We start from the raw sequence: 144,179 nt of genomic DNA, 5'->3' as shown, positions 1-144,179 counted from the left end.
ATCGAGGGACAAACCGTTCGAGAACGTTACGACCTTCAGTGAGGTAGGAACGGCTATGGAAATAGCTACACCCATCCCGTGATTCCGAGAGGCAACCCGGGAAAACCGACAGTAAGTCCACTGATGAGTATTGGCAGTTGGCACCTTAATTCACGGTTTGAATAAAAAAGTATAGTCATGAACAGTTTTAGTGCATAGCCGATTGGTATAAAGTCAAACGTTGTTCCGAAGACCTTGCCATACGAGAAACTAACCTGCTGCATCGAGAGTATAACTTCGTGCACAGGGAAACAAATTAGTCTAAATCTTAGTGACAGGCACCATAATTACATGTATTATACAGAAGATCGGGGGACAATATCGTTAGAGAACTATACCACCATCTTAGCGAGTCGATGGGCAAAGTCAATAGCTTCACCCAAACTGTGATTCCGAGTGTCGAACCAGGTATTCCGGGAGTATATCCGCTGTACAGTATTGTCGATGTACACCATAGTTCCCAGTAAAATTAACAAAGTGCAGAGTCTAGCCGATGTAGAACTTTATGAATTGCCATGGAGTCAATCAACTTACCGAAGGCCTTACCTTCCAAGAACCCAACGCTCTGTAACGATTGCCCTGCTTAGAGTTCACCGGAAGAAATTAGTAGAGGGACGCCTTATTTTCAAGTGTAATTATGACGATCGATGGACAGACCGAGAGAGAACGCTCCCTCCTTCTTCGAGAGTCCAACTGCTCCACCAATAGATACACCTATCCTGTGATTCAGAGGATCAGACCACGTATTCCGGGAGTGAATCCACAGAGCTGTATTACCAATGGACACGATAATTCAGGGTACGAATCTTAAAGTGACGCGTCAAATCTTTGTCAGACGTTACCTATTGGCAGAGCGACAAACTTTTTACCCAAGACCTTACCCTCCGACATCCTATGCTGCTATATCGATAGTCTAACTTCTTGTTGAGGGAAACAACCCATTACTCCTTTTAGTGACGGGCACGTTCATTTCATGTATGAATATGAAGATCGGTATGTATACGTTTCCAGAACGATACTACTTTCTGTCAGTTTCGCACAGCTAAGTCATTAGCATCACCTATCCAGTGATTTCGAGATTCGAACTGGGTGTACGGCGAGTGAATCCGTTGTTCAGTATATGCAATGGACACCTTAATTTAAGATATGAATATCAAAGTAGGGTGTCGCAGTATTGGAGACCATTACTAATTTTTATGAAGTCCTTCTTTTTACCGAGTGCATTAACTTCCTAGAACACATCTCGCTGTAGCGAGTGTCGCGCTCTCGATTGCAAATTAGTAAACATTATAGCAGACGCAAATCTTATTCTCGTGAATGAATTAGAAGACCGACTGTTAAATCGTTCGAGACCGTTCCCACTTTCTTCACGAGTCGAACGGCTAAGTCAATAACTTCACCTATCCTATTATTCCGATAGTTAAACCAGATATTCCGAGAGCCAGTCTGCCGTTCTCTATTGGCAATGGACACTTTTCTTCTCTGTTTGAATCATAAGGTACAGAGTCGAACATTTGCACAACGTTACATATAGGTATAATGTCAAAGTTTTACCGAAAACCTTACCCTCCGAGAACTTAACCCGGTGAGTGAAGAGTATTACGTCGTATTCAGGGATACAAATATGCATTCGTTACAGTGAAGGGTTCCGTAATTCCATGTATGAATGTGAAGATCAAGGGGAGAACTGTTCCTGAGCGATACCACCTTCTATGAGAGACGAACGGCCAAGTAGATAGCTTCACCCTTTCCAAGATTACAAGAGTCATATTAGGTATTTCGAGAGTAAATCTGCTGAACAGTTTTGCAATGGACACTTTAATTCACGGTATGAATATTAAAGTAAAGATTCAAATCGTTGGAGAAATTACCTATACGTATAAAGTCATTCTTCTTACCGAAAACGTTACCATAAGAGAGCCTAATCCGCTGTAGCCAGCGTTTTACGTATTGTTCATGGAAACAAGTCAGTAGACGTTATTGTAGAAGCACACAATATTTTCTTGTATGAACAGAATTATCGAGAGTCAAACCGTTCGAGAATGATCCCAACTTCATTTTGAATCGAACGGTTAATTTGATAGCTTCACCTATCCTGCTATTCCGACTGGTTAATTAGGTATGCCGGGTGTCAATCCGCTGAACACTATTGGTAATGAGCACCTTAACTAACGGACTGAATATTAAAGTAGAGCGTCAAACCGTTTGGGAACGTTACCAATTGCCATAAAGTCGATCGTTTTCCAATTACCTTACCTACCGACAGCCTATACCGCAGCAGCGAGTAAACGGAAAGAAATTAGTATACGTTGGACTGACGGACACCTTAATTTCACGTATGAATAAGATGTTCGAATGTCAAACTATTCAAGTACGTTTCCACCTTTTTTCAGAGTCAAACGTATTAGTCAATAGCTTCGCCATCCCGTGACTCGGAGAGTCAAATCAGGTATTCCGGAAGGAAATCCGCGGAATTCTTTTGGCAATAGACACCTTAACTCACGGTTTGAATATTAAAGCAGAGCGTGAATCGGATTGAGAATGTTACCAGTTGGTATAAAGTCAAACGTTCTACCTAGGACCTCACCATCCGATAAACTAACGCGCTGTATAGAGAGAATTAGTTCGTGCTCAAAGAATGAAATTAGTATTCAATTCAGTGACAGGCACCTTAACTTCATGTATGAATGAGAAAATTGAGTGTCAAACTGCTCGAGAACGTTGCCACCTTCAGGGATAAGCGATCGGATGTGCCCTTAGCCTCTCCTATTCTGTGATTCCGAAAGTCAAGCCAGGTATTCTGGGAGTAAATCCACTGTGCAGTAATGGCGTTATACGCCCTACCTCCAGGTATAAATATTAAAGTGCAGATTGATGCAGTTGTAGAACATAACAAATTGGTATAGAGTCAAAATTTTTTCCGCAGGACTTACCTTCCGAGATCTCTTCCCGATGTAGTGACAGGCTAGCTTAGTGTTCACCGGAACAAATTAGTGGACATTTGGGTAAACGGAAACATTTGCATGTATGAGTGGGATGATCGAGGGACAAACGGTGCGAGAAAGTTATCACCTTCGTCTGCAGTCCAGCTGCTAAATAAGTAGATTCTCATATCCTGCCATTCCAAGAGTCAGATCACGTACTCCGCGTGCGAATCCACAGAACAGTATGACCAATAGTCGCGATAATTAGCGGTTCGAATATTAAAATGGATTAATAAATTTTTGTCGAACGTTACATATTGTTATACCGTCAAACTTTTTATCGATGACCTTACCCTCCGTTACCCTAACCTTCTGTGTCAGTTACCTAAGTTCGTGATGTAGCAAACAACCATTCATTCCTTTTAGTGGCGGGCGCCATCTTTCCATGTATGAATAAGACCGATATGCATGCTGGTTCAGAACTTTACAAATCTCTGTTAGATTCGCACTGTTATATCAGTAGCCTCACATATCCTGTGTTTCCGAGAGTCATTCCTGGTTTTCCTAGAGTAAATACGCTGGACAGTAATGGCAATAGACACCTTTGTCACGGTTTGAATATTAAAATAGGAGGTCAATCCGTCGGAGAATATTGCCAAATGGTATAAAATCAAACTTTTTACCGTATACCTTGCGATCGAAGTACCTAACCAGTTGTTGCGAGTTCCATGCTTAATGATCACGGAATCAAATTAGTAGACAATTTAAGGAGACGGACACCAGGTTTTCATGTGTAAATAGAATAATCGAGATACAAACCATTCGAGAATGATTCCACCATCTGTGACAGGCGAACGGTTAAGTCAATAGCTTCACCTATCCTGTGATTCGGAGTGTCAAACCAGGTATATCGGTAGCCTATCCTCTGTATACTATTGGCAATGGACACCTTACTTCACTGTTAGCATATTGAAGTACAGAGTCAAATATTTGTAGACCGTTACATATCGGGATGGTGTCAAATGTTTTACAGAAAACCTTACCCTCCGAGTACTTAACCCGAGATTTGTACAGTATTACTTCGTATACAGAGATACGAATCAGAATACACAGCAGTGAAGGGCACCAGAATTTCATTTATGGATTAGAAAATCGAGGGTGAAACCGTTCGATAACGTTACTACCTTCTTCGTGAATTCGCACATATATCACAATAGCTTCTTCTACCCTGTGGTTCCGAGAGACACACTAGGTATATCCAGAGTATATCGACTGACGACTATTGGCAATGGACACCATAACTCACGCTTTGAAAATCAAAATAGAGCGTCGCACCGTGTTAGAATATTCCCAATTGCTATTAAGTTAAACATTTTCGAGAAATCCTTACCGTGCGACAATCTAACCCGCCATATCGGGAGTATTACTTCGTGTCTAGAGAAACAAAATTAGAATACAATTTAGTGATGCCACCTTGAATTCATTTACGAATTAGAATATCGAGAGTCAAACCGTTCGAGACCCTTACCACCTTCGTTGAGAATAGAACGGCTAAGTCAATCGCTTCACCAACCCTGTGATTCCATAGAGGCAAACATGGTATTCCAGGAGGAAATCCGCTGATCGGTATTGACAATAGTCACCATAACTTACGGTATGAATATTAAAGTAGAACGTAAAACCGTTTGTGAATGTTATCAATTGGCTTAACGGCATACTGTTTAGCGAATCAAATTCGTAGACATTTTAGTGACGGGCATCTTATTGTCGTGTATGAATGAGATGATCGATGGTCAAACCGTTCACGAACGTTATCACCTTCCTTGAATGTCACAGTTCTAAGTCAATAGCTGCACCTATCCCTTGATTCCGAGAGGCAATTCAGGTATTCCAGGAGTAAATGCGATGAACGGTATAGGATTGACGGTTGACGATTTACTATTCTATTCAAACTGTGAATTAAAGTGTCTATTGGCAGTACTGTTCAGCGGATTTACTCCAGGAATACCTGGATTGAATATCCGAATCCATGGATCGATGAAACTATTGAGTTGACCGTTCGTGTCTCACACAAGATTGCAATATTCTTGAGCGGATTGATCCGCGATCTTCTTATACATAGTGAAGTTAAGGACCTCGTCACAAAATTGTTTACTCATTTCCTCCTCTGAACTCGAAGTTATACCCACGGTTCTGCAGGAATCCGCCACCGAAGGTTGCGCTACCGGTAAATTGTTTGACTGTATTCCAATATGTAACGCTATACAACTGTTTGACTATCTGATATAATATTCACACCTTGAATTAAGGCCACCATTGCGAAAACTGTCCAACGGACTTAATCCAGAAACACGTGTGAAATGCTATACAACTGTTTGACTGTCTGATATAATATTCACACCTTGAATTAAGGCCACCATTGCGAAAACTGTCCAGCGGACTTAATCCAGAAATACGTGGTGTGGCTCTCGGCATCACAGGACGGGTGGAGCCATTGACATGTCCGTTTGACGCTCAAAGAGTGTGCTAACGTTTTCAAACGGTTTGACCATCGATCTTCAATTTCATACATGAAGATAAGATGCCCGTCGCTGAAATGAATACTAATTCTTTTCTGTGAACACGAAGACGTATTCTCCATGAAATGAATGAGGAACGCGAAGGTAAGGTCCGCTGTAAAACGTTGGACTTTATAGCAATTGGTATCGTTCTACAACGGATTGACTGTCTGCTTTAATATTCAAACCGTTAATTATGGTAGCTTTTGCCCATACTGGTCAGTAGATTTACTCCCGAAATACCTGATTTGACTATCGGAATCACAAGAAAAGGTGATGATATTGACTCAGCCGTTCAAGACTGAAATATGGTGGTAACGTTCTCAAATGGTTTGACTCTAGATCTTCTAATTTGTACATGAAGATAAGGTGCCCGTCAGTGAAATGAATACTAAATGATTTTCATTGAACCCGGACTTATAATCTCAATGAAGCAGGAGAGGTTCGCTGAAGGTAAGGCCTCGGTAAAGTGTTTGAATTTATATCTATTGGCACGGCTCTCAAACGGTATGACGACCTTCATTAATATTCAAACCGTCAATTGCGGTGTCTATTGCCCATACTGTTCAGCAGATTTATTCCGGGAATACAAAGTTTGACACCCGGAATCGTAATTACTGGTGAAGCTATTGACTCAGCCGTTCGACTCTGAAAGATGGTGGTAACGATCTCGAACGGCTTGACATTAGATCTTCTAATTCATATATCGAAATAAGGTATGCCTCTGCTATAATGTCTACTAATTTGGTTCCGTTAGCACTAAGCATGACACTCGCTAAGGCGCGTTAGGTTCTAGGACGGTATCGTCTTCAGCAAAAAGAATGACACTATTCAAATTGATAATGTTCTCCGACGGATTGACGTTCTACTTTAATATTCGTACCCTGAATGAAGGTGCCTATTGCCAATAATGAACAGCGGATTTACTTCCGGAATAGCTAATTTGGCTATCTGATTCACAGGGTAGGTGTAGCTATTGACTTGGCCGTTCGACTCCCAACGGTGGTGGGAAGGTTCTCGAAGGATTTCAATCCAGATTAATCTATTCATACATGAAAATAATGCGAAATCACTATAATGTATACTATTGCGATTCTCGGAACACGAAGTTATACTCTCGGTACGGCGGGATAATGTTTCGGTGGATAAGGACTTCGGTAGATCGACACGTTTGACTATATAGCAATTGGTACCGATCTCCCACGGGGTGACGTTACCTTTTAATATTCAATCAGTGAATTAAAGTATCAGTTGTAAATACTGCACAGCGCATTTAATACCGGATTACTGGTTTAACCCTGGGAATCAACGGACATGTGAAGCTACTGACTTATCAGTTCGAATCTCAAAGAGTGTGAAACGTTCCTGCACGGTTCGGCGCCTAATCGTCTAATTGATACAAGAAGTTAAGGTGCCATTCACTGAAAAGAATACCAATTTCGTTCTCTGAACACGAAGTTATACTCCCGAAAGCAAGTTACCATCTCCGATGGTAAGTCTATCCGTAAACGGGTTGACTCTGTACCAATAGGTAATGTTGTATAACTCTTTGCCCGTCTGCTTTAATATTGATACCGTTAATTATGGTGTCTGTTGCCTATACTCCTCAGCGGGCGTAATCCGGGAATACACGGTTTGATTCTCCGAATCATGGCGTAAGTGAAGCTAGTGACTTAGCTGTACGACTCTCAGAGATGGTGGTAACGTTCTGGAACAGTTTGCCCCTCGATCTACCAATTCATACATGTAATTAAGGTGGCCGCCACTAAAATATATACCAATTTTTTCTACGTACTCGAAGTTATACTCTCGATACAGAGGCATGGGTTCTCGGAAGGTAGAGTATTGGGTAAAAGGAATGACTTTATACCATTTGGTAATTATGTCCACCGGTTTGGTTCCCATCCTGAATGTTCTTTCAGTGAATTAATGTGTCTATTTTCAATTCTGTTCAGTGTATCTGATCATGCAATACCTAGCTTTGACTCTCGCTATCTTAGGATAGGTGAAGCGATTGACTTACTTGTGCGACTCTGAAGAAAGGTGGTAACATTCTCCAAACGTTTCAGCCTCGATGTTCTTATTCATCCATGAAATTAATGAGCCCTTCACTAAAATGCACAGTAATTTGTTCCTCTGAACACATTGATATACCCGCGATGCAGGTGGTCAGGCTTCTCGGAAGGTAAGGCCGAAGGTAATTGCAATGACTATAAGCAAATTGTTAACGTTCTATAATGGGTTGGCGGTCTGCTTTAATATTCAGACCGTGAATTAGGATGTCCATAGCTAATACTCCTCTGCGGATTAACTCCCGTGTACCAGACTTGCCTCTCGGAATTACATGATTGGAGAAGCTATTGAATCAGCAGTTCGAATCACAAAGGCGGTGGTTGCGTTTTGTACGGACTGACCCTCAGCCTTCTAAGTCATACATGAAATTAATGTGCTCATCACTAAAATGTATAGAAATTTGTTTGAACCTTGGCATCACAGGACGGGTAAAGCTGTTGACTTAACAGTGCGACAATTAAACGTGGTGGGCACGTTCTGGATTGGTTTGGCACCCGATTATGTAATTCGTACATGAATTTGTGATGCCCATCACTAAAATGTATACTAATATCTCTCTCTGGACACGAAGTTATACTCTCGATACGGCGTGCCAGCTTCTCGGATGTTAAGGCTTCGGTTAAAAGTTTGTATTTCCACCAGTCGGTAGCGATCTACAACGGGTTGGCGGTCTGATTTAGAATTCATACTGTGAATGAATGTGTCTATTGCCAATTCTCATCAGCAGATTTATCTGCAAGTAGCAGATTTGTCTCTCGGAACCTCAGGGTAGGTGAAGTTATTGACATACCCTTTGGAATATCAAAGAAGGTGACAACGTCCTCGAGTGGCTTAACACGCGTTCTTCTTATTCATATTGAAATTAAGTGCCCGTCGCAAAAATGTTTACTAATTTCCGCCTATGAATATGAAGTTATACTCTAGATGCAGTGGGTGAGGATCGATGAAGGTAAGGTCCCCGGTAAAACGTTTGACTTTACAGAAATTGGTACCGTACTCAATCGAACTGACGATCTACTTTATCATGCAGATCGTGAATTAAGGGACCTATTGCCAATGTTGTTCAGCGGATTTACTCTCGGAATACCTGGCTTGCAAGTCTGAATCAGAGTATAGGTGATGCTATTGACGTAGCCGTTCGTTTCTCACAGGAGGTCGGCACGTTCCCCAACGGTTTGAAATTCGATATTCAATTTCATACGTGAAATTAAGGTGCCCGTCACTGAAACATTTACTAATGTGTTTTACTAAACACGAAGATGTACTGACGATACAGCGAGTTTGTTCCTCGGAAGGTAAGGGTATCGGAAAATGCTCTACTCTCAGCCAGTAAGTAGCGTTTGCAAACGGTATGACTCTGTACATTAATACTGATTCCGTGCGTTGAAGTATGTATTGCCAATACTGTTCAGCGGATTTACTCACGGAATTCTTGCTTTGACTTTCGGAGTCACAAGGTAGGCGAAGCTATTGACACAGCCGTTCCACTCACAACGAAGGAGGTAAAGGCCTCGAACGGTTTGACCACCATTGATCTTCTGATTCCTACATGTAAGTAAGATGCAATCGCTATAATGTACGCTAATGTCACTCTCTAAACAGTAAGTTATTGTCTAGATACAGTCGGTTAGCTTTCGAAGGGTAAGGTCTTCGATAAAACATTTGACATTATACGAATGGGTAACGTTCACAAACGGTTTGACGATCTATATTTAATATTAGAACCGAGAATTATGGTGTCTCTCACTAATACTGTTCAGCTGATTTACTCCTGGAGTATCAGACTTGACTCACGGATTCACAAATACAGGTGAGGCTATTGACGCAGCCGTTGGACCCTCAAACAATGTGGGATCGTTCTCGAACGGTATGACGGTTGATTTTTCTATTTATACCTGAAACTAATGTGTCCGCCTGTTAAAATGTCTTCTCATTTGTTCCAGTGAATATTACGCAAGACAATCGCTACAGCTGTCTAGGTACTCGATGGACTGGTATGGGGTAGAATCAATGACTATATACCAATTGGTATTGCTATCCTACGGCTTGACCCTCTACTTTAACAGCATACGGTGAGTTAACGAGTGTATTGCCAATAGTGGTCAGCGGATTTGCTCCAGGATAACGTGGTTTGACGCTTGTAATCGCAGGATTCGTGAAGTTATTGACTAAGCCGTACGTCTCTCACAGAAGGTGGTATCGTTCCCTAATCGTTCAAAACTCCATCCACTAATTCAAAGATCAATTCCACGTGCCCGTCACTGACGAGAAGACAAATTTTTTCCCATGGACACGAAGTTATACTCTCGATACAGCGGGTTACTTTTTCAGGGTGTAAGGTCTTCGGTAAGGAGTATGACGTTATAGCAATTGGTAACGATCTCCAAAGGTTTGACTCCGTACATTAGTATCCATACCGTGAGTTAGGGTGCCAATTGCCAATACTGTCCAGCGGACGTACTCCTGCAATACCTGATTTGCCTCTCGGATGCACAGGATAGGTGAAGCTATTGACTTAGCCGTTTGTATGTCACAGAGGGTGGTAACGGTCTAGAACGGTTTGACCATCGAATTTCAAATATATACATGAAATTAATGTGCTCGTCGCTAAAATGTCCACTAATTCGTTCCTGTGAACCCAACGAAGGACAACCTCTATAACGGGATAGGTTCATGTAAGGAAAGGTTTTGCGAAAGAAAAATGTCATTATACAAATTGGTAATGTTCTCCAACGGATAGACCCTCTACATTAAAATTCATACTGTGACAATAGGTGTCTCCTGCCAATACTGACAACCGGATTTACTCTCGGAATAACTGGTTTGACTCTCGGTATCGCTGGATAGTTGAAGGAATTGACGTAGCTGTGCCACTCTCAAATAAGATGGTTTCGTTCTCGAATGATTTGACTTTCGATTCTGTTACTCACACAAGGAAACAAGGTGTCCCTCTGCTAAAGTATCTACTATTATGTGTCCGTGAACACTAAGCAAGGCGCCACCTACGAAGGTTCTCGGAGTGTAAGATGTCCGGTAAATAGTTTAACTGCATACTAATAGGTAACGTTTTACAATGGTATGACTCTGTACTTTAATATTTCTTGTGTGAATTGGGGTGTTCAATGCCTATGCTGAACAGGTGATGTATTCCCGGAATAACTGGTTTGACTCTCGGAATCGCAGGATAGGTGTAGATATTCACTAAGGTGTGCGACTCTCAAAGAAGGTCGTATCGTTCTCGCGCGGTTTGACACTCGATCTCGGAATTCATACATGAAGTTAAAAATGAATACTAGTTCGTACCACTGAACACGGTGTTATACTCCCGATTCAGCGCTGCAGTTTTCGGAGGGTAAGACATTCTGCGTGAATATTAACACTACACGTATAGGTAATGTTCTGCTACGGCTTTACGCCCTGCTTTTAATACTCAAACCTTGGATTAAGGTGCCTATTGCCCATACTGTTGCGCGGATTTACCTCCGGAGTACGTGGTGTGCTCCTCCGATCACAGGATAGGTGAAGCTATTGACGTAACCGATCGCCTCTTACAGAATGCGGAAACGTTATCGAAAGGTTTGAACGTAGACCTTCTAATTCATGCTTGAATTTAAGGTGCCGTCACTATATTCTGTACTAATGTGTTTCTCTAAACACGTAGATGTACTCTCGTTACAGCGGGTTACAACCTCGGACGGTATGGCATTCGGTAAATAGTTTCACATTATAGCAATTCGTAACGTTCTCACAAAGTGAGACACTTATTTTATTATTCACACCGCGAAATAAGGTATCTACTGCCAATACTGATCAGCAGATTTACTCAAGGTATACCTGGTTTGACATTCCGTACCACTGGCTAGGTGAAGCTATTCACTTATCCGTTCGACCCTCAATGGACGTGGGACCTTTGTACGACAGTGAAGCTATCCATATTTCCATTCATACATGAAGATGAGGCGTCCATCTGTTAAAATGCCTAATAATTTGTTTCCGAGAGAACTAAGCATGACACTCGCTACAAGGGATTTTATTCTCGGAAAGTAAGATATTTGGTGATAAAAATGACGTTATACTAATTGTTAATATTCTTCAGCGGTTTGACCCTATACTTTAACATTCATACCGTGACTTAAGGTGTCTCTTTCCGATACTACGCTGGTAATTTACTCTCGAAGTACCCGGTTCGATTATTTGAATCACAGGATAGGTGAAGCTATTGGCATAGCCCTTCGATTCTCAAAGAAGATGATAACGTTCTTGAACGGTTTGACACTCGATCCTCGATTTCATTCATGAAATAATGTTCCCCGTCGCTAAAATATGTGTAATTTGTTCCACTGAACACGATGTTATACTTTGGAAACAGCGGATTAGCTTCTCGGTAGGTAAGGCCATCAGTAAAGAGAATGTTTTTATACCAATATGTAACGGTCTACTACAGTTTGACACTGTACTTTAAAGTTTATACCGTGAATGAGACTGCCTAGTTCCAATATGGCATAGGGAATTAAATCCCGCAATACCTGGTTTGAGTATCGGCATCACAGGATACGTGAAATTATTGACTTTTCCGCTTGTCTCTCCCAGACGGTTGTATCGTTCTCGAACGCTCTGACACTCGATCTCGGAATTCATACGTGAAGTTTAGGTGCTCGTCACTAAAATGTATACTAGTTCGTACCTCTGAACACGTTGTTATGCTCTCGATACGATGGGTCAGGTTCGCGGACGTTACGGCTTTCGGTAAAACGTTTGACTTCATAATAATTGATAACGTTCACAAACGGTTGGCGCTCTATTTTAGTAAACAATCTGTGATTTAAGGTGTGTATTGGCAATACTCATCAGTCGATTTGTTCCCAGTATACCTGGTATGACTCTCCGAATCACAGGATAGGTGATGCTTTTGACTCTGCCGTTCGTATTTCACAGAAGGTTGTAATGTTCTGAAATGGATTGCCTCTCGATCTTGCCATTCATATATGAAAATAAGGTATGCTTCCGCTACAACGTCTACTAATTTGTTTCCGTGAGCACTCAGCATGACCCTCGCAACAGAGTGTTAGGTTCTAGGAAGGTAGGACATTTGGTAAAAAGAACGACTCTAAATGAACTGGCAATGATCTCCGACGGATTGACCTTCTACTATAATATTCATGCCGTGAAATAAGCTGTCTGTTGCCAATACTGTTCCACGGATTATTCCAGGAATACCTGCCATTACTCTCGGTATCACAGGACAGATGTAGCTACTGACTTAGACGTCCGACTGTCAATGACCGTGGTGACATTCTCGAACTGCTTAAACATCGACCTTCTAATTCATACGCGACATTAAGGTGTCCGTCACTGAAATGTATACTAATTTGCTCCTCTCAATACGGAGTAATACTTTCTATACAGCGGGTTAGCTTCTCGGAACGTAAGGCCTTCGGGTAAAATTGTGACTCTATAGCAATAAGTAACGTTCTCGAACGGTTTGGATCTGTATACTAATATTCATATAGTGAATTAAACTGTCTATCGCCAATACTGTCAGCGGATTTACTCGGGGAATACCTGACTTGACTATTAGAATCACAGGATAGGTGAAGCTGCAGAATTAGCCGTTCCACTCCCAAAGAAGGTGGGAATTGTCTCGAATGATTTGACACTCGATCTTCTAATTCATGTATGGATATACGGTCTGCTTCTGCTATAATACTTATACTAATACTCATACTAATTGCCTTCCGTGAGCACTAAGCACGACTCTCGCTGCTGCGGGATATGTTCTAGGAAGGTAAGGTATTCGGTAGAAGGTATGAATGTGTACCAAACTTTTATGTCCTCCAAGGGATTGACCTGCTACTTTAATATTCATACCGTGAATTATGGTGTCAGTTTCAATTACTTTACAGCGGGTTGACTCCCGGAATAACTGGCTTGACTCTCGGAATCCCAGGATATGTGAAGCTATGGATTTAGCCGGTTGACTCACAACGAAGTTAGTCAGGATCCCGATTCGTTTGACACTCAACCTTCTCATTCATACAAGAAATTAAGGTGCCCGTCGCTGAAATGGATACCACTTAGCTTCTCTGAACACGTCGTTATTCCCTCGAAACGGGCGGGTTTGCTTCTCCGAAGGTAAGGCATTCTGCAAAGTGTTTGTCTTTGTACCAATTAGCAACGATCTAAAGCGGTCCGACACTCTACGTTAATATGCAGACCGTGAATTAAGGTGTCTAATGCCAATACTCTCTTGCGGAATTACTTGAGGAATACCAGGTTTTGCTCTCCCAATCACACGATAGTTAATGTTACATGCTTCGCCGATCGTCTTTCACAGATGGTGGTAAAGTTCTCGAGCGGTTTGACCAACTATCTTTCAATTCATGCATGAAATTAAGGTGCGCGTCCCAAAAATGTATACTATTTCCTACCACTGGACATGGTGTCATATTCCCGCTAGAGCTGATAAGTTTTTCGGAGGGTAAGGCATTCTGTAAGATGTTTAACCCTACACGAATAGGTAATGTTCTACAGCGGCTTGACGGCCCGCTTAAATATTCAAACAACGAATTGAGGTGTATATCGACAATAATGTTCTGAACATTTGCTCCCGGAATATCTGGATTGACTCGCGGAATTACAGGATAGGTGGTGCTAATGACACAGCTGTGTGTCTATCAAAGAACGTGGTAACGTTCTCCATCGGTTTAACTCTCTATCTTGTAATCCATACATGAAGTTAACGTGCCCATTACTAAAATGTGTACCGAATTCTACGTCTGAACACCAGGCTATACGCTCGATGTAATGCGATAGGCTTTGGGAGTGTATGGAATTCAGTAAAACGTTTGACATTATTCCAATTAGTAACGTTCTCTAACGGATTGACTCTGTACATTAATATTTATACCGTGAAATAGCGTGTCTAATGCTAATTATTTCTCAGTGGATTCACTCCCGGAGTACATGGTTTGGCTCTTGGAATCAAGGATAGATGAAGCTATTCACGTAGCCGTTCGACTCCAAAAGAAGATGGTATCCTTGTTTAACGGTTTGACTTTCGATTTTGCTATTTATATTGGGTTGTCCGGAAAGTTCGTGCCGATTTTTAGGAAAATTAAAACGCAGATATTTAAGTATTGGTATACATTTATTAAGTTATTTAGGTACCATTCTGTATCGCAAACTTTCTTCATTTTTCATGCAGCTTACGAATTCCATTCTTCCAGAACCTCTCAAGTTTTTCGGCAAAAAAATTGTCCAAATGGGTTTTTATCTCGACCAATGAGTTGAAAGTTTCTCCATTAAGGGAAACTTGTATTGATCTGGAAACGTGAAAAACCGAAGGCGCAAGGTCTGCCGAATACGGTGTATGGGGTAAATCATCCCAACCAAACTCCAACAATTTTTGCCGAGCTCTCAAAAACACATGGCTCGCGCATTGTCCTGATGAAATACGACGCCCTCCCTATTCGTAATTTCTGGACGTTTTTAATCAATTGATGTCTTCAATTTATCAAACTGAGAGCAGTACTTTGCCGAATATATCGTCTCATTATTTGGTAAAGGCTCATAATGTAGGATTCCTTTCCAGTCCCACCAGATACAGAGCATTACCTTCTTCGAATGAAGACCGGATTTTGGGGTGGCTAAAAGTGGTTCATCACGCTTTCTCCAGGACCTTCTACGCTGAACATTTTTATGAATTATCCATATTTCATCCCCCGTCACTAATTGCTTCAGAAATGGCGTCTCCTCGTTGCGCTTGTAAAGCAAGTCGCAAATGGAGACGCGGTCCAACAGATTTTTTTCGTTAAATTGTGCTGGACCCATACATCAAGACGGTTTACATAGCCAAGATTCACAGTATGATCGAGGATTCCTGATTTTGATTTATTTAGCATTCCAGCTAATTGACGTAATGTTGAGCATGGGCTATTCTCGATTTCTGTTCTAATCTTCGTCTGTGGTGGACGGCCTACCTGGGAGTTCTTGATCTTCAAGGACGAAATTTCCAGCTTTAAACCGTGCAAACCACTTACGCACAGTTCTTTCGGCTACGGGATCCTCGCTATAAACAGCGCATATCTTATTTGCCGCTTGTGTGGCATTTTTGCCCATTCGGAAAAAGAAAAGCATTAGGTGCCTATAATGCTCCTTATTTACCACCATACTCTAAGGCGTACAAAACTGATAAAAATTAACGAATCGTGACCAAACTTTTTTCCAAATATGGCTGATGTTATCTCTATTATAATATGTACACGTGTCATTTGTTTTCAATATTTGTGATATATTCAGGTAGGTCTCGCACGCGACCTACCGAAAATCGGCACGAACTTTCCGGACAACCCAATACATGGAAATGTCATGCCCGGCTGCTCACGTGTCTACTAATTTGTATCTGCGAACAACAAGCAAGACACTGGCTACTGCGAAATAGGTTCTCGGATGGGTAGGTATTCGGTAAGAAGAATGACGGTATAACAATTGGTTATGTTCTCCGACGGATTGACCGTCTACTGTAATATTCATACCGCGAATGAAGGTGTCTACGGCGAATACTGTTCAGCGGACTTTCTCCAGGAATACCAGGCTTCAGTCCAGGAATGACAGGATGGGCGAAGCTGTTGAATTAGTCATTCGACTCTCAAAGAAGGTGGAAACCTTCTCGAGCTGTCTATCACTCGATCTTCTGAATTATGCATGAATATATGGTTCCGTCACTAATTTGTGTACGAATGTGTCACCCTAAACACGTAGCTATACATTAAATGCGGCGGGATAGCTTCTCGGATTGTAAGGTATTCTGTAAAACGTTTGACTTTGTTGCAATTAATAACGGTCTCACAAGGGGTGACGCTGTATTTTAATATTCACTACGCGAATTAAGGTATATGTTGCAGATTCTGTACAGCGCATTTACTACCGGAATATCTCGTTTGACTTTCGGAGTCACAGGATAGGTGAAGCTATTGAATTAGCCGTTGGAATCTCAAAGTAAGAGGTAACGGTCTCGAATGGTTTGACGCTCGATCTTCGAATTCACACATGAAATTAAGGGCGCCGTCACTAAAATGTATACTACTTCCTACCACTGGACATGGTGCCATATTCCCGCTAGTGCTGATAAGTTTTTCGGAGGGTAAGGCATTCTGTAAGATGTTTAGCCCTACACGAATAGGTAATGTTCTACAACGGATTGACGCTCTACATAAATATTAAAACCGTGAATTAAGTTGTCTATTGCCAATACTGTGCTGCGGATTTACTCCCGGAATACCTCGTTTGACTCCCGAAATCCAATCATAGTTGAAGCTATTGACTTAGCCGTATGCCTTTCAAAGAAGTTGATAACGTTATCGCAGGGTTTGACCCTCGACCTTCTGATTCATGGATGAAATTAAGCTGCCCGACACTAAAATTTAAACTATTATACTTCTCTGACCATGAAGTTATACTCTCGATACAGCGGGATAGTTTCTCGGAAGTTACGGCCTTCGGTGAAAAGGTAGACTCTATAACAACGGGTAACGTTCGACAAAGAATTGGCACTGCACTTTTATTCTTATACTTGGAAGTAGGGTGTATATCGCCAATACTGTATAGCGGATTTAGTTCCGGTATACCTGGTTCGTCTCTCGGAATCACAGCATTGGTGAAGCTATTGACTTGGCCCGTCGACTCGAACCGAAGGTGGTATCATTTTCTAACGGACTGACACTCGATCCTCTATATAGTGCATGAGATTATGGTGTCAGTCACTAAAATATCCTATAACTTGCTTCTCTGTACACGAAGTTGTTTTCACGATTCAGCGGGTTCGTTTCTCGGAAAGTAAGGACTTCGTAACAAGGTTTGACTTCAAACAAACTGGTAAATTTCGCAAGCGTTTTCATGTTCCACTATAATACTCAAACCGTCAATTAAGGTATCTGTGGCTATCACTGTTCCGCGCATTTACACCCGGTATACCTGGTTTGACTCTAGGAATCGCAGGATGGTTCAAGCTATTGATTTAGCAGTCCATCTCTCACAGAAGGTGGTAAAGATCTCGAACGATTTGACCTTAGATCTTTTAATTCATGCATGAAATGAAGGTGTTCCTCTCTAAAATGTATATTAATGTGTTTCCCTGAACAAGTACCTATACTCACGGAACGGCCGATTAGCTTCTAGGACGTTAAGACCATCGGTAAAGTGTTTGACTTGATACATATTGGCATTGCTCTCAAACGGTTTGACCCTTTTCTTTTTTGTTCAAACCGTGAATTATAGTGGCAATTGGCAATATAGTTCAGTGGATTTACTCCAGGAATACCTGGTTTGACTCTCCGAATCACTAGATAAGCGAAGCTCTTGACATAGCCGTTCGTCTCTCACAGAAGCTGGTAATATTCTCGAGGGATTTCACCTCCGATCTTGTAATTCATGCACGAAACTATGGTGCCCATGAATAAAAAGTATTCTAATGTGTTTCTCTGAACACGAAGTTATATTATCGATACAGTGGCTAAGTTTATCGGTGGTTATGGATTACGGTAATACGTTTGACTTTATAGCAATTGGTAACATTCTAATACGGCATGACGCACGATTTATATAGTTTAAACTGCGAATTAAGGTTTGTATTACCAATATTCTACAGCGCATTAACATTCGAAATATCTCGTTTGACTTTCGGAATCACAGGATATATGATGCTATGCACTTATCTGTTCGAATCTCAAAGAAGGTGGTAAGTTTCTCGATCGGTTTGACACTCGATCTACTTATTCGTAGTGAAATGATGGTCCCGTCACTAAAATGATTAATAATTTAATACTCTGACAACGATTATATAACCACGATAATACGGCTTATGATCTCGGAAGGTCAGGTTTGTAATAACAAGTATGACTTTATACCAATTGGTACCGTTCTGAAACGATTTGTGTCTCTACTTTAATATTCGTGTTGTGAATTAATGTTTCTATTGCCTATACTGCTCAGCATATTTACTCCTGGAATACACCGGGCTTGACTCTTTGAATCACAAACTTAGGTGAATCACTTGACTCAGCAGTTCGACACCCAAAGATGATGATAACGTTCTCAAACGAATTGACCCTCAATCTTCTAATTCATACATGAAATTAATGCGCCCATCACTGAAATGTTTACAAATTTGCTTCTCTGAACACGATGATATAATCTCGAAGCAGGTGGTTAGCGTCTGGGATACTAACGCTTTCGGTAAAATGTTTGAGTATATATAGCAATAGGGAATGTTCTACATCGTTTTCACTCTGTACATTATTATTCGAGTCGTAAATTAATGTATGTATTGCTAATACTGTTCTGCGAATTTGCTCCCGGAATACCAGGTATGACTCTCGGAATCAAGGGATAGGTGAAGCTATTGACGTAGCCGTTCGGCCCTCATACAGGGTGTTAATGTTCTCGAACTGTTTCGGCCCTCGATCTTCAGATACATAGATGAAATTATGTTGCCCGTCACTAAAGATTATACTATTTTACTACTCTGACCACGCAGTCAAACTCTCGAAACAGCGGATTTGCTCCACGGAAGGTAAGGCTTTCCGTGGTACGTTTGTCTCTATACCAATATGTAACGTGGCACAACTATGGGATCCTGTTCTTTAATATTTATTCCTGGAAGTAGGGTTTTAAATGCAAATATTGTACAGCGTATTTGCTCCTGGAATACGTGGTTTGAATTTGGGAATCTCAGGATAGGTGAAGCTGTTCATTTAGCCGTTCATGTCTCACAAAAGGTGGCAACGTTCTCGAGCAGTTAAATGCTCGATCTTCTAATTCCTACATCAAGATAAAGTGGCCGTCACTAAAATGAGTACTAACTTCTTTCTCTGAATACGATGTTATATTCTCGATGAAGCTGGTTAGCTTCACGGAAAATAAGGCCTTTGGTAAAATACACGACTTGATAGCAATAGGTAGAGTTCTACATTGCATTGACTCTGTTGTTCAATATTTATTCCATAAAATTGCGTGTCTAATGCCAATACTGCACGGCGGGTTTAGACGCGAATTGCCTTGTTTGACTCTTGGGATCACATGATAGGTGAAGCTATTGGCTCAGCCGTTCGTCTCTCACGGATTGCGGTAATGTTCTCGAGCGGCCAGACCCTCGATCATCTTATTCATAATGAAGTTAAGGTGCCAGTCAGAAAAATGTTTACTAATTTCTGCCACTGAACACGCAGTTATGCTCTGGATACGGCGAGTTACCGTCGCCGAAGGTTGTGCTATCAATAAGACGTATGACTATATTGCAATATGTATCGACCTACAATGGTTTGACCCTGTACGTTAGTATTGATTCCGTGAATTAAGTGTATTGCTAATACTGATCAGCGGATTTACTCTCGGTATCTCAAGGTTGACTCTCTGAAGCACAGTGTAGGTGACGCTATTGAGTTAGCCGCTCAACTCTCCAAAAAGCTGGTAATGTTCGCGAACGGATTGACCCTCGACCTTCTAAATAATACATAAATTATGGTGCCCGTAAGTAAAGTGTATATGAATTGTCTTCCCAGAACACGAAGTTATACCCTCGACACAGCTGGACATCGTCTCGAAAGGTAAGGTCATTGGTAAAAAGTTGGACTCTATATCAATAAGAATGATTCAAGAACGGTCTAACTCTGCACTTTAATATTTATACCCTGAAAGAGTGCGTCTTATGCCAATACTCTTAAACGGATTTCCACCAGGTATACACGGTTTGATTCTCCGTACCTCTAGATACGTGGAGCTATGGATTTGGCCATTTTACTCCCAAAGAAGGTAGTATCGTTCTCTAAATGTTTGACCCGCAATCATCTATTTCGTACATGAAATTAAGGTGCCGGCACTATATTTTGATTAACGTGTTCCTCTGAACACGCATCAATACTCTCCATACTGCTGGTTAGCTTCTCGGACGTTAAGGGCGTCGATAAAGTGTTTGACTTTATACATATTGCCAATGCTCTCAAACGGTTTGACGCTATACTTTACTATCCACACCGTGAATTAAGGTGTCTATTGTCAATACCGTTTAGCAGATTTACTCCATCAATACGTGGTTCGCCTCTCCGAATCACAGAATAGGTGTAGCTAATGACTTAGCCGTTCGTCTCCCACAGAATGTTGTAACTTTCCCGAACGGATTGCCCCTTGATTTCGTAATTCATACATGGGACTATGGTACCCGTCACTAAAATGTATACATACTTGTTTCCCTCGACATGATGTTATACTCTCGATACGGAGGGATAGCTTCTCGGAAGGGAAAGCATTCGGTAACAGGTTTGACGCTATACGAGTAGCTAACGTTCTTGAACGGTTTGACGACCTGCTTTAGCATTCATACGGTGAATTCAGGTGTGTATTGAGAATACATTTCTGCTAATTTAATGCCGGAATACGTGGTTTGACCGTTAGAATCTCAGGTTGGGTGTAGCTATAGACTTGGCCTATAGACTCACACGGAAGGTGGTAACGTTCTCGATCGGTTGGACCCACGATTTTCTGACCCATACATGACGTTAATGTGCCCGTTACTAACAGGAATACTAATTTTGTTCTCTAAACACGAACTTATACACTCGCTGAAGCCGTCGATGATCGCCGAAGGTTAGTTCCCCTGTAAAACGTTTGAAATTATGGCAATTGGTAATTTTCTCAAACGGCGTGACGCACTGTTTTAATATTGAATCCGTAGATTACGGTGTCTATTGCCAATACGGTTCTGCGGATCTACACCCGAAAATCCTGGTATGACTCCCCGAGTCAAAGGATGGGTGAAGCGATTGGCTAAGCCGTTCAACTCTCATAGAAGGTGGTAACGTTACAGATCGGTTTGACCATCGATCTTCTAATTCATGAATGAAATTAGGGTGCTTGTCGCCAAAATATGCAATAATTTGCTTTTCTGAGCACGAAGTAATACCCGCGATAGAGAGGGTTTGCGACTCGGAAGGATAGATCTGTAAAACGTATAACTTAATACAATTAGAGTACGCTCTACAAAGATATGACGGTCTGCTTTAATATTCAATTCAATAATTAAGGTGTTCATTGCCAATACTGTACGGGGCATTTACTAACAGGAATATCCGGTTTTACTCTCGGAATCCCAGGATAGTTGGTGCCATTGTCACCTCCGTTCGTCTCTCAGAGAGTGTGGGAACCTTCTTCGAACGGGTTGACCTTCCATCTTCTAATTCATACATGAAATTAAGGTGCCAGTCACTGAAATGAAGACTACCATTTTTCCCTGATCGCGAAGATATAGTCTCGATGTAACGGGTGAGGTTCGCGGAACTTAAGGCCTTCGGTAGAACGATTGACCTTATACCAATTACTAACGATCTCGAACGGTTTGTCGCTCTACTTTTACATTCAAACGGTGAATTAAGGTGTCTATTACCAATACTGAGCAGCGTATTTACTCCCTCAATTGTAGGTTCGGGTCTTGGAATCACAGGTTGGGGGCAGCAGTTGACTTAGCACTGCGATTCGCTAAAACGGTGCTAACGTTCTCCAACGGTTTGGCGGTCGACCTTCATATCCATACATGTATTTATGCTGACCGTCACTGAAATGTATATTAATCTGTTCCTCTGAACACGATGTTATATTCTCGATATAATGCGTTAGGCTTCGGATGGTAAGGGATTCATCAAAACGTTTGCCATCATACCAATAGGCAACGTTCGCTAACGGATCGAATCAGTATCATAATATTACATCGTAAAATAGCGTGTCTAATGCCAATCCTCTACAGCGGATATACTCTCGGGATACCTGGTTTGATACTCGAAATCACAGGATCGGCGCAACAGGCTAAGCTTCGACTTAGCCGTTCGAACATCAAATAGGGCGGTAACGATCTCGAACGGTCTGAAAATCGATCTTCAAATTCATGCATGAAGTTAAGATGCACGACACTAAAATGTATGCTATTTCGTGCCACATAGCACTGTGATATACTCTCGATAGGGCCGGTCAGTTTTTCGTAGGGTAAGGCACAGTGTATGAAGTTGGACTTTACACGAATAGGTAATGTTCTACAACGACTTGACGGCCTGCTTCAATATTCCCTCCGCGAATTAAGGTATCTATTGCCAACAGAGTACAGCGCATTTACTATAATATCGCGTTTGGCTTCCGGAGTCACAGGATATATGAATCTATTGACTTTCCCGTCCGTATCTCAAAGAAGGTGGCAACATTCTCAACGGTTTGACCCTCGATCTCCTAATCCATGCATGGAACTAAGGTGCGCGTCACTAAAATGTATGCAAATTTACTTCTCTGAACACGGAGTTATACCTTCGATACAGCGGGATACATTCTAGGATGGTAAGGCCTTCGGTAAAAAGTTTGTCACTATAGCAAAAGATAACGATCGACAACGATTTGACTCTGTACTTCAAAATTTAGACCATGAAGTAGACCTTCTCGTGTCAAACCCTTCAGCGTGTTTACTCATTCGGTACATGCTTTGCCTCTCGAAGTAACAGGATAGTTGGACCTGTTGACTAAGCCGTTCGACTGGCAGCGAACGTGTTATAGCTGTGACCCCGTATGACACCCGATCATCTAATTCATGTTTGAAATTATGGTGTCCGTTGCATAAACGTATACTAATGCCTTTCTCTTGACACGAAGTTATACACTCGATTAGGTTAGGTTCTAGGAAGGTTATGTATTCGGTAAAAGAATGACTTTATACCATTTGGTAATGTCCTCCGGCGAATTGACCTTCTACTTCAATGTACACAGCGAGAACTAATTGATATTATCTACTGTTGACAAATATTATAGTGTAAAGTTTGCTGCATTGACATTTTCGACTAGTATTGTGGTGAGCTAATTTTATTGCATGTATAATATGAAAATTTGTTCTATTGAAATTTTCTACTGTTGTCAAATTTTAATGTGTATAATTTGCTCTATTGACATTTTCAACTAGTATAGTGGTTAGTTAATTTTATTGCATATGTAATATGAAAACTTGTTTCATTGAAATTTTCTACTGTTGACAAGTTCTATTAAACTTAAAATATAAATCAGCAAATTATTAAGCTTATAGATTGATAATCTATCGATATATTATAAAATAATATTTTATATGAAATTTGTTTAACAATTAATTTTATACTATTTAGGTAGTACAAATAATTAATTTTATACTATTTTAGTCGAGTAGTATAAATTAATTTATTATAAACAAGTAATTTTATACTATTTTAGTCTAGTAGTATAAATCAATTTATTATAAATAATCAATTTTATACTATTATAGTCGGGTAGTATAAAGTAATTTACTATAAATACATAATTTTATAGCATTATAGTAGCATAAATAATTAGTTTTATACTATTTTAGTCGAGTAGCATAAATTAATTTATTATAAACAATTAACTTTATATTATTTTTGTCCAGTAGTATAAATCAGTTTATTATATATAATCAATTTTATACTATTTTAGTCGGGTAGTATAAACTAATTTATTATAAATACATAATTTTATAGTATTATAGTAGTATAAACAATTAGTTTTATACTATTTTAGTAGAGTAGTATAAATTAATTTATTATAAACAATTAATTTTACATTATTTTTGTCGAGTAGTATATATTAATTTATTATAAATAATTTATTTTACACTATTTTAATGGTATCAATAATATCATACTATTTTAGTCGAGTAGTATAACTAATCAATTTTATACTATTTTAGTCGAGTAGAAAATAATCATAATTAAATTATAACATTAGTTTATTAAATAATTATAATTTGAAATATAATTTATTTACTATTTATATGTTTATTAATTATGTTGTAATAATTTATTTAAATCTATGAATATTAAATAAATATTTATTAAATATAGTTTATTAATTGTTTTATTTATTTAAGGATACAATATCTATAAGTAAAAAAAATTTTTTTAATATTAATAGGTTAACTAATTACTTAATTTATTTAGGGATACAAAACCTATAAATGTTAAATTAATATAATTTTAATATTTATAGGATTATTAATTATTTAACTTATTTTAGAATATAAAATCTATAAATATTATAATTTATTTTAAAGCTTCATAGGTTTATTAATTATTTAATTTATTTACGAATGTAAAATCTATAAATATTATAAATTATTTTAATATTTTATAGTTTTATTAATATTATTTGTAGGTTTATTAATTACTTTATAATATTTTATTTAAGGATATAATTATTACATTTTTTTTAACATTAATAGGTTTATTAATTATTTAATTCATTTAGTGATAGAAAACCAATAAATATTAAATGAATGTAGCTTATTAATATTTATAGGGACATTAATTATTTAATTTAATTAAGAATATAAATTCAATAAATTATAATTTATTTTAATATTTTATAGTTTCATTAATATTATTCATTTATAGGTATATTAATTATTTCCTGTAATAATTTATTTAAGGATATAAATATTATAAATATTTTAATATTAATGGCTATTAAATTATTTATAGTACTTTAATTATTATATATATATATGTATATTAATAAAATTTGTTGTAAGTATAATAATTATCATAAAATTTTAGTTTATAATTAAAATATTTTCTTTACACAAAAAGGAATAAATTAAATTTATAATTTTAAATAGGTTTTTAGTTATAATTTATAATATAAAATTTGCAATTTTAAGTTAAAATTAAGTTTTAAATCGAAATATCAATAAATTTTTAATAAAATATATAAAAATTTTATTATTGTTTTAATAATTAGTTAAACTCATAAATTTGATATTTAATTTATATTAAATATTAATATAATATAAAAAAATTTAATATTCAAAATAAATATTTATTTTAGTATTTAATTTCTATGACAATTAATGAAAATTAGATTTGAAAATTAATTTTGAGAAAGATAAATTTAGAGCCAGCAATAGCGGTTAAACTATTTTTATAAATTAATTAAATCAATTGAAATTGTTTGTTTTATATTCGTCAATTAATGAAATAAATAAATTTTAGAGGAAATTTTTAAATTATATTTAAATTTAATTTTTAATTAAATAGATCTTAAAAATTTTATTAAAAGCCAGGATTAGGTACCCTTTTATAGAAAATAATTAATTATTTATTAATTAAATGTAAATCATTAGAATTATATAATATTCCAGTCTTTTTACTTATTTAGGAAAACTAGTTTATCAATTTGATAATCCACGATAAGATATACTTAAATATTTTCTTTATGTATTGTTGTTCCCAGATTTATTGTAAATAATAAATTATAAATTTATCAAAATTTGATATAATATAAATTCTAATCAGAATAGAGGAAATTTAAGATAAAATGAGTTATAATAATATTTAATTTTGAATAATTTAATTTTAATATTGATTTGAAGGAGGATTTATCAGTGAATATAAATAATTACTTATACTGAATATAATAAAAAAGATGTACAAATTGCTCGTGAGTTTCATTATAAATGCAATACGTCGTAACATAGTAAAAGTACTGGGAAGTGTTTTTAGTTCATAAAATTTTAAACTTAATAGTTATTAATATTTTTAATTAATATCAATTTATATGAATTAAATTTTTATAAAATAAATATTATACATTCAAAATTATTGAATTTATAAATTATTTTTTAATTCATAAATAGATTTATAACAATTAAAATTATCATTAATATTAAATGTTTAAGTATTTATTTAGAATTAATTATATTTAAATATATAGTAAGTAATGGAATTGAAATTTAATTTACATTATATAAAATGAAAGTTATTTTATACCTTTTATATCAGGGTTAATTAATTTAATTTAATTATATTTAATTATCTCGAAAATAAATGAGCAAAATATAAATAACTTTTTGTGTAGAATAAAAATTATAAATTTACAATTAGAAATTAAATGCTATTCGAATTTATTGATATCCAGTTTTTAAAAAATTAAATTAAATTTCGATATAATTTCTTTTTAATTATATAATTAATATATAATTAAAATTTTTATATTTAAAATTTATGGAATAAACTATAAATTTTTAAATCACAATTTAAATTTATTATTTTTTATGTTTATTAATTTAAAAATAATTATTAATAAAAAATATATAATAATTTAAAATTGAAATTATAGAAATTTAATTATTTAATATAATAATTTGAAAAAAAAGATTTTAAATTATTAAAAATTTATTATAATGATTAAATTAGTAATTATTTATTAATATAAATTTAATTAATTATTAATGTTTATAATTAAGGAGTTAGGCAAATTTATATTATATATATATATATATATATATATATATATATATACATATATATTCACCTGTTTATCAAATACATGTCTTTTAGGATTTAATTTAAAGTCATATCTGCTGAATGAATTTTTAAATAGATGCAGCATATTGCCTGTGCTAAGGTAGCATAATCATTTGTCTTTTAATTAAAGGATGGAATGAAAGATTGAATGAAATATATACTGTCTCAATTATAATTGATTAATGTATATTCATAGATAAAATGCTAAAATTAGATTAAGGGACGATAAGACCCTATAGTATTTGATATTAATTTAATAATAATTCATAATAGGTTCAATTAATACTAATAAATTAATATTTAATTGGGAGGATTTGAAAATTTATTAAACTGTATATTATAATATTTATTAAACTTTGATTTAGGGAAATATTTAAATTTGATATAATAATACTAATTAGAAGAATAAATTACCTTAGGGATAACAGCGGAATATCTATTTAAATAACAAATAAATAAAGATGATTGCGACGTCGATGTTGAATTACGATAAATTTTAGATGTAGAAATTTAAAAGTTTATTCTTCTCGACTTTTGATGTCTTACATGATTTGAGTTCACATCGACGTAAGTCAGATCTGTTTCTATCTATAATAATTTGATTAATTAGTTGTACGACAGGACTTTCATTGAGAAATAATTTAATTGTATATGAGTATTTAAAAATTAAAATTAATATAATTATTTTAACAAATTAAAGTGTGTAAAATTTAGAGTTTAAATAAATTATATTAGGTATAAAATAAATAATAATTTTATTTTATAAAATTTATTACTATTTTTGAATATTAAATTTTTTAGTTATAATGATTTTTTTATAAATTAGGGTTGCTTTTGTAACTTTATTTGAACGTAAATTATTATCATATATTCAACATCGAAAAGGACCAAATAAAATTGGATTTTTAGGTTTATTACAAACTTTCAGAGATGCTTTAAAATTATTAACTAAAGAATGATTTATTTTTAATTATAATTCAGTAGATATTATTTGTCCAATAATTATATTTATTCTATCATTTGTTTTATGATTAATTTATCCTTGAATTAATTTAAATATTCAATAACTTATGTCTTTTTTTATTATAAGATTAATAATTTTCCCAGTTTTTTTATTTGGTTGATTTTCAAATAATAATTATCCTATATTAGGATCCATTCGATCAATTGGTCAAATAATTTCATTTGAAATTGGAATATTTTTTGGTAATTTTAATTTTTTTTGTTTTAATAGAAAGGTTTTCTTTAATGAATTTAAAATTAAATCAATTGAATATTATATTTTTTATTTCATTAAATCCTTTATGTTATATATTTTTTATTAGTTTATTGGTTTATCTAAATCGAACAACTTTTGATTTAATTGAAGGAGAATCAGAATTGGCTTCAGGTTTTAATAATGAATATCATAGAAGAATATTTGCAATAATTTTTTTATCGGAATATTTAAATATTATATTTATAAGATTATTATTGTTAATTATATTTTTAATTATAGTTATTGATCATTATTATTTTTTATTACTTGTATGTTTAATTTTATTTTATTAATTTGAATTCGAGCATTATTATCACGTATTCGATTTGATCAGTTAATAAGTTTTTGTTGGACTGATATATTAATTATTATTTCAAATTGTTTAATATTAATACATTTAACAAAAAGATTATAATTTTTTTTTAAGTTAATGAAAAATTTAACTTTTATAATATATTTTCAAAATATATACTTATTCAAGTTTATTAACTTTAATAAATTAAATAATCTCAAAATTTATTTAATTTAAATGATATAATGTAATATAAAAAATATGATGAAGTAAAAAAAAATATTTAAATAAATATAAGGATATTCAATAATTTGTCCTTCGAATCATGTTAATACTAAAAAATTGTTAATAAAATATCAATAATAGTATTGTCTAATAGTACAATTTTTAAAATTTTTTAAATAATTATTATTTATTAAACGTAATGTAAATAAGATTAAAATTGAAAATATTAATCTAATTACTCCTCCAAAGTCATTAGGAATTGATCGTATAATTGAATAAGCAAATGAAAAATATCATTCTGGTTTAATCTGAAATTGTGTAATTGTTGAAATAGCTATTTCAAAATTATCAGAATCTCCAAAATAATACGGAAATTGAATGTTAATAAATACAAACAAAGTTTGAATAATAATGAATCCTATTAAATGTTTAATTATAAAATAAGGATAAAATGGAATTATATAAATGTTTCGATTTGTTCCTACAGGATTTGTTGATCCGGTAATATATGAAGTAATTAAATGTACTATTACTATTATTATAATAATTAATGGTGAAATAAAATGTACATATAAAAATCGATTTAATGTTGAATTATTAATTGAAAATACTCCTGAAATTCATTCTACTAATAATTGACCAATATAAGGAATTGCTGATACAAAATCTGTATTTACTACAGCTCCTCAAAACGATATTTGTCCTCATGGTAAAACATATCCTATAAATGCTGTTATTATTGATAATAAAAAAATTGTAGTTCCAATATTTCAAACTATACTTAATTTAAATGAATAATAAAATAAATTTCGTGCAATATGTAAATATGTTATTATAAAATAAAGAGATACTCCATTTATATGAATTAATCGAATTAGTCATCCAGAATTTACATCTTTTATAATACGAGAAATTCCTATAAATGCAAAATTATTATTTGTACAACAATTTAATGATGAAATAAAACCTGAAATAATTTGAATTAATAAAAATAAACCAAGAATTGATCCAAAATTTCATATAATATTAATATTTATAAGTATAATAATATTAATATCTATATAGAATATTAATAATATAAATTAGTATGTAAAATATAAAATATTAATATCTATGTAAAAAATTACAAAGTAATAAAACATTAAAATTTATATTTAGTTTTATTTATTTATGGCTCTATTACTCTTTAATTTTTTATATTTACTCATATTAATTTATATTTTTTTTCGTATTCATTTTTTTAGTAATGGAAGTTGTTTTAACTGAAAAATATAAAGTAATAAATAATATGATAATTAAAAAAATAATATATTAATATTTGATTAAATTTTTTTATTTCAATTATTATTAATAAATGAGTATTTATATTTAAATTTAAATTATTAAATAAATAATTTTCAAATAAATAATAATTTATAATATAAATATTAATATATATATATATAAATTATTAATCAGTTAATAAATAATCCGAGAATATTAATTTTATTACAGTTAAAATTTGGTAAATTTGATAAAGTAATAAAATAAGAAAAAATAATTATAATACCTGAAATGTAAATATTTATAGATGTAATTAATTTATATATAAGAAATACATTATAATTAAAACAATAATTTAAAAAAAATAATAAATATGTTACACGAGAATAAAAATTATTAATTTCTAACATTAAATTTATAATTAATAGTTATATAATTAATGATGTTAAATTTTTTATTATTGTATTTATTATTATTATAAATTATATTTATCTATATGTATATGTATATTATGATATTTAATTTAATTGCCAAAAAATTGTTTTTAGAAACAAATTTTTGGATACTATAATAATTTTATTTAAAAATTTTTTTGAACTTTGTTAATATAAAAATATAATTTAGCTTCAAATAATTTATTATTATTATTAATTTGCAAAATTAATATTTTTATTAAACTATAATAATTGTTGAAATTATAATTATTATTTTAGTGTTTAAATTCATTATATTATTTTATATTAATAATTATTTTTTAATATTTTTAATTTTAATTGAATATATTTCTATTACTAATTTAATATATTTAATTTGTAATAACAATATGTGAATATATTTAATACATTTAATTTATTCAGTAAGAGAAGCAATTTTAGGATTATCTTTAATAGAAAGATTAAATTATATATATGGTCATCAGAAAATTAAATTAATTATGTTAATTAATTAAAATTTTTAAATGAATGAATTACTAATTTTATTATTAATATTATTTGTTAATTTAAAATTAATTTAATTTATGTATTAATTAAATTAATTTATTATATTCAGTAACTTTTTTTGTAATGATAAAATTAAATTGATTAGATTTAAGGTTCATTATTATAAATTTAAGATCAAGGTTTTATTCTTTTAATTTATTAATTTTAACTTTATGAATTTTTTCTTTCATTTTGTTAAATTTAAATAAAGAATATAAATTATGTTCATTAATTAATTATATAATAATGATATTTAATATTTTTTTTTTATTTCTTTGAATTGCTTATTTTTTTATTTAATATTTGTAGCTTGATTATTAATTATTTTCTTATTATTAATAAATTGATGTAATTCTATAAATCGAATTTTAGCAAGATTTAATTTGATATTTTATACGTTAATTTTTTCATTGCCTTTATTATTTATTCTTTCACATTTATATATAAAAAGTAATAATTTAAATTTTTAGTAAATAGAATTAACTAGTAATTATATTTCAATATTTATATTTATTTATATTGTAGGGAGTTAGGCCGTTAGAAAGACAATTATTATTAATCTGCCTAAAAACGACAACAGTTTACCCGAGCGAAGACGGTTACCGCCGAAAAAGCGTAAATACGTGATGGGTGAACGACCGACGATCGAAACAATATGTGTCGCGTGCGAAGTCGGTTGTCACCCAAAACAGTATCGGCGGTTAACAGGTTAATACCCTAAAAGAAAGAGGCAAGTACGTATGAAAGAGAAAGAATGCATAGTTCAATAACCATGAACTATGAGTGTGAGCGCGAATGTGGAAGAGGGAAAATATAAATACGATGAGAGTCGCGGAGGAGAGCAGATTACACATTGTATTGTTGCGAGAGGCACAGCGTGGAGAAACGTTTATTAGAGAGAGCTATTTTTTAAAATAAATTTAAAGAACCACTTACTCTGACCATTTCGATCGCCTTCATCATACAATATATTATTATAATTTTTAGTTAATATTCCTATATATATGATACATTGTTGGTTATTAGAAGCTCATGTAGAAGCACCTTTTTATGGTTCAATAATTCTAGCATCAATTATCTTAAAATTGGGAAGTTATGGATTATAACGATTAATATTTACTTTTAAATACTGTTTTTTAAAATAAATAATTATATTTTAATAATAAGAATTTCAGGTATATTAATTTTATGAATATATGTTTACGTCAGTTAGATATAAAATTAATTGTTGTTATTTCTTCCATTAGTCATACGGGAATAATATTAATAGGAATAATAACTTTTTCTAAATTATGTATTCATGGTAGATGTATAATAATAATTTCTCAAGGATTTAGATCATCTGGATTTCGTTTATTTAATTGAAATAATTTATAAACAAACATATAGGCGTTTATTAATAATTAACAAATGTTTAATTAATTTCATACCTTCAATACCATTAATGCGATTTACATCATGTTCTTCAAATAGATCTGCTCCTTTTTCAATAAATTTATTTAGAGAAATTTTTTTATTAATAAGTTTAATTTATAAATGTAAAGTTTTATTATTAATATGATTTTGATATTATTTATTAAGATTTACATATTCAATTTACTTATTTTCATTCATTAATCATGGTAAGTATTATTTTAAGTTTAACTTATTGAATGGTAAATTAATTAATTATTTTACTTCAATAATACATTGAATTCCTTTAAATATTTTTGTATTTAATTTAATTTTAATTTCAATTTAAATAATTATAAAATATTAATTTTTAAAATAAGTTTTACTAATAAAATATTAATATTAAACTATAATTAAATTATATATTTACAGAATTTATTTATTTTTTTTAAGATTATTTGTTTTAATTTTAAATTCATATTATTTATTAATTAATAATATTATTATTGTGGAACGAAATATTTCTAGATTGAATTCTATAAAATTTAATTTTATAATTTATTTAGATTCAAAAAGAATAATATTTTTATTTTTAGTATCATTAATTAGATCAATAATTTTATTATATAGTATTAGTTATACAAATTTAGAAAATTTTTTAATTAAACGATTTTTTTGACGAGTAATATTATTCTTAATTTTTATGTATTTTTTAATTATTAGATTTAATATATTATCTATTATAATTGTTTGAGGTGGATTAGGAATAATCTCTTATAGGTTTAATTAGTTATTATCAAAAAAATAAATCTTTTAATTCCGGAATATTAACAATTATTTTAAATCGTTTAGGTGATTGTTCTTTATTAATATTTATTTCTATAATAATAATATTTGGTAGATGAAATTCATTATTATATAAATTTAATAATTTAATAATAATTTTATTTATTCTATTAATTTTTACTAAAAGAGCACACATTCCTTTTTGTACATGATTACCAATAGCTATAATAGCTCCAACACCAGTTTCATCTTTAGTTCATTCTTCAACGTTAGTAACGGCAGGTGTATATTTATTATTTCGATATTTAGAATTATTAGAATTAAATTATTAAAATTTTAATTTATTAATTCCTATATTAACAATGTTATATTCATGTATTTCTGAAAATTTTGAATAAGATATTAAAAAAATTGTTGCATACTCAACTTTAAGTCAATTAAGTTCTATAACAAGAATTATATCTTTAAACATAAAGGATTTAGCTTTTTTACATTTATTTATTAATTCAATATTTAAATCTTTAATATTTATAGGTGTAGGAAGTTACATTCATTATTGAAATAATAATCCAAATTTAAAATTTTTTACTTCAATATTTTATATTTATCCAATAAAAAGATTAATTTTTTTACTTTCTTTATTTAGTTTAATAGGTTTTCCTTTTTTTAGTTGGATTTTATTCTAAGGATTTAATAATTGAAAATTATTTCATTTCAAAAATAAATTTATTTAGAAATTTAAACTTAATTATTAGAACAATATTAACTATTATATATTCTTTTCGAATTATAATAAATTTATTCAATAAAAATTTTAATTTAAATTTAATTTACATTAGAGATGATAATTATTAAATTTTTGCATATTAATTATAATCATTTTTAGAATTTTTTAAGGTAAAATTATATTTAATTTAATGTTTATATTAGAAATTATAATTTTAAACTTGTTTATAAAAATGTTAATATTCAAAGTATTTGTACTAAGATTTTTTTAAACAGAATTTTGAATAAATTAATATTTTTAAAAAATATTAGAACTTTTTTTGATAACATTATAAATTTAAATTTAATTTATAAAAAATCTTATTTAAAATCATTAAAATATATTTATTTATATGAAATTATATTTGAGAAAATTATTATAAAATCAATTGCAAGTAAAGTTATATTATTATTAAATAAAATCAATATTTATTTCAATTTTAAAATTTATAATATTATTAATTTTTATATTTTTCTTATTAATATTTCCAATTAAATTATTTATTTCTTTATTATAAGTATATTAGAAACAATAATATTGTTAATTTTAGTTATAAAGTTAGAAGCTTTATTTATTTTTATTTCACTAAGTATTTGAATAGCTTATAGAAAGAGTATAATATTGAAAATATTAAAGAAAATTTAAACTACAAAAAATTTTTTTTTATATTTAAAATAATTTTTTATATCTCTGATTACACAAATCAATATTTTTTTTAAACTATTTACATTTTATTAATATAATCAATTGAAATATTCATTAACTCATTTAATTAATAAAATAATGAATAAAGAAAATGGAAAAAAAGGAAATTAATAATTGTATATTATAATCATCTATATTATTTAATATAAAAATAATTGGTATTAATACAATAATTTCGGCATCAGAAATTAAAAATATTATGGATATTATATAGAAAGGAAAAGAAAATGGTAAAATAGCTTTAGAAATTATATTGAATCCACATTCGAAAGATAACTTTTATTCTAATTTATTTTTAAATATTATAGGAAATAAAAAACTAAGTGAAAATAAAAGTAATGAAACTAATATTACTAATAAATATAAATAAATAAAATTTATTATAATAAGTATTTTATGTATATTAATTTTATAATAATTATTTAATTGGAAATTAAATGTATTTATTTATACTATATATAATAAATTAAATCTAATAAATATAATTAAAAATATAAAATTAATCATATTAATTCTTCAAAATTCCAATATCAAACTGAAAATTCAAAAATAATATGATGAGATTTTGAAAAATGATTAAATTTTGATCGTAAAAATGTATAAAATAATATAATTAATCCAATTAATACATGAAATCCATGGAATCCTGTTATTAAAAAATATTATGAACAAAAAACTCTGCCAATAATTGTGAAATACGAATAAATATATTCAAATAATTGAATTATTATAAATCGTAAACCTAAAATTAATGTATAAATTATATATATAATTGATTTTTTAAATTATATTTTAATATATAATTATAACACATTGAAAGAGTAAATCCCGAATAGATTAAAATAATTGACTTCAATAATGCAATTAGTAAATAATTAAATAAAATAATACCCTTAGGTGATCATATATTTATTATTTCAATTGAGTAAGAAATATATATATATGTGTGTATATATATATATATATATATATATATATATATATATATATATATATATATGTATATATGAAATAATAAATGAAAAAAAATAATTCTGATAAAATAAATAAAATTATGCAAATTTTTAAGAATTTATTATATAATTTGTATGATGTCCGTGATAAGTTCTTTGACGAATAATACTTCGTATTCATAAAATAAAAACTAAAATTGTATTAAAAATTATTATTAATAATTAATAATTAAATTTGAATTATATTAAATTAATTAAATCAATTATTGAATTTATTAAATCTAATGATATTAATAAAGGTCAAGGTCTTAATGTAACTAAATGATAAGGAAAATTATTTATTATCATCAAATTTTAATATTCAGAATAATATAGAATTATTAATATTCAAAATACATAATTTCGAATGAATGATATAAAAATTCCTAAAACTATTAATATATTTTGAATTAAAAAAGAAACAAAGATTAAATTTGAAATATTTAAAATAGAATTGCCTAATCGTGTTAAAATTAAATGACCAGAAATTAAGTTAGCATATAATCGGATTGATAAAGTTAAAGGACGAATAATATTTCTAATTAATTCAATAATTACTATAAACTTTATTAAATATAAAGGTAAATTTAATGGTACTAAATGAATAAAAAATAATTTATAAGAATTAATTATTATATATACAATTAAAGCTATTCATAATGTTAATGATAATATTCAATTAAATAATAAATGTCTTGATGGAGTAAGTACATAAGGAATTAATCCGAAAAATTAGTAATAAGAATATATGTTAATAAATTTAGAAAAATAATAATATTTGAATTATATTTATAAATTATAATGAATTCTTTACATAATAATTTATTAAATTTAATAAATAAAATATTAATTCAATTTAAAAGAATATAATAATTATTTAACAAAATCATATAAAATATAATAGGAAAATAAATAAATATTCAATTAGAAATGAAATTTCTGTAATTATTTATTCTAATTATTGGATCAAATATTTCAAATAAATTTATAAAATTAAAATTCATTTATTGAAATTAATTTTTTTTTATTATAATTTAATTTAATTAATATATAATTTAATTTAATTATTAAGTATAATAAGTTAAAAATTATATGAATATATAGTTCACATAAAAAAATTGGTCTTATTAGTGGAATTCATTAAAAGTAATTTTTACTATTATTGATTTAAAAGATCAATTCTTTTAAATTTAAGATATTTAATCATTTAAATATTTAAAAAATAATAATGGATATTAATATTAAATTGACAATTTAATGTTATACATTTTAACTAATTTTTAAATTAAATTTTATTTTTAATTCATTTTATGAAATTAGTTAAAGATGTTCTTTCAACAGAAATAGGCATAAATCTATGATTTATACGACAAATTTCAGAACAGTGTCCAAAATATAATCCAGCTCGTTAACAAAATAAATTAAATTGTTTAATTCGTCCTGGAATTCCATCAATATTAACACCTAATGATGGTACAGTTCAAGAATGAATTACATCGGCTGATGAATCTAATAAACGTAAAGGTAATTTTATAGGAAATACTATTCGATTATCTGTATCTAATAACAGAAATTGATTTAATGATTCATATATTAATATATATGAATCAAGTTCAATATTATTAAAATCAGAATAACAATAAGATCAATATCATTGATGACCAATTGATATAATTGGAAAAAAAAAGGATTTAATAATTCAGCAATACAATATAAAATCTTTAAAGATGGAGAACAAATAAATAATGAAATTATTATTGGAATAATTGTTCAAATTACTGCAATTAAATTATATTTTAATATATATATATTAATACATTTATTACTTAAAATATCAGCAATTAAATATGAGTTAAGAACAATAATTATTAATATAATATTACAATGAAATTATGTACATAAATTAAATTATCATAGTAAAAGGAATTTGAATTTTGAAAAAGAATATATATTTCATGTTGCTATTTTTAATAATAAAATTAAATTTTATACAATTGAATTTTAAATTCATTGCACGTTTCTGCCATATAAAAATTTTTTAATTATTAAAATTCTACACTCAATAAATGAATGATTTAATGGAGGATAATTTATTAATCATTCTAAAGATGATTGAAAAAATTAAAATAATAATAAACGTTTATAAATTAGACATTCTAAAATTAAAAATAATTAAAAAATTATTCTATTCAATGGAATAATAGAACCAATTGAAGATAATTGATTTCAACAATAATGAGAATCAGGGTAATCAGAATAACGTCCAGGTATTCCTATTAAACCTAAAAAATGTTGAGGAAGAAATGTTAAATTTACTCCAATAAATATTATTAAAAATTGATATACTAATCATTAATTGTTTATTATTAAACCAGTAGTTATAGGATATCAGTGAATAAATCTTTAAATAATGAAAAAAACAGCTCCTATTGATAAAACATAATGAAAGTGAGCAACTTCATAATATTAGGTTGGGGAAAAAGAAATCCATTATTTTTTCGGTAGATGGCTGTAGTGATCGATATCTCGTTAATTATCGATCAAACAATTTCAAATTTATGCTCTTTGTCAAGGTAACAGTTCGCACTAAAAGAATTCGTTTGCAGTTTTTTGTTTTGTCCATTCAGTTCTGAGTTACACGGCGTTAAAGATGGAAGTCAACAAAGAGAAAATTCGGTACATTTTACAGTTTTTCTTTGATAAGGGCGAAAATGCAAGTCAGGCGGCTGAAAATGTGAATAGTGTTTATGGTCCCGATACTGTAACAGCTAATTACGCGCAATTTTGGTTTCGTCGATTCCGTTCGGGTATTTTTGACGTTAAGGATGCCCCTCGCACAGGCAGGCCCGTCGTCGAAAATGTCGAGAAAGTCACTGAAATCATCGAAGTGGACCGGCATGTTAGTTGTCGTAGCATCGCCCAGGAGTTAAAGATCGACCACAAAACAGTTTTAAACCATTTGCACAAAGCTGGGTTTAAAAAAAAGCTTGATGTTTGGGTGCCACACCAATTAACACCAAAAAACATGATGGATCGAATTTCCATCTGCGAAGCCTTGGCCAAACGTAATGAAATCAACCCATTTCTTAAACGGATGGTGACTGGGGATGAGAAATGGGTCACATACGACAACATTATGCGAAAGCGATCGTGGTCACAGCGCGGTGAAGCAGCTCAGACGGTGGCCAAACCGGGACTAACGGCCAGGAAGGTTCTGCTTTGCGTTTGGTGGGATTGGAAAGGAATCATTTATTACGAGTTGCTTCCATATGGCCAAACATTAAATTCAGACATCTATTGTCAACAACTGGACCGTCTGAAGCGAGCAATTGACCAGAAACGGCCAGAATTGGCCAACAGAAGAGGTGTCGTGTTCCATCAGGACAACGCCAGACCACACACTTCTATAGTGACTCGTCAGAAACTCCGGGAGCTTGGTTGGGAAGTTTTGATGCATCCACCATACAGTCCGGACCTCGCACCAAGCGATTACCATCTTTTTCTTGCATTGCAAAACTTTTTTAGTGATAAGAAATTGGCATCAATAGAAGAGTGTGAAAATCAATTGCTGGAGTTTTTCGCTAATAAGGACCAAGACTTTTATGAGAGAGGCATAATGAAGCTACCATTAAAATGGCAACAAATTATAGAACAAAATGGTGCATATTTGACCTAAATCGGACAATGCAAAACATGTTAAATAAAGTCTTGAAGTTCACGCAAAAATAATGGATTTCTTTTTCCCCAACCTAATATGTATCATGTAAAATAATATCAATAGATGAATTAGATAATATATTTCCTGTTAATCCTCCAATTGCAAACAATAAAATAAAGCCTAAAGATGAAATAATAGAATTATTTATTTCAAATTTTGAACCATAATAAGTTGCTAATCATCTAATAACTATAATTCTAGTAGGAACAGCAATAATTGTAGTTGCTGAAGTAAAATAAGCACGAGTATCTACATCTATTCCAATAGTAAATATATGTTGAGATCAAACAGTAAAACCTAAAAATCCAATCCCTAGTATTGCATAAATTATTCCTAAATTACCAAATACTTCTTTTTTACCACTTTCATTTATAATAATTTGCGAAATTAATTCAAAACCAGGTAAAATTAAAATATAAACTTCAGGATGACCATAAAATCAAAATAAATGTTGATATAATACAGGATCTCCTCCTCCTATAGGATCAAAGAAAAATGTATTAAAATTGCCATCAAATAATAATTTTGTAATAGCTCCTGCTACTACAGGTAAAGATACATAATAATAATAAGATTATTGTAATAAAAAGAGATCAAGGAAATAAAGGTATTTTATCTAAATCTAATCTAAAAATTTTTATTTATATAATTGTAGTCATTAAATTTGAATCTCCTATAAGCGATGAAATACCAGATATATGTAAACAAAGAATTGTAAAATCTACAGAAGGAGATGAATGAAAAATATAATTAGATAAAGGTGGACATACAGTTCAACCAGTTCTAGATATAAAATTAAAAATTCTTCAAATAATAATAATAATGAAGGAGGTAGCAATCAAAATCTAATACTATTTATTCGAGGAAATGATATATCAGGTTATCTTAATATTAAAGGAATCAATCAATTACCAAACCCTCCAATTAAAAAAGGTACAATTATAAAAGAAATTCTAGAAATAATTGATATATAAAAAATCAATAAACTCGATAATTTATTACCAGAATTTTAATTAATTATGCTGATTCTATTAAATGTTACAATCTCAAAAATAAGTCACTCTAAAATAATATTTCATAATAATAAAAAAGATAAATATAAAATATATATTAAATATATAAAATTTATATATTTATATCTTAAAATTAATTTATATAATTTATTTAAAATTAAATTACACTACAATTTTCCAAAATTAAATTATACTATAATTTTCAAAAATTGTGTTAAAATTTTTGTAACTAATAATAGTAAATAAATTTTCATAAATATCTTATCAAAATATTCCTTTTATCAGGAATATCATTATTATATATATATTTTTTGTAATGTAAAAGCATATAAAATTTCGAATCTCAAAGAATTAATTAAATTGTTAAATATATATATATATATATATATTATTATAAATAATTAATAAACCTTTAAAATGTTAAAATAAATTATAACTTTCAATATTTATAAATTTGCAATTTTAAATAAATTGTTTCAAAATAATTAATAGACCTATAAATATTAAAAGCATTATTCATTCAATATTTATAAGTTATATATCCTTAAATAAATTAAATTAATAAACCTATAAAATATTAAAATAAATAATATTTAATATTTATAGGTTTTGTATTCTAAAATATATCAAATAATTAATATGCCAATAAATATTAATAATATCCTTAAATAAATGAAATTAATAAACCAATAAAATATTAAGATAAATGATTTTTAATATTTATAGGTTTTGTATCCATAAATAAACTAAATAATTAATAAACATATAAATATTAATAAATTATAATTATTTAATATATATAGGTTTTATATCCATAAATAAATTAAATTAATAAACCTATAAAATATTAAAATGAATAGTTTTTAATATTTTATAGGTTTTGTATCCTTAAATATGTTAAATTATTAATAAACATATAAATATTAGTGAACCATGTTCATTTAATATTTATTGGTTTTATATCCATATTAAATTAATAAACCTACGAAATATTTAAATAAATTATAATACTTATAGATTTTGAATTTTTAAATAAATTAAATAAATAATAAACGTAGTAATATTAAGCAATTTATAATATTTATAGGTTGTGAATACTTAAATAAATTAAATAATTAATAAACTTCATTAAATAAATATTTCTTTAATATTCATGGATTTTAAATAAATTATTACTAAATAATTAATAAACCTATCAATATTAATTAAATCACATTTTGAAATATAATTATTTAATAAACTAATATTATAATTTAATTACAATTATATTCTACTCAACTAAAATAACATAAAATTAATTATTTATGATACTAAAATAGTATAATGTTAATTATTTATAATAAATTAATTTATACTACTCGAGTAAAATAGTATAAAATTAATTATATATATAAAATTAATTTATACTACTCGACTTATATAATATAAATTTAATTATATATAATAAATTAATTTATACTACTAGATTAAAATAGTATAAAATTAATTATTTATACTACTAGAGTAGTGTAAAATAAATTACTGAATATATATTTCATATAAAATATTATTATATAATATATCGATAGATTATGAATATATAATGCTTAGTAAGCAGCTTATTTATATTTTAAATTTAATAAAATTTGTCAACAGCAGAAAATTTCAATGGAACAAATTTTCTTATTAAATATGCAATAAAATTAGCTCACCACAATACTAGTCGAAAATATCAATAGAGCAAACATTACACATAAAAATTTGTCAGCAGTAGAAAATTTCAATAGAACAAATTTTCATATTATATATATATTAAAATTAACTCACCAGAATACTAGTCGAAAATATCAATGGAACAAATTTTACACAATAAAATTTGTCAACAGTAGAAAATTTCAATACAACAAATTTTCAATCTATGTATGCAATAAAATAATCTCACCACAATACTAGTCGAACCAGGTAGTCCGCGTCTGAACCCGCTGAACAGTATTGGCATTAGACACGCAATTTCATGGTATGAATATTAATTAACAAAATCAAACCGTTGTTGAACGTTCCCTATTTCTATATAGTCAAACTTTTTACCGAAGGCCTTTCTTTCGGAGAAGCTAACCCGTTGCACCGAGATTACGTCTTCGTGTTTAGAGGAGCATATTAGTATACACTTTAGACACGGGCACATTAATTTCGTGTATGAATTCTTAGATTGACTGTTAAACATATCGAGAATGTTACCACCTTCCTAGAGTGCCGATCGTCCATGCCAATATATTCACGAATCCTGCGATTCCGAAAGTCGAACGAAGTATCCCGGGTGCAAATCCGTTGAACAGTTTTGGCAATAGACAGCGTAATTCACGGTTAGAGTATTAAAGTAGAGTGCCAAACCGTTTTAGATCGTTACAAATTCGTGTAAAGTGGAAACTTCTCCGAAGACCTTACCCACCGCAAAGCTAACCCGCTATATCGAGAGCGTAGCATCGTGTTCTTAGAAGAAATTAGTCTTAATTTCGCAGACTGGAACCTTAACGTCATGTATGTATTAGGAGGTCGACGGTCAATCCTGGAGTAAATCCACTGCACTGTATTTTCAATAGACTCCTTCAGTCCTGGTTTGAATATCAATGTAGTGAGTCAGACCGTTGGAGATCGTTACCAAATGGTATAAAGTCAAAATTTTTACCGGATACCCCACCGTCCAAGAACCTAACCCGCTGTGGCGAGCGTCATGCTTAGTTCTCACTGAAACAAGTAAGTAGAAAATATAGCAGAAGCACACCGTATTTTTAAATATAAATTAGAAGATCGATTGTCAAACCGTTCCAGAACGTTACCTCCGTCATTGTGAAGTCGCACATATATCACAATAGATTCACCTATCCTGTGGTTCCGTGATTCACACTAGGAATATCAGTAGTTCATCCGCTGAAGGGTATTGGCGATTGACTCGTCATATCACGGTTTGAAAAATAAAATAGAGCGTCACACCATTAATGAACGTTACAAATTGCTATAAAGTCAAACGTTTTTCTGATGTCCTGGCCTTCCGCGAACCTCGCCCGATTCATCGCGAGTATAACATCGTGTTCATAGGACGAATTGGCATACACTTTAGTGACGAGCTCATTAACTTCCTGTATGAATCAGAAGGTCGGGTGTCAGACCGTTCGGGACCGTTACCAAGATATATAAGGTTCGAACGGCTACGTTAATAGCTTCTCCTATTCTGAGATTCCTAGAGCCAAACGTGCTATTCGTGGTGTAAATCCTCTGAATGATACCGGCAATAGACGCGTCTATTCACGGCATGAGTATTAATGTTGGGAGTCAAAGCGTTGGAGAACTTTACTAAATACGTTTCCTTTCGAGGACACAATCCGCTTCACGATGTGTCTTGCCTAGTGTTCACGGAAGCTAATTAGAAGACATTTAGCAGGCGGACACCTTATTTTCATGTATGAATAGCAAGATTGAGTGTCAAACCGTTGGAGGTCGTATCCACCATTTCTGAGGGGAGCACAGCTATGTCGATAGATTCACCTATGCTGTGATTCTGAGAGTCAAGAGAGGTGTTCCTGGAGTACGTACGCTTAACAGTATTTGCAGTAGATACCCAATTTCTCGTTATAAAGATTAAAGTATAGAGTAAAACTGTCGGAGATCGTCACTTATTGGTATAGAATCAAACATTTACCGAAGGCCATACCTTCCAAGGACATATCCCGCTGTATCGAAAATATAGCTTAGAGTTCAGAGGTATAAATTAGTTCACCTTAGTGCCGGGCACCTTAATTTAATGCACGAATTAGAACATCGAATGCCAAACCGTTCGACAAAGTTATCACCTCTTTTGTGGGTGCACTGCTGAGACAATAGCTTCATCAATCCTGTGATTTCGATAGACAAGCCTGGTATGCTGGGAGTCAATCCGCTGTACACTACTGGTTTTGGACACCATAATTCACGGTTTGAATATCGAAGTACGTAGTCACACCGTCGGAGAATATTATCAGTTCGTATAATGTCACTATTTTCATCGAATATCTTACCTTTCGAGTTCCTATCATGCTGTAGCGAGTGTCATGCATAGTGCTCACGGAAATAAAATAGAAGACATTTTAGCAGGCAGAAACCTTATTTTTATCTATGAAGCGAATAATCGAGTGTCAAGTCGCTCGAGAACGACACCACCTTCTCTGACAATCGAACGACGAATTCAATAGCTTTACCAATCCATTGATTCCTAGAGATAATCCAGGTATTCCTGGAGTGAAGCCACGAACAGCATTGACATTGGACACATTAATTCGCTGTATGAATACTAAGGTAGAGAATCAAACCGTCGGCGAACATTAACAATTCGCATTAAGCTATTCCTTCTACCGAATACATTTCCTTCCTAGAACCTGACACGTTGTAGCGAGTGTCACGCTCATTGTTGGAGGAAACGAATTAGTACACACTTTAGCAGACGAACTCCAAAATTTTGTGTATAAGTATCAACATCGAGAGTCAAACCGTTCGGGAATGTTACCACCATCTGTGAGAGACTAACGGCTAACTCAGTAGCTTCACCTGTCCTGTGAGTCCGAAAGTCAAACCTGGTATTCCTGGAGTAAATCCACTGAACAGTATTGGCAATAATAACCTTAATTGACGGATTGCATGTTAAAGAAGAGCGTCAAACTGTTCGTGGGCGATACGAATTGGTATAAAGCAAAAAGGTTTTTTGATGAAATTACCCTCAGAAGATCTAACTCGTAGTATCAAGAATATATTATGGTGTTCAGAGGGACGAATTAGTATACATTTCAGTGACTGGCACCGTATCTCTGTCCATAAATTGGAAGGTCTAGGGTCAAACGGTTCGAGAACGATATCACCTTCGTTCAGAATCGAACGGCTAAGTCAATACCTCCAACTATCCTGTGATTCCGTGTGTCAGAGCAGGTATACTGCAACCAAATCCGCTGTACAGTATTGGCATTAAATACTCTATTTAACGGAATAAATATAAAAGTACAGATGGAAACCGTTGTAGAACGTTTCATATTGCAATTGAAACAAACTTTTTACTGAAGTTCTTACCTTGCCAGAAGCTAACCCGCTGTATCGACGGTATTACTTCGTATTCAGAGATGCGAGTTAGTATACATTTTAGTTACGGCACCTCATTTACATATATGGATAGAAAAACCAAGAGCCAAGACTTTCGAGAACGTTACCGCCTTCTTTAAGTGTCGAAGGGCTAAGTTAACAGCTTCACCTATCCTGTGGTTCCGAGAGTAAAACCAGGATGTCAGGGAGTGAATTCGCAGAAACGTATTGCCGGTGGACATATTAATCACTGTATGAATGTTAATGTAGAGCGTCAAACTGTTGAATAACGTTACGGATTGGTATAAAGTCTAGCGTTTTGCCGATGGACTTACCGTCCGAGAAACATACCTGCTACATCTAGAGTATAACTTCGTGTTCTGAGGAAGAAAGTTGTTTTCAATTCAGTGATGTGCACATTAACATCATATCTGAATTAGAAGATCGTGGGCTTAACCTCTCGATAACGTTACGAACTTCTGTGAGAGATGAACTGCTAAGTCAGTAGCTTGACCCATCCTGCGATTCCGAGAGCCAAGCCAGATTTTCCGGAAGAAATTCCGCTGAATATTGGTAATAGTGCCACTCATGCATGGTTTGTCTATTAAAGCAGGCTCTCAAGCACCAGTAGAACATTACCTATAGGCGTAAAGCCAAACTACATACAGAATGCCTTCAGCTCCGAAGAGCTAACTCGCTGCATCGGGAGTATATCAACGTGTTCAGAGGCAGGAACTTGTAATCATTTCAGTGACAAGCACCTTCATTTCATGCTTGTAATTAATGGTCGAGGGTCGAACCGCTTGCGATCGTTGCCACTTTTTGAAATAAACGATCGGGTAAGTCAATATTTTCACGTATCCTCCGATTGAGAGTGTCAAACCAGGTATTCCGGGTGAAAATCCGCTGCATAATATTGGCATCGTGCACCGTATTTCATGGTATAAATATTAAAGTCCGGAGTCAAACCTTTGTAGGTCGTTACGTATTGATATGGAGTCAAACTATGTAGCGGAGGCCTCACCTTGCGACAAGTTATTCCGCTGTATCGAGATTATATCTTCGTGTTCAGAAGGCAAATTGGTATACATTTTCGTGACGGGCATCCTTATTTCATGTATGAATAAAACAATCGCGAATCAAACCCGTCGATAACTTACCCACCATCTTTGGGAGTCTGACGGATAAGTCAATAGTTCCAACTATCCTGTGATTCCGAAAGCTAAACCAGATACTCCGGGAGTAAATGCCCCGTCCAGTATTGGCAATAAACACCTTAATTCTTGGAATGAATATTAAAGCAGACCGTTATACCAATGTAGAGCGTAATCTAATTGTATAAAGTTATACGTTTTACAGATGGTCTCACGTTTCGAGACGCTAACCGTCTATATCCGGGGTATTACTTCGTGTTGAGAGAACCAAATTAGTGCACATTTTGGTGGCAAGCACCTTAATTTCACTCATGAATTAGAAGATCGGTGGTCAAGCTGTTCATGAACGTTACCACCTTCTATGCGAGTCGAACGGCTGAGCCAATAGCTACACCTAAGCTGTGATTCCAATGGTCAAACCACGTATGCCGGCAGTAAATTCCAAGAAAATTATTTTCTATTGATACCTTACCTCACGGTATAAATGCTAAAGCAGATCGTCAAACCGATGAATAACGTTACCTACTCGGATAGCATCAAACCAGTTACCGAAAGCTTTCCCTTCCGAGAAGCTATCCCGCCGCATCGAGAGTATAACGTCGTGTCGAGGGAAACACATGTGTATGCATCTTAGTGTAGTGCACCTTACTTTCATGTATGAATTACTGGGTCGAGAGTCAAACCGTTTGAGAACGTCACCACCCTCTCTCATAGACGAACGGATAGGTCAACAGCTTCATCCATCCTGCGATTCCAAGCGCTAAGCTAGGTATTCCAGGAGTAATTCTACCGAACAGTATTGGCAATAAACACACTGATTCACGGCATGAATTTTAAAGTACGAAGTCAAACCAACGGAGAACATTACCAATTCGTATGAAGTCATTCTTTCTACTGTTTACCATACCTTCCGAGAACCTAATGCGCTGTAGCCAATGTCTTGCTTATTGCTCAGGGAAAAAATTGGATGACATACTATCAGAGGGAAGCCATACTTTCATTAATGAACATCATAATAGGGAGCCAAACCGTACGGGAACGTCCTCATCTTCTTTGAATGTCGCACATTTAAGACAATTGCTTCGCCTATCCTGCTATTCCGATAGGCAGACCAGGTATTCCAAGAGTAAATTCGCAGAGGAGCATTGGCAATAAGCACCTCAACTCACAGTATGAATATTAAAGTACACAGCCATTCCGCTGGAGAACGTTACCATTTGGAATAACGTCATACTCCTTACCAGGCACCATACCATCCGAGAAGATAACCCGCTGTATCGAGGGTATACCTTCTGGTTCACGGAAACAAATTAATACATGCTTTAGCAGACAGTCACCTTAATTTCATGTACGGACTAAAAGATCGAATGTCAAATCGATCGAGATCGTTTCAACCTTCTTTGAAAGTCGAACGGTTGAGTCAAAATCGACACCTACCCTGTTATTCTGAGAGTCAAACCAGAAACTCCGGGGGCCTATCCGCTGCATAGTATTGGTAATGGACGCCTTAACTCGCGGTTTGTATATTAAAGTAGAGCTTGAATCCGTTTGTGAACGTTACCAATTTTGACACATTCAAAAGATTTACCGACGTCGGTAACTTCCGCAAACATCGCCCGCTTCATCGAGAGTATTACTTCGTGTTTAAAGGATCAAATTAGAACACATTCTTCCGACGTGGACCGTAATTTCATTTTGAGTAAGAACATTAAGGGTCAAACCATTCGAGAAAGATACCACGTTCTTTGAGATTGAAACGGTTATGTTAGTAGCTTCATACATCCTGCAGTTTAGAAAGTCAAACGTGATATTCGGGGAGTAAGCTCGCTGCACAGCATTGGCGTTAGATACGTTATTTCGCGGAGTGAATATTGAAATGCATCAGTACACCTTGTGGGAACGTAACAATTGATATAAAGTCAAACATCTTACCCGATGCCATACCGTCCGAGAAGATAACCAGCCGTATCGAGAGTATAGCTTCATGTTTAGAGAAGCCAAATATTATACAATTTAATGACGGGACTTTAAATTCATTTAAAAATTAGAATATCGATATACGAAGCCATAGAGAAAGTAACCACCTCCTGTCAGAGTGGAACAGCTACGTCAATAGCTTCACCCATCCCGTGATCACGAGGGTCATCGCAGGTATTCCCTGAGTACATCTGCTGAACAGTATTGGCAATAGGCACCTTAATACTGTGAATGAATACTATTGCAATCCGTCAAACCGTTATAGAACGTTACCTATTGGTATGGAATCCAACGCTGTACCGATAGCCCTACCTTCTGAGAAGCTAACCCGCCATATCCATAGTATAACATTGTGAACAGAGAAAGAACCTAGACAACATTTCAGTGTCGGGCATCTTAACTTCATACATGAAATAGATGATCGACATTGCCACCCTCTTAGAGAACCGAACGGCTATGTCAATAGCGTAACCTATACTCTGATTCTGAGAGTCATACCAGATATTCCTGCAATAAATCCGCTGAACAGTATTAGCAATGGAAACCTTATTTCACGGTTTGAATATTAAAGCAGACCGTCAAATCATTGTCGTACGTTACATATTGGTATAGAGTTAAACACTTTGAAGATAGCCTTACCTTCGGAGAAGCTAACCCGCCGCTTATAGGGTATACCTCCGTGTTCAGAGAAGCAAATTAGTAATCATTTTAGTGTCGGGCACATTATTTTCATTGATTAATTGGAAGGTCTCGAGGCAAACTCTTCCAGGACGTTATCACCTCCTCTGAGAGTCGCACAGATAAGCCCACAGCTTCATGTATCCTGTGACTCCGAGAGTCAAACCGGCTACTGCAGCTGTAAACCGGCTGTACAGTATCCGCATTAAAAACCCTACTTCCCGTTGTAAATATTAAAGTACAGCGTAACACGGATGTGCAAAGTTACCTATTGGTATGCAGTCTAACTTTTCACTAACGGCCTTTCCTTCCGATGAATATGACCCGCTGTATCGGGACTATTACTTCGTGTATAGCGAAGAAAATTCATCTACATTTTAGTGACGGGCCCCCTTATTTCATTTAGGAATTAAAATATCGAGGGTTGAACTGTTCGGGATCGTTACCACATTCTTTGGGAGACGAACAGCTAAGTCAATAGCTACACTAGTGATTCCGAGAGTCATATTAGGTAATACGGGAGTAAATCCGCTGAACTGTATTGGCAATAGACAGAATAATCCGCGGTTTGAATATTAAAATAATGCGTCGAACCGTGTCAGAACTATACCAGCCTCTACGAGAGGAGTACGGATAAGTCAATAGCTTCACCCATCCAGTGACTCGGAGGGTCAAACCAGGTATTCCTGGTGTAAATCCGCTGCACAGTGTTGCCAATAGACACCTTAATTCGCGGACTGAATACTAAAATAGGGCGTCACACCGTGTGAGAACGGTACCAATTCCTATAAAGTAAAACCTTATACCGAACACCTCACCGTACGAGAAGCTAATCCGCCGTATCGAGAGTATAGCTACGTGATTGGGGAATCACATTAGTATACAATTTAGTGACGTCACCTTAAATTCATGTATGAATTAGAAGTTAGAGTGTCAATCCGTTCGAGAACGTGACGAACCTATTTGAGATTCGAATGGCTAAGTCAATTGTTTCACGTATCCTGCGATTCCGAGAGCCCCACCAGGTATTCCGGGAGTAAATTCCCTGAACAGCTTTGGCAATAGCCAGCTTAATTCCAGGTTTGAATATTATAATTGAGTTGCATACCGATGGAGAACGTTATCAATTGTTGCAAAGTCAAACGTTTTACCGAAGGCTTTTCCTTCGGGTCCCATCCCGCTGTAGCGATTTCCCCGTGCATTTTTCGCCGGAACAAAATGGTACACATTTTTGCAGACGGACATCACATTTTCATGTATGATTAAGACGATCGAGAGGAAATCCGTTCGAGGTTGTTACCACCATTTTCGAGAGAAGAAGTGCTGTGTCAATAGCTGCAAACATTCAGTGATTTGGAGAGTCAATCCAGGTATAGATGGAGTATATCCGCTCAACACTATTGCCAATAGACACCTTAGTTCACAGTATGAATATTAAAATAGAGCGTCACACCGTTTGAGAACGTTACCAGTCGCTATAAAGTCAAAGACTTTACCGAAGTCCATACCCCCAGTAAAATTAACCCGCCGTATCGAGAGTTACCTTCGTGATTAAAGAAAGAAATTAGTATTCATTTCAGTGACGGGCTCGTTAACTTCATGCATGAATTAGAAGATCGAGGGTCAAAGAAATCGATAACGTTGCAACCTTCTGTTAGAGACGAAGGGCTAAGTCAATAGTTTCAGGTATACTGCAATTTCGAGAGTCAAACCAGGTGTTCCGGAAGTAAATCCGCTGTTCTGTATTTGCAATTGGTGCTCTAGTTCGCGGAGTGAATATTAAAATGGAGCGCAACACCGTGAGGGAACGGTACTAATTGCTATGAACCCTAACGCTTCTCCGAATGCCTTACCGTCGGAGAAGAACACTCGCCATTTAGAGGGTATAGCATGGTGTTCAGAGATAGAAATTGGTGTTCACTTTAGTCACGAGCACCTTAACTTCATGTATGAATTAGAAGACCGAGAGTTAATCCGTTCGAGAGTGTTACGACCACATTTGAGGTTCAAATGGCTAAGTCAATAGCCTCAACAGTCCTGTGATTCGGAGATTCAAACCAGGTATACCGAGAGTAACTTACCAGCGAAGTATGGGCAGGAGACAACTTATCTCACGGTATGACTATTAAACTGGAGAATCAATCCGTCGTAGAATATACCAATATGTATTAAGTCACATTTTTTACCGAATACCTTTCCTTCCAAAAATATAAGACCTTGTAGCACATGTCTTGCTTAGTGCTCACGGGAATAAATTATTAGACATTTTAACAGACGGACACCTTATTTTCATGAATGAATGGAATGATCGAGTGTCAAAAAGCCCTACAACGGTCCCACCTTCCTTGAGGGCCAAACTGCTAAGCCAGTTGGTGCTCCAATCCTTCTCTTCTGAGCGACAGACCAGGTATTCCTGGAGTCAATGCACTGTACACTATCTTCAACGGACACCTTAATTCACGGTTTGAATATTAATGAAGAGTGTCAATCCGCTTGATAACATTACCAATTGGTATAAGGTCAATCGTTTTACGGAAGACCTTACCCATCGGAAGCCTAACGCACTGTATCGAAAGTATAACATGGTGTTCAGTGGTTGAAATTAGTATATATTTTAGGACGTAGACATGGTGTTTTCGTATCAGTATAGCAAAATCGACGGCAAACAGTTCGAGAATGTCACCACTTTCTTTGATATTCGTACAGTTATGCCAATACCTTCATATATCCTGTGATTCCGAAAGTTAAACCTTAATATTCCGAGAGTAAACGCGCTGTACAGTATTGGCAATGGAGACATTAATTCACGGTTTGAATATTAAAGTAGAGAGTCAAACAGCGGAAGTACGTAACGTTCTCGTCTAGAGTCAAACTCTTTCTAAGGCCTAAGCTACTTCTATGTCAATAGCTACACCTACCCCTTGATTCCGAGAGGCAATTCAGATATTACAGGAGTAAATGCGCTGAATGGTATAGGCTTGACTGTTGGTCTCAAACGGATTGACTCTCTACTTTATTTTTCAATCCGTGAATTACGGTGTCTATTGCCAATACTGTTCAGGGGATTTGCTCCAGGAATAGCTGGTTTGACTCTCAGAATCACAGAATACGTGAAGCTATTAACTTATCCGTTCGTCTCTTACAGAAGATGGCAATATTCATGAGCGGCTTGAACCGCGATCTTCTTATTCATAGTCAAATTACGGAGCTTATCACTGAAATGAATACTATCTTTTTTCTCCGAAAAAAAAGTTATTATCTCGATACAACTGGTTACATTTTCGGAGGGTATTGTCTTCGATGAAGCCTGTGACTTTGTAAAAATTGGTAACGTAATCATACGGTTTGACGCCATTTTTTAATATTCAAACCGCGAATAAACGTGTCCATTGCCAATACGATTCCGCGGATATACTCCCGGTACACCTGGATCTTCTCCCGGAATGAAGGGCTAAGTGAAGCTATTGTCTTATCCGTCCGACTCTCGAGGGTGGTAACATTCGGGAACGGTTTGACTCTCGATCCAGTAATTCATTCGTGAAAGTATGGTGCACCACACTAATAAGTATAATACTTTGTCTCTCTGAAGGCGAAGATATACACTCGGTGCAGCGGGTCAGCTTCTCGTAAGCTAATGAATTCGGTAAAATGTTTGAATCTATACCAATTGGGAGCGTTGCCAACTGTGTGATACTGTACTTTATTACTAATTCCGGAAAGTAGTGCTTTTAATGCCTATACTGTACAGCGAATCTACTACCAGAGTACTTGATTTGACTCTCGTAACCACAGAATAAGTGAAGCATTTGACTTAACCGCTCGACACTCAAAGAAGGCGGTAACTTTCTCCCAAGGATTATCTCTTGTTTTTGTAATTCATACATGGAACTATGACGCCCATCACTAAAATGTATACATGTGTGTTTCTCTCGACACGAAAATATACTCTCGATACGGCGAGATAGCTTCGCGGAAGAGAAAGCATTGTGTGACAGGTTTGACGCTATGCGAGTAGGTATCGTTCTTCAACGGTTTGACGATCTGCTTTAGCTATCATATCGAGAATTATGGTGTCTGTTGAAAATACTCTTCTGCGAATTTACTGCCGTAATACGTGGTGTACAAATTGGAATCATAGGTTAGGTGTAGCTATTGACATAGCCGAGAGACTCACACAGATGGTGGTAACATTCTCTTAGCGTTTGACACTTGATCTTCTAATTCATATATCAAAATAAGGTATGCCTCTGCTATGTCTACCAATTCGTTCCTGTAAACCCAAAACTAGTCAATCCCTCCGGCGACTAGCGATCTCGGAATGTAAGATGTAGATTAAGAAGAATGACTTTATACCAATTGATAATGTTCTTCGACTGTTTCACTCACAAGCTTAATATTAAAGCCGTGAAATACGGTGTCTATTGTCAATATTGTTTAACGAATTTACGCCTAAAGTACGAGGTATGACTGTCGCAATCAATAGGAGGAGCTATTGCCTTAGATGTGGGGCTTCCAAGGACGGTGGAATCGATCTGCAAGGGTTTGACTATCGACTTTGCTATTCATGCAGGAAACAAAACTGTTCGTCTGCTATAAATCTACAGATTGGTTTCACTGACACTAAGTACGATACTAGATACAGCGGGATAGTTTCTAGGAAGGTAAGGCATTCGGTAAAAAGTATGACTTTATTAAAATTGCTTATGTTCTCCAAGGAATTGTCGCTTTAATATTCATACCGAGAATTAAGGGGTCAATTGTCAATACTATGCAGCGGATTTACACCTGGAATTCCAGACTTGACACTCGGAATCGCAACTACAGTTGATGTTACTGCCTCTGCCGTTCGACTCCCAAAGGAGGTGGTAATGATCTCGTACGATTTGACACTAGATCCCCTATCATATATCTAAATAAGGTATGCCTCTGCTATAATGTCAACTAATTTGGTTCCGTTAGCACTAAGCATGACACTCGCTAAGGCGCGTTATGTTCTAAGAAGGTACCGTCTTCAGCAAAAACAATGACACTATACAAATCGGTAATGTTCTCCGACGGATTGTGACCTTCTACATTAATATTCGTACGCTGAATGACGGTGCATATTGCCAATACTGAACAGCGGATTCACTCCCGGAATAGCGGATTTGGCTGTGCGAATCACAGGGTAGGTGAATCTATTGACTTGGCCGTCCGACTCCCGAAGTTGGTGGGAACGTTCTCGAAGGGTTTAACTCCAGATTATTTTATTCATACATGAAAATAAGATGAAATGACTGTAATGTATACTAATGCGATTCTGTGAACACGAAGATATACTCTCGGTACAGTGGGATAGTTTGCCGGAGGACAAGGTCTGCAGTAAAACGACACGTTTGACTATATAGCAATTGGCACCGATCTCTTTCAGGGTGACGTTATCTTTTAATAACCAGTCCGCGAATTAAGGTATCTGCTGTAAATACTGCACAGCGCATTAACTCCCGGATTACCTGGTTCGACCCTCGGAATCACAGGACACGTCAAGCTTTTGACTTATCCGTTTGAATCTCAAAGAGCGTGGTAACGTTCCCGATCGGTTTGGCGTTCAATCGACTAATTGATGCAAGAAGTTAAGGTGCAATTCACAGAAATGAATACCAATTTCCTTCTCTGAACACGAAGTTATTCTCTCGAAACGGCAGGTTGCCTTCTCCGAAGGTATGTCTATCCGTAAGGGGATTGATTCTATACCAATAGGTAATGTTCTATAACTGTTTGGCGGTCTGCTTTAACATTGAAACCGTTAACTATGGCGTCTATTGCCAATTCCGTACAGCGGACGTAATCCCGGAATACATGGTTTGATTCCCTGAATCACAGACTAGGTGATGCTACTGACATAGCTGTTCGTTTCTCAAAGAAGGCAAAAATGTTAGCGATCGGTTTGACCTTCGATTTTCTAATTCATACACGATATTATGTTGCCCGTGACTCAAATGTGAACTTATGAGTTTGTTCGATCACAAAGTTATACTCACGGTACGGTGGGTTTATTTCGCGGTAGGTGAGGCTTTCTGTATGTAGTTTGACACTACACCTATTGGTGAAGTTATACAAAGCTTTGTCGCTCTACCTTAATATTCATGCCGTGAATTAAGAGTGTTCGATGCCAGATGTTTACACCGATTTGACTCCCGGAATACCTTGTTTGACCTTCGGAATAACAGGATAGTTGTAGCTATTGATATAGAAGTTCGGCTCTCGAAGATGGTGGTAACGTTGTAGACTGACTTGTCCGTCGCACTTCTAATTCGTGCATGAAATTAAGATCTACGCCACTAAAGTGCCTACTAATTTGCTTCCTTGCACATGTAATTATTATCTCGATACAGCGCGTTAGGTCCTCGGCAGGTATGTTACTCGGTAAAAAGAATGACTCAATTCGAATTGGTACTGTCCTCCGACGGATTGGCTCTCTTCATTAACCCTTCTCGTGCCGGACGAAGATATATCGTCGTTTGCTACACTAGCCAAAAGTGCCAACCACGATATATCGTCGTGCGTACAATAAGGCCTTTTTCCTCGCATTGCATGACAACTTTCTCTGTAAATAAATTTATAAATCATCTAATTTGACTGTAAATTACCATATTTCGTTGACAAAGAATTAGTAAACCGATTTGTGTCTGACATTTTACACATTCCATACCGGAGTGTGCTGGGACCCTCTTTACGGAGGCGCGATAAGATGGACACTCGACGCCAGACACTCTTCTAGCCCCCAAGTCGAACTGATTATGATAGTTATCTGAGAGTTCGTATGCCACGCAGTTCATCGAGGCTGAAATCCTTCTTTCAGTCTTTGCTTGACTTTTATAGAGAGAGTTTCTATCCCGTGTTCTGTGACGTTCTTTTGCGACAAAAAGCGAGACGTTTTTCGACAGTTCTCTTGAAAAAGCTGTGCCCTGTTCCAAATATGGTGGACGATGTATTAGTTCGGTTTATTAGCGAGTTTGAAATAGATGAGGAAGATTCCGATAGTGATGATCAGTTATGTGTACCGAGACGTCGGAATGTTCGCCGAATACTTAGCGATAGTGAAACTGACCAAGAAGCGGGGCAAGATGTACATATTAGCGATAGTGAGGAATCTTTTAGGGATTTCACTGAAGTTGCTGTTGGAAATGATACGCAATATAACCCACGCTCATTATTTTTGGAAACTGTGGGTTCGAAACATATGCCACCGACGAATTCTTTACCTATTATATATTTCAATTTATTCTTCACTCTTGAATTTCTTGAGATCATGAAAACAGAAACAAATCGGTACACAAATGCATTTTTCGACAGCACGCCCATATCAATTGCATCTGAGCAATGGACGGGAAGAAAACCACAGTTCCAGAGATTATGGCTTTTATAGCGGTCATACTCCAGGTGGGAATAACCCGTAGACCTACATTGTTTAGTTACTGGTCATCAAACAATAGGTATATTTCACTGTTTGGGCAAATGTTTAACCATATAGATTCCAGTTATTGTGTAATTTCATTCATACTGTGGACAACAGAACCATAGCACCACGGAACAGCCCAGGCAACGACGCAGCACCGAACTTTGAACCCGTTGTTGCACATGCAAATACAAAATTCAGGTACTATTATTCACCGAATCAACAGCTCAGCATAGACGAATCATTAGTAGGCACAACGACCAGATCAACACGACCTCAGTATTTGCTGAATAAGGAGCACCATAGATGAGGGATAAAATTTTGGATGATAACCGATGCAATCTCACACTATTCTCTGCCATTCCATCGCTATCGGGGAGACAAAGACGAACGTGACAATATTGAAGTAAAACAAAAAGGCCTTGCTCATATCGTAGTAGACAAATTACTCAATATGGGAAATTACTCGATGAAGGTATACCATATTAAAGCCGATAATATTTTTATCAGCATGGTGTTAGCAAGCCATCTGTTGCGCAAGCAAACATTTCTCACCAGAACAATCCGAAGTAACAGGAAATATATTCCACCGCAGATGAAGCGAAAACAAAAAGTGGGCGAATCTAAATTTTTGCGAAATCGTGAATTACTATTACTAGCCTACAGAGAAAAAAATCGCAAACAAAGAATGTGTTACCATTATCATCACACTGAACAGCCGCAAATACAACCAGGTCAAGGCGAAAGTCGAATCAGGAGAGAGAAGGAGGAATGCCAGCTATCATATCTGATTGTAATAAATATATGGGAGGTATACATGTCTCAGACATGATGGTTTATGCATATTTAGATGAACGAAGAACAGTGAGGTATTGGAAAAACGTTGTATTTCCCATATTTTCACGCATGGTTCTGAATGCGTATATTTTATATCAACTGAACACAGAAGGAACTGCTATGACCCGACTGGAATTCATAACCCATCGAATCAATAACAACCGAATCGATGACGGTATAGAGTAATGCTGAAAGGCCATTGTGTGAAACTTCGAGTAACACCACAGGCCCAGGTATTCGAAAACTTCCTCGTAAGCGAGAAAAAGTTTGCGTTCTTTGTTGTAGGCGGAACGGTGGGCCTGTACGAAGATCACGCACAATTTTTATTCATTGCTGTAAGGGGTTACACGGTGTATGTATTAGCAAACATCAATCCTATAATAAGTAAATGATTTGGGTGAGTTATAAAAAGGAAATGTTACATATTTGCAATAGGCAGATAACAAAATAGCAATATTTGTGATAATAAAATTTTGCTTCAGCAATGTTGTAGTTCCTACATCAATTGCTGGTCTTGCAGCAGATGAAATCCGTTTACCGCCCGCACTACGCAATCGATCTCTACCTTTATTTTTGTTTGTGAAATGTCAATTTATTTCACAAATTAAATTGGAAATGCAAATTATATGTTGCGCACTAATATGTTTATATAAAATAATATAAAACTATGCCTTTTTTATGTGCAAAAACGATTTGAAAGACAGAACTCAATTCTTATATTACTTATAATTGTGTTGATTATACTATTTTCAATCGATATTGGTGAATCATTATCATTGCTTTATTCATCATTTCGTCCTGAATACGTGACATTTTTAAGCATGCAAATATCATTTGTAGTTTGGTTTTTATAAGCGTTTTTCCACATAGTTCCATATTTGTCAAATTCGGCTGGTTACCGTCGCATAGGCAGTCGTTTTTCGTCCCGCACAAAAGGGTTAATATTGATTATATTGAAGCACTTGCTCCGGCGGGTTAAGTTCTAGGCGGGTAAGGTATCCGGTAAAATGTTTGAGCCTATACCAGTAGGTAACGTTCAACAATGGTTCGAATTTCCATATTGCTATTTACACCGTAAATTACGGTGTGCATTACCAATACTCTTCAGCGGATGTGCGTCCGGAATACCTGGTTTGACTCTCGCAAGCACTGGATAGCTGAAGCTACTGACTTGCACCTTCGATTCTCACAGAACGTTGTAACGTTCCCGATCTGTTGGACGCTCGATCCTCTAATTCATGCATGAATTCAAGGTGCTCGTTACTAAATTGTGTACTAGTGTCATTCCATAATCACGTAACTATACTCTCGATACGGCGCGTTAGGTTCTCGGATTGTAAGGCATCGGTAAACCGTTTGACGCTATGCCAGTAGGTAACGTTCTCAAACGGCTTGACGCTGTACTTTAATATTCAATCAGCGAATTAAGGTGTTCATTCCCAATAGTACACAGCGGATTCACTCCGGATATACCTGGTGTGACTCTCGGAATCACAAGTACAGGTGAAACTGTTAACTAAGCTGTTCGATCCTCAACTCAGGTGGCAGCGTTCTCGAACGATTTTACCCTCGACCTTCTAACTCAGACATGAAATTAAGGTGGGCGCCACTAAAACGTCAACGTCTATGTTTCCATGAACATTGAGCAAGGCATTCTCTAGAGCTGGTTGGACTACTCGGGAGGTATGGTACTCGGTAAAACGTTTGACTTTATACCAATTGGTAACGCTCTCAGACGATTTTACGCTCTACTTTAATATTGAAGCCGAGAAATAAGTTGTCTATTGCCAAAACTGTCCGTGAAGTACCTGGCTTGACGCTCCGAATCACAGGATAATCACAGTCACTAAAATGTATAGTAATTTGTTTGACTCTTGCCATCATATGATAGGTCGAGCTGATGACATAACTGTGCGATCCTTAATGACGGTAGGCATGTTCTCGTTTGGTTGTACGCCCGATATTGTAATTCATACATGAAATTGTTATGCCCATCAATAGAATGTATAATATTGCCTTTCTCTGAACACGAGGTTAGCTTCTCGGAAGGTAAGTCTTTCCGGAAGAGGTTTGTACATACACAAGTGGGTACCGTTCTACAACGGGTTGACGGTTTGCAATGTACAACCATGCTGTGAAATATGGTGTCTATTGCCAATAATGTACGGGGCATTTAGTCACTGTTCAGCGGATTTACTCCCGGATTACCTAGTTTGCCTCCCGGAATCACAGGATATGTGAAACTATTGTCGTAGCCGTTCCGTCTCTGACAGTAGGTCGTAAAGTTGTCGATAGGGTCGACCCCCGATCTTCTGATTTATACATGAAGTTATTGTGAGCGTCATTGGAATGAATACTAACTTCTTTCTCCGTGCACGAAGCTATAATATCGATGAAGCCAGTGAGGATCGCGAAAGGTATGGCCGTCGCTAATGCGATTGATTTTATACCAATTGGTAACGCTCTTTAAAGTTTCGACTCTCTCCTTTAATATTTATACCGTGAAATAAATAGTCTATTGCCTTTACTGTTCTGCTGATTATTCCAGGAATACCTGGCATTACTGTTGCAATCACAGGGTAGATGAAGCTATTGACTTAAACGTTCGACCGTCGAAGTGGGTGGTGGCATACTGGATCGGTTTGACACTCGATCTAGTTATTCATTCATGAAATTAAGGGGCCTGCCACTAAAATGTTTGGAAATTTGGTCCTCTGAGCACGAATACGCACCCTCGATAAGGCGGTTTAACTTCACGTAAGCTAAGACAATCTTTAAAAAGTGTGACTCCATAACTGTATGCAACGTTCAACCACGGTTTACCTCTCTGATTTATTATTCATACGGCAAAATAGGGTATCTATTTGCAATACAGTGCTGCGGATTTACTACCGGAATTCCTGGTTGGCCCTCCGAATCACAGGATAGGTGAAGCTAATGACTTAAACGTTATCCCCTCACAGAAGATGGCAACGATCTCGAGCGGATTTACGCTCCACCTTCTAATTCGTACATGAAGGTAAGGTGCTCGTCACTGATATAAATTGTCTATTAATTTGTTGCCGAGTACACGAAGCATGACACTCTCAACATGGGGTTTTATTCACGGAATGTAAGATATTCTGTGATAAAGTGACTTTGTACAAATTGGTAATATGCTAGGACTGTTTGACTCTATACTTTAGTACTCATACCGTTGAGTTAAGGTGACTCTTTCCGTTACTGCGCTGGGAGTTTACTCTCGGTGTACCTGGTTTGATTCTCGGAATGATAGGATAGGTGAAGCTATTGACTTAGCCGTTCGTCTTTCACGGAATGTGGCATCGATCTCGAACACATTGAATCTGGATTTTTCTAATTAATAAGTTAACGTGCCGTCACTGAAATGAATACTAGTTTTTTTCTATGAACACGATGTTATATACTCGATACAGCGGGTCACATTTTTCGGAGGGCATGGCATTCTGTAAAGCGTTTGACATTATAGCAATTGGTAACGGTCCCTAACAGTTTGACATTCGGTATTCATATTCAAATATGATATTAAGGTGCCCGGCATTATAAGAAATAACAGTTTGTTTCTCTGATCACCAGCTTAGACTCTCGGTACAGCGGGTTAGGTTCTCGGTCGGCAAGGTCTATGGTAAAAGGTTTGTCATTATACCAAACTGGTAACGTTCTCAAACGGTTTCGTACTCTACACTAATATTCAAACACTGGATTAAGGTATCCATTGAAAATAGTGTGCTGCGCACTGACTGCAGGACTTCCTGGTCCGTCCCACAGAATCACAGCAAGGGTGAATCTATTGACTTCGCCGTTTGATTCTCAATGAGCGTTTGGTAGCAGTGGTAGCGCTTTCGAACGCTTTGACACATCTATCATTTAATTCATACATGAAATTCAGGTACCCGTCACTAAAGTGTTTACTAATGTGCTTCTCCGAACATGAAGCCGTACCCTCGCTATAGCGGGATATTTTCTCGGAAGGTACGGCCTTCGGTATAAAGATTGACTCTATAGTAATATGTAAAGATCTACAAGCGATTGACGCTCAACCTTCATAGTCATACCGTGTAGTACGCTGTCTATTGCCAATACTATTCAGCGGGTACCTCCCAGAACACCCGGTATGACTCTCGGAAACGGTATGTGATGCTATTGACATAGCTGATCGAATATCATAGAATGTGGCAATGGTAACAAACTGATTTACCTATGATCATTTAATTCATACAAGAAATTAAGATGCCATCTATATAATGTATAGTAGCGTCATTCTCCAAACACGAAGTTATACCATCGATACAGCGCGTGTGGCTCTCGGAAGGTAAAGCCTTCGGTAATATGGTTGACAATATATGAATAGGTATCGTTCTACGAAGCTTTGACGCTCTACTTTAATATTCATATCATGAATTATCACGTCCATTGGTAATACTGCACTGAGGATTGCCTCCCTGAATACCTGGTTTGGCTATCGGAATATCATGATCGGTGGAGGTACTGATTGGGCTGTGCGATTCTCATAATGGCGATGACGTCCTTGAACGGATTGACTCGCGATCTCGTTATTCATCCATGAGATTGTGGTGCCCGTACTAAAATGAATACAAATTTTCATCTATAAACACGTAGTTATACCCTCGATACACCGGGTTTGATTCTCGGAATGTAAGGCCTTGCGAAAATGATTGACACTACAACGATTGGTAACGTTCTTCAAGCGGTATGACGTTCTACTTTACTATTCAAACCGTGAATTAAGATGCCTATTCGCAATACTCCTCCAGACAGTTACCACCTGCTTTGAGATTCGAACGGCTGAGTCTATAGATTCACCTATAGTTGTGATTCCGGGAGTAAATCCAGGTATTCCGGTGGTAAATCACTGACCGGTATTAGTAAAGTCGAAAGGCTACGTTGGTAGCTTTGCACATGCTGTGATTCCGAGAGGCAAACCAAGTATGCCGTGAGTAAATCCACTGAACAGTTTTGGAAGTAGACGACATAATTCACGGATTCAATCTTAACACGTTGACGCATACGTGAATATTCGGTGTCTGTTCCGTGCGGCGGCTCATCAACAAGTGGTCCGCGCCATGGTGCGGCGCGGCACCAAATTATACTGTTCAATCCTTGCGCCCTAATGCCTATTAGCACATTAGGAGGAAGCTAACTTCCACTTTGACTCTTCGGCGTTTCGAAGATTTATTTGCACTCTTCGTCGTTTCGGTGACTCCTTTTTACCGTTTTAATGGAATTTTTTTACTTTCTCCACTATTTTCCATGATGCGTTTTGAAAACCCGTGGAGATGGCCAAACAGGGAAAATCTGCCCTTATAATAGTTTTGGGATCACGGGCGTTCCCTTGATCTTCGCATTGTACATCTTGAGGGAGGATAAGTCCTCTCACGCGAGGGGTGGTGGAGTGATCTCTCTCCAGCAAGGTGAAGCGCCGATACTTCAGGCACGTAATATATATAAATTAAATATCACCCAAGCGCGGTGTCCGGAGCACTCTCCGATTGTGTGGCCACTCGATATTTATGACTCCGCGCTGGGGAACGTCCTCGAGTGTAGAGCACGTGGTCCTCCCCCTGGCCCATTGTCAGACAAGTTCTCCGTGACAGAGCCCAAGTCCGGTCGAGTAGGGGTTCAGCTTCTCTTGTTTCGGGCCTTGAGAAGTTTAGAACAGAAGTAATAGGACACTTTTAAACGCAATAGCTATCTACAAATATTGCGACCGATTGTCGCACACGACGAAAATAGTTCAAGGACGTAGTGTAAGTTTTATTCGTAAATTATGATGAGTGCAAGCGGCAATTTCGTCGAATCCCGGTCTAACGGTTTCCAGGCGCCCTGGCAACTTGTAACATGCAAAGGGTCTCTGGGGCTCCGCACTAGAGTTTTGTCTCCAGGATCGCCAAGGAAAGGAATATTTCCGGGCTATGTGGCCGTGCACCATCGTGCGAAAAATTCCCTTTCCATTGGCCGATCGACGGCCGAGGGGTGCCCACCAGCCTCTGGGCATTCGGCGGCCCAATTAGACATTTAGTTCCGCCCACACGTAATGAGGGAAATCAGTGATTTCTGAGGGAACGAATTCTACCCAGCTGACACTTCTTATATAATGTGTGACCTAGTAAGTGGGGGTGATCATTGAGAGTTTAGACAGCGACACGTGGTTTGCGGAGAGTTTCGAGTTGACGGCAAGTGAAGAAGACTTTAGTTAGTGTGCGTTGTGAGTATTGTGGGTTGTGCGAAGTTTTTATGAGGCGCGAGGTCAGTACAGTTCTGAAAGGATCCCGAGTACACATTTGTTCCAGTTGGTAAAAAGGTAGTATGAAGTTTCCTTCCTTCTAAAAAGGCGGTTATCATTTTTCATTTGTCTTTTTTGCACATCTAAATATTCGATACAAAGCATATGGAATTCAGTAATTCGTCTGATGAATCTGTTTCTGGAATCATGCGAAAGGGACGACGAAATAGAATGCTTTCATCATCATTATCGACACGGCAGCCGATAGGAGTACCACGGAGGAAGATGTTTCGTTGTCTGGTTTAGGGGAACAATATGATGATGCGGAATGGCGGAAAATAGCAGAAAAATTTGCATCAGAGGAAAAGTGTTCAGAAGAAGAAGAGCTACTGATCAAGTAGACGGACTGCGTCGATCCTGTTGCATTATATAAATTATTTTTCGCAGACGTGATATTTGACATCATCGTTGTAGAGTCGAATAGATACGCTGCTCTGTGAATAGCGAATGCATCATATGGCAGGATACAATATCAACAAGCATGGAACCCCATTACAAAAAGAGAATTGAATACCTTTATTGGTATCGTGTTTGTTATGCTTGTGGTGCAGGTTCCCGAAATTGGACTATATTGGTCTAAAAAGGTGATGCATGCGAATGCGCGTATAATGAAAGCAATGAAACGCTATCGATTTTTGGATATATTGAAGTACTTGCACTTTTCGGATAATATTACTGCCAAAACCGAGAATCGGTTACACAAAATCCGAAATGTAGAGGATAAAATACTTTGTGCATTCCAGGATGCAGTAAAACCCGGTAAAAGTATAGTAATTGACGAAATTATGGTTCCGTGGGAAGGACACCTTAATTTTCGTCAATATGTACCAGGTAATCGGCACAAGTACGGAATAAAACTGAACAAACTCTGCCTTCCGAACGGATATACATATAATGTGCATATTTATTCCGGAAGAAATGAAATGTGAATTCTAAATGCACATTCTCATGATGTGGTCATGACAATGATACGAGATCTATTATTCAAGTGCTGGAATTTATATACCGACAATTTCTATACATGTATTCCTTCAGTCGAAGACCTTCTCACCAAAAGCACATATATTTGCAATACAATCAAAATAAATGAAGAGTTTCTACTGCCACAGGCAAAGCAGAAACAGAAACGGGGCGACATTATATCTCTTGAAAATCGGAGCTGCGTGAAATTTTTAATGTGGACCCACAAAAGTCTCATCTGTGTGTTAACCACTTCGCGATTTCACAATTGCGCCATAATTCGTGGCAGAGATGTTAAATTAAAACCAGACATCGCTTTTTCTTACAATAGTGCGATGAAGATAGCTGATATATCAGATGAAATGTGATCCTATTATAAATGTTAACGGAAAACGGTAGAATGGTATAGAAAAGTTATTATGGAGCTAATATCCGGGACCTCTTTAGTAAATGCATGGTACATCCAGAAACAGTGGGGAACCAAGCGTTACCAAATCCAAAATTTAGAGAGAAAAATATTGATTATCTATTGAAGAGTGTTGAGAATCCCTCTAGTGAAAAGCAAATAGGAAGCAGACGGAAAAAACATTTTTTAAGTTCACTCCAATGACTCGCGAGGAAGATGAGGAAAAGATGTAAAGATTGTTGCAAACGCTTAAAAAACTTAAAGGGTACATAGTACCTCACAAACAAAACAAAAAGAGTCATGACCTTTTGTAGCAGTTGTCCGGATAAGCCGGCACTTTATATAAAATGTTTTAAAAATTTGCATCGGTAACATAAGTCGTTATATTTTATTATATTTAATGTATTAATTTACTTGTACGTCACGTATTTTGTGTCAAATATTTGATTATAAGGAGGAAATGTTAATGTATAATGTTAAATTACGAAAATAACACTTTGTACTACGCATTTATTGATTAACAAACGTGGCCCATCGACGATGCATGCCGCCCCACGGAACAATTTAGTATGGGCCACCGGCGGTTCATGCCGCAGCAGGGAACAGACAAGGATGGGCCACCGGTGAGTCAGGCCGGAGTCAACGTGCTAAGTTACAGTATCTATAAATATATGGACGACTGGGAAGAAACGCATTCGATGTATTATCAAGGTAGGAGAAATTAACCAAGATAATAAAGTAGTGTCGCTCCGATCAACCGAACGTAACTTGAAGACCACTTTTGCCCTGTCGCTGCGGAAGCTTAGGTACGCACACAGACAATCAGGTAAAATATCAATAAGCTTAACAAAATAATATCGTAAACGTAAACTCAGATAACTCCAAAGACACTTTCATTAGGAAATACTGTTTCTCAAACAAAAAGATGGTAATTATGTAAACAATGGAAAATAGAACATCTGGAAATAACATTGTGTATAAATAGATGGAAGCCTCGGAAAAAATGCTTGCGGTACAATGACAAGGTTTGGAAAATTAACGAAAATCTTCCAGTCGTGCCACACGCAGCTGCCGTACACAACTACAAGACCTCACCAGTCATATCGCTCCTGCAACGTATGCACGTGTACAAGCATTCATATAGAATAACAACAAACTTACCATAGCACTGTCTTAAACGTACAATGAACGAATTAGAGAGACACATTTTCTAATGAATACAAATTTTGAAATTTAGAAAAATATCGAAAATATCATTATTGTAAATTAAAGTTTGCATAAGTAAACACAAAACTGCGAACGAATTCATAAAATACAATATCAAGTTTAAAGAAATTAACGAATACTGTACAGTACTGTGTCTCCGATCTACAGTACGTAGCTACAAACCCACTCCAGCCGTGTCACTCTAGGCAGCGTAGGTGCGTACACAACCAATCATGTAAATTAAAAATAAGCTTAACAAAATAATGTCATACACGTGCGCTCATCTAATTCTAGAAATACTTTTACTAGGAAATACAATCTTTTACATAAAAAATTGGAAATTATTATGAAAATCGAAAAGATTATACCTTTAACTTGCAGTGTGCAGATATAAATGGAAGACTGCGGAGAAATGCATACGGTACAATATCATGGTTGGAGAATATAACGATGATCAATCACTAGTTTCGCTCCGACATACCGAACGCAGTAACAAACAACTCCAGCCGTGTCCCTCCGGAATCGTAGGTTCATACGCATACAATCGCATTAAATAACAGTAAGTTTAGCAAAATAACGTACAAAACGTACAATCAAACTATACCAAAGACAGTTTTGCAACGGAATACGAATTTTTATACCGAAAATCGAAAATTTTGATAAAAACTGAAAATCTCTTAGCAGTAAATTACAGTATGCGTAAATAAATGGTTGACCAGGAAAAAACGTATACAGTACAGTATCTAGGTTGAAGAAATTATCATCTAAATCATATATATCACAATATATCGTTTAAAATAACAAATAATTTAACAGAATATTGTCATAAACGTACACTCAACTAATTCCAGAGGCACTTTCACTGAGATGTAAAATTTATTATGCTAAAAATTGAAAATTTTGAAAAAGAAAACGAAAATATCAAAATGCTTAGTTACAGTATGTAGGCATTAGTAGAAATCTCCGACAGAAAGCAATCGGCGCAATATCAAGGTTATTCAAATTAACAAGCACCCTACTGCAGTGTCGCTCCAATCTAGCGAACGCAACTACAAGGACTCTCCAGTCGTGTCGTTCCGGAAGCGTTGGTTCGTATGCAGATGTTCATATGGAATACCTATGTGTTTGACAAAATATTGTCATAAAAGTACACTCATCTAATTCCCACGGCACCTTTCCTGAGGAATACAATTTTTTAAATTAAAAATTGGAAATTATGCAAGAAAACCGAACGCATCATAACAGTAAATTACGGTATGCGTAAATAAATTGAAAACTGAGAAAGAATGCATACGGTAAAAAAGCGAGGTTATCGAAAGTAACGTAGACCATTCAGTAGTGCCACTTCGTACTGCAGCATGCAACTACAAGATCAATGCAATCGGTTCGCTGAGGCAGCGTACGTACGCATTCAGACAATCATGCATATAACAACAAATATAACGAAATATTGTCATAATCGTACACTCAACTATATTCAAAGGCACTTTTACTATGATATAAAACCTTTTCAACTAAGAATTCAAAATTATTAAAGAAATCGAAAATATCTTAACAGTGAATTACAGTGTGCACATATAAATGGAAGAATGGGATCAAATGCATACGGTACAATATCTAGGTTAGGGAAATTGAAGAATTAATATAAATTATTAAAATTAAAATTATTGTTATTAATATTTATAATTATTCAAATTACAATTATTAATTAAAATTAAATTAAAGAAGACAGTAGTGCAAAACCGATATGCCATATACCACTACAGGTCCACATTCGGCGTGTCGCTCTGGAAGCTTTGGTTTTTATTCAGACCATCATAAAATACAGCAAAGAATTAAACACAACTTTGGCATTAAGGAAGACTTATCTAACTCAAAAGACACATTTACTACGAAGTATAATTGTTTAAATTAAGAAAATATAGAAAAGAAAACGAAAATATCATAATATATAATAAAAGTATGAATAAATATATTGAAGACTGGGAAAAAATACCCACAGCACAATACGAAGCTATAGAAATTAACACAGACCACCCAGTAGTGTCGTTTCGATCTACCCATCGCAACTACAAGACCAATAAAGCCATGTCGCACTGCAAGCGTAAGTACGAATATTAGCCAATCACACAAAATAACAAAAAGCGTGACAAAATATTGTCATAAACGTAAACTCAACTAATTAAAACAGCATTTTTAAAAGAAATAAAATTTTTATAAACAAGAATTAAATGTTTTGAGAAAAATCGAAAATATCATACCATTGAATTACTGTATGTATAAATAAGTGGGGTAAAATGCATGCGGTACAATATAAAGGATAATGATATTAACGAGGAACGCTTAGTAATACCACGCCTGTCTGCCGTACGCTATTGTAATTCCCGCCAGTGGTGTGGCACAAACAGCGAAGATACGCATACAGACAGTCATACAAAATAACAATTAACTCAACAAAATAACGCCATAAACGTGCACTCATCTAATTCCAAAGACACTTTTACTATGAAACACAATCTTTTAAACTACAAATTGACAATTATGAAAAAAATGTAATATATTATGACAGTAAATTACAGCATATACAAATAAATGGAAAACTGTGAAGGAATGCATATCTTACAAAATCAAGATTAAAGATAATATCAAAAAGCATCCAGCAGTGCCGCTCCGTTCTGCAGTACGCAAATACAAGACCACGCCAGTCGTGTCGCTACGGCAGCGAAGGTGTGTATACAGAGAGTCATGCAAAATAACAACAAGCATAACAAAATATTGGCATAAATGTACACTCATCAAATTCCAAACTCCCTTTCACTATGTAATACAACTTTTTCAAATAAAAACTGGAAATTTTGAATGAAATGGAAAATATCTTACCAGTAAATTACAGTTTGTATTAATACATTGAAAACAGGGGAAAACTGCATACGGTACCTAATCAAGGTCAAAGAAATTAGCGAGGATCGTACAGTAGCGGCGCCAGATCTACCATACTTGACTGCAAGTTCACTCCAGTCATGTGGCTCCGGTTGCGTAGCCCGAGTACAGACAATCCTATAATACAAGAACAAATTCAGCAAAATGTAGTCACAAACATACACTCAACAAATTCCAAAGGCACATTTACTAGGAAATACAATTTTTCTTTCGGAACATTGAATATTCTGAAACTAGTCGAAAACATAACCGTTAATTATAGTATGTATAAATAAATAGAAAACATGGTGGAAAAGTGCATACAGTACAATACATGGTTAAAGAAATTACCAAAGACTATACAGCCGTGTCGCTCCGGAAGCGTAGGTACCTGTAAAGACAATCATATAAAATAACAATATGTTTAACAAAATAGTGTCATAAACATACATACAATTAATTTCAGGAACACATTTGATAGAATTACAATTTTTGAAACTAAAAACTGAAAATTTTTATAGAAACAGAAAATATCATAATAGAATATTACAGTATGTATATATAAATAGAAAACTGGGAGAAAAATGCATACGGTACTAAATCAGGGCTAAAGAAGATAACGAACATCATACAGTAGTGACACTCAGATCTACGAAGTGCAAATGCAAGACAACTCCAGGCGTGTCGATTCGGAAGCGTTGTTACGTATACAGATAATCATATAATATAACAACATTTCTAACAATATACTGTCACAAACGTAAACTGAACTAATTTCAATGACACTTTTACTATGGATAATAGTTTAATAAATTAAAAATTGCAAATTTTGAAAAAATTGAAAATGTCATAATAGACAATTACCATATGCATAGACATATGTATGACTGCCAAAAATGCACAGGGCACAGTATCATGGTGAAAGTAGTTATCGAAGTCCATCCAGTATGCTGCTTCGTTCGGCCGTCCGCAACTGCAAGTCCATTCCAGCCGTGTCGGACTGCGATAGTAGGTACGCTTAAAGACAATCATATAAGGTAATAAAGAATTTGACAAAATATTTTCATGAACATGGACTCTACTAATGCGAAGGCAATTTTCCAGTGCAGTACAATATTTTAACTTAGGAATTGGAAATTTTGAAAAAAATCCAAAACATCATATCAGTAAATTACAGTATGCATAAATAAATAGCGCACTGGGAAAAAACGACTACGCTACAAATTCAAGTTTAATAAAATTAACGAAGACCATCCACTAGAGAGGCTCCGATCTGTCGTACACAACGACAAAACCTCGCCGGTCGCGTCGCTGCAGAAGCGTAGGTATGGATAGAGACAATACTATAAAATAACCAGGAACATAACAAAGTATTGTCATAACCGTACATTCAACTAATTCCAATGTCACGTTTACTAAGATCTACAATTTTTGAAATTAATGATTAGAGATTATGAAAAAAAATCGAAAATATCATACCAGTATATTACAGTACGTATATACAAGTGAAAGACTGGGAAAGAACGCATACGGTACACAATCAAGGTTGTAGAAAATAGCGAAAACCATCCAGTAGTGTCGCTTCCATCGTCGTACGGAACTACAAGGCCACTCCAGCCGTATCGCTCCTGCGGCATAGCTATGTATTCAGACAAACATATAAAATAACAATGAATTTTATAGCATAATGTCATAAACGTACATTCAACAGTTACCAAGGATAATTTTTCAAAGGATAACAATTTTTCGGATTAAAAATTAAAAATATTGAAGGAAATCGAAATTATCTAAACCGTAAACTACAGTCCGTATAATTTAATGGAAAACTGCGGAAGGGTGCATACTGTACAATACCAAGGTTGGTGGAATAATCGAACATCATCCAGTAATATCGCTCCGATCTACCGATCGCAGCTGCAAGACGACCGCACCCGTATAGATCGCGAAGCGTATGAACGTATACAGAAAATCATACAAAACGACAACAAATTTAGCAAAATATCGCGATACACGTACACTCAACTAATCCCAATGATACTTTATCCTAAAAAATGAAATGCTTGAAGTTAAGAATTGTGGATTACGAAAATGTCGAAAATATCACAATAGTATGTTGCGGTATGCAGAAAAAGATAGAAGACTAGGAATGAATGCAAACGCAATAATATTAAGGTTAAAGAAATTAGCAAGGACCATTCAGCTGTGTCGCTCTGTTCAAATGATTGCTACAACAACACGAATCCAGCCATGTCGCTCCGGAAGCGTAGGTACGCATAGAGGCAGTCCTATAAAATGACAAAAAATTCAACAATGCAATGCCAAAAACGTACACTATTAATTGGAAGGTACTTTTCCTAAAGGATATAATTTTTAAAACTAAAAATTGCAAATTTGGAGAAAAATCAATAGTATCGTTACAGTAAATTACAATATGTGTAAATTAATGGATGACTGGGGAAAAATGCATACGGAGCAGTATCAAGGTTTAACGAATTAACGAAGATCATACCGCAGTGCCGCTTCGATCTGTCGTACGCAACTACAAGACCTCACCAGTAGTGTCGCTCCGGAAGCGTAGGTACGTATACAGACAGCTATATAACTTAACAATGAGTACATCAAAATATTGTCATACATGGATGTTTAAATAATTAAAAGGACACTTTTACCAGGAAATACAATTTTCTAAACTAAAAAGTGAAAATTAGAAAAAGTATCGAAAATAACATAACCGTAAATTAGAGTATGTACAATACAAGCAAAACTGGGAAAAATGCATGCGGGACAAAATCAGGGTTAAAGAAATTTACGAAGACCATTCCGTATGCCGCTCCCATCTGGCGTATGCAACTACAGATGCACTCCAGCAGTGTCGGTCCGGAAGCGTAGGTACGTTTAGTGACAATCATGTGCAGTAACAATAAGTTTATCAAAATAATGCCTTAACCGTGCACTCAAGTAATTTCAAAGGCCCTTTTACCAAGAAAAACAATTCTGCTACATAAAGATTGAAAATTTCGAAGCAGAACAATAACATTACAACAGTAAATTACAGAATTTATAAATAAATAGAAAACTGAGACAGAATGCATATGGTACAAAATGAAGGCTAAGGAATTAACTGAATCCATGCAGTAGTGCCGCTTCAACCTGCCGTATACAACTACAAGACCCCTATAGTCGTGTTGCTCCAGCTGGAATGGTACGTATACAGACAATAGTATAAAATAACAACAAGCTTAACAAAATACTGTAATAAGCGCAAGATCAACTAATTCAAAAAGAAATTTTACAAAGAAATTCAATTTTCTAAAATAAAATTGAAAATTTCGAATCAAATCGGAAATTCCATAAGAGTAAATTGCAATATGTATATGTAAATCATAATCTGGGGAAGGTGCATTCGATACAATATTAATGATAATGAAATTAACAAAAACCATACTCTGGTGTCGCTCCGATCTCCCGAAAATAACTATAAGACAACTCCAGTCCTGTCGCATCGGTATCGATGGTACATATGGAAACAATCATATAAAATAACAAGGAATAACAAAATATTGTCATAAACGGACACTCAACTAATTCCAAGGACACAATTACTAAGGAATACAATTTTTTATAATAAAAATTGAAAATTTTGAAAAGAAATGAAAATATCATAGCAGTAAATTACAGTATCTGTAAATACATAGGTAACAAAGAAAAGACCGGTACAGAACAATGTCAAGGTTTGAGAAATTAAAGAAGACCATCCAGTACTGTCGCTCTGATATAGCGAACGCAAATACAAGATGACTCCAGTTATGTCGCACGAGAAACTTAGGTACGTATGCACACAGTCGTATAAAATAATAATGCGATTAACAAAATTATGTCATAAACGTGAACCCAACGAATTCATCTGAAACTTTTATTGAGGTATACAATTTCTTATATTATGAATAGTAAACTTTGAACCAAATCAAAGATACCATAACTGCAAATTACAGTATGTACAAATAAATGGAAAACTGGGGTTGTAATGCATACTGTAAAATATCAGGCTGAGAGGAATTATAGAAGATCGTACATTAGTGTCGCTCAGATCTTCGGAATGCAACTGCAAGACCACCGCACCCGTATAGATCGCGAAGCGTATGAACGTATACAGAAAATCATACAAAACGACAACAAATTTAGCAAAATATCGCGATACACGTACACTCAACTAATTCCAATGATACTTTATCCTAAAAAAAAAATAGAAATGCTTGAAGTTAAGAATTGTGGATTACGAAAATGTCGAAAATATCACAATAGTATGTTGCGGTATGCAGAAAAAGATAGAAGACTAGGAATGAATGCAAACGCAATAATATTAAGGTTAAAGAAATTAGCAAGGACCATTCAGCTGTGTCGCTCTGTTCAAATGATTGCTACAACAACACGAATCCAGCCATGTCGCTCCGGAAGCGTAGGTACGCATAGAGGCAGTCCTATAAAATGACAAAAAATTCAACAATGCAATGCCAAAAACGTACACTATTAATTGGAAGGTACTTTTCCTAAAGGATATAATTTTTAAAACTAAAAATTGCAAATTTGGAGAAAAATCAATAGTATCGTTACAGTAAATTACAATATGTGTAAATTAATGGATGACTGGGGAAAAATGCATACGGAGCAGTATCAAGGTTTAACGAATTAACGAAGATCATACCGCAGTGCCGCTTCGATCTGTCGTACGCAACTACAAGACCTCACCAGTAGTGTCGCTCCGGAAGCGTAGGTACGTATACAGACAGCTATATAACTTAACAATGAGTACATCAAAATATTGTCATACATGGATGTTTAAATAATTAAAAGGACACTTTTACCAGGAAATACAATTTTCTAAACTAAAAAGTGAAAATTAGAAAAAGTATCGAAAATAACATAACCGTAAATTAGAGTATGTACAATACAAGCAAAACTGGGAAAAATGCATGCGGGACAAAATCAGGGTTAAAGAAATTTACGAAGACCATTCCGTATGCCGCTCCCATCTGGCGTATGCAACTACAGATGCACTCCAGCAGTGTCGGTCCGGAAGCGTAGGTACGTTTAGTGACAATCATGTGCAGTAACAATAAGTTTATCAAAATAATGCCTTAACCGTGCACTCAAGTAATTTCAAAGGCCCGTTTACCAAGAAAAACAATTCTGCTACATAAAGATTGAAAATTTCGAAGCAGAACAATAACATTACAACAGTAAATTACAGAATTTATAAATAAATAGAAAACTGAGACAGAATGCATATGGTACAAAATGAAGGCTAAGGAATTAACTGAATCCATGCAGTAGTGCCGCTTCAACCTGCCGTATACAACTACAAGACCCCTATAGTCGTGTTGCTCCAGCTGGAATGGTACGTATACAGACAATAGTATAAAATAACAACAAGCTTAACAAAATACTGTAATAAGCGCAAGATCAACTAATTCAAAAAGAAATTTTACAAAGAAATTCAATTTTCTAAAATAAAATTGAAAATTTCGAATCAAATCGGAAATTCCATAAGAGTAAATTGCAATATGTATATGTAAATCATAATCTGGGGAAGGTGCATTCGATACAATATTAATGATAATGAAATTAACAAAAACCATACTCTGGTGTCGCTCCGATCTCCCGAAAATAACTATAAGACAACTCCAGTCCTGTCGCATCGGTATCGATGGTACATATGGAGACAATCATATAAAATAACAAGGAATAACAAAATATTGTCATAAACGGACACTCAACTAATTCCAAGGACACAATTACTAAGGAATACAATTTTTTATAATAAAAATTGAAAATTTTGAAAAGAAATGAAAATATCATAGCAGTAAATTACAGTATCTGTAAATACATAGGTAACAAAGAAAAGACCGGTACAGAACAATGTCAAGGTTTGAGAAATTAAAGAAGACCATCCAGTACTGTCGCTCTGATATAGCGAACGCAAATACAAGATGACTCCAGTTATGTCGCACGTGAAACTTAGGTACGTATGCACACAGTCGTATAAAATAATAATGCGATTAACAAAATTATGTCATAAACGTGAACCCAACGAATTCATCTGAAACTTTTATTGAGGTATACAATTTCTTATATTATGAATAGTAAACTTTGAACCAAATCAAAGATACCATAACTGCAAATTACAGTATGTACAAATAAATGGAAAACTGGGGTTGTAATGCATACTGTAAAATATCAGGCTGAGAGGAATTATAGAAGATCGTACATTAGTGTCGCTCAGATCTTCGGAATGCAACTGCAAGACTACTCCACCCGTGTCGGTCCGGAAGCGTAGATGCGTATACAGACAATCATATACAAAAACTATAAGTTTATCAAAATAATTTCATAACCGTACACTGAAGTAATTCCAAGGACATTATTGCTATGAAATACAATTTTTTAAATTAATATTTAAAAACTGTGAAAAAAAAATCGAAAATATCGTAACAGTAAACTGCATTGGGAGAAACAAAGGGAAAATTGCGAAAGCATGCATACGGTACACAATATCATGGTTAATGAAATTAACAAAGACCAGACAGTACTGTCGCCCCGATCTACTGAAAGCAACTACAAGACCACTCCAGTCGTCTCCCTCTGGAAGATTAGGTACGAATTGAGACAATAATATAAAATGACAAAGAATTTAACGAAATACTGCCAAAAGCTTATACTCAACTAATTCCAAAGAAACTATCCCTAAAAAATAATATTTTAGAAATTTTGAATTGATCGATATGAAGAAAATCGGAAATATTATAATAGTAAATATCAGTATGCGGAAGTACATTGAAAGCTGCAAACGAATGCGTACGGTACAATATGGAGGTTAAAGGCATTGTCAAAGACCATGCAGCAGTGAGGCTCCGAACTACCGAACGCAAATGCGGAATCACACCAGTCGTGTCGCTCCGGAAGAGGTACGTATAGGGATAATTATATAAAATGACAAAGAACAAAACAGAATATTATCATAAACGTACATTCAACTAACTCCTAGCATACTTGTACTAATAATTGAAATATTCAAAATTAAAGAAAAGAAATATTGAAAAGAATCGGATATTTCAGAACAATAAATTACCATATGTAGTATTAGTCAGAGAAGTGAACATAATGCAGACGATACAATACCATGATTATAGACATTAACGAAGGCCAGCCAGTATTGTCGCTCCCGTCTGCCGAACGCAACAACATAATCACCCCAGCCCTGTGGTTCCGCAAGCGTAGGTGGGCATACGGGGCATAATAGAAAATAACAATAAGTTTAAGTAAAGAGTGTCATAAGCGTGCGTTCAACTAATTCTAATGACACTTCTACTAAGAAATACAATTTTTTTAAGCTAAAAACTGAAAATTTTAATGGAAATCGAAATCGCCGTGACAGATAATTACAGTACATCTTTTGAAATTGAAAGCTGGGTAAAATGCATACGTTACAAAATCAAGGATAGATGAAATTATCGAAGACAATTCAATAGTGTCGCTACGTTCTTCTGTTCGCTGCTTCAAGGCCACGCTCGTCGCTTTCTTCTAACAGCGTGGGTACGTATAGAGACAATCATATAAAATAGCAATAAGTTTAACAGAGTAATGTCATAAACGCACACTCAACTAAATCTAAAGACACATTTACTGAAAAAATACAATTTTTTAATATATATATTGAGAATTTCGATGAAAATTGAAAATATCATAACAGTAAATTCCAGTATTTGTAAATAAATAGAAAACTGAGAATGAAAGCATATGGTACAATGTTATGGTTAAGGAAATTGACGATGACCATACAGTAATGTCGACGGATCACTCGAAAGCAAGTTCAACACCATTCCGGACATTGACAGTCGTGTTGCTCCGGATGGGTAGGTACGTATACTAACTGTGGTATAAAATAAAAATATGTTTAGAACCTCACATTAAAGTCTTGGCACGCTAATAACTCCAATGTCACTACTACTGAGAATACAATTTCTAAAACTAAAAGTAGAAAATCTTGAAACATATCGAAAATATCAGAACAGTAAGTTACAGTATGTAGAGATAAATAGAAAAGTGCGAACGATAGCAAACGGTACAATATCAAGGTTAAAGATGTTAACAAAGACCATACTGCAGTGTCGCTCCGATATATTATACACAACTATAGGATTGCTCTAGCAGTGTCACTCCGGAAGCGTAGGTACGCATGTAGGCAATCCTATAATATAACCAAAAATTTACCAAAATATTGTCATCAATGAACACTCAGCTAATTCCAAAGACACTTTTCCTAAAAAGTAAATTATTGTAATTTGAAATTTGAGAATTTTGAGGAATCGAAAATATCATAACAGTCAATTACAGTATCTATAAATAAATGGAAAACTGCTAAGAAATGCAGACCGTACAAAATCAAGGCTTATGAAATTATCAAAGACCATTCAGTAGTGCCGCTCCGTTCTGCCGTACGCAATTACAAGACCTTGCCGACCGTGTAGCTCCAACATCGTATGTACGCATACAGAAAATCGTATAAAATAACTCTACGTTTAACAAAATAATGTCATAAACGTACACTCATCGAATTCCGAAGACACTTTCCCTGAGAAATGTAATTTTTAAAATTCAAAAAGAAAATTTGGAAGAAAATGGAAAATATCATAACAGTAAAGTGCTGAATGTAGAAATAAATAAAAAACCGCGAAAGAATGCATAAGGTACAATATAATGGTTAAAGAAATTAATGAAGATTACGCAGTAGCGTCTAAACTACAAGACCATTTCACTCGTGACGCTCCGGCAGCCTTGGTACGTATACCGACAATCATATAAAATAACATGTATAACAAAATAACGACATGAACCTGCACTAAAACAATTCCAAAGACTCTTATAAGATGGTATACAACCTATTACTACAAAAATTGATTATTATGTAAAAAATGGAAAATATCATGACAGCAAATGGCAGTATTCATAAATAAATGGAAAGTTGCAAATGCATGCGTACAGTACAACATTGATATTAAGGAAATTAACGAAGACCATCCAATATGACTTTCCGATCTGCCGTACGCAAGAACAAAACATCGCCAGTTGTGTAGCTGCGGGTGCGGTAGTACGCATACAGACAATCATAAGAAATAACAAAGAATTTTACCTGATATTGGCATAAACCTAAACTCAACTAATTCAAAAGAAATTTTTAATTTGAAATACAATTTTTTAAATTGAAAATTGAAAATATTGGAAAACATGGAGAATATCATATCGATAAACTACAACATGTAGAAATAAACAGGAAATATCGAAAAATAGCATGCGGTACAACATTAAGGTTAAAGAAATTAATGAAGGTATGCCGCTCCGTTCTGCCGTACGCAACTAAAAGACATTGACAGCCTAACCAGCTGTATCGATGGTATAACTCCGTGTTCAGAAGAGCAAATAATTGGACATTCTAGTGACGCGCACCTTAGTTTCACGTATGGGTAAGTAATTCTCTGATAGAGGGGCGGCTAAGAAAATAGCTTCTGCTCTCCTGTGATTCAGAGAGCTGAACCAGGTATTCGGGCAGTCAATTCTCTGAACAGTATTAGCAATGGTCACCTTAAATCACGGGTTGATATTAAAGTAGTTCGCCAAGCCGTTTGAGTCCGTTACCAATTGGGATAAGGACGAAAATTTTACCGATGGCATTACTTTCCGAGAAGCGTAACCCGATGTATGCAGTGTCTTGCATAGTGGTTGTGGAATCAAATTATTAGACATTTTAGTAGACGGACACCATATTTCCGTGTATGAACAGCAAAATCGAGACACAAGCTGTTCGAGATACTTACCACCTGCTTTGAGGGACGCACAGATACGTCCATAGCATCACCTGTCCTGTGGTTCCGTAAATAAATCGAGGCACCCCATGAGTTAATGCGCTGAACAGGATAGGCAAAACACGCCTAAATTAACGGTATGAATATTAAAATGCAACGTCAAACCGTTGTAGAACGTTACATATACGTACAGGGGTCAAACGTTTTACCGAAGGCCTTACCTTCCGAGGACCAAACCCGCTATATCGAGAGTATAACATCGTGGAGAAGGATGCAAGTTAGTATACATCCTAGTGACTTCACCATTAAATTCATGTATGAAATAGAAAATTTAGGGTCAAAACGCTAGAGAACGTTCCTCACCTTCTTGAGAGTCGAAAGCCCGAGACAACAGTTTCACCTATCCTATGATTCCGTGAGTCAAGACTGGTATTCCAGGAGCAAGTCCGCTGAATAGTTTCGGCAATAGAGACCTTAGTTCACGGTTTGAATATTAAGGAAGAGTGAGAAAGCGTTTTAGAGCGTTGCCAATTGGTATACAGTCAAACAGTTTACCGATAGCCTTTCCATTGAAGAAGCAAAACCTCTGTTTCGACAATATTAGTTCGTGTTCAAAGAAAGAAATTAGTTCTCATTTTAGTAACGGTCATCTTAACTTGATGTATGGATTAGAAGCTTGATGGTGAAACCTTTCGAGAACGTTACCAACCACTTTTAGATTGGAACAGATAAGTCAATAGCTTCACCTATCTTGTGATTCCGAAAGTCAAACCAGGTATTGCGGGTGAAAGTACACCGAAGAATTTTGGCAATAGGCACCATAATTCACGGCTTGAATATTACATTAGAACGCTAAAACGTTTAAGAGCGATACCAATTGGTATAAGGTCAAACCTTTTCACCTATGGCCTTACCTTCAGAGTATGAATACAGTCGGTTCGAGGGTATATCTTCATGTTCAGAGGAAGAAACTGGTCTTCCTTTCAGTGATTGGCACCCTAATTTCATGTACGAATAAGAAGGCCGCCGGTCACTCCAATGTATACTAATTTGTTTGCGTTTACACTAAGCAACACGGTCGCTGCTGCGGGGTAGGTTTTCGGTAGGTAATGTAATTGGTAAAAGGATTGACTTTATATCAACTGGTATCGTTCTGAAAAGGTTTCAAGCGCTACATTAATATTTATACCGTGAATTAAGGTGTTCATTACCAATAGCGTGCAGCTTATTTCCTCCCATAATATCTGGGTTGGTTATCGGAATAACAGGACAGGTGAACCTATTGAATTAACCGTACGACTCTAAAGGCAGGTGGGATTGTTCTCGAAAGGATTGCCTCTCGAAAATTCTGTTCATTCATGAAAATAAGGTGTGCCTCTCCTATAATGTCTACTGATTTGTTTCCGTGAGCAATAAGTTAGACACTGGCTGCAGCGGGTTAGGTTCAAGGAAGGTAATATATTTGGTAAAAAGAATGAATGTATATGAACTGGTAATTTTCTCCGATGGATTGACCTTCTACCTTAATATTCGTACCGTGAAATAAAGTGTCCATTGCAAAACTGTTCAACGGATTTGCTCCCGGAATACCACATTTGACTCACGGAATCCTGGCATAGGTGAAGCTATTGACTTGGTCGTTCGTCTGTGAAGGAAGCTGGTAACGTTCTCAAACGGTATGACACATCCATCTTCTTATTCGTATATGTAGATAAGGTGCCGGTCACTAAAATGTATACAAATTTCTGCCCCTGAAATCCAAGTTATACTCTCAATATAATGCGATAGGCATCGGAGGCTAAGGGATACAGTAAATCATTTGACTTTATTCCTATTGGTAACGTTCTCAAACGTGTTGGCTCTGTTCTTAAATATTTAAACCGTGAAATATGATGTCCAATGAGAATACTCTTCAGCCCATTTACTCCCGGCGTACACGGTTTGATTCTCCGTATCGCAAGATACGTGAATCTATGGACTTAGCCATTCCTCTCCCAAAGAAGCTGGTATCAATCTCTAAAATTTTGACACTTGATCTTCTATTTCATACATGAAATTAAGGTGCCCGACTCTAAAAAGTATATTAATTTGCTTCTCTGAACACCAGGATGTACCCTCGATACAGTGCGTTAGCTTCTCTTAAGCTAAGGCATTCTCTAAAGGGTTCATCCACGGCATGACACTCAACATTGTTATTAACGCTGCGAAATATGGTATCTAGTGCTATACTGTGCAGCGGATTTACTCCCGGAATACCTTGTTTGACTCTCGGAATTGGAGGATTGGGGAAGCTATTGACTTAACCGTTCTATTATCAAAGAAGCTGGTAATGGTCTCGAAAGGTTTGACCCTCGATATTTTAATTCATACTTGAATTTAAGGTGGCTTCACTAAAATATATTCTAATGTGTTTCTCTAAACACGAAGTTATACTCTCGTTACGGCGGGTTAGCTCCTAACAAGGTAAGGCTTTCTGCAAAACTTTTGACTTTATAGCAATTGGTAACGTTCTCATGTTGACGCTCTATTTTAATATTCTCTCGGCGAATTATGGTATCTATTGCCAATACAAAGCAGCGCATTTACTCCCTGAATGCCTGGAGTGACTCGCGAAATCGCAAGATCCGTAAAACTATTGACGTATCCGTCCGTTTCTCACAGAAGGAGGCATCGTTCGCGAACGGTTTGACCCTCTATCTTCTAATATATACATGAAATTATGGCGCTCGTCACAGAAAGGATGACTAATTTCATTCCGTGAAAATAAGTTATTCTCTCGATACGGCGGGTTAGCAACTTCGAATGTAAGGCCACCCTTAAAGCGCTTGTCTTTATAGCAACTTGTAACGTATTCTAACGGCGTAACGCTCTATATTAATATTCACACCGTGAGTTCAGGTGTGTACTGCCAATACTTTTCAGCGAATGTAGTCCCGTAATATCTGGTTTGACTCTCCTAATCACAGGATGGGTGATGCAACTGTCTTAGCCGTTCGTCTCTCACAGAGGGTGGAAATGTTCTCGAACGGTATGACCCTCCATCTTCTAATTCATGCACGAAGATAAGGAGGCCGTCAGTGAAATGAATACTAATTTCATTGTCTGAAAACGAACTTATTCCTTCGATAAAGGCGCTATGGTTCGCGTAGGGCCTTCGGTAAAACGTTTCACTTTACACCAATTAGTAATGCCCTCAAACGGTTGACGCTCTGCTGTAATATTCGAGCCATTAATAAAGCTGTCTATTGCTGAAGCTCTTCAGCGGATTTCGCTTGGATTATCTGGTTGGGATTTCGTGAATACAGGGTAGGTGCTGCTACTGACATATGCGCTCGGCACTGAAAGAGGGTGCTATCGATCTCGAACGGTTTGACCATCGATGTTCTAATTCATACATGAAGTTGAAATCTAATTTGATTTTCGGAACATGAAGTTATACCCACCATACATCTGGTTATATTCTCGGAAGGAAAGGTATCCGTTAAAGGGTATGCCGTCATAGCAATTGGTAGCAATCTCAAACGGTTTGACGATCTACTTTAATGTTCATACTGAGAATTAAGGTGTCTATTGCCAATACTGTTCAGCAGATTTAATCCTGCATTACCAGGATTGACTCCCGGAATCACAACTACAGGTGAAGCCATTGACTCAGCCGTTCGACACTCAAAGAAGGTGGTAACATTCTGGAAGGGTATTGCCAATAGACACGAAAATTCACGGTTTGAATAGAAAAGTAGAACATCAAACCGTTTGAGAAGCTAACCCGCTGTATCGACAGTACAGCTACGTGTTTAGGGTATCACATTAGTATTCAATTTAGTGACTGCACCTTAGATTCAAGCTTGAATTAGAATATCGATGGTCAAACTGTGCGAGAACGTTACCTCCTTCTTTTAGAGTCGTACTACTATTTCAATACCTTCACGTATCCCATGACTCTGGGTGTCAAGTCAGGTATTCCGCAAGTAAATATGCTACTCAGTATGGGCAATAAGCACCCTATTTCACGATATAAATATTGAAGAACACAGTCAAACCGTTTGAGAAGGTTACAAGTTCCTACAAAGTCAATCGTTTTACAGAAGACCATACCCTCCGAAAAACTAACCAACTGTATCGATACTATAACTCCGTGTTCAGAGAAAGAAATCAGTCTTTATTTCAGTGGCGGGCGCCATAATTTCATGCACGAATTAGAAGAGTGAGGGTCAAACCCATCGGGAAACTGACAAATTCGTTGAGAATCGAACGGCTAAGTGAATAGCTTCAACCTATCCCGAGATTCCGGGAGTCAAACTAGGTATTGCGGGAGTAAATCGGCTGAACGGTATTGGCAATAGACACCTTAATTCACTGTTGTGCAATGTAGAGCATCAAACCGTAAGAGAGCATTACCAATTGGTATAAAGTCGAACGTTTTATCGAAAGCCATACCTTCCGCGAAACAGACCAGCTTCATCTGTGGTATAAGTTTGAGTTCACGAAAAGAAATTAGTCTTCATTTCAGTGACGGGCACTTTAATTTCATTACGAATAAAATGATCGAGTGTCAAGCCGCTCAGGAACGTTGCTACCTGCTGTGAGAGGCGATCGGCTGTGTGATTAGCCTCACGTATCCTGTGATTGGACGAGCCTACTAGCTATTCCGGGAAGAAATCCGCTGATCTGTATCGGCAATTGACACCTTAATTCACGGTCCGAATTATAACGTACAGCGTCACACCGTTTGCGAACGTTATCAATTGAGATAGAGTAAAACGGTTTACCGATGGCGTTTACTACCACGATCCTCACCAGCTTCATGAAAAGTATAACTTTGTGTTCAGAGAAAGAAGCTAGTATTCGTTACAGTGACGTGCTCCTTAGTTTCATATTTGAATAGTAAATCGAGCGTCAAACATTACGAGAACGTTACCACTACCTTTTAGAGTCGAACGGCAAAGTCTGTAGCTTCACCTATCCTGTGACTACGAAAATCAAGCCGGGTATTCCGGGAGTAAATGCGCTGAATATTATCGGCCAGAGACACGTTAATTCTCGGTTTGGATACAAGTGTAGAGCGTCAAAACGATTTAGAATATTACCAATTTCTATAATGTCAAACATTTACCGATGGCGTTAACTTCCGCGAATCTCACCGGCTTCAACGAGAATATGACTTCGTGTTCAAAGAAGGGACTTAGTCTTCATTTGAGTCACGAGCACCTCATCGTCATGTATGAATTAGAAGATCGAGGGTGAAACCGCTCGAGAACGTTCCTACCCTCTTTGAGTGACGAACGGATAAGTCAATAGCTCCTTCTACCTGTGATTCCGTGAGTAGAAAAAGCATATCCTCGAGAAAAGTCGCTAAACACTATTGGCAATGCACACGTTAATTCACGGTATGAAGTTAAGGTAGAGAGTCAAGCCGTAGGATAACATTAACAATTGGCATGCTGTAGCGATTCTCTTGCGTAGTTTTCACAGGAACAGATGAGTAGACATTTTAGCAGGCGGACACATTACTTTCATGTACGAATAGAAAAATCGATAGTCAAACCGTTCGAGAACGATCCCACCTTCCTTGAGGGTCCAAGGGCTGCGTCAACAGCTGCACCTATATTTATGATTCTGAGCGTCCGCTGAACATTATTGGCAATAGACACATTAATTCACGGTTTGAAAGATAAAGCAGAGCGTTAATCCATTTGAGAACCATTCCAATTGCTATAAAGTCAAACGTTTTACCAATGACGCTGCCTTCCGAGAATATAACTTCGTGTTCAAAGAAAGAAATTAGTATTCATTTCTGTGAGGGGCCTCTTAACGTCATGTATGAATTAGAAGATCCATGCTCAAACAGCTCGAAAATGTTAGCACCCTCTTTGAGAGTAAGGCGGATATGTCCATGGCTCCCCCATCCTGTGATTCCGAGACTCAATCCAGGTATTCCGGGAGTAAATCAGCTGAACAGTATTGGCAATACACACTTCAATTCACGGTTTGAATGTTAAAGTAGAGCAACAGTAATTTTGAGCTCGTTTCCAATTTGTATAAAATCAAACGTCTTAATTATGTCCTCACACATCGAGAGCATAACCCACTGTATCCCGAGTATAACATCGTGTTAAGAGGAGCGATTTGATATACATTTTAGTGACGGGCACCTTAATTTCATGTCTGAATTAGAAGATCGAGGGTCAAACCGTACGAGAACATCAGCACCTTCTGAGAGACGATCATCTAAGCAAATAGCTTCACGCAGCCGGCGATTCCGAACGTCAAACCAGATATCCTAGGAGTGAAAGCACTGTACATTATTGTCTATGGACACCTTAACCCACGGCTTGATCATTGAAGTAGGACGTCAATCCGTTGTAGAACAGTAACTATTCCTGTAGGTCAAAACTACTTACAATATGCCTTACCTTCCGAAAAGCTAACCCGCTGTATCGGGAGTATGGCACCGCTTTCAAAGGTACGATATGGTGTTCATTCTAATGACGAGAACCTAAATTTCATGCATGAATCAGAAGATCAAGGGTCAAACCGTTCTAGAACGGTACCACCTTCTGTGAGTGACGGACGACAAAGTCAATAAGTTCACCTATGCATTGATTCCAAGAGTCAACCCAGGTATTCCTGTAGGATATCCGCTGGAGAGTACTGGCAATTGACACCTTAATTCACGGTTCAAATATTAAAGGAGAGTTGGAAACCGTTGTAGACACTACCTATTCGCGAAGAATCAAAATTTTTTCGAAGGCCTTACATTACGACAAGACCAACTCTATGTAGGTGGTGCCTTGCTTAGTGTCCATGGAAACATATAAGTAGACATCTTAGTGACGGGCACCATTATTTCATGTATGATATTATATGATCCAGGATCAAACCGATCAGGAACATTAGCACCATTTTTGAGTGTCGAACAGCTATGTCTATAGCGTCACCTATCCTGTGATTCGAGATTCAAACGAGGTATTCTACGTGTAAATCCGATGTACATTATCGGCATTAAAAACCCTACTTCCCGGTATAAATAAGTTATACTCTCGATCCGGCAGGGCATCGTCTCCGAAGGTTGGGCTATCTGTAAAATGATTTACTCTCTACCAATTGGTAATGTTCTCCGACGGATTGACCTTCTACTATAATATCCATACCCTGAATGATGATGTTATTTGCCAATAGTGAACAGCGGATTCACTCCAGGAATAACTGTTTTGGCTATTTGAATCAGAGGATAGTTGCAGCTGTTGACTTAGCAGTTCGGTCCTCATGTCAGGTGGCAACGTTCCTGAACGGTATGACTCTCGATCTCCTATGTCATTCGTGAAACTAAGCTGCCCGGCACCAAAATGAATACACATTTGGTCCACTGAACACCTTGCTATGCTCTCGATACAGCACGTTATGCATTCGCACGGTAAGGTCATCAGTATAGCGTTTGACATTATACTAACTGGAAACTCTCCCATACGGTTTGTCACTTCACTGTAATATTCCAAACGTGAATTGAGGCATCTAATGCAAATACCGTTCAGCGGATTTACTACCGGAATACCAGCTTTGACCTTCGGAATCACTGAACGGGCGAAGATATATTCTTAGCCGCTCGACTCTCATAGATGGTAGTTTCGATCTCGAAATGCAGAACTCTCGACTCTCTAATACACATATGAAGTTATGGTGACCGTCAGTGAAATGAAAACTAATTTCTGTTTTTGCACATGAAGTTATAAACATAATGAAGCGGATGAGGTTCGCGGAAGGCGAGGTCTTCTTAAGTAGACTAATACTGATACTGTAAGTTAAGGTGTCTATAGCCAATACTGTTCAGATAATTTACTCGGGGAGTCATAGGATAGGTGAAGCTATTGACTGAGCCGTTCGGTTCTAACCGAGAGTGGTATCGATCACGAAAGGATTTACCGTCGATCTTCTTATTCTTACATGAAATTAAGGTGACCGTCACTAAAATGTATGCTAATTCGTTCCTTTGAACTCGCTGCTATTAACGCTCTTTCAATACTCAAACTGCGAATTATGGTGTCAACTCCGAATACTGTTTAGCGGACTTACTTCTCGGATTTCTTGGGTTTACTCTCGGAATCACGGCGTAGGTGAAGTTATTCACTTGGCCGTTCGACTCTCAGTGGGGAGGTAATGTTCATGATCAGTCTGCCTCCCGATCATATAATCCATACACGAAATGAACCTGCCCGTCACTAAAATGTCTACTAATTTGCTTCTCGGAGCACGAAGTTTTACCCACAATATAGCGGGTTAGCTGCTCGGATGGAATGGCTTACGGTAAAAAGTTAGAGTGTATGCGAATGGGTAAAGTTCTACAACGAACAGTGAATGATGGTTCGGCAGATCGAGCAGCACTACTGTTTGGTCACCGTTAATTTCCTAGGACATGATTTTGAGCTGCATGCAATTCTTTCTCATTTCTATGTTTATATACTAATACTGCAATTTACTGTTGTGGTAATTACAATTTTTGTCGAAGATATCAATTGTCAGTTGAAAAAATTTTATTTCTGAATACAAGTATCTTTGGAAATTGTTCAGTGCACGTTCCTGACACCATTTTGTTAAACTCGTTGTTATTTTATATGATTGTCTGTATACGGACATACGCCTCCGGAGCGACACAGCTGCAGTGGTCCTGTACTTGCGTACGGCAGATCGGAGCGATATTCTGGATGGTCTTCGTTGATTTCGTTAACGATGATTTTGAGCCGTGTGCATTTTGTCCCACGTTTTCCATTTCTTTATACGATCTATATTTTGCTGTTATGCAATTTTCTATTTTTCTTCAAAATTTTCAACCTTTATTTTAAAAAATTATATTTCTTAGTTAAAGTGTCTTTGGAATTAGTTCAGTGTACCCGTAAGACATCATTATGTTCAACTGATTGGTATTTTGTATGATTGTCTGCGTATGTACATACGCTGTTTGCGCGAGACGACTGGCGAGGTCTTGTAGTTGCGTACGACAGAACGGAGCGAGGCTACTGGATGATCATCGACAATGTTTTTAACCTTCATATTGTACAGTAAGAATTTTTTCCCAGTTTTTCATTTATTTGTACATACTGTGTGTTACTGCTATGATGCTTTCACTGCTCCTAAAAAATACAATTTCTGAGATAAAAATTTGGAGGGTATGAATAAAATCGGAAATGTCATAACAGTAGATCACAGAATGTAGAAATAAATTGTGAATATCGAAAGCATGCATTCGGCACAATATCGGGGTTAGAGAAATTAACGAAAATAATACCGTAGTGTCGTTCCCATCTACCGAACGCAACCACAAGACGACTTCAGTGGCATCGTGCCTGCAGCGAAGGTACATATGGAGACAATCATATAATATAATAGGTAATATAACAAAATATTATCACAAACGTCTGCTCAACTAATTCCAAAGGCACTTTTCATGTACGATTCAATTTCTGAAATAAAAAACTTGAAATTTTGAAAAAAATCGAAAATATCATAACAGTATATTACAGTTCGTGTTCAGATATAGGAATGTGTCTCCATTTCAGTTACGGGCACCTCAGCTTCACGTGTGCATTACAAGGGCGAACGTCAAACCTTTCGTGAACGTTACCACCTTATTCTAGAGACGAACGGAAAAGTCAATAGCTTGATCTATCCTGTGATTCGGAAGTAAATCCGCTGAACAGTATGGTAATTAGACAGCATAGTTGACCGTTCGAATATTAAATGCAGGCCGTCATGCCGTTGTAGAGCATTACATCAAGGTGTAGGGTCAAACTTATTAAGAATGAATTTCCCTCTGAAAAGCTAACTCGCTGCATAGGGAGTATTACACCATGTTCAGAGATATTAACTCGTATCCATTTTAGCGTCGAGCACCTTAATTGCTTGCATGAATAGAAAACTCTAAAGTCATACCGTTCGAGAGCGGTATCACCATCTTTGAGATTCAAACGACTAAGTCATTAGCTTCACCCATACTGTGATTTCGAGTGTCAAATCAGGGATTGCGTGAGTAAATTTGCTGAACAGTATTCGCAATAGTATTGGCAATGTACAGAGTCAAACTCTTGTAGAAGTATACCCATTCGTAGAGAGTGAAGATTTCCACCGAGGGCATTGATTCGTCGCGAACCTAACCCGCTGCATCGATAGCATAACTACTAGTTCAGAGATACAAATTAGAATATATTTTAGTGACGGGCACCTCAGTTGCGTGTATGAGTAGGAAAATCGAGGGTTTATCCGCTTGAGAACGTTACCACCTTCTGTAAGAGATAATCGGCTATATTAATAGCTTCACCTGTCCTGCGATTCCGATAGTCCAAGCGCGTATTCCTGGAGGAATTCTGCCAAACGGCGTTGGAAATGGGCGCCTTAATTCACGGAACGAATATTACCGTAAAATGACGATCCGTCGGAGAGTATTACCAATTGTTATAGAGTCATTCTTCTTCCCGAATACATAACCTTCCTAGAACTTAACCCGGTTTGGTGAGTGTCATGCCTAGTTTTCATGGCAGCAGTTTAGTACACATTTTAGCAGACGGACACCTTATTTTCGTGTGTGCATAGAACAATCGAGTGTCAAACCGTTCCAGAAGGATCCCACCTTCTTTGAGAGTCGAACAGCTAAATCAGTAGCTTCACGTATCCTGTTATTCTGATGGTCAAACTAGGTATTCCGGAAGTAAATAAGCTGTGCACTATTGGCAATCGACACTTTAAATCACGGCTTGTGTACTAAAGTAGAGCGTAAAGCCCTTTGAGAACGATAGCAGTTGGCATAAAGTCAAACGATATACAGAATACGTCACTCTCCGAATGATTAACCCGCTATATCGAGGGTATGACATCGTGTGACAAGAACAAGATAATGAACATTTCCGTGACGCGCACCTGACCCTGCTCATTAATATTCGAGACATAAATTAAGGTATCTATTGCCAAAACTGTTCCGCGGGTTTACACATGGAGTACCTGGTTTGACTCTCGAAATCACAGGTTGAGAGAAGCAATTGACTTAGATGCACGACTATCAGAAGAGGTGGCAACGTTCTCAATCGGTATGACCACCTCTCATCCTATTTATATTTGAAATTAAGCCAATTGCTTTCCCCAACATGTGATTTTGAGAGTCAAACCAGATATTGAATGTGTAAATCTGCGGAACAGTATTAGCAATAGATACCATAATTCATGGCCCGAATATTAATGAACATGATCAAACCGTTGTAGAACGATATCTATTGCTAAGGAGTCAAACGCATTACCGAATGCCTTACTTTCCGAAGAAAGCAACCGCTGCATCGGGAGTATAATTTCGACTTCAGATAAGCAGTTTAGTATACATTTTAGTGAGGAGAACCCAAATTTAATGCACGAATCAAAAGTTCGTGGATCGTACCGCTCGAGTACGTTACCACCGTCTGTGAGATACATGATGGTAAGTAAATAGCTTCACAGATTCCAAGATTCCTAGAGCCAAACTAGGTAATCCGAGAGTAAATCCGCTGAAGTGTGTAGGCAATTGACACCTTAAGTCACGTTTCGAAATTTAAAGTAGAGCGTCAAACCGTTTTAGAACGTTGCCGATTGTTATAAATTCAAACACTTTACCGATGGCTTTACCATCCGGGATGATAACCATCCGTTTGGAGAGTATCGCTACGTGATGAGGGAACCACATTAGTATACAATTTCGAGACGTCTCCATAAGTCCATGTATGAATAAGAAGATCGATCTTCAAACCGGTCGAGAATGTTGCCACCTACTGTGAGAGACGAACGGATAAGTCGATATCTTCACCGATCCTGCGATTCAGAGAGTCATACCAGATGTTCTGCGAGTAAATCCCTGAAATGTATTGGCAATAGCCACCTTAATTCTCGGTTTGAATATTAAAGTAGAGCGTCATACCGGATGATAACGTCAACAATTGGTATAATATCAATTGTTTTATCGAAGGCGATACCTTCCGCGAACTCCACCGGCTTCATCGAGATTGTAACGTCACGTTCTGAGAAAGAAATCAGTCTTCATTTCAGTGACGGGTAACTTAGCTTCATGTATGAGTTGTAAGATTGAGGGTCAGGCCGGTCGAGAAAGTTGCCAACTTCTGTAAGAGACGATCTGCTATCTCAATAGCTTCTCTTATCCTGCGATTCGGAGAGTCATTCCAAGTATTCCGGGAGTAAATCCGCTGAGCAGTATGGTCAATAGACACCACAATTCACGGTTTGAATATTAATGGGGATCGTCAAACCGTATCAGAACATTACCATTTGGTATAAGATAAAATGTTTACCGAAGTCGTTAATTTCCGCGAATTTCAAGGGTATCATCGAGGGTATAACTTCGTGTACAGAGAAAGAAATTAATCGTCATTTCAGTGTCGGGCACCTTAATTTCATGTATGAACTATTAGGATCGATTGTCAAACCTTTCGAGAACGATGCCACCTTCTTTGAGGAGCGAAAGGATAAGTCAGTAGTCTCAGCTACCCTGCGATGCCGCATGTCAAACCAGGTATTCAAGAAGTAGATCCGCTGTACAGCATTGGCCTTATGCATCCTATTCCATGGTGTATACATTAAAGTGCAGATCCAAACCGATCTAGAACGTTACTTACTGCAATAGAGTCAAACTTCTCACAGAACGTGTTACTTTCGTATAATTAACCCGCTGTATAGAAAGTATAACTTCGTGGTCACAGAAGCAAATTATTATACATTTTAGTTACAGCCACATTAATTTCATTTGTGAATTACGATATACAGGTTCAAACCTTGCGAAAAAGTCACCACCTACTTTGAGATTCGATCAGCATAGTCAATAGCTTAACATATGCTGTGATGCCGAATGTCAATCGAGATATTTCGGGAGTAAATACACTGTACTCTATTGGAATTGGGTACCGTAATTCGCGGAGTGAATATTAAAACAGAGCGTCCCACCGTGTAAGAATGTAAGTAATTGCTATAAAATCAAGCGCCATTCCGAATGCCTTACGGTGCGAGAAGGTATCGCGCATTTCGAGAATATGGCTACGTGTTTAGGCAAACGCATTAGTACGCACTATAGTGGCGGCACCTTAAATTCATGCATGAAGTAGAAGATGGAGGGCGAAACCACCTTAGAACGTTGGCGCCCTCTTTGAGAGACGAATGGCTAAGTCAGTAGGTGCACCTATCGTGTGATTCCGAGAGTCAAAGCAGGTCATCCGAGAGTAAGACCGCTTAAAACCATTGGCAATAGACACATCAATCGGCGGTATGTACATTAGTGTAGAGAGTCAAACCCTCGGAGAATATTACTAATTGGTATAAAGTTTTTCGTTCTCCGAATACCTTACCTTCTGTGAACACGAACAGCTGTAACGAGAATATATCTTCGGGTTAAGAGTCGTATATTAATATACATATTCCTGGAGGTCACCTTAATTTCATGTATGTATTTGAAAGTCAAGTGTCAAACAGATCGGGATCGTTACCACCCTCTGCTAAGTCAGTAGCTTCACCTATCCTGATATTCCGAGATAGATACCACGTATGCCGGGAGTAAATCCTCTGAACAGTATTGGGAGTGGACACCTTAAATCACGGTATAAGTCGTAACATAGGGATTCGAACCATCCTGCAACGTTACGTACTGGTATATGCTCAAACGCTTTACAGAACTCCTCACTATCCGCAAACTTCACGCGCTGCATCGAGGGTATATCTTCGTGTCCGGGGACTCAAATTACTATACATTTTAAAGACGGGAACCTTAGTTTCTTGTGTGAACTGAATGATCGAATGTCAATCCATTCGAGAACGTTAGCACCGTCTTAGAGATTCGATGGCTTATTCTGCAGCAGCAACTATCATGCGATTCCGACGGTCAGACCAGGTATTCCGAATGTCAATCCACATAGCCGTATTACCAATGGACACGTTCATTCGCGGTATGAATATTAAAGTAGATCGTCAAGCCTTTGTAGATCATTACCTCTTGATATAGTGTTAAACTTTTTTGCAAGGCCTCACCATCCGAGACCCGAACCCGGTGTACCGATGGTATATCTACGTGTTTATGGAAGATAATTTGTATTCAGTTTAGTGACGGGCATCTTAATTTCATGGATGAGTGAGGAGATCGCAAGTCAATCCGATCGAGAAAGTTATCGCCCTTTTTGAGAGTCGCACATCTAAGTCAGTAGCGTCACATACCCTGTGATAACAAGAGTCAAACCAGGCATTCCGCGAATAAATCTGCTATACAGTATTGGCAAAGGACATATTAATTCACGGTTCGAATATTAAAGTCGCACGTCAAATCTTTCTAGAACGCTATTTATTCGTACGGCCTCAAACTTTTTACCGAAGGCCATACCTTCCGAGAAACGCAATCCGCTGCAGCAAGTGTCTTGCTCAGTGTAAATGGCAAATTAGTAACATTTACTCCGGGAATACAGGGTATGACTCTTAGAATATGGGAATACGTCAAGCTATGGACTTAGCCGTTTGTCTCTCAAAGAAAGTGGTAAGGTTCTCGAAGGGTATGACCCTCGATCTTGTAAATAATACATGAAATTATGGTGCCTGTCACTATAATTCATACTAACTTTCTTCTCTGGACACGAAGCCGCACCCTCTATGCAGCTTAATAGCCTCTAGGAAGGTATGGCCTTCGGTAAAAATTTTTGACTCTATACCAACAGGTAACGGTCTGCTCCGTTTTCACTCCGTATATTAATATGAATACCGTGATATATGGTGTCATAGACCAATACTATACGGCGGATTTACTCCAGGCATAGCTGGCTTAATTTTCGGAATCACAGGATACGTAAAGATATTGACTTAGCCGTTCGACACTCAAAGAAGGTGGTAACGTTCCCGGAAGCTGACCCTAGAACTACTAAGTCATTCTGGAAATTATAGTGCCCATCATTAAAATGTATACTAATGTGCTTCTATGAACAGGAATATACACTCTCGATAGGGAGGTTTACATTCTCGGCGTGTATGGCTATCGGTAAGAGGTTTAACTGTATACAAATAAGTAGCGCTATACAACGGTATGTCGGTCTGCTTTAATATTCATTCCGAGAATTAATGTGTCCATTGCCAGTACGGTACGGGGCACTTACTCACAGATTGCCTATTTTGACTCTCGGAATCCTAGAGTACGTGAATCTATTAACTTAGCCGTTCGAATCCCAGAGAATGTTGTAACGTTCTAGAGTAGTTTGACTCTCGATTTTGCTATTCAGAGATGAAAATAAGGTCTCCGTCAGCTATAATAACTATTATTTTGTTTCCGTGAGCACAAAGCAAGACACTCGCTAGTTCGGTGTTCGATCTAGGACGATAAACAATTCGATAGAAGGTTTGACATTATACCAATTAGTAACGCTCCCATTAATTTGATAATCTACTTTAATATTCAAACCGTGAATTAAGGCGTATGTTTCCAATACTGTACAGCGGATTGTCTACCAAAATACCATGCTTGACTTACGGAATCACAGAATAGGTGAAGCTACTGATATAGACGGTCGACTCTCAAAGACAGTGGCAACGTTCTCGAACGTTTGGACCCCCATCATAGTAATTCATACGTGAAATTAAGGTGTCCGTCACTAAAATGCGTACTAATTTATTTCTGTGAAAACGATGAAATACTCTCGATACAGCGGGTAATATTCAGCGCAAGTAAGGCTTTCGACAAAAGGTTTGACTTTATATAAATTGGCAACGCCCTCAAACGGTTTGTCGCCCAACTAAAACATTCAAACCGTGTATTAAAGTGTCTATTGCCAAACCAGTTCAGCGCACATACTCCCGGAGTACGGTCGGACTCTCGGAATTGCAGCATAGGTGAAGCTACTGACGTAGATGTTCGCCTCTCACAGAATGTGGCATCGCCCACGAGCGGCATAACCCTCGATCATCTAATTCATACATGAAGTTAAGGTGCCCGTCATTGATAAGCATACGAATTCCTCTCTCTGAACACGAGCTTATGCTCTCGATGAAGTCAGTGAGGATCGCCGAACATAAGGCCTGCGGTAATACGATTGACTTTATACAAATTGCTAACGCTATCAAACGGTTTGACGCACTACTTTAGTGCACAAATCGTGAAGTAAGGTGTCTGCTTCCAATACTGATCAGCGGATTTATTCCCGTAATACCTCTTGCGCCTCCCCGTATCACTGGATTGGTGAAGCTATTGACATAGCTGTTAGAATATAATAGAAGCTGGTAACGGTTACGAACTGCTTCAACCACGATCTTCTAATTCACACATGCAGTTATTGTGCATGTCACTAAAATGACTACTTATTTCGTTCTCTATACACGACGTTACACTCTCGATATAGCGGTTTAGCTTCACGGAAGTTAAGGCCCTCTGTATAAAGTGTGACTCTGTACCAGTAGGTATAGTTCTACAACGATATGATTCAGTTCTGTACTATTTACACTGTCAATTATGGTGTCTGTTACCAGTGCTATACTGCGGATAGACTCTCGGTATTCCCGGTCAGACCCTCGGAATAATAGGGGCGCTGAAGCTATTGACTCAACAGCACGGCTCTAAAACTAGGTGCTAACAATCTTGCACAGATTAACACTAAATTTTGCTATTCGTACGTGAAGCTGAGGTGTCTGTCTGCTGAAATGTCTACTCATTTGTTTCCGTGAAAACTAAGATAGACACTCGTTGCAGCGGGGAAGTTTCTCGGTAGGAGATGTCAGAACTTTCGAAAACGATATTACATTCCTTAAAATCGAACGGCTAAGACAGTAGCTTCACCTATCACGTGACTCCGAGAGTCGTACCAGGTATTCCGGGAGTAAAACCACTTAGCAGTATTGGTTGTAGGCCCCGTAATTCACGGTTTGAATATCGAAATAGAGCGTCAAGCCGTTTCAGACCGATACCAGTTGCAATACAGTCAAACTTTTTAGAGAAGGCCTTACCTTCCGATATGCACAACGCGCAGTAAGTAGTGCCATGCTTAGTATTCACGGAAACAACCTAATAGATATTTTAGTACTCGGACAGTTTATTTTCATGTAGGTATGGAAAACCGAGTGTCAAACCGATCGGGATTGTTACAAGCATCTTCAAGAGTTGAATGTCTATGTCAATAGCTTCATCTATATTGTACTTTCGAGAATCAGACCATGTATTCCGGGAGTGAATTCAGGAACAGTATTGGCAGTAGACCCCTTATTTCATGGTATGGATATTAAAGTATATGTTCAAGCCGACGGAGAACGTTACAATTTGGAATAGTGTGAAACTTTTTGCCGAATACCATGCCTTGCGAGAATGAAACCCCCTGTAGCGAGAGAACAACTTAATGTTCACCAAAACAAGTAAGTGTGCATTGTAGCCGATGGGACACCTTAATTTTATGTACGACTGAATAGATCGTGAGTGTAACCGGTCGATAATGGTACCGTACTCCGAAAATAATCCCGCCGAGGAGTATTGGCAAGAAGCATCTTAATTCACGGTATAAATATTAAGGTACAGAGTCAAGCCGCTGTTGAATAATACTTATTGGTATATAGTCAAGCTTCTTACAGGTGGCCTTACCTCCCAAGGAACAATCCCGCTGTGTAGAGAGTATTACTAATTAGCGAAGCAAATTAGTATACATCCTAGTGTAGCGCACCTTAATTTCATGTATGGCTTTGAAGATCGAGGGCCAAACCATTCGAGAACCTTACAGCCTTCTTTGTGAATCGGACGGCTGGTCAATCGCTACATCTATTATGTGATTCCGAATGTCGCACATGGTATTCCGGGTGAAATGCCGCTATACAGTATTGGCATTAATCACCGTATGTCACGGCTTGAATATTGAAGCCAGAGCCAAACAATTTGAGAACGTCACCTATTGGTACCTAGTCAATCTTTTACCGCAAGCTTTACCTGCGGATAATCTAACACGCTGTATCGAGAGTATGACATCGTGTTCAGTGGACCAAATTACTATACATTTTAGTGACGGGCACCTTAACTTCATGAATGAATTCGAATATCGAGTGTCAACCCGTTGGAAATCGTTACCAGTTCCGTTGGAATCGAACGGCAATGCAATAGCTTCACCTCTCCCATGAATTCGAGAGTTGAACCAGGTATTCCGGGAGTATATCCGCTGGAAACTTTTGCAACAAACACCTTCATTCACGGCTTGAAAATTAAAGTAGAGCATCGGACCGTTTGAGTCCGTTACCAATTGGTTTATAGTAAAAACGTTTTACCGAAGGCCTTACCTTCCGCGAACCCCACCCGCTTCATCGAGCGTATAACTTCTTGATGAGAGGAAGCAATTGGTATCCGTTTTAGTGACGGGCACATTAACCTCATGTATAAATTAGAAGATCGGGTGTCTAACCGTTCTACAACTTTACAACCTTCTGTGTGAGACGAACGGCTAAGTAAATAACCTCAATAACCCTGTGATTCCGTGAGTCAAACCCTGGATACCGAGATTAAATCCGCTGAAAAGTGTTGGCAATAGTCAGCTCATTTTACGGCATGGAAACCAAAGTAGAAAGTATAACCGTTTGAGGCCTTTACCAACTGGTATAACGTCATACTCTTCTTCGCATACTTTACCTCCCGAGAACATGAGTCGCAGTATCGTGGGTATAATATTCCCTTCAGTGAAACCAACGAGTATTCATTTCAGTGACGGGCACCTTAATTTCAAGTATAAATAATAAGATCAGGTGACAAACCGATCGAGACGGTTACCAGCTTCTTCGATAGTCGAAGGGTTGTGTCAATATTTTCACGCATAGATGTAATTCCGAGAGTCAAATCTTGCATTCCAGGAGTAAATCCGCTGTACTGAATCGACAGTGAACACCTTGTTTCCCGGTTTGTATATTAGAGTAGGGAGTCAATACGTTGGAGAATATTACCAAATGGTGTAAAGTCATGCTTTTGACAGAATACCTTACCTTCCTAGAACCTAACCCGCAGTTCCGAGTATCATGTTTAGGGCACACGTAAACAAATTGGTAAACATTTTAGCAGACGGACAGATCTTCTTCACGTATGAATAGCAAAATCGTGAGCCGAACCGTTGGAGAACGATCCCACCTTCATTGAAATATCACATCTAAATCACTGTCTACACCTATCCAGTGATTGCGAGAGTCAGACAACGTATTCTACGAGTAAGTGCGCTAAACAATATTGACAATGGACACACTAATTCGCGGTTTGAATGATACAGTATATTATAAATTGCTATAAAGTCAAAAGCACTACCGACGGCCGTACCACTCGCGAACCTCACAAGATTCATCGAGAGTATAACATCGTGTTCAGAGGATCATGTTGGTATTCGTTTCAGTGACTGGCACCTTCTCTTCATGTATGAATTAGTATATCGATGGTCAAACTGTTCTGGAACGTTCACACCGTCTTTGAAAGTCGAAGGAATAAGACAATAGCTCCACCTATCATGCGACTCCGAGAATCAAAGTAGGCACTCCTGGAGAAAATCCGCTGAACATTATTAGTAACAGACACCGTAATTCACGGTTTACATCTTAAATTAGAGCGTCAATTCAATTGAGAACGTAACGGATTGCTGTAAAGTCAATCGTTTTACCGAAGACCTTACCCTCTGAAAAACTAACCCGCTGTATCTAGAATATAGCATCGTGTTCAGAGGAACGAATTAGTATGACTTTTAGTGACAAGCACCTTGGTTACATGCTTCAATTAGAAGATTGAGTGTCAAACGCTTCGGGATGGTTAGCACATTCCTTCTAAGACGAACGGTTAAGTCAATAGCTACATCTATCCTGCGATTCCGAGAGACGATCCAGGTATTACCGGAGTATATCCGCTGCACAGCATTGGCAATAGACACCTTAATTCACGGTTTGCATATGAAAATAGCGCGTGAAACCATTTGAGAGCGTTACGACTCGGTATAAAGTCAAACGTTCTAACGGAGGCTCATACTTCCCCGATCCACACCCGCAGTATCGAGAGTACAACTTTATTTTAAAAAATATACAAATTAATACACATTTTAGTGGCGGACACATCAAGTTCATGTATGAACTAGATAAATGAATGTCTAGCCGTTCGATGTCGTTACCACCTCCTTTTAGAGTCGAACGGCTAAGCAAACAACTTCAACTATCAAGTGATTCTGAGCGTCTTACCAGGTATTCCGGGACACCATCATTTATGCACTACTGGCAATGGACACGCCAGTTCACGGTTGGAATATTAAAGTACAAACCAAACATTTGTAGAACGTTACATATTTGGATAATGTCAAAAGGTTTACAGAATACCATACCCTCCGAGAACTTCACCCGATGAATGCAGACTATTACTTCGTACTACGAGATACAAATTGCTATACATTGCAGAGAAGGGCACCTTAATACCGTGTATGAATGAGAATATCGGGGGTGAAAACGTTCGTGAACTTTACCACCATCACCGTGAAATCACGAATATAACACAATAGCTTCACCTATCCTGCGATTCCGAGACTCAAACCAGATATTCCTGGAGGAAGTTCGCTGTAGAGATCTGGCAATAGACACTTTAATTCGCGGTTTGAATATTACAGTAGAACGTGAATCGGTTTGAGAGCATACGAGTTGGTGTAATGTCAAACAATGCACCGAAGGCCTCAGCTTCCGCGAAACCTACCTGCCGCATTCAGAGAATAATTCCGTATTCAGAGTAGAAAATTGGTATTCATTTCAGTCACGGGCACGATAACTTCATGTACAAATTAGATTATTGGTGGTCAAGCCTCTCGATAACGTTGGCGCCTTCTCTGAGAAACGCTGGGCTAATTCAATGGCTTCACTTATCCTGTATTTCGGAGAGTCAAACCAGGAATTCCGGGAGTCTATCCGCTGGACAGTATTTGTAATTGACTACTTTATTCACGATATGAATATTAAGTTAACGAGTCAAACCGTCGCAGATCAATAACAATTGGTACAAAGTCATTCTTCGTAACCTATTCCTTGCATTCCGAGAACTCAAGTCGTCGTAGCTCTTGCCTTGCTTCGGATCACAGGAACGTACTTGTAGACATTTTAGCAGACGGACACCTTATCTTCATGAAAGAGTAGAATATTCGGGGGTCAAACCATTCCAGCACGTTCCCACATTCTTCGGGAGTCGAAAGGCTAAGCCAATAGCTTTACTTATCCTGTGACACGGAGAGTCAATCGGGATAAACCGAGAGTTAATCCGATGAAGAATTTTGGCAATAGACATCCTAATTCTCAGTGTGAATATCAAATTTCTGAGTCAAACCGATGACGGACGTTACGAATTTTTATAGAGTCAATCCGTTTAGCGACGATCGAACATTCCGAGAAACTAACCCAGTGTACCGAGAGTATAACTTTGTGTCCAAGGAACCAAATTAGTAAAGATTTTAGTGTCGTGTTTCTTAACTTCATGTATGAACTAGAAGGTAGAGTGTCGAGCGGATCGGGAACTTGACCACCTTCGTTGAAAATCCAACGGATAAATAAATAGCCTCACCTATTCCGTGATTCAGAGAGTAAAACCAGTCATTCCAGGAGTAAATACGCTATAAAGTATTTGCAATAGTCACCTCAATTCACGCTTTGCATAGTACAGTAGATCGTCTAACCGTTTCAGAGCGTTACCAATTGGTATTTAGTTCACGGGTTGAATATTATAGTGCAAAGCCAAACATTTGTAGAACGTTACATACTGGGATAATATCAAAAGATTTACAGAAAATCTTTCGAGAACATAACCCGAAGTATGTAGATTATCACTTCCTACGAGATACAAATTGGTATACATTGCAGAGAAGGGCACCTTAATACCATGTATGAATGAGAAGAACGAGGGTGAAAACGTTCGAGAACTTTACTACCTTCTTCGTGAAATCTCGAATATAACACAATAGCTGCAGCTATCCTGCGATTCCGGGAGTCAAACCAGGTATTCCGGGAGCCTATCCGCTGGACAGTATTGTTAATTGACAACTTAATTGGCGGTTGGAATATTTATGTTGAGCGCAAAACCGTTTGCAGAACATTACCTATTTGTATAGAATCAAACTTTTCACCGAAGGCCATAACTCCCGAGTAGTCCAACCCGCTGTAGGAAGTGCCATGCTTAGTGTTCATGGCAACATATAAGTTGACATATCTTAGGAGCGCAACAGAATTTCATGTATGAACAGAATTATTGAAAGTCAAACCTTTCGAGAGCGGTACCATCTTCTCATAGAGTCGAACGTACAATTCAACAGCTTCACCTATCCTGCTATTCCGACAGGCAAACCAGGTATGCCGGGTGTCAGTCCGCTGCACACTATTGGTAATGGACACCTTAATTCGAGGAATGAATATTAATGTAGAGAGTCAAACTGTTTACCAATTTGTATAAAGTGTTACCGTGTTACCGAAGACCTTACTCTCGGAAAACCTGTCCCGCTGAATCGAGAGTATAACTTCGTGTTCAAAGAAGGAAGTTAGTATTCACTTCAGTAACATGTACCTTATCTTCATGTACTAATTAGAAGATCGATTGTGAAACCGTTCGAGAACGTTATCAACATCCTTGGGAGTCGAACGGCTATGTCAATAGCTTGACCTACCATGAGATTCGGAAGGGCAATCCAGCTTTTCCGGGTGTGAACGCGCTAAACACTATGGGCAACAGACACCCTAATTCACGATTAGAGTATTAAAGCAGGCAGTCAAGCCATTTTGTAACTTTACCTATTCGGGTAGTGTTAAATGTTTTACAGAATGCCTTACCCTCAGAAGAACTGACCCCATAAATCCAGCGTATAACACCGCGTTCAGAGGTACGAACTATTATTCAATTTAGTAACGAGAACCTTAATTTCATGCAGGAATCAGAAGGTCGAGGGTCAAGCCGATCGAGAAGGTTACCACCTTCTTTGAGATTCAAACAGTTAGTCAATAAGTTAATACATTCTGTGAATCAGAGAGTGGAACGAGATATTCTGGGAGTAAATGCGCTGTACAGTATTGGCAGTAGACAAATTAAGTCACGGATTGGAAATTAAAATGGAGCGTCAAACCGTGTGAGAACGTTACTTATTGCTATAAAGTCAAACGTTTTACCGAAGACCATACCCTCGTAAAAACTAACCGGCTGTATCAAGAGTATAACTTCGTGATCAGATAAAGAAATTAGTATTCGTTTCAGTGACAGGCATATTAATGTGATGTATGAAGTGGATGATCGAGGGTCAGACCGTTCGATACCGTTGTCAACATTTTTGAGAATCGAACGTCTAGGTCAATAGCGTCACTTATCCTGTGAGTCCGAGTACCACCCCAGGTAATCCGAAGGTAAATACGTTGGCGAGTACAGGCAGTGGACATGTCAATTCACGGTTTGATGATTAAAGTACACAGTCCAACATTTGTAGAACTTTGCATATTGGTATAATCACAAAAGTTTGACCAAAGTCCTTACCCTCCGGTAACATATTCCGCGATACCGAGAGTATAACTACGTAATGAGAGATACAAATTAGTATACATTTTAGTAACTGGCACCTTAACTTCACGTACGAGTTAGATGATCAATTGTCAAACTGTTCGAGAACAGGATAGCTTCACCTATCCTGTAATTCCGAGAGTCAACTCCGGTATTTAACGAGTAAATCCGTTGAACAGTTTTGGAAATTGACACATTAATTGACTGTCTGAATATATATCTAGGGAGTCAAACGGTTGGAGAACATTACCAATTCCAGAGTCATGCCTTTTTTGAATACCTTATCTTCCGATATCCAATCCTGGTGTAACGAGCGTCCTGCTATATGTAAACAGAAACAGATTAGTAGGCATTTTGGGGGACGGACAACACATGCTTTTGAAAAATATCAACATCGAGAATCAATGCGTTCCAGAACGTTACCACCTTCTTCGAGATTCGTGCGGCTAAGTCATTAGCTTCACTTATCCTGTGATCCGTAAAGTCAATCCAGGTATTGCGGGAGTAAATGAGCAGTACAGTATCAGCAATAGAAACCTTAATTCTCGGTTTGAATATTAAAGTACACTGTCGCACCGATTGAGAACGCAATCATTTATACAAAAGTCAAAATTCTGAACGAAGAATTTACCTTCCGCGAGACGTTCCCGCGACATAGAAAGTATAATTTCGTGATCAGAGAAAGAAATTTGTAACCATATCAGTGACGGGCACCTAGTTTTCGTGTACCAATTGGAAGATCGTATGTCAAATCATTCAAAATAGATATCACCTATTTTTAGATTCGAACCGCTGAGTCAACAGCTTCAGCCGTAGATGTGATTCCAAGCGTCAGGCCCGGTATTTCAGGAGTAAAACCGCTGAACGGTATTGGCGATAAAAACATTAATACACCGCATGAGTATTAAGGTAGAGAGCCAAACCGCCGGTGAACATTACAGGTAGGTATAAAGTCATACTTTTCACAGATTACCTTATGTTCCGAGAACAAAACTGGCAGCAGGGTGTATGTTGCTTCGTGTATAGGGAAGCAAATTAGTATACATTTGAATGGCGGGATCCATAATTACATGAATGGATAACTAGATCGAGTGTCAAACATTAATGCAGTGCATCAAACCGTTGTAGAGCATTACATATTTGTATAAGGTCAAAAGCTTTACCGAAGAGCTAACCATCCGCGAAGCTAACCCTCTGTATCGAGCGTATAACTACGTGTTCAGAGAAGCAAGTTTGTATACACTTTCGTTACGGCTACATTATTATGATGTGTGAATTCGATGATCCAGGGAAAATGGGTTCGAGAATGTGACCACCTTCCTTCAGATTGGAACATCTACCAGAGTAGCTTCTTTGAGAGTCGAACGGACATGTCAGTTGCTTCAGCTATCCTGTGACTCCGAGAGTGACACCGTGTATTCCAGCAGTAAGTACGATCAACAGTTATGGAAATAGACACCTTAATTCACGCTATGAATATTAAAGTAGAGAGTCAGACCGCGGAAGAATGTAACGTATTTGTATAAAGTCGAACTCTTTCCCGAAGGCCTAACCTCCAGATGTGCTAACCCGCTGTATCGAGCGTATAACACCGTGTTCAGTGAAACAAATTACACATTTTTCTAATGGCGGGCACCATAAATTTATGTATGAATAAGAAGATCGAGCCTCAAACCGTTAGGGAACGTTATCACCTTCCTTGAATGTCATACTTCTAAGTCAATTGCAGCATCTATCCCTCGATTCCGAGAGGTAATTCAGGTATTCCAGGTGTAAATGCGAAGAACGGTATAGGTTTTACGGTTGGTCTCAAAATGTTTGACGCTATACCTTTCTATTCAAACCGTGTATTAGAGTGTCTATTGGCTGTACTGTTCAGCGCATTAACTCCAGGAATACCTGGATTGACTATCCGAATCCCTGGACTGGTGAAGCTATTGAATTAGCCGTTCGAATTTCAAAGTAGGCGGTATCTTTCTCGAATGCTTTAACGCCCCATTTTCTAATTCAATTAACATGAAGTTAACCTTCCCGACACTGAAATGAACACTAATTTCCGTCTGTGTACACGAGCTTACACTCTCGATGAAGCCTGTTAGGCTCACGCAAGGGAAGGCCTTCTGTTAAACGTTCGACCATATACGAATTTGTAACGCTCTCGAAGGGTTTGACACTGCACTGTAATATTCAAACCCCGAATTACGGCGTCATTTGCGAAAACTCTTCAGCGGACTTTCTCCCTGTTTTGCCGTGTTGACTCTCAGAATCTCGGGATAGGTGAAGCTATTGACTTAGCTGTTCCCCTCTCAAAGAAGGTGGCAACGTTCTGGAACTGGTTGACACTCGATCGTCTAATTCATGTATGAAACTAATATTCTCGTCAGTACATGTATACCAGTTCGTACTTCTGAACACTGTGTTATACTGTGGATACAGCTTGTCAGCTTTTCGGTGGGTATGGCACTCTGTAAGAAGTTTAACCCTACACGAATAGGTAATGCTCTACAACGGCTCGACGGCCAGCTTTAATGTTCATACCGTGTATAGAGGTGTCTATTGTCAATACTTTAAAGAGAATTTACACCCAGAATATCTGGCTTGACACTCGGAAACAAAGGATATGGGAAGATATTGACCTAGCCCTTGGACTACCAAGGAAAATGGTAACGTCCTAGAACGGATTGCCCCTCGACCTTCCAATTCATGCTTGAAGTTAAGGTGCCCGCTACTAAAATGTATACTAATATGTGTCTTTGATTACGAAGTTATACTCTTGATACCGCGGATTAGGTTCTCGGAGGGTAAGGTCTTCGGTAAAACTTTTTATATTATCCCAATTGGTAACATTCTACAAATGATAGACTCTGTAGTTTACGATTCAAACCGTGAATTAAGATGTCCACCGCCTTACCGTGTACAGCTTATCGTGTTCCGTAATACCTGATTTGGTTATCGGAATAACAGGATAAGTGAAACTATTGACTTAGCGGTTCGAACATCAAAGAAGGAGGAAACGTTCGCGAGCGGTTTGACACGCGGTCTTCTTACTCATCTTGAAATTGAGGTTCGCGTCTGTTAAAATATATACTAATTTGTTTCCCTGAACACGAAGTATTATCAACGATACAGCGGATTGTGATCTCGGAAGGTAAGGTAATCGGCAAGGAGTATGGTGTAATATCAATTGGTAACGCTCACAAACGGTTTGAGGCTCTACCCTAATATTCAAACCACGAACTAATGTGCCTATTGCCAATACTTTTCATCGGCTGTACGCCTGGAATGTCTGGTTGCACTCTCGGAAACCCAGGATAGGTTGAGCTATTGACTGAGTCTTTCGACCCTCATAGATGGTGGCAACGTTCTCGAACGATTCGATCGTCGATCTTCTAATACATACATGAAATTAAGGTGCCCGTCACTGAAATGTATTGTCATTTGTATTTCTGATTACGAAGTAATACTCTCGATACCGGCGGTTTAGGTGCTCGTAAGGTATATTCCTCGCTAAATCTTCTGACATTATACCAATTTGTAACGTTCAACAAATGTTAGACTCTGTAGTCTAACATTCAAACCGTGAATTAAGAAGTCCACTACCTTTACTGTACACGGATTGACACGCGGAGTACCTGGTTTGGCTATCGGAATAGCAGGAGAGGTGAAGCTATTGACTTCGCCGTTCGACTCTCAACGAAAATGGGATCGTTCTCGGTCGGCTTGACTCGCAGTAATTCTATTCATACGTGAAAATAATGTGAACTTCGGCTATAATTTATAATAATATATTACCGTGAACAATAAGTAAGACGCTTGCTACAGAGGGAAAGATTCTCTTAAAGTAAGGTATTCGGTAAGTAGATTGATTTTATGCGAATAAGTAATTTTCTTCGACGGTTTGACTCTTTACTGTAACATACGCACGGTGAATTACGGCGTCTATTACCAATACTCTCCGGCGGATTTACTCCTGGAATACCTGGTTTGATTATCTGAATCACAAGTACAGGTGAAACTATTGTCCTAGTTGTGACATTCTCAAAGGAGGTGGTAACGTCCTGGAAAGGTTTGCCTCTCGATATTATCATTCATAGTTGAAATTAGGATGCCAGTCACTATAATGTATACTTACATGTTTCTCTTATTACGAAGTTATTCCCTCGATGCCGCGGGTTATTTTTTCTGAGGGTAAGGTCTACGGTAAAGCGCTTCACTTCATAGCAATTGGTAACGTTCATAAACAGATTGACGCTCTATCTTATTATTGAAACTGTGACTTAAGGTGTCTATTGCCAATACAATTCAGCGGATTTGCACCCGGAATTCCTGGTTTGATTCACGGAATCTAGTGATAGCTGATGCTATTGACTTATCCGTTCTAACCTGAAAGAGGGTGGTATCATTCTCGAACTGCTTGACGATCAATCTTCTAAATCAATAATGAAGTTCTGGTGCCCATCACTGAAACGAATACTAATTTCAATCTCTGATGACGAAGTTATTGCGTCGATACACCCGGTTAATTTTATTGGAGGGTATGGTCTTCTGTTAAGCATTTGACTGTATAGCAATTTGTAACGTTCTCAAGCGGATTGACGCGCTATTTTAATATTGATACCGTGCTGTACGGTGTCTATTGCCAATACTGTTCAGCGGATTTAATGAAGGTGCCCGTCACTATTGTGTATAATAATTTCCTTCCATCATCACGAAGTTATACTCTCGATACGGCAGGATAGCTGCACGGAAGGCAAAGCTTTCGGTAAACAGTTTGCCTGTACACTAATAGGTAAAGTGCGACAACAGTTTGATGCTATTGTTAATTATTCGAACAGTGAATTAAGGTGTTTGTTGCCAATCCTGTACAGCGGATTTACTCCGGGATTGCCTGGTTTACGCCTTGCAAACACTGGATAAGTGAAGCTATTGGCTTAGCCGTTCAAATCTCGAAATGGTAGGTAACGTTCTCGAAATGTTTGACCTCCTATCATCTAATTCATACATAAAATTAACGTTCCGCCACTGAAATGCATAACATTATGTGCCTCTAAAGAGGAAGTTATGCAACCGATACGGTGGGATAGCATCCCAGATTGTAAGGACTTCGATAAAACGAATGGTCTCCTACCAATCGGTTACGTTCTCTGTTTGTCTCTCTACTTTTATGTTCAAACTGTGTAGTGAGGTGTCTATTGCCAATACTGTACAGCAGATTTACTCCCCGTTTATCTCGATTGACTCTCACAAGCACTGCATAGGTGTAACTATTGACTTAGGCGTTCGTCTCTGACGGAAGGTGGCAATGTTCTCGAGCGGATAGATACTCCATCATTTAATTTGAACGTGAAGATAAGGAGCCCGTCACTGAAATGAATACTAATTTCCTTCTCTGAACACGAACTTATGCTATCGATACACCGGGTTAATTTTTTCGGTGGGTAAGGTCTTCGGTAAAATGTTTGACTGTATACGAACAGCTAACGTGCTACAACGGTTTCACGCACCTATTTAAAATTGGAACAGTGAACCAAGGTGTATTTGGCAACATTGCTCAACGAATTTACTCCAGGAATGTGTTGTTGGACTTTCGCAATCAGACGATACATGATGCTCTTGCCTTAGCTGTGCCGCACGCAACAAACATGATAACACTTTGGAACGGTTTCACCGGCTACCTTATATTTCCCTCATGAAATTATCGTGTCATTCACTAAAATGAGTAGCAATGCCTTTGTCCGGACACGAAATTATACCCTCGAAACGGTGGGACTGGTATACTGGGGGTATGGTTTCTGTAAATAGTTTGACACTACACCAATATGTATCGCCCTACAGCGGTTTGACGTCCAGCTTTAATATTCAATCCCTAAATTAATGTGTTAATTTCCAATAATGTACAGGGCATTTACTCCAGGAATACCTGCTTTGACTATCGGAATCACAGGATCGGTGAAACGATTATCTTATCCGTCCGATTTTAAGGAATGTGGTACCGATCTCGAATGGTTCAACCCACGATGCTACAATTCATACAAGAAATTGAGGTGCCCGACACTAGAATGTATAGTAGTATGCTTTTCTAAACATGATGTTATACTCTCGATTCAGCGGGATATCTTATCGGAGGGTGTGGTCCTCGGTAAAACTTTTGACTTTATATATATTGGTAACGTTCTCATACGGTTTGACGCTCTATATATAATATTCAAAAAGTGAATTAAGTTGTCTATTACTAATACTGTTCACCGTATTTACTCCCGGAAAGCATGGTCTGACTCTCCGAACCGCAGGATAGGTGAAGCTATTGTTTTATACATGCGATTTCAAGACGAAGGCGGCAACGTTCAAGAACGGTTCCACCCTCCATCTCCTCAATCATACATGAAATCAAGGTGCCCTTCACTGCAATGTATACTAATTTGTACTTCTGAGGACGAAGGAATACTCTAATTACATCGGGTTAAGGTTGGTACCCGGTACCCGTCCGGGAGGATAAGGCTTTGTTAGAAACTTTTGACACTATCCCAATATGTATCGGTATACAAATATCTTACTGTGTATTTTATTATTCTAACCGTGAACTAAGGTTAGTAGTGTACAATTGCCAGTAGTGTACAGAGGATTGACTCCCGGTATACCCAATTTGACCCTCCGAATCACAGGACAGGTGAAACTGTAAACTTAGCCGTTCAACCCTTAGAGAAGGTGGTAACGTTCTCGAACGGTTTTATCTTCCATCTTTTAATGCATTCATGAAGTTAAGGTGCTCGTCACTAAAATGTAGAATAATGTGTTTCCCTAAACACGTAGCTATACTTTCGAAGCGGCGGGTCAGATTCTTGAACGTTAAGGCCATCGGTAAAGAGTTTTACTTGCTACCAAACGGTATCATTGAATCTTAGCCCACGATGTGAATATTATAGAACAGAGTCAAAACGCTAGAGAACGCTAACAATTGCTATAATGTCATACTTCATACCGGATACCTTACCATTCGAGATAATAGCCCGCTGTATCGTGGGTATAACTGCGAGTTCAGGGAAAGAAATTAGTGGACATTTTTCCAGGCGGACACCCTGATTCTATGTATGAATTAGAAGATCGGGGGTCGAACCGTTCCAGATTGTTACCACTTTCTTTGAGTGTCCAACGGCTGAGTCAATAGCTTCACCTATCTTGTGATTCCGAAAGTAAAACCAGGCGTCCCGCGAGTAAATCCACTGATCAGTTTTGGCAATAGACATGTTTATTCACGGTTTGAATATTAATGTATTGCGTCCAACCGTTTGAGATCGTTACCAATCGGTATGATGACAATTGTTTTACCGGAGACCTTACCTTGAGAGAACCTAAGTCCCTGTTCCCACTGTCTTATTTGTCATTCACGGAAACAAATTAGCAGACATTTTATCGGAAGCACACCTTATTTTAATGTATGAACAGAATTACCGAGAGTCAAACCGTTTGAGGGCGATCCCTTCTCCTTTGATAGTCGAACGGATGACTTAGTAGCTTGACCTATCCTGTCAATCCGATAGTCAAACTAGGTATTCCGGTAGTCAATACGCTGTACACTATAGGCACTGTATACCTTAATTCACGGCCTGAATATTAAAGTACACAGTCTAAGCTTCGTAGAACGTGACCTATTGGTTTAATGCTAAAAGCTTAATCGAAAGTCTCACCATCCGAGAACCTATCCCGCACCATCGAGAGTATAACCTCGTGTTCAGAAAAGCAAATTAGTCTTCATTTCAGTGACGGGTACCTTATCTTCATGTATAAATTACAAGATGAAGGGTAAAACCGAACGGTAACGTTATCACCATCTTTGAGTGTCGTATGGCTAAGTCAAATGCATCGCATGTATGAATTACTGGATCGAGAGTCAAACCATTTGAGAACATTACCACCTACTCTGAAAGACGTACGGTTACGTCAATGTCTTCGCCTACCCTGTGATTCGGAGAGGCCATCCAGGCATTCCGGGAGTAACTCCGCTGAACAGTATTGGTAATGGACACATTAATTAGCAGTGTCAATATTAAAGCAGACCATGAACCAGTTATAGGACGTTACCTCTTGCTATAGAGTCAAACACATTACCGATAGGCTAACCTTCGGGAAAGCTAACGTGCCATTTCGAGAGTATAACTTCGTACTCAGAGGCCGAAATTAGTATCCATTTGAGTGAATAGCACCTTAGCTTCAAGTTCGAATTAAAAGATGGAAGGTCAAAGAGCTCGGGAGCGTTGGCATTTTATGCGAGTGATGAACAGCGACGTCAATAGCTTAACACGATCCTGCGATTCCGAGAGTCAAACCAGGTGTTCCGGGAGTAAATTCGCTGAACCGGTTAGGCAATTTACAAGTTACTCTACGGATTGAATATTAAAGTAGAGCGTCAAGCCGTTTTAGAGAGTTGCCAATTCGCATAAAGTCAAACACTTTAACGATAGACTTATGTTCGGAGAAGCTAAACTGCCGTTTCAAAAGTATAACTTCGTGTTCAGAGAAGGAGGATAGTGTTCATTTCAGTGGCGGGCACATTAACATCATGCATGATTTGGATGACAGAAGTCATGCCGCCCTATATCGTTGCGACCATCTCAGAGTGACGAACAGCTAAGTCAGTAGCATCACCTCCCCTGTCATACCGATAGTCAAACCACATATTCCGATAGACAATCCGCTGTAGAGTATTGACAGTGGACACCTTAATTCCTGTTATGAAAATTAAGGCGGAGAGTCAAAATGTCGGCGGACATGATCAATTGGTATAAAGTCATTCTTGATATCCAATACCTTGCTTTCCGAGAACAAACTCGCCGTCGGAAGTGTCATGCTGATTGTTCGCGCAAAAAGAAATCAGTAAACATTTCGGCGGTGTGACACCTTATTTTCGTGTCTGAGTAGTAAAATCGAGAGTCAGGCAGTTGGCGATCGTTACCAGCCATCGTCAAAGACGCACAGCTAAGCCGATATCTACACGTATCCTGTGATACCATGTGTAAAGCCTAGTGTACCGGCATTAAATCCTCTGAACAGTATTGACGATACGTACCATCAATGGCGGCAGGAACATCAATGTTGTGAGTCAAACAGTCGGAGAACACTACCAATTGGTATAAGGACATTCTTTTTTCCCAACACCATACCGACCGAGAGACCCCCCCCCGCAGGGGCTGCGGTGGGCCTTCTGGTCCATTTGCAGTATGGGTATGACGAACCCACGGTACCCGAGTCGGCCGAACCTAGGCCGAGGTGAGCAAGCACCTCATTCAGGAAGTAAGGTGTCTTTACGAGGGGTATGACCGGTACGGCCCTGCATTCACTGGTACCTCGGGAACCGGTTCGAGCCCTGGGGAGGGCGGGCCTTGGTCCGTCCTCCCCGCCGGTTGCTTGGGTTGGCCTCGAGGGGGCAGTGGTAAGCCCATTTCGGGGGTTAGGGGGGCCCGTCTTCGGACGATGGGACCCTCCACGGGTGAGCTGGGTGAGATCATCTTGGGTACTGGCCAGCAAAGTCAGTATGGATTTAGAAAAGTTCCGGCCAAAGCAAGGTTGGCGCGTAGGGCTTGCAGCCTGCGGGCTAATTGGTAGGTGCGTAGTAAGGTGAGCCACGCACTGCGCTGATTGTGCGTATACCAATCCCGCGTCCATGGGGGCCGTGTCGATAAGCCCTAGGGCTGGAAAGGCACGTAAAGTCTGCGACACACGTTGACCGAGAACCCAATCCACTATAGCAATGGTCTAGCTCCGTTTTCACGTGATCACATCAGTACACATTTTAGCAGAGAGGCACATTATTTTCATGTATACATAAGGAGATCGCGAGTCAATCCGACTGAGAACGATATAAACCGCTGCTTAGTGTTCAAGGAAACAAATTAGTAGAATCTTTAGCATACGGACACTTCAATTGCATGTATCAATAGGAAGATGGAGGGTCAAATCATCCGAGAAAGTTACCACCTCTTTTGAGAGTCGCATGGCTAAGGCAATACCTTCACCACACCTGCGAATTCGATAAACATACCATGAATTCCGGGATAACATCCGCTGATCAGTATTGGCAATAGACAACATTTATTCGCGGTACGAATATTAAAGTAGAGCTGCAAACCGTAGGAGAACATTTCCAAATGGTATGACGACAAAGTTCTTAGCGGACGCCTTATTTTCCGGGAACCTAACACGGTGTATCGAGGGTATAAATTCGTATTTATATAAGAATATTTGTATTCATTTTGGGGACGGGCACCTTAATCTCATGGATGACTATGGAGATTGCCAATCAATCCGTTCGAGAACGTTATTGCCAACTTTGAGAATCGCACAAATACGTCAGTACCTTCACCGATCCTGATATTCCGATAGTTGAACCAGGTATTCCCGGAGGAAATCCTCTGAGCAGTATTGGCAAGACAAGTCTTAATTCGCGGTTTGAATATTACAGTAGAACGTCAAAACGTTACTGGACTTTACGAATTGGTTTAAAGTAATTTCTCTTTGTTTAAACAACACCTTACCTTCCAAGAACATACCCCGTTATAGCGAGGGTATTGCTTCGAGCTCACGGAAGCCAATTATTAGACGTTTTAGCAGACGAACGAGTAATTCTTTTGTATGAATAGGAAAGTAGAGAGTCATTACTTCCGATAATGTTCCTACCGTCTTTGAGAGTCGAACGTCTAAGTCATTGACTTCACATATCCTGTGATTCGGAGCGGCAGCCAGGCATTCCGGAGTAAATCCGCTGTACAGTGTTGGTATTGGAATCCCTAGAGACCTCTAAGCCGCTTATTGACTCTTGCATTCATCCCAATTGTTTAAGCATGGTCTCATGGGTCGCGAGTAGTTTATCTAATGCGCTTTCGGTTACTTGGTCTTTAGACATTTTGAAAGTTTTTTTTTTTTCCTTTACCTCGGTTCTCTGCAAGTTCCCTGAAGGTGCGACCATGGACCGGTTTTCTTCTTGCTCCGTAGAGAAAGTTTTTCCGTTGCTCCTCAGGTGGATTTGCTGGTATTTGACGTATCATATCCTGGCAGGATCGCCAATTTTGTCACGGGGAAATACGTGGCAAGTACTGAAATAAAAGATAAATAGGCGGGTCTTCAACCTAGGTAGAAGAGCCCCGTTTCTAAAGGGAACTATGCTTCATATATTAATACTTATTTCGTAAAATAAGTGTAATACCGATGTTGAATAGTTTTAAATATTTAACGTAAGTATTCAGGATAGGTATACGAATGCAGGAACGTTCCGTTTGAGGTATAATATGGAACTGATTTATTCGTTTGTGCTCGGTTTTTACACTGTAATTTTCTGGTTGAGTAGGCGGTTTCTAGCCACGTGTCATCTGGTTTTGGCTGATTTTGCTACGGTTGCTGTCTGGGCGATGCGTCTAGTGATGCGTCGGCTGGAGTTTGGCTGGCGTCACATCCCTCCCCCCTTCTTTGATTGTGCTTCACTCCTGTGAAGCGTACGATCTCGGGTTTGATTTGGAAGATTGATCCTTCTTCCTGTTCTAGGTCTTGGAAGGTCACCCATGATCTTCGTAGAATCGGTGTGGGTACTGGTATTACGGTGTTGGTGCTTGCAGGTATCATGATTTGGTTGTTGTTACAAAATATATTTATGCATAAATAGGTATGCAATGCTTTAGTAATCCTGTCTTATGCAAAGTGTAACCTGTGACTAATACTAATGATATCCATTCTATATGGGTGAGTATAGAGTATGATACATTGGTTAGTGTGATGAGTCTGTGTTGGGTTTGCATTTTATTGATTTGTTCATCTAATATTTCTAAATTGTGTTTGTAGTTATTGAAATTTGGTGTGACTTTAGGTATTATGGGTATTTCGTCTGATATGAATCCAGCTTTTTCTGTGTCTATGTTGTATGTGATAATGTAGTTGTTAATTCTTATAATTGCTTCTTTTTGTACTTCTCCTATTTTCATTGTGTTGTCTGCGTATGAAAGTGTGCAAGGGTGTTTGGCCGAAATTATACTAGGTTTTTCTAAGTGGAGCGTTTCGTGTATTGTGCATAAGGCCGAAGTCGTTATGCTATTTTCGGGTATTGTGATGAATTTGTTATTGGTTTTCATGGGTATGAATGTTATGTGATCTATCTTGAATATAGCCGTACTGCATTTTGATTTACATACATTTTCTTCTTCGCCGTATCGTACCAGTTGATTATATCTACAAACTAATCATATGCTGGTGGTTTTACATAGTGTTCACAATTGTTCATTGTCCATTGTTATGTGTGCGGATGTTCGTATTAACGCATATTCGTGGTTCAGTATTGGGGCCACGAATATTTCTCCTCATTTTTTGGGTACAGTGTAGTATTTTACAAGTTTCCATCGTTCTTCTTTAATATTGGAGTTTTAATTTGGTATATCATAGTGTCTTCTTTAGTTGCCAGAACTATTTCGCCAATATCGATTATCGATTGAAAGTTAAGTATAGTTGGTTCTATGAATTGATCATGGAAAGATATTAATTTCAACATCGTACTTATAAATGTATCTATAGGTATGAATATTGTGTGTATTATACCCTTTTTGCCAAATGTTAACATGAGGTAAATGTCATCAATTCTATTAGCTAGGTCCGACAATATTATTTCTATAATTAATAATGTTCCTTATTTTTTATTTGACCTATCCTTGTATCTCCTTGATTAATTCTATCTAATACGTGTTGTGATGCTACATCATGTATGAAACTTCTGATTAATGCTGTTTGGTTTTGTATATTTGAGAGAATGTATTCTGTCTGTAATAGAGTTTGTCTAGATTTTCAATCACAAGTTTCAGGTCAGTTTCGTCCAATGTTCCAAATAATGATTTAGATATGCTACCTATGGCGTTAATAAGTCCTCTTTTTGGTCTAAGGTGTAACAGTATTCGTGGTGTGACTAATCGTCGTTGGAGATTATTAACCATAGACGTTATAGTTTGATAGGCTGTAGTCTCGCAGTCGGTTTGTTGCTGTTTTCAGTATTCTTTTAGGTTGCGTTTGATGGTATATATTTGTCCCATAGTGTCAGTTAGTTCTTTTATGCTAAATATTAGTGTGATTTTTGTTTCCCTGTGATATGTGTACGCGGTTTCAATTTCTTCCGTTACTATTTGGCTGTTTTCTACCTCTTGAGTTATTAGGTCCTTCCCTTTGATTAATCGGATCAGGAATAATATGGTTCGATTCTCTTCTCGTGTACTGTAACTAGTTCATCATATATGAATATAACGTAATCAGAGGTTTTAACATCGAATATCTCGTACGATCCTAACCATTCCTTTTCGAGTTTATTAGCTTTCCTTACATTATGCAAAAGTACTAAGACTCATTTCATGTTACTATTTTACTATCTTGTGAAGCTTTATATTTATTTTTATTTTTCTCAGTTATATCGCATGTTCTAAGTATTCTAGATGTCTTTGTTTCCAAAGTTCTGCCAGAGTGTCTTTAGATAATTTAGGGGTAATTGCTACAGCAGAAGGTAGATTGGCTCGACTTCGTCTTCCGAATGTTGATTCAAATGGTGAATAACCTGTTCCTGCATGAATCGCGGTGTTGTAAGCTAGACTAATGTGTTTTAGTTTTTCGTCCCAATCATTTTGTTCTTAACCAATATTAGTTCTCAGCATGTCTTTTATCATTACATGAGCTCTTTCGAGACTACTATTGGACTATGGGTGGAAGCAGGTGGTTTTTATCTGCTTTATGTTAAACAAGTTTCCAAATTCTGTCATTAATTTACATATGAAAGTCTGTCCTTGGTCAGTTAGTATGTGTTTTGGGGAGGCAAATATGTATATGTAATGATCTAAGAGGGAGTTGATTATTGATGAAGCTTGTTGGTTCTTTAAGGGACCAGCTTTTTGTATTTTTTTAAACAGTCTTGTATTGAGAGTATAAACTGGTTTCCTGATTTGGTTCTTGGTAATGTTCCAATTATGTCGAGTCCTACTCTGTCGTTTGGTTTTCTGGTGTATCAGTGATGATTGCCTCTTCTCTTGGTCTTACCCTTGTTAGTTTGATGGTCTGACAGGTTTTTGCAGCTTCTTATGTATTCCGCTACATGTTTTTCTACGTTTTTCCAATAATATTTGCTTTGATTCGTTCAATCGTGCGGATTTCTCCTACATGCTGTTGTAAGTCGTGGGATTCCTTTGGGATTTGCTTGATTTCTACTTGATTAATTTCCTTTATATGTTCTGTTGCAAATTTTAGATTCATACCTTCATAATCTTTCATAAAGAATCTTAACATTAGTTGTATATTGATCAAGTCCAGTCTCCTGATGTCTTGATTGCCGAATTTTATTTTCTTCTGGTTTTGTTGCAGAGCCATGAGAGCATGTAATTTGAGTAACCAATCTTTTTCGCTATATGGTCCTAGGAGGTCGTAAGATACTTGGGTCCAGTATGGTTTGTTTGCTTCCAGTTTGATTAGCGTATTCTTGCTTGGTGATGTTTTCCAGTCTTCATATGCTTCGAGATGTTCATTTTCATCATCTATATTCATCATGGTTGATGGGCCTCCTTGTTCGACTGGTAGGGAATCCTCTATTACCTGTGGGTTTATTATTCGCATTTCGATGTTAACCATTTCGTCTTTCACTATTCGCGCCGGGAATAATCGTGATAATCCGGCTGCTACTACGTTATCTTTTCCTTTATTATATTCGATCTCATAGTCATATTCTTCTAGCCTCAATCTCCATCGCATGAGTCCTCGATGAAGGATCCTTGATATTATGTAACTATTTCAATGCCTGATGATCCGTTTGTATTATGAAGTGTCTTCCGAGTAAGTATTGGCGTAACCTTTTGATCGCCCAAACTATGGCTAGCAGCTCTTTTTCCATGGTAGTATAATTTCTTTCTGCGGAATTCAGGGCACGTGAGATGAAATTGCACAGATGTCCGTCCTGTGAGAGCACAGCTCCAAACCCTTCGTTGCTGGCATCCGTAGCCAGTACAAATGTCTTTTTAAATTCCGGGTATTGTAGTATAGGTTGCTCGCATAGTTTATTTTTCAAAGTGTTAAATGCTGATTGTTGTTCTTCCTTGCAGTGAAAGGATTAAAGGGGTTAAGATTGTTAGGTGTTTCGCAATTGTGGCGAAGTTTTTAATGAGTTTCCGATAGTATCCAACTAATCCGAGAAACGATTTTACCTTTCTTATATTTGTAGGATTGGGAAAATTTTTTATTTATTTTATCCTTTTGGGATTTGGTTTAATTCCGTCTTTGGTGATGATATGTCCTAGGTATTCGAGTTCGGGTTTCTGGAACTCACATTTTTCAGGCTGTATCTTCAGTCCAACTCCCTTCAGTCTGTTAAATACTATTGCTAGGTTGCGATTGTGTTCGTCTATAGTGTTCCCAAATATTACTGTATCGTCTAAATTTAGAAAACTGTATTTGTCAATCAGTCCTCGTAATGCGTTGTCCAGCATTCTTTGGAATGTGGCTGGCGCATTCTTTACACCGAAAGGCATTCTTTTGTAGTGAAAATGTCCGTCCGTCGTGCTGAAGCCAGTGTACCTTTTGTGGTTGAGGTTCATAGGTATTTGATTGAAGCCTGAAGAGTAGTCCAATGCACTGAAGAATTTAGTATTTCCTAGGTGGGCGAATATGTCATCGGCTTGCGGAAGTGGATATGCATCCTGATCGGTGATCTCGTTCAACTTCCGAAAGTTAATCACAATTCACCATTTTTGTTTGCCAGACGCATCAAGTTTTTTGGGCACTACCCAGACTGGTAGTTATAAGGTGAATCTGAATCTTCTATTATACCTTTGTTTAACATTTCTCTAATTTGGCTTTGGATCTCTTTTTTGTAGCATTCCGCAGTTTTGTATGCCTTAATATTGACGGGTCTGTCTGTTTTTACGAATATGTTGTGATCGGTTAGTGTGGTACAGGGTGAAGGTTCATTGTCAGTTGAAAAAATGTTACAACAAAAGCATATAATTTTCATAATAGGTTCTCTTAAACCTTCTTCAATGTGGTCGAGTCTAAGCTTGGTCAATATTTCTGTGATTTTGGGATTATCTGAGTCTATTTGTCTGTGATTCTCAATTTGAATATCATGCTCACCGTTATTAAAGAAACAAACACGAACAGGTTCATCGTTGAGCTTAACTACGTGGGTAACTGATCGTCTGCTGGGGACTCTCTGGGTGGTCGGAGTCGTCTGTAATTCAAAGACATCGTTATTAAGTTGGAGTTGCTTGTTACTTATTGTGTATTGACATTTTTCTAGAAAGGGTAAACCAATTATTCCGTCTTCTATCAATGGGAAGTTGTCCTCTACTATTAACAATTCGTGTGTTAAGTGCCTATCTTTTACCGGTGTGTAGCTAGAGATCTTGTATTTCGTGGAACCTAATTGAATTATTTTATCTTGTTCTAACTTTATCGGGTCTCTGACTAGTCCTCTCTTGATAAGGTTGGCTCCTGCTCCGGTGTCAATGAGAAATCTTCCTCGTCGGTGGGATCCCGGGAATCTGGTTTCAATGCATCGTAGCTCGCCTGGGATGTAATATAATCTTCTAGTCTCAGGTTGATTATTCTTGGCGGAAATTTTCCTGTCTGGACTCCATGAAAATTTGTGCACTTTAATAGGTAACACTGTGACTTCTGATGTCCTATTTTTTGGCAATGCTCGCAGCGTATCGGGGTATTTGTCAGTCTTTTAGTCTCGGTTTATATTTTGGGTCTCGGATTTCCTCTGTATTCCAGGTTTGGTCTTGTCATGGGTCTTGATGATGGTGAAAGTCTAGGTATATTCTGTATTCGTTCTGACTCTTTAAGCCATGTTTCTATGTTACCTGCTCCTTGTTGTGCATCATTGATTGATCCGGGTTTCATAGGAAGTACTAGCTGAGCTATTTCCACACGCAGGTTGCAAATGAAGAATCTTGTAGCCTCTTGTGTCTCTTCTTCCAATGCTATGTTCCTAGCAGTTAGGTTTCTATGCTTATCTTGAATGGCGTTCTCCAGTTCTCTTAGACTCTGACGAAAGCGATTTGCATAAGACAGCACGCTTTCGGTTTGTCCTTGCTTCGTCTGTTGCATCCTACTCCGGCGTCCGCTTATGGTGGTTGGTGTCGAAAGTTGTGATCGTAATGCTTCATATAAATCGTCGTAGGTATTTATCTGGCACAACTTGATGGCCTTTTTCGCTTGACCGACAATCCTTTGTGCTATTATCATCCGTAGAAGCATTGGTTGGTCGAATGTTCTGTTTCATGAGAAACGTACCGTTTTGATGAACTCTTCTGTCCCGATATCGTACGCTCCATTCAAGTTTTCCACGCTTCGCAAAGCTTTGGTTGGGTCCATCAGTACTGGTTCGTGCGTTGTGTTTCTCGTTTGTTGGTGTTCTGTAGGTAGGGCGGATGGAAATGGTTTGCTTGTTTCATACCCAGTTATGGCGGTCGATGTTGCTTCGTCTTCAGTGATGCTTGGTTCAGTCCGGAATATGCTTTCTCGTGCAAGTCCCAGTAATTCCTGCTGTTGGGCTTGGAACTTTACATCCAATTTCTTTATTGCTTCTGTTAGGTTTGATATCGCGGAGTTGTGCGGTACAGTTCGCTTAGTGTTAGCCACTTGTCGTACCTCTAAGCTGCTTATTGACTCTTGGATACTTCCCAATTGTTTAAGCATGGTCTCATGGGTCGCGAGTAGTTTATCTAATGCGCTTTCGGTTACTTGGTCTTTAGACATGTTCGAAAGATTTTTTTCTTCTTTACCTCGGTTCTCTGCAATTTCCCTGAAGGTGCGACCTTGGTCCGGTTTTCTTCTTGTTCCGTACAGAAAGTTTTTCCGTTGCTCCTCAGGTGGATTTTGCTGGTATTTGGCGTATCCTATCCTGGCTGGATCGCCAATTTTGTCACGGGGAAATACGTGGCAAGTATTGAAATGAAATATAAACCAATTTTGTCACGGGGAAATACGTGGCATGTATTGAAATAAAAGATAAATGGGCGGGTCTTCAACCTTGGTAGAAGAACCCCCTTTCTAAAAGAAACTATGTTTCTTATATTAATACTTATTTCGTTAAATAAGTGAAATACCGATGTTCAATAGTTTTAAATATTTAACGTAAGTATTCAGGATAGGTATACGAATGCAGAAACGTTCCGTTTGAGATATAATATAGAACTGTCTTAGTCGTTTGTGCTCGGTTTCTATACTATAATTTTCTGGTTGAGTAAGCGGTTTCTAGCCACGTGTCGCCTGGTTTTGGCTGATTTTGCTACGGTTGCTGTCAGGGCGATGCGTCTAGTGATGCGTCGGCTGGAGTTTGGCTGGCCTCACAGTATTCCAGTAGTAAACCCGCTGTATACTGTTGGCAATGGACGCTTTTCTTCGCGGTTAGAATGTTAATGTAGGGCGTGAAACTGTTTGAGAACTTTAACACGTGGAATTAAGTCAAACGCTTTACCAAAGATCATACCCGCCGTGACTCTAATCCGCTGTTTCGGCAGTATAAATTCGTGATCAGAGACACACATTAGTGTGCAGCTTAGTATCGGGCACCTTAATTTCATGTATGAATTAGAAGATCTAGTGTCAGATCATTCCAGAACGTTACCGCCTTGGTTGAGTGTCGAACGGCAAAGTAAATGGCTTGACACACCCTGTGATTCAGAATGTCAAACAAGATATTCCGGGAGTAAATGCGTTGTACAGTATTGGTAATAGATACCATAATTCGGGGAATGAATATGAATATAATGAATACGGTCACACCGTGTGAGAATGTAACTTACGGCTGCAAAGTTAAACGTCTTACCGAATACCTCACCGTCCGAGGAGCGAACCCGACGTATCGAGAGTATTGCTGCGTGTTTAGGGATACACATTAGTAATCATTATAGTGACGAGGACGACAATTTCATTACGAATAAGAAGGTCGAGTGTCAAACCGTTCGAGAAAGTCACCAGCTTCTGCGACAGACGATCGACTATGTAAACAGGTTCACCCATCCTGTGTCTCCTAGAGTCAGAGCAGGTATTCCGTGCGTAAATATGCTGAAAAGTATTGGCAATTGACACCTCAGTTCCACTTATGAATAGCAAAACCTAGAGTCAAACCGATCGAGAACGTTAGCATCTTTTTATAGAGTCGTACGGGTATGTCAATAGCTGCACCTACCTTGTAATTTCGAGAGCCATACCAGGAATTCCGGGAACCTATCCACAGTGTAGTATAGGCAATTGACACATTAATTGACTGCATAAATAGCAATGAACAGAGTCGTACCATTGTAGAACGTTACCTACTGTTATAGAGTCAAACTTTTTACTGAATACCCAACCTTCCTAGAACGAATCCCGCTGTATCAAGAGTTATACTTCGTGTTCAGACACGCAAACAAGTATGCATTTGAGTGACGGGCATATTAATGTCATGTATGAAATAGAAGATCAAGGGTCAGAGAGTTCGAGAACGTTACCACCTTCTATGAGAATCGAACTCCTAAGTCAATAGCTTCACCTATCCTATGATTCCGAGAGCCAAAGCAATTATTCCGATAGTAAATCCACTCAACAGTATTGGTCATGGAATCCTTAATTCGCGGCTTGGATATTAAAATAGAGCGACATATCGCAGGAGGTAAAACCAATTCATATAAACTCATTCCTTATACCAAATACCTCCCCTGCCCTGTATATTAACCCGCTGTTTGGAGTGTCTTGCTCGTTGCTGACGGAAACTAATTAGCGGACGTTATAGCAGACGGACACCTTAATATTATGAATGAATAAGCAGATCGAGAGTCAAACCGTTCGATAACGTTACCACCTTTCTTGAGAACCGCACAGGTAAGTCAATACCTCCACGCATTCTATGACTCCGAGACTCAAACCAGGTATTCCGGGAGTAAATCTATTGAAGAGGATTGGCAAGGCGCACCTTATTTCACGGTATAGATATTAAAGATAAGAGTCAAATCACGTTTAACGTAAACAATATGTATAAAGACAAGCTTTTTACCGGCAGCCTTTATTTCCGAGAAGCCTTGCCAGCTGTATCGAGAGTATAACTTCGTGCTGAAATAAAGATATTTGTATACATTTTGGTAACGGGCATCATGATTTCTTGTATGAATTGGAGTATAGAGGGTCAAATCGTTCGAGAACGTTAGCACCTTCGTTTAGAGTCAACAGCTTCACCTACCATGTGATTCCGAGAGTCAAACCAGGTATTTGGGTATTAAATCCGCTGTACATAATTGGCATCACACACCATATGTCACGGTATAAGTATTAAACTCTAGAGACAAACCGCTGTAGAACGTTACGAGTTTTCATAGTGTGAAACTTTTTACCGAAGGCGTTACCGTCCTAGAACCCATCCTGCTGTAGCGATTGCCAGTCCTAGTGTTAACCGAAATAAATTAGTAGACATTTTAGAAGACGAGAACCTTACTTTTAGTTATGAATAGAATTATCTAGAGCCAAATCGTTCGAGAACGATCCCAACTTCTCTGAGAATGGAACGGCGAAGTCAACAGCGACACGCGTGCTATGATTCCAAGTGCTAAGCCAGGTATTCGTGGAGTGAATCCGCTGATCGGCATTGGCAATGGGCACACTAATTCTCGTTATGAACATAAGAGTAGTAGAAAGTTTCCTATTGTGATCCTGGTTTGGCTCTCGGAGTCACAGGATGCATAAAGCTATTGACTCAGCGGTTCGAATATCAAAGGGGATGGTAACGTTCTCGAAAGGTTTGATCCTGGATCTTGGAATTCATGCATGAAATTATGGTACCCCTGACTAAAATATATAGTTATTTGTATCTCTGAACCTGAAGCTATACTGTCGATACGGCAGGTTTTGTACTCGGAGTGTAAGGTCTTCGGTGACAGAGTATGACGTAATACCAATTCGTAATTCTCGACAACGGATTGATTCAGCACTTTAATATTTATACCGCGAGATAGGATGTCTAAATTATATACTGTGCAGCGGATTTACTGGCGGAATACCTGATTTGAATTTCCGAATCACAGCATAGTTGGAGCTATTGACTTAGACGTTCGATCCCAAAGGAATGGGGTAACGTTCTCAAGCGAGACACTGCCTACAGCGGGTTAGGTCCACTGTAGACAAGGTATTCGGTAAGAGGAATGACTTTGTACCAATTAGTAATGTTCTCCGACGGTTTGTCTCTCAACCTTTATAATCATGCCGTGAATTAATGTGTCTATTGCCAATACTGTACAAGGGATATAATTTCGGAATACCTGGTATGACTCCGTTTGTGGAAGGATAGGTGAAGCTATTGACTTAGTTGTGCGATTGGTAAGAAAGATGGCAACATTCTCCAACGGCTTGACCCTCGACCTTCTTAATCAATCCAGATATTAAGGTTCCTGTCACAGAATTGAATACTAGTTTGTTTCTCTGAACGCGAAGTTATAATCCTGATACAGCGTGTTACGTTCTCGAACGGTACGTCTTCCGGTAAAATGATCGACACAATCCAATAGGTAACGTTCTACGACGGTTTGACTCTGTTTGTTAAAATTTATACCGTGAACTGTGGTGTCTATTGCCAATACTCTTCAGCGGATTTAATCCTGAAATGCCAGGCTTGGCTCTCGGAATTACAAGATTAGGTGAAGCTATTGACTCTCCAATAAGGTGGTAACGTTCTCACACTATTTGGCACTCGACCTTCTAGTTCAGACAACGAGTTAATGTGCCCGTCACTAAAACGTATGCATATTTGTATCTCTGATCACGAAATCATACTCTCGGTACAGCTGGACAATTTCTAGGACTGTAAGGCCTCCGGTAAAATGTTTGAATCTATACCAATAGGTAACGTACTACAACTTCAGCGGATTTACTACTGGAATAACTGGATTGACTCTCGGAATCGCAGTATGCCTGATGCTACTAACATAGCCGTTCGAATGTCATAGAATGTACTAACGCTCTCTAGCGGTTTGACCATCGTCCGTCTAATTCATACATGAAATTAATGTGCTCGTCGCTAAAGCGAATTCTAATTCATCCCACTGAACACGATGTTATGCCCTCGATACAGCGGGTTAGTTCTTTGGAGGGTAACCTACCGGCAAGGAGTTTGATGTTATACCAATTGGTGACGTTCTTAATCGGTTTGACGCACCACTTTATTATTCATACCGTGACTTATGGTGCTTATTGCCAATACAGTTCAGCGGGTTTACTCTCGTATTATCTGCTTGGCCTCATCAAGATAGGCGAAAGCATTGACATAGGCGTTCGGATCTCGCCGAAGGTGGTACCGTTCTCCAACGGTATGACGGTATGCTTTAATATTCAAACCGTGAATTAATGTGTCATTTGGCAATAATGTTCAGCGCATTTGATCCCGGAATACCTGGTTTGACTTTTGGGATCACAGGATAGGTGAAACTACTGACTTATTCGTTCGACTCTCAAACAGTGCGCCAACGTTCTCGAACGGTTTGACTCTCTATCTTCAAATTCATAGATGGAATTATGGTCGCCGTCACTAAATTGTAAACTAATTTGCTCTCTGAATAGGAAGTAACATTCTCGACACAGCGGGGTAACTTCTCAGGAGGTAAGGCCTTCGGTTAAAATTTTGACACTATACCAATGGATAACGTGCCCCAACGGATTAACTGTGAACTTTAACATCTATATCGTGCAATATGGCGTATAAGGCCAATACTGTACAGCGTACCTACGCCCGGAATATCTGGTTTCGCTCGCGGCATCACAGGATAATTGAAACTATTGGCTTATCCTTTCTACTCCCAAAGAAGGAAGCAAAGTTCTCGAACGGTTTGATACTCGATCTTCTAATACATACATGAAATTAAGATGTCCGCCACTAAAATGTCTTATAATTTGATCCTCTACCCACGAAGTCATACTCGAGATACTGCAGCTTAATGTTACTGCAGGTAAGGCGTTCGTCAAAAGGTTAGACTCCATATAAATTGGTAACGTTCTCAACTGATTTTACGCTCTACTGTAATATTCAAACCGTGAACAAAGGTGTCTCTTGCCAATACCATGCAGCGAATTTAGTCCCGGATTATCTGGTTTGACCTTCGGAATCACTGGATATGTGAAGTTAATAACTAAGCCGTACGAAACTCAAAGAAGGTGGTAACGTTCTCGAACACTTTAACTATCAATGCCGATATTTTTACACAAATATGTGGAGTCCGACCGCTAAAATATCTACTAATTTGTGTCCTTGAACATTAAGCAGGACCATCGGTACTGCGGGTCAAATTCTCGGAAGGTAGTATATTCGGTAACAGGTGTGACTTTATTCGAATTGGTAATGTCCTGCGACGGTATCACTTCCTTCATTAATATTCATACCGTGAATTATGGTGTGAATTGGCAATATTCTTCAGCGGATTTGTTCCTGTATTTCTTGATATGGCTCTCGGAATCAAAGAATATGTGAAGTTATTGCCATAGCCGTTCGACACTCATAGAACCTGGTGACGTTCTCGAGCGGTTTGACACTCGATCTTCAAAGTCATACATGAAATTAAGGTGCGCTACACTAGGATGTATACTAATTTGTTTCCCTGAATACTTAGTAATACTCTCTACAGAGCGGGGTGGTTCATAGGAAGGTAAGGCCTTCGGTAAAAGGTTTGACTATATACCATTAAGTATCATTCAACAGCGGCTTGACTCAGTACCTTAATATTTATACCGTGAATTAAGGTGCCTCTTGCCAATAATCCTCAGCGGATTTACTCCCGGCATACCTGGTATGACTATCGGAATCACAGGATATGAGAAGTTATTAACTTAGCTGTTCGACTCTCAATGAAGGTGGCATTGTTCTCAAAGTGTTTGACACTCGATTCTTCATTTCGTACAAGAAAATAAGGTATGCTTGTGCTATAATACCTAATTATTTGTTTCCGTTAGCACTAAGCAAGACACTCGCTTCAGCGGCATGGGATCTCTGAGGCTGAGGTATCCGGTAAGATGATTGACATTATACTGTTTGGTTATGCTCTCCAACTGTTTGACTCTCTACTTTAATATCCGTACCGTGTCTTAAGATGTCTAATGTCCATTCTGTCAGTGGATTTACACCTTGAATACCACAATTGACTCCCGGAATCACATGGTTAGTCGAAATTATTGACACCGCAGTTCGATTCTTCTAGGAGGTGTTAAAGTTCTGCAGCGGCATGACACTCGATCTTCATACTCATACATGAAATAAAGGTGCCCGTGACTGAAATATACGCTAGTTTGCGTCTATGAACACGATGTTATACTCCCGATAGAGTGGATTACATATTCCGAGGGTATTGTCTTCAGTAAAGCGTTTGACTTTATAGTAATTGGTAACGTTCGCAAAACGAGTGACGCTCTACTTTAATATTGAAACCATGACTTAAGGTGTCTAATGCCAATACTGTTCTGCGGATTTGCACCCGGAATACCTTGTTTGACTGTCGGAATCACAGGATTGTTGAAGCTATTGACATGGCCTTTCGTATCCTAAAGATGGTGGTAATGTTCTGGAACCGTTTTACTCTCGATCTTCTAATTCATAGAGGAATTTAAGATGCCCGTCACTAAGATGTATACTAGTTCGACCCACTGAGCAACATGATATACTCTCGGTACAGAGGGTTAGATCTTCATCACATCGTTCGACTTTAAAGCATTTAGTAACGCACTCAGAGCTTGACGCTATACTTTAATATTCACACCGTAAATTGAGGTGCCTATTGCTAACACTGTTCAGCATATTTGCGCCCGGAATACCTGGTGATACACACGGAATCTCTGGATAGGGGTATCTTTTCACATAGCCGATCTTCTGTGAAGAAGGTGGCCACGACATCGAGTGGTTTGTTCCTCGATCGTCCTGTTGATAATGAAATCAAGATGACCGACAGAAAAATATTTACTAATTTCTTCCTCTGAACACGAAGTTATACTCTCGATACGACGGGCTAGCATCTTCGAAGGTTGTGCTATCGATGATATTTTTGACTATATGTACCAATAGTTAACGGTCTACAACGGTTTGACCGTCTGCTTTAATATTCAAACCGTGAATTAAGGTGTCCATTGCAATACTTTTCAGAGCACCTACTCCCGTGGAACCTGGTTTGACTTTCTGAATTACAGTATAGATGCAGCCATTGACTAATCCTTTCGACTCTCAAAGGGGGTGGCATCGTTCTCGATCGGCTTGACTATCGAGCTTCTAATGCATACATGAAAATAACGTTCCCGTGGCTGAAACGAGTACTAATTTCTTTCTCTGAGCACGCAGATATGGTGCTGAAGTTAATGTGCTGGTCACTAAAATGTATACTAGTTTGTACCCCTGAACACGGTGTTATACTCTCGATACTGCTGGTGAGACTTTCGGAGGGTATGGCATTCTGTAAGAAGCTTTATCCTGCACGAATAGGCAATGTCTTACAACGGCTTGACGGCGTGCTTTAACATTCAAACTGTAAATTGCGGTGTGCGTTGCTAATAATGTTCTGCAGATTTACTCCCCGAATTCCTGCTTTGACTTCCTGAATCACAGGATAGGAGAAGCTATTGACTTAGCCGATCGAGTCACAACGAAGGTTGTAACGATCTCGAATTGATTGAACCAGGGTCATCTAATTCGCACATGAAATTGAGGTGCCCGTATCTAAAATGTCTACTTAAATGTTTCCATGAACACTGAACATGGCAACTCCTACAGCGGGTTGGTCTTCTCGGAAAGTAGGACCATTTGTGAGTATTTGGATTTCAAGGGACTAGTTAAATTTCTACAACGGTTTGATGCTCTTCTTTAATCAGGAAAGGTGAAGTTCAGTGGATTGACTCCCGGAAAACCTGATATGACTATCGGAATAATAGGATTGGTGAAGCTTTTGAATTAGCCGTTCGACTCCAAAAGTAGGTGGGAACGTTTTCGAACGGCTTGACTCCCTATCATTCTTTTCATACATGAAAATAAGGTGTCCGTCTGCTAACATATCTACAAATTTGTTTCCGTATGCACGAAGCATGACACACGCTACGGCGAGATACGTTCTATGAAGGTAACGTTTTCTGTGAGTGAAATTCACCGGCTTCATCGGGAGTTAAGGTCTTGTTCAGAGAACGGAATTAGTAATCATTAAAGTGATGGCACCTAAGCTTCGTGTATGATTTAGAAGATCGATATTCAAGTCGTTGAAGAACGTTACCATCTTACTTGATAGTAGCTCATCTAAGTCAATAGCTTCACCTATACAGAGATTCCGAGAATCAAACGAGGTATTCTGGGAGTAAGTCCGCTGAAATCTGTTGGCCATAGACTCACCAATCCGCGGTATGTATGTTAACACGTTGACGCCGGCGTGCACCACCATGTGGGGCACGCGTGTCCGTTCCGTGGGGCGCCGTGCATCACCATGTGGTGCACGCGCGTCTGCTTCGTAGGGCGGCGTGCACCACGGTGAGGCACACATGTATTTCACAAAATAGGGAGTACAAAATAGGTTTATTTTTCAATTCTCAACATTATAAACAGACATTCAATATTTTAAAACATAACAAGTCAATATCATAAACATAACAATTCATTATTTTAAACATTTAATTAATTATTATTTTATATATAATTTTATTATTATTCTATATTTATAATTATATTTTAATTATTTATTATTACATAATTATATAATATTTTTATGCAATTTTTCAAAGCATGTTGAGCAGGGTGCCGGTTGGCCCTTACAGCGATTACAATAGGTTTTTACGTTTTTCGCCTTATTCGCGGCATACTGCCTACCATTTATTCTAGACATACGTTTGTAACATTCGTTGCATCCCTTTGCATCAGAACTCTACTGACCTCGCACCTCATAAAAACTTCACAGAACTCACAATACTCACAACGCACACTAACTAAATTCTTCTTCACTTGCCGTCAACTCTAAACTCTCCGTAAATCTCGTGCCGTTGTCTAAACTCTCAATGATCATCCCCAGTTTCTAGGTTACACATTCTATAAGAAGTGTAGGCTGGGGCGTACTTGTTCCCTCAGAAGTCACTGATTTCCCTTATTACGAGTGGGTGGCCCTGCACGTCTAATTGGCGCGCCGAAGGCCCAGAGGCTGGTCAAAGTTCACATACCTGACGCTCACCCCTAGGCCCGCGATCGGCCAAGGGAAAGGGAATTAGTTTGGAAAATCGCGCAATGGTCCTCGACCACTTAGCCCGGAAATATATCTTTCTTTGGCGATCCTGCAAACAAAACTCTAGTGTGAAGCCCCAGAGACCCTTTGCATTTTACAAGTTTTCTCCGCACAGCATGTCACTCAGACTTCCAGTGCCAGGGCGACTGGAAATCGACAGTCGGGGTTTCAATGAAATTGCCACTCACACTCAACATAATTTATGCATAAAACTTACACTACGTTCTAGAACTATTTTCGTCATGTACGACAATCGGTCGCAGTATTTCCAGAGTTGCTACGTTTGAAACGGTCCTGTAGGGACTCGGCAGATGCGGAAAGCGAAGGCTTTTTGGGTTTTTCCTTTCCTTCGTGACGTCGAGGTCTTCAGGTCAATGGATACCTGGTTTATGTCTTTACAACCAGGGCTTCATGACCCGCGGACGCGCGGACCACCTCGACGTCGAATTGGGAAGGAAAAGCCAGTACAATTCGTTCGCGCCTGCTGACCGCATCGGTTCCTATCCCCTGCACTCGAAATAAAGTTCTACCCCAGGAATCACGGCGAGTTTATTCAAACCTCACATTTTCCTCCACCTTCAGTCCTATTACTTCTGTTCCAAACTTCTCGTGGTCCGAAACACGAGAAGTTAAAAACCCACTTGACCGAAATTAGGCTCTGGCGCCGTGAACTTGGCTGACAATGGGCCAGTGGGAGGTCCATCTCCTCTACACTCGTGGACATTCCATGGCGCGGGGTCATAAATATCGAGTGGCTTCAGAAGCGGAAAATTCTCCGATCTTCGCGCCTGGAAGACACGTAATTTGTTAGTGCACTTCACCTTGAAGGAAGGGGTTTTCTCCGCCATCCTCTCGCGTGGGAGGACTTTTTCTCCGTCAAAATGTCCTATATGATTTCCAAAATCGTTTTCCTCAAAAACTGAGGGTGATAGACCAAAACTGATTTCGGATTCGGTTTTAGCTCGTCGAGATCTATAAACATAACCTAGTGGATATTATCGCGCAAAAATCGCGTTGAACAGCGTAATGTAACGCTGCACCGCTCAACATGTTTTGAAAAATTACATAAAAAAATTAAATAATTATGTTCTGTTTATAATATAGAATTGTTATGTTTTTAATATTGAATGTCTGTTAATAATGTTGAGAATTCAAGAATAAACCTATTCTGTAGTACTTATTTTGAGAAATACAAGTGTGACCCACTGTGATGCACGCCGCTCCACGGAACAGACGCGTAGGACACACCGTGATACACGCCACCCCACGGAGCAGGCAGTGAATTCGGGCGCCGTCGCACAGAGAAAACTCTGAATATCGGCCCCGTCGTCAACGTGTTAAAGCAGAGAGTCAAACCCACGGAGAACATAACCATTTGGTATAAAGTTCTTCTTTTTCCGAATATCTTACCTTCTGGGCACCTAACCAACTGTATCGAGAGTATATCTTTGTATTCAGAGAAACATATTAGTACACATTCTAGTCATGGCCACCTTATTTTCATATATGAATAGAAAAATCATGTAAAGTCTTTTCGAGAACGTTACCACCTTCTTTATGAGTCGAACTGCTAAGCTAACTGCTTCACCTGTCCTGTAATTACGATGGTCCAACCACGTATTCCGCGTCCAAACGCGTCGTACGGTATTGGCATTAGACACGAAATTTCATGTTAGAAATATTATAGAGCAGAGTCAAACCTTTATAGAATGTTGCCTATTGCTATGCAGTCGAACAATTTACCGAAGGCCACAGTATCCTAGAAGCTAACTCGCTGTTTTGAGATTATACCTTCGTGTTCAGAGATGCAAATTGCTATACATTTCAGTGACGTGCGCATAAATTTCATGTATGGATTAGAAGATTACGGATCAGCCCGTTTGAAAACGTTACCAGCATCTCGGAGAGTCAAACAGTACAGTAGAGCGCCAAATCGTTGGGGAGCGTTACGAATTTGTGTATTGTCAGACAATTTACCGATGGCCCTACCCTTGGAGAAGCAAACTCGCCGTTTCGAGAGTATAAGTTCGTATTCTGAAATGTAATATTGTACATATTTTAGTGCCTGCACCGTAATTTCTTATATTAGTTAGAAGATCTAGTGTAGAACCTTTTGGGAACGATACCACCTTCTTTGAGACTTGTGCGGCTGAGTCAAGGTCTTCGCCTTTTCGTGTCATTCCGATAATCAAATCTTGTATTACAGGAGTAAATCCGCAGATCAGTATCGGCAATTTTATTGAAGAGAGTCAAACCGATTGCGAACGTTACCAATTGCTATAAAGTCGAAGGATTCACCGAATACAGTCCCCTCGGAGAAGCAACCTCGGCGTTTCAAGGGTATATCTTCGTATTCAGAAATAGAAATTGGTGTTCATTTCTGTGACGGGTACCTTAACATTACGTATGTATTAGGAGGTCGAGGGTCAAACCGTTCGAGAAGGATACCAGCTTCTGCGAGACATGAATTGCGATGTCAATTGCTACACCCATTCTGCTTTTCCAAGAGTCAAACAAGGTTATCCGGGATTACATCCGCTGAGCAATATTGGCAATAGAAACTGTAACTCGGATTGAATATTAATGTAGGAGATCACCCGGCCAGAGAACATTACCAATTGGTAGAAACCCATTCCTCCTACAGAGTACTTTACCTGCGGAGAACCTAGCCCGCTGTAGCGAGTGTCCTGCTTAATGTTCACGGAAATAGATTAGTATACATTTAAGCTGACCGACACCACATGTTTGTGTATAAATGTCGGCATCGAGAGGCAAAGCGTTCAGGAATGTTACCGCCTACCTTGAGAGCCGTGCGGCTATGTCAATAGCTTCAACTATACTGTACTTCCATTAGCGCAACCAGGTATGCCGGAAGTGAATCCGCTTGATAGTATAGGCTTTAAACACTTTAATTCACGGTTACAATATTAATATAGGACACCAATCCATTTTAGCGAGTTACGAAAGTGTATACAGTAAATCCATTTACCGAAAACCTAGCATTCCAAGAAAGAAACCCACGGTACCGAGAGTATATCATCGTGTTCAGTGGAATCCATTAGTATAAATTTTAATTTCATGAATGAAATGGATTATAGTTGGTCAAACTGTTCTGACACGGGGCCACCGTATTTGAGATTCGTACGGCTATGTCAGTAGCCTCACCTATCGTATGATTCAGAGTGCCAGACCATGTATTTCGGAATTAAATCCGCTCTAGAGTATCGGCCTTAAAAACACAACTTTCCACTCTAAATATTAAAGTACAGAGTCACAAAGTTGTACAACGTTACTCATGGGTATAGTGTCCAACGTTTCACCGACGGCCGAACCTTCCGAGAAGCTAACCCGCTGTTTCAAGATTATATCTTCGTGTTTGGAGAAGAAAATTGGTATACATTTTAGTGACTGTTACATTCATCTCATGTAGAAATTAGTAGATCGAGGACAAACAGTTCTAGACTGAATCCACCCTGTTTGAGGGTCGAGCAGATAGGTCAATAGCTGAACCTGTCCTGTGATACCGAGGGTCAAACCAGGTAATCTGAGAGTAACTTCGCTGACGAGGATTGGCAAGAGGTACTTTAATTCGCGGAGAGATTATTGAAATTCAGTTTCACATCGTGTGAGACCGTTATCAATTTCTATAAAGTCAATCGAATCACACAATGCCTTACCATCCGGGAAGCTAACCCGCAGTATCGGGAGTACAGCTACCTGTTTGGGGAAACACATTAGTGTACAATTTAATGACGACACCTTAAATTCATGCATTAATTACGAGATCGAGGGTCTAACCGTTTGACAAAGTTACACCTTCTGTGAGATTTGAACAGCGAAGCCTATCACATCACATGTCATTTGATACGGAGAGCTAATCCAGGTACTCCGGGTGTAAATCCGCTGAAAAGTATTGGCATAGACACATTAAACCACTGTTTCAATATTAAAATCGAGCGTCACACCGTTAGAAAACGCTACCAATTTCTATAAAGTCAAACCATTTTACTTATGGCCATACCTTCAGAGTATGTATACAGCCCGATCGAGGGTATAACTTCATGTTCAGAGGAAGAAATTTGGTCTTCCTTTCATTGACTGGCACCCTAATTTCATGTACGAATAAGAAGGTCGAGGGTCAAACCGTTCGAGAACTTGCCACTTTCTGTGGGAGTCGCATGGCTCTCTATTGCTTCACCTGTCCTGTGATACGGAGTGTCAAACCAGACGCTCCGGCAGCAAAGCCGATGTTCAGTACAGGTAATGGTATTGGCAATGTTCAGAGTCAAAAAGTTTTAGAGGGGTACGTCTTGGTAGAAACTCTAAACTTATTCCGAAGATCTTACATGCCGCGAACCACACTGGCTTCATCGGGAGTATTCGTTTTCAAAGAAACAAATTAGTATATATATTAGTGACGGTCACCTTGATCGCATGTACGTGTATGAATATCGAGGGTTGGGCCGATCGACAACGATACCACATTCTGTGAGAGACGAACGACTAAGTCAACAGCCTCCATGATCCTGTGATTCTGACAAGCCTACCAGATATTCCGAGAGTAAATCCGATGTTCTGAATAGGCAATGAACACATTTATTCGCGGGTATAATATTAAAGTAGTGCGTCAATCCGTTTGAGAACATTACCAATTGGTATAAATACTAACGGTTTACCGATGACCTTGCCATCCGAGAAACTGTCACGCATTATCGTGAGTATGACTTCGTGTTCAGAGAAGCAAGTCAGTATATATTTTAATGACGAGCACCTTATTTGCATATGTGAATAGAAAAATCACGAGTAAAACCTTTCGAGAACGTTACAACCTTCATTAAGACTCGAAGGGCTAAGTTTACTGCTTCACCTGTTAAGTGATACGGAAAGCCAAATGAAGTATTACTGCTGCAGCTTCGCTGAACAGTATTGCGAATGGACACTTTAATTCGCGGCCTGATGATTTTAAAGTAGAACGTCACACATTGTGAGATCGTTACTAATTCCTATAAAGTCGAACGTTTTACCGAATACCTTATTTTTCGACAAGCTTTCCTGCCGTATAGAGAGTATAGCAACGTGTTTAGGGAAACACGTTACCATACAATTTTGGTACGGCACCATAAATTCATGCATAAATTAGAAGATCGCGGGTCAAGCCGCTCGAGATCGATTCCACCTTCTTTGAGAGTTGCACGGCTGAGCCAACAGCTTCACACGTCCTTTGAGTCCGAGACTGAAGCCCGGTATTCCTGGAGTAAGTCCCCTGAACAGTATTCTCAATAGACACATTCATTCATGGTATGAATATTACAGTAGAAGGGCAATCCATGGGAGAATATAACCAATTGCTATGTAATCATTCTTTCGGCCGAATACATTACCTTCCAAGAACCCACCCCGCTGCAGCGAGTGCCATGCTTTGTGCTCAGGGAAAAAATGTGGATGAAATTTTAGCAGACTGTCGCCTTATTTTTATGTGTCAATAGAGTAATCGAGAATCAAACCATTCGAGAACGATCCCAACTTCTCTAAGAGTCGAAAGGTTAAGTCAATAACTTCACATATCCTGTGATTCCGAGAGTCAATATTGCGGGTTCGGGGGCCCGCCTTCGGACGTGTTAGACCTTCCATGGTTGAGTTGTGTGAAATTAGCTCGGGCACTGCCCTGCAGAATCAGTTGGGATTTAGAATGGTCCCGACCTACGCAAGGTTGGCGAGTAGGGCTTGCAGTCTACGTGCTAATTGGTAGGAGCGTGGTAAGGTGCGCTACGCACTTCGCTGATAGGGCGTATCCCAATCCCGCGCCCATGGTGGCCGTGTAGATCAAGCCCTAGTGGCAGGAACCGCACGTTAAATCTCCGTCACACATTGACCGAGAACCCGATCCGCTGTAGCGGTGGTCTCGCTCCGTTTTCACGTGATCACATCAGTACACATTTCAGCAGTCGGACACATTAATTTCATGTATACATAAGGTGATCGCGAGTCAATCCGTTTGAGAACGATATCACCCTCTTTGAGAGTCGCACAGCAAAGTTAATAGCGACAGTTATCTTGCAGTACCGAGTGTCAAACCACGTATTCCGGAAATGAATCCACTGAAGAGTATTGGCAATAGACTCCACTATTCACGGCATGAATATTATAGTTGATAGCCAAACCATCGGGGTTTATCACGAATTGGTATGACGACAAAATTATTACCGGACACCTTACTTTCCGCGAACCTAACACGGTGTATCGAGGGTATAAATACGTATTCATAGAAGAAAATTTGTATTCATTTTAGGCACCTGCACCTTAATCTCATGGATGAGTAAGGAAATATCCAGTCCATGCGTTCGAGAACGTAACCACTTTCTTTTAGGGACGAACGGCTAAGTCCACAGTTTGACGTATTCAAATATTCTAAGAGTCAAACCATGTATTCCCTGAGTAAATGTTACTAATTTGCTACCTTGAACACTGAGCAAGACAGTTACTGCAGCGGTTTGGGCTTCTCAGAACGTATGGCCCTCGGTAAAAAGTTCGACTCTAAATAAAAAGATAAAGCTCTATAACCGTTGGACGCCCCACCTTCATATTCATACCGTGAAATAAGCAGTCTATTGCCAATATTGACCACGGATGTGCTCCCGGAATACCTAGTTTGACTTTCGGAATCACAGGATAGGTCAAGCTATTGTCATGGCTGTTCGACTCTCACAGAAGGTAGTAACATTCTCAAGACGCTTGGCACTCGATCTACTAAGTCATGTTTGAAATTAAGTTACTCGTCTCTAATATTTAGACCATTTTGCTTCACTGACCACGACGTTACATCCTCGGCACAGCGGGATACGTTCTCGGAAGATAATGCCTTCGACAGAAAGTTTGACACTATACCAAGGGGTAAGGATCTACGACGGCTTGAAACTGTACTTTAATCTTTATACCGAAAATTGGGGTGTCCATTGCAGATAATGTTAAGCTGACTTACTGCCGGAATACCTAGCATGACTCTCGGAATCACTGGCAAGGTGAACTTATTGACTTCGCAACAGTCAAAAGTGGTCAAGTTGTTCCGAAAGGTTTGACTCTCAATCTCGAAATTCATGCATAAAAATAAGATGTCCGTCACTAAAATGTATACTAATTTGATCCCTGAACGCGACGTTATACTCTCGGTTCTGCATGGTACCGTCTTCGACAGTTGGGCTATCGGTAAAATGTTTGTCTCTATACCAATAGCTAACGCTCTACAACGGCTTGACTGGCTGATTCTATATTCAAACCGTGAACGAAGGCGTCTAATGCCAATACTGTTCAGTGTATTTACTCCAGAAATACATGGTATGACTATCGGAAAAACAGGATCGGTGATGGAACTCACTTAGCTGTGCGACTCTCAATGGTGGTGATAACGTTCTCGAACGGTTAAACTCGCGATCTCCTTATTCATCGACGAGATTAAGGTTTCCGTCGCTAAAATGAATACAAATTTTCTTCTGTAAGCACGTAGTTATACCCTCGATACACTGGGTTTGAATCGCGGAAAGTAAGGTGTCCGTGAAGTTGTTTATCGTCATACCAATTGGTAAAGTTCTCCTACGGTTTGCCGCTCTACATTCATATTCATACCGCAAATTAGGGTTGCATATTGCCAATACTGTCCTTCAGATTTTCTCCCGGAATACACGGTCTGACCCTGGAAATCACAGGATAGGAGAAGCTATAGACCTAGCCTCCCGACTCTCAAGGCTGGTGGTAACCTTTATCCAGTAATTCATACATGGAATTACGATGCACGACGCTAAGATGTATAATACTCTGTCTCTTTAAAGGCGAATTTATACACTTGATGTAGCGGGTGAGCTTCTCGGAAGTTAATGCCTACGGTAGAATGCTTGACTCTATACCAATAGGGAACGCTGCACAACTGTGTGACACTGTACTTTAATATTTATACCAGGAAGTAGGCCTTTTAATGCCGCTACGGTACAGCCGATTTTCTCCCAGAGTACCTGGTTTGACATTCGGTATCATAGGATACGTGAAGCGATTGACTTAGCCGTTCGTCACTCAGAGAAGGTGGTAAGGTTTTCGAACGGATTGACACTCGATTTTCTAATTCATACATAAAATTAATTTGCACGTCACTATAATGTATAGTAATTCGTTTCCTTGGACATAAAGTTACTACGTCGATGCAGCTAGTAATATTCTGGGAAGGTAAGGCTCTCGGTAAAAGGAGTGACTCAATACCAATTGATAATGGTCTCCGACAGATTGACTCTCTAGTTTAATATTCAAACCGTGCATTAATGTGCCTATTTCCAATACTGATCAGCGGATTTACTCCGGGTATACCTAGTGTGAGTCTCGGAACCACAGGATAGGGGAAGCTATTGTGATATATGTGCGATTTCACGAAGAAATTAGAAACGTTATCGAACGGTTTCACCCTCGATGTTCGCATTCATACATGAAATTTAGGTGCCTTGCACTGCAGTGTATTCTAGTTTGTATCTCTGTATACGAAGTAATACTCTACATACATCGGCTTATGTTCTCGAAGGGTAAAGTTTTCTATAAAGCTATTGACATTATCGAAATATGTAACGGTCTACAAATGTTCGACTCCGTACTATTATATAATATTCCATAAAGTGAAATTAAGGTTCATGTCCGAAATGTAAAATAACGTGTTTCTCTGAGCACAATGTTGTACTCTCGAAACGGCGGGTTAGTTTCGCGGTAGGTAAGGCTTTCTCAATAATGTTTGATTCCAAACCAATAGGTAAATTTTACCGTCGATTTGACTCCCTACTTTAATTATCATGCCAAGGATTTAGGTGTCTATTGCCAATACCCTTCAGCGGATTTACTCTTGGATTACCTGGAATGACTCCCGAAGTCACTGGACAGGTGGAGCCATAGACTTATCCGTTCGGCTCTCAAAGAAGGTGGTTACATTCTCGAAAGGTTTCACCCGTGGTCTACTTACTCATGATGAATTTAAGCTATCCGTCACCAAAATGCTTACCAATTTGATCCCCTGAACACGAAGTTATACTCTCGATACAGCGGGTTAGCTTCACAGAAGGTTAGCTCTTCGGTAAAGCGTTTGAATCAATACGAACAGATAATGATCTAGAACGGTTTGATGCTCTGCTTTAATATTTATACCGTGAAATAAGCTGTCTATTGCGAATACTGTTCTGCACATTTACTGCCGCAATACCTGGCTTGTCTTTCGGAATAATAGGTTAGGTTGTATTGATGATTTAGCTTTGTTTCTCTCAAAGGACGGGGTATCTTTTTGGAACGGTTTGACCATCGATCCTCTTATTCATACATGAAATTAATTTTCCCGACACTAATATGATTACTAATTGGTTTCTCTGAATACGAAGCAACACACTCACTGCTGCCAGTTATGTTCTCGGAAGGTAAGGTAATCTGTAAAATGAATGTCTTTATACCTACCTGTAATCTCCATCGGCGCTTTGACTCCCTACGTTAATATACATGCGGAGAATTAATGTTTCTATTGCCTATACTGTTCAGCGCCGTCACTCCTGGAGAACCAGGCATGACTCTCGGAATCACATTTAAATGTGAAGCTGTTGACTCAGCCGATCGACTCCAAATGAATATGGTAAATATATCGTACGGTTTGACACTCGATCTTCTAATTCATATTTTAAAATATTGTGTGCTACTGACACAATGCCTTCTGATTTCTTTCCGTGAGCACTGGGCATGTCAATCGCTACAGCTGGTTAGATTCCAGAAAGGTAATGTTTTCGATAAAAGGAATGACTCTGCACCAATTGACAATGTTTTCCGACGGATTGACCTTCTACTTTAATATTCATACCGTGAATTAAGGTGTTTATCGCCAAAACTGATCAGAGTACTAACACCCGGAATACCACTCTTCACTCTCGGAATCACAGGATGGGTGAAGCTGCTGACTCAGTCGTTCGACTCTCTAGGAAGGTGGACATGTCTTCGATCGGTTTGACAGCCGATTTTCTAATTCGTAAATGAAATTACTGTGCCCGTCACTAAAATGTACAAAAACTTGCTTCTCTGAACATAAAGTTATACTCTCGATAAAGCGGGTTAGCTTCTTGGAAGATGCGGCCTTCTTTGAGAAATTAGACTCTGTACCAATAAATAACGATACACAACAGTGTGACTCAGTACTTTAATATTCATGCTGCGAAGTTGTGACTTTAATGCCGTTACATTTCAGCGGACTTACTCACGGAATGTCTGCTGTGATTCTCGGAATCACAGCATTGGTCAAGCATTTGACCTGCGCGTTCGTCTCTCAAAAGAAGGTGGTAACATTCTCGAACGGTCCGACCCTCGATCTTCCAATGCATAGATGAAATTGAGGTGTCTGTCCCTGAAAGGATTACTGGCTTCCTTCTCTGGCCACGATGCTATACACACGATACAGCGGGTTAGCTTCTCCGAAAGAAGGACTGTCGGTAAAATGCTTGGCTCTATAACAATTGGTAACGTACTGAACCGGATCCACTTTCCCCGTTAATATTCAAACCACGAATTAAGATGCCTATTGCGAATACTCTTCACCTGATTTACTCCAGCGGTACCTGGCATGACTGTCGGAAACAAAGGATATCTGAAGCCACAGACTGAGCCGTTCGAATCCCATAGGAGTTAGTAACGGTCACCAACGGATTGACCCTCGATCTTCTAATTCATAGATGAAATTAATGTGCTCCTCAATAAAATGTATAATAATTCGTGAACACAGTGTTATACTCTCTATACAGCTCGTTAGTTTTTCAGAGGATAAGGGCTTCGGTAAACCGTTTGACTTTATATCAACTGGTATCGATCTCAAACGGTTTGACCCTCTGCTTTGATATTCGCACCGCGAAGTAAGGTGCCTATTTCCAGAGCTGTTTAGCGGATTTAATACTGTACTACCTTGTTTCACACTCAGTATCAAAGGACAGGAGAAGCTATTGACTTAGCCGTTCGACTCTCAAAGCGGGTGGTAACGTTCTCGATCGGTTTGACACTGGACTTTCTAATTCATACACGAAATTAAGGTGCGCAACACCAGGATGTATATCACTTTCTTTCTCTGAACGCGAGGTTATACTTTCGATGCAAAGGTTAGGGTGCTCGGAGGGTAAAGCCTTCGGTGAGTTGTTTGAATCTACACCAATTGCTATCGTTCTACAACGGTTCGACTCTGCACTTTAATATTCGAACCGTAAGTTGAGTTGCCTATTGCCAATAATTTTCATCGTATTTACTCCCGAATATCTGGTTTGACACTCGGAATGACAGGATACGTGAGGCTCTTCACTCAGACGTACGAATCTCAGTGAAGATGGTAACTTTTGTCGAACGTTTGACCCCCGATTTTATTAATCTTACATGAGAGCAACTTGTCCGGCTGGTAAAATGTATACTAATATCTACCACTGTACGATACATTGCGTTAGGCTTTCAGAGGGTAAAACGTTTGACCGTATACCATCTGGTGACGCCCACAAACAGTTCGACGCTCTACTTTAACATTCAATCCGGGAATTAATGTTACTATTGCTAATATAGCTCAGCGGATTTACCCACGGATTTCCTGGTTTGGCATTCGGAATCACAGGATTGGTGAAGCTGTAAACTTAGCCGTTCGAGTCTTGATGAAGGTGGTAACGTTCTCGAAAGGTTCTACTCATGATTTTTCTATTGATACATGCAAATAAGGTGCTCGCCATTAAAATGAATGATAACTTGCTTCTCTGAGTACGAATTTTTTATCTCAATACAGCGGGATAACTTCTCGGAGAGTAAGGCCTTCGGTTATATGTTTGATTCTACACCGATAGGCAAACTGGTACAACCGTCTGTCTTAGTACTTCATTATTTATACCTTGAAATAGGGTGCCCAATTCATACCGAGAATTAAGGTGTCTATTGACAATACGCTTCAGCGGATTTTCTCCCAGATTACCAGGTTTGACATTCGGAATCACAGGATAGGTCATGCTATTGACGTAGCTGTGCGACTCTCAACGAAGGTTGTTGCGATCACGACTAATTTGTTTGGCTGAAAACTAAGTTATACCCTCGATACAGCGGGATGGTTCGACGAAAGTAAGGTGTCCGGTAAGATGTTTGACGTCATACCAATTGGTAAAGTTCTCCTACACATTGAGGCTCGACTTTAATATTCATACCGCGAATGAAGGTGTATACTTGCATAACACTTCAGCGCATTTACTCCCGGAATACCTGGTTTTACTCTCCGAATCACTGGATAGGTGAAGCCATTGACTTATCCGCTCGTCACTCAAAGAAAGTGGCAACGTTTTCGTACGGTTTCACCCTCGACCTTCTAATACATATATGAAAGTAAGGAGCCCGATACAGAATAGAAGACTAATTTCTCTTTCTCAACACGAAGTTATACTCACGAAAGGGCGGGTTAGCATCTCCGAAGGTATGTCTATCAGTGACGTGTTTGACTCTATACTAATAAGTAACGTCCTATAACTGTCTGACGGCCTGCTGCAATATTCAAACCGTTATCTAAGGTGTCAATTGCCAATACACATCAGCGGCCTCACTCCCAGAATACCTGGTTTGACTGTCCAAATCACAGGATAGGTGGAGCAATTGACTTAGCCGTTCGTCTGTCACAGAAGGTTGTATCGATCTCGAAAGGTTTGGCGCTCAAAATTCTAATTCACTCATGAAATTGAGGTGCTCGTCACTAAAATGTACACTAATTTGCTCCTCTGAACACGATGTTATACTCTCGATTCAGCTGGTTAGGCTTCTCGGAAGGTAAGGCTGTCTGTAAAAAGTTTATCTGTATACAAATTGTTTATGTTATACATAGTTTGACTCTGTACTTTAATATTCAAACCGTGATGTAGGGTCGCAAATGCCAATACTCTTCACCGGATTTATTCCTGGAATCCGGGGTTTGGCTCTCGGAGTCACAAGATAGGTGAAGCTGTAAACTTTGACGAGCCACATTCATGAAACTTGGTATCGTTATCGAACACTTTGATTCTCGATCATGATATTTATACACATACATGTGGTGTTCGTGCGCTAATAGGTCTGTTAATTCATTTCCGTACACGTTAAGCAGGACACATGCTACCGTTCTCCTAACGCTCTACAATGGTTGGAATATGTACTTTAATATTCTAACCGTGAATTATAATGTCCTCCGCCTATAGTGTACACCAGATGGTCTCCGGGAATACCTGGTTTGACTATCGCAATAGCAGGATAGGTGAAGCTATACACTTAGCCGTCCGTCACGCACAGATGGTGGTATCGTTATCCAACGGCATTACCCTCGATCGTCTAATTAATATAATGAAATTAATGTAATCGCCTGTAAAATATAAATTAATTTGTTCCTCTGAACACGATGTTATACAGCCGATACAATTGGTTGGGCTTTCGGAGGGTGAGGTCATGTGTAAGACGTTGGACTTTAAATCGATTTGTAACGTTCACAAAATTATTGACCCTCTGCTTTAAATTCAAAGCGTGAAATAAGGTGTCTAGCTCCAATACCGTTTAGTGGATTTGCTCCCGGAATACATAGTTTCACATTCGAAATCCCGGGATGGGTGAAGCTTTTCACTTATCCATTCGTCTCACACAGATGGTGGCAACGTTCTCGAGCGGCTTAACGCTCCATCTTCTAATTCGTACATGAATTTAAGGTGCTCGTCCCTAAATTGTATACCAATTTGTGTATCTGATCCCCGAAGTTATACTCTCGATACAGCTTGTTAGTTTCTCGGTAGGTAAGGTATCCGTTAAAGAGTATTACGTTATACAAATTGGTAAAGCTCTCAAACGGTTTGACGCTGTGCTTCAATATGCAATCCGTGAATGAAGGTGTCCATTGTCAATACTGATCAGCGGATTTTCCCCCGGAATATCTCGTTTAGCTTTCGGAATCGCAGGACAAGTGAAACAGTAAACTTAGCCGTTCAACTCTTAGACAAAGTGGTAACGTTCTCTAACGGTTTGATACAAGGTATTCCTATTGATACATGAAATTAGATGTCCGTCTGTGAAATTGTCTGCTAGATCGTTCCTGTGAACTCAAAGCGAAGACAATCGCTACGGCGGCTTGCGTTCTCGGAATGTAAGGTATACGTTAAAAAGAACGAACTTATAGCAATTGGTAATGTTCTCGGA

At 37.7% G+C, this 144,179-nt stretch overlaps 1 pseudogene; it reads right to left on the bottom strand.

The window, feature by feature from the left end:
• Positions 1–37,744: 37,744 nt before the first annotated feature.
• LOC143220089 (cytochrome c oxidase subunit 1 pseudogene) lies at positions 37,745–117,471 on the bottom strand (annotated as a pseudogene).
• Positions 117,472–144,179: the final 26,708 nt, after the last annotated feature.

This window comes from Lasioglossum baleicum, unplaced genomic scaffold (assembly GCF_051020765.1).
Source record: "Lasioglossum baleicum unplaced genomic scaffold, iyLasBale1 scaffold0171, whole genome shotgun sequence".
In the NCBI taxonomy this organism is placed as follows: domain Eukaryota; kingdom Metazoa; phylum Arthropoda; class Insecta; order Hymenoptera; family Halictidae; genus Lasioglossum; species Lasioglossum baleicum.
Note: the sequence above shows the minus strand (reverse complement) of the source record. Positions and strands in the feature narration are given on the sequence as shown.